Source organism: Metopolophium dirhodum, chromosome 1, assembly GCF_019925205.1.
Source record: "Metopolophium dirhodum isolate CAU chromosome 1, ASM1992520v1, whole genome shotgun sequence".
Taxonomy (NCBI): Eukaryota; Metazoa; Arthropoda; class Insecta; order Hemiptera; family Aphididae; genus Metopolophium; species Metopolophium dirhodum.
The window spans coordinates 64,066,874-64,194,135 of NC_083560.1; the positions used below are offsets into that span (position 1 = coordinate 64,066,874).

Below are 127,262 nucleotides of genomic sequence, written 5' to 3' on the forward strand. Positions count from 1 at the left end.
ACATAAATTGTTGTATTTCAACTGTATGGTTCACGAAACGAATTTGTATCGAATCAGATTTGAAATATGCAGCTTCCCGAGAAAGATGCAAATGCATAAAGTTCCGAGCCCTGGTGATGACATACAAAAATAAAAAAAACACACATATTTGCAAAAATATTGCTCCGCTCAAAATTTAAAATTTGTGAATTTTCAACTCAAAGTACTTTTTAAATTTTCATGACTGGTTACCAGTACACATAAAGACGTACCTTGTAATGCAGTGGCGTGGCAAAGTGAAATATTTTATCGGGCAATTCATTTTTTGAATGACCTACTACCCCTTGATTACTTATTATACCTAATACTTATTACTGAAGTTATTATTATTATTATCATATTCAGTTGAAGTTAATCTTGTACTTTAATTTCACACTAAATCCAGTACTCACCCACCCACCTACCTAACACTTTAAAATGATCGGGCAACTGCTCTTTAAAATCACGGTCAACACGTCACTGTTGTAATGTTACGGTTACAATATAATATTACTCGTATAGTAAATAATGTGTATTGAGTATTGTAATTTGTAATATTGAATGCTCAGTGCGGGCAATCAAGTGTTATCTGTAACACTGTAAGACTACAGCAAAAAGTAACCATTATGAATTATTTATTGAGTTTACCGTCTTAATAATATTGGCTTTACGTGTTTCCGTTAGACCTAACTACCTAAGGGCGTAGGTAATACGAAAAACAAAAGGATCTTCGATTCTTCGCAGACACCCCGCCTGGACCATGTGCAGGCGCCTCTGCGCCGCGGGAGTTAAGACGAATAAGTACTTAAAGCGGCTCGTATATAAAGTGCATTCTAAGATAATTTACCAATTTAAGGAGGTGGAGTTTATAAATAATGACATTTATAAATTATCCCACCATTTTAAATTGGTAAATCTTGAAGGGACACTGCGTGAACACACCTATTTGCTCACATTTATAGCTATACACTACACATATATACAGAATCGTAAATTTTATATAAATTGCTTTTCCCGACACTGACGCTGATAGATATTGTGATAACGGAATGTTTATTATTATTGTATGTGGGTACAATATTGTGGGTATACATCAGATACTGTTTTACTGTTCGTATTTTTACTTCTCGACGATCATAATATTATATAAGTTTGATATCATATACAATATTAGGGCCCAGATATCGGTGCCTTAATAAACCAGCAAAAATTCCCTAAAAAATGCATTTACGACATAAAAAAACGCAAAAAATTACCTAAAACAGAGAAAAATGTGAAAATGCAAAATAAAAATGATTTGTATAGATTTGAAACACATTTCAAGCTAGAAAAGCATCATGTATCATATTTCAAAAAATATGCAAAATTCATCAACATCCGGGCCCTAGCAATAATTAATTATGCATATTACCTTTGTAGTTTATCAGTATACCGTATTAGGTACAACTCTATACACTATACAGCTATGATGGTGTAAAGTAGGTATGTCATAAATGTACAGTTGTATTGCTATTCATTTTTCGATTAATTTCGATTGCATTTTAATTACAGCACGAATTTTTATGCACTAAAAAGTGTCAAAATATGCCATATAATATGCAGTTAAAATAGTGAAAAAATGCAACAAATATACAAGAAAAAAAAATTTAAATTGTGTAATATGGTAAAAATTCACAATTTTATAGTTTATAAATGTACGACTCAAAAATAATTTAAAACAAATTAAATAACTTAAACCTAATTATAGTTATTGACATCCACTTATTAAAGAAAATATTTTGTAATTTGTAATTTAATATTATTAAAATGAATAATCACTTAGTGCCTACGAAATGTATTATTAAATATTTGTATGCTTGACAAAATATTATTTCACACGTTGTTTTTAAATTTTAGCTTCAATGTGCAATACATTTTGAATTTTGTCAAAAATATGCAGAAACATGCAATAACCATTAAGTGTGCAGCTGTACGCAAAATGAAAAATCGCTGTTAGTTTCGAACTATTAGAATTCGTAAACATCACTGACAAAAATCCCAAAAATGTTAAAAGGAAAAAAATATTAAGCAATCGCATAAAAATCGTCGATCTAATTAATATAATATATTATGACGTGGGGTTGTTCCTGCACTCTGGCAGTGATCATTAGTTAAGCTTTCGTGAGAAAAAACAAGTTAGTATAAGTAATACGGTATACACGAGTGCTCTATATTTTTTTTTACCAAATTTGAAGCGTCTGACAATCGAATGCAATACAGACAATATTATTATGTCAACGTGAGCTGAGATATACGAACGGTATTTATAATATAGTAACCAGAAACGATTAATCACACGTTGTTTGAATGTGTTTCTCGTCATGTCAGCTTAATATATTATTCATAGGTAGGTATATTGAATTTGATTATAGGCATTATAATAGGTATAATATCCCATATTTTAGTATACATTATAATATTATTGTTATGAGAATAGTAGAAAACAAAAGACATTTTATGATGTTTAGTGGCGTGTAGAATTATAAGCAGAACCAACAACAAGGTATAACCTATACCGCACTCAATCGCACTGTTACAACACTAAACGTCATTGCACTTACTAGTTAATACTATAGTAGGACAGTATAGGTACTACATATACAGCCGTACAGGTTCCGGTATTATTAAGATATCGTATTGTCGTAGAATTTAATCACAAAAAGCAGCACAGAAAATTAAGTGCGAATAGGAGCGAAAATATTTTTCTCATGAGGTACCCATTGAAAACTAATTATATTTTTCATGTTTGCAGAGTTAAAAATGTGTTTAACAGTTAATCATCCAAGACTAAAATTATTTCTTCCTGAGTAGAGATATTATCATTCATGTAAATAAATACTAAATATAAACAAAAATTTTATTAAATATATTATATAACGATGATTTGATTGGAAATAGTTTTATATCAGAATCAGTCTTTCTTTTTTCCATTCGTCCAAATTCGTTGACAATTTCATCAACGAATCTAACAATACTTTTATGCATAGGCAACAACGAACCTGTCAATTTATTTTGTCCCATTCATGGCCTCAACCTGTTTTCAATCAATAAAAAAAGGATAACAGTATTGCTACATTTTAAATTGCATATATAGAGTTTGTGAAAAAAATAATTATACCTTTATTCACCATCACCATGCACAATACTTATATTTAATAATTATAATTTCACAAGCCAATAATATTAGAAAGTAATAAAACATCTTATGGATAACAATTTAGTAAATAATGCGTATTTTATATCAATTACTCTACAGCTGCATTATTGATTAATTATTTAAATTGATTTCAATATTACGATAATCAGTATCATAATCGTAACGACTATTATATATTTCATAAATAAATATAAATGCATTGAAAAATGGATATTAGAAAAATCATTCAAGCTAAGCATAAAAGCATTACGGAAAGTGGAATGCGATTGTTTAGCTGAATCGACCATTATTAAATGCAAGAAAAATTTGTGTAAATATTGATACACAAAAATAGATAATAATATAATATTTACACCCATTCCGCCACCATTGTATGCTACAACCGAGTAGATAGCTAAATTAAATAATTACAATGGGTACAAACTACAAACCACGGTCTAGAAAACTAATAAGTACAAACTGCTTAGCAAGTTACATACAAATTAAAACAATAAGTTAATCTTATCTTCAGTAAGTAACTATTATGTAGCTATAGTGATAACTGAAAATACTATGTTTAGTATTACATTATCATTCGAAACGTTCTTTAAAATCGTGGAACTAACTAAAAATAAAATATACGAACGAATTTTTTTATTAAACGAACCTATAACCCGGTTGCGCCCTTAAAATACGTCGTTATCATCGCTTTACTGGAATAAATAATATTTTATATCGATAAAAAACTGTCGGCGACTGTCACTCACACTAACGTCCCCCCCCACCCCTCGCTAAGACCCACGAAGAAGGCACACCGTAAAAAATAACAAATCCCGTCATCGCGGATCCAGAAGTCAACGCGCTATCCGCATCAGCTTATGATTTATATTTTAATCTACACGCCTCGACCTACGTTTCGTTAACAATTAAAAAAAGCGAGGGATTTTTTTTTCCCCAGTCTCGTATCATTGTGTTTTTCCGCTAGACCGAAACGCGGTGGTCGTGGCGGGTAAAAGGCACGCCCGCGTATATAATATTATATTACGCGTTGCAGGACAAGATTATTATATTGTATTATTATATTGTTCGCCGTATATTTGAGGCCAATTTTCGGGGGTAGTGTGTTTAGGGGTTGGGTTGTACCGACCTCGTGCGAGTGCACGTAGTCATATATATATACGTACTGTAAATTAAAAGCGATATCGAAAGAAAATGGAAGAAAAAACTCACTTTCGTGTATTATTTCGACCTCTCGAAGTACGTCGCGTTTAATAAAATATTATATTACGCGTTTCGCGCAAGAGAAGATAATTATAATATTATATTGTTCGGATATCGGGGCCATTTTTCGGAAGTATATGGTAGCTCGGTTAGGGGTTAGATTATATAGGTAGGTCTTTTACGAGTGCATAACAACAATAATGTACACCTACACTGCGAATTAATAAAAGAGTTATTCCCTGCAAAAGAAAATGTAAAAACAAAAACACACTTTCGAGTATTATTTCGAACTCTCAAAGTACGTTATGGGTGAAGGTTCCACGTACCACGCGAACCGTATTGCAGGATTTGCGATATTTAAGGCACACAAAACGCACATTACCTAATACGATTCGACTTCGTATCATAATATAATAATAAACCGGCCACCGCGTGTGTGCCTATATTATTATAATATTATATTATAATATTATTATTATGTATATTAAACTTGCGTCACTATATAGCGTGGCGTTGTCGGCATTTCTCGTTCGCGTTCATATCACAAATTTTCTTTTGTCACACGCTCGTGCGAGCGTGCATTCGTTTCGGGAGGTTTATTTCGTCGTTCTGTTTTGTTTTGATATATATTTTTTTTTTCGCTTGTCGTAACTAACAATAAACGAACATATACGACGCATTACAATAACAATAACGTATTAAAAACATTATACATATACATACCTATTTATATTGTATAGGTACGTTTTCTCGGAATGCAAAACTATATATATATATGTGTAATATATACCTATATAATATGATACGAGCGAGCGCACAGTGGGTTAAAAAACGCAATTAAAAACGCTGCTAATATTACCGAGGTACATTACCACGTATTATATACCTGTATGTATGTAATTCCCGTGTGTGAAATATACCTGCCGAACACGACGGCGGCGGCGCATAACCCGGGGGCGACCCGCTGGTTTTCGGGCCGGCGGCCCATTACGACCGATATATATTATATATCTATACAAAAATAAATATATATATAGGTAGGTATACAATATAATGCCTAAATATAATATATATAATATAATATACCTATATATAGTGGAGTATAATATAATATAAAAGACACATTCCGCCGACACGTTAAATTAGCTTTTGGATCGGACGGGCCTATATATATATATATATATATGTGTGTAGTACCTACAGTGCAGTACAGCTGCTGCCGGTGTGCCTATTTCATTTCTGTTTGACAGTTAATGAAGAACGAAAAAAAACTTATATATATATAAACATCAAGAAAAACGTATAGGCCGATTGACGCAGCCGCGTGACCGATAATATTGTACGCCATGTAACCGTATATGGGTAATAACAAGTACCTACCTAAACGTATAATATCACTTATTATATTATATTATCATGTAAATATATAATTTACAATAAAAGAACAATATAAACAATATGGAGATCGGAATGATCGGATTTTAGTCATTTTGGGTGATGTATGCAATATGCAAATCTTGCTCACTATAAAGTAATCGTTCCATAAAGAATGAACTGATTTTGAATATGTATACATTTTTATTGGTAGATAAGAGTATGTATAAAAACATATACAGGACACTCTCACAAAAGTTCTACGTGCTTTTAATTGAAGATTAGGTTGAATTTTGATTTTGCTAAAATCTTCATCCATAAAATGAACCAAGTAATGACAAAAAAAAACTATGATTTTAATTTGGGGGCGGGGGTAAGCTCCCACCGAGCTTCAACTGGGACCCCCGCCGGGAATCATCACATGAACGATATCAAGAGGCTATTCGATTTTGGTAATTCCTGCCATAGAATATCAGGTGTGACAGAAGCTACTGCAGCTGTTTTGGATGGTGGAATAATGGAATGAAAACAAAGTTGTATAACTGATTAAATCCATCTGAACTTATATCATTCACATCTATGCTCTATAGAGCCATATATTGGCATTTGTATGAACGTCTGAGACAAGAATAACAGGAGAAATACTCCTCAGTTTTTTTGATTTTAAAATGTAAATGACCAAAATCGTTTTATTTTATGTGGAACGCCCTGCACTATTATTATAAAGTATAATTATTGCAGGACAAGCGAGATTTGCACACGCACCACCCAAAAATATTAAATTATTGGGAGGAACCTACATGTTATTATTATTATATTATATTATATTTGGATGACAATAATGTTGTATAATTACTTAGCCAAATACCTGAAAACGTCCCTCGAACTAATACTCGCGTGTGTCAAAAACGTTCTTTGCACCTACTTATCGTCAAAATTATAGTATATTCGCTTTGATCAGCAGAATGTTAATCTCAGGTAACTCAATAAACAAATTTTGTTTTTTCCATGATAACTTAACCGGACTAAAATCACTCATTTAATTGTAACAGTAGGTAAAACCTACCTTATTAAATGTATTAAATGTTTAAGATCTAGATAAGCATATTATGTTGTTACGTATAATTTTATTTATGTTTGTACAATTTATAAAAATAACTGTTCTGGGCCCAAATAATTGGGCAAATACTTATTAATATATAAATAAATAAAATATAAATTATGTCGTAAGTGATATTATATAAGACATACTTATTTAAGCATATAGCCACACATATTATATTGTATAGGTATACATTAACCGCCCTTTATGTGCCACCCTTTAATTGCAGCACGCTATACCATATAAAATCGAAATTATAATATGACATGATATAAATTATAATAAATTAATATGATGTGAACCGTTATTATACTGTTGTTATTTGAACTTATTTCGATGGTATTATTACAGGGCTTACATTTAAAAAGAACTTCCGTTTTATGTTATTTACAATTTAAACATTATCCAAGTTTTGCGTTTATTGATATTTAGAATTAAAACGTTATACAAGCTCTACGTTTATCGTTATTTAGAATAGTGTTAATAACCTATTAGATTTATTAATAATAACTAGGGCTCGGAAGTTGATGACCTTAAAAACAATAAAAAATGACCATAAAAATGACCATAAAAATAGCAAAAAATGTCCTAAAAAAATGACCTAAAAAAATTACATATATCAGTTTTATATTAATAAAAATACATTTTTTTAAATATTTTACTCTATTTTACTATAAAATTCAAAATATGACATAAAAATGACAAAAATGTCCTTAAAATAGGAAAATTAAAAAATTAAAAATATTTGTTTTATAAATTTATCAATGCTTACAAATTATTTAAAAATCAAAATCATTGCATTGTACAATTAGAGAGTATTTTATATTATCGAAAGTAAATGAACGACGATTATCTGTTAATAAATTCACTTTTACACGACAACGACGCGACGACTGTAATCGGCGAGATAAAATCGGATACTAATCGAATATTAGGAAAAAATAATAAAATGTAGGTATAATATTATTCACTACAATACAACGACAAAATGTAATCGGCGAGATAAAATCGAACAGGTACTAATCTTAGTCCGTGGTAATTCCAAGTTTTAAGTTATCGGCATAGACAAGAAACGATAAGAAGTGAATACTAGTGTGAAATCAGTAAAAATGACTAAAAATGTCGAAAAATGAGCTAAAATTGTCGAAAAATGACCTAAAAATGTCAAAAAATGACTTAAAAGTAAAGAAAGCCAAAAAATGCATAAAAATGCAAAATAAAATTTAGTTTTTCAGTTTCACATGCTAATAAAACACATTTGTAGCCAGGAGAGCATCGTCTAAAGAGTTCCAAAAAAAAATGCAAAATGCCTCAACTTCAGAGCCCTATAATAATAACTAATGCGGGCAGGTAATAATGGCCCAGATACGGAATATAATATAATCAATTGAAATGTCCGTATGCATGAAATAAATATTTCTACGAAACCTATATAACTTTTAAATAAATGGATTTTAAAATATTTCGTTTTGCGTTATTTTTCGTTCAACGAAATTCTATAAATTACGTTTTGCGTTATGTTTTGTTTAATGATATAAAATATATTTTGTTAATCGTTTTGCAGTATTTAATTATTTTTGATTATCGCTATCTGTTATTTACAAATTTCAATCGTTTTTTTTGCTAAATATAACGTTTTAATCATCAATGTATTATAACGTTTGCAAGCACTGTAATAGTGTAATATTATATTACCATATACGGCATTCGACATTTATCTCATGTTTATTGTATACGGGGACGACTCTAATTGGCTTTAGGTACAATCTTGCAATTAAAATTAGTACCTATGTATGAACTTATATAATAAATGTCTATACGATATAATATATATCCGTTAGAGCCTGCAAACTATTCGATTGAAACGCCACGTACACCAATTTAAGAGAGCAGTGCCACCATTTAGGTCTTTTTTTAAGAAGGGTGCCACATTTAAGCAGACCAATTTTTTTCATCGTCTTTCTAATTTTTCTTCATTAAAATTAATTGTGTGCATTTTATGTATAATTGGTATGGAAGGGTAAAATATTTAATATTTGAATGAATTAAAAAAATTGGGCAGTTGGGAGATAGAAATAGCTGTTGTTTTTTATACTATAATCTAATTTTTCATGATACCAATAAATAATAATGTACATCTGTTATAAAGGATAAAATATATATTATATACATTAGGCTATTCATATTATATTTTATACACAGACATCATGATTTTCATGGTGTATATGAACTTCAATGCACGGCCGTGATTGTACATTTTATGATGAGACAATAAGACGCAGGAGAAAATAGTGGTGCCGAAATACAGCGATCACCCCCAAATAGCGCCACCGTATAAAAGGGCAAACAATTTAAATCTTTAGTCGTCTTTTTAGCGCTCTCGGCCATATTTCTAATATGCACCATGGCGACTAAACATCACGTTTCGTAATACACTAACGACAAACTCCGATATATTTATTAGCCATGGCTATAATAAGGGTGGTATCGGACGTGTGTGACCAGCTACTATATGGTATACTCGACTCTTGCAATATATTGTAATAGAAAACAGCAGTTTTCTATATTAGCGCCATTTATGAGCCTCTGGCAGACGCCTGTTATTGTTATTGGTGGTATGCATTCGTATAATAATATTATAATTGTCCAATGGTTTGGGTGGTAATTCGTGATAAACACAAAAACGAAAATTAATTGTAGACACATTTTAGATTAACTAAAGACAACAGTGTTTTCCAAGACCGATAATTTGTCTGCTATAGCATTCACGAAATTCGTCTGCATTTATTATTTACCAAAATGTATATTACCTAAAGGCATTTCGTGCACCGGTTGTGCAATTATATAAATTGATCAGAAAGAGAGGGTCTGGATAGGAGTGCGTGTGACAGAAAGTCATGGTCCATGGTAGTCATTGGCGTATCTGAGGAGAGCGATGGGCGGTCCCATAGGGAATGGACCTTGGTATTTTTTTTCATGTATTTATAATTGTATCTGTAATGATACAATTGTCAAGTTAGCATTAAGTAAAAATAAGAAATAAATTAATATTACTAGGTGTACTGTTAAAAAAAGATAAATATTACTGTAAAAAAAAAAACTCACAATTATTAGTTTATTACTTATGTGGGGCACTGTGGCGCGGAGGGGAAACCCTCCTAATCATGAGTTGTATTAAAATAATTGAATCGCCATACCCCCCCCCCCCCTCATCGTTGGACAGGCTTACAATACGCCACCGGTATGAGTTTGTAAATGAGCATGAAAAATCGTATAGGCATCATACCTGTAGACCTCGTACGAATTGTTTCGCGCAAGTCACTATATATTATAATAATATTTATATTAATATTATATATATATATATTATAGGTAGGTATGTGTGTATAATACATAATAATATAGAAGCTGTGAGCAGCTGATGCTACTGTCGCAACAACCGTATATGTTGTTGGAAAAAAATAAATATTAGAATATATTTGCGATTCGAAACTGCGGGAAACCGAAACAATATATTATCATTATTAAGATATCCAATGCAGTACAATAATAATAATATTATTATTATTGTTGTCGACTGTCGTCGTCGTTTACTCTTCCTTTGACAGTTCTATACGCGTTCTATACGCGTTATAACGGCGTATAATACACGCGGTATATTGGTATATACGTAATACCTATACCACATACCGCGGGTGCATAATATTATTATTGTATTCCCCGACACCTCTCGTTTTTATTTCTTTTCGACCGTTGTCGTTATTCTGCAGGTGGGCAGTGGAGTCGTACTAGTCTCGCCTTTAACGCTACACAAAGTCAAACCTCTACGGCAGACGATAATAAATGATTCTCATTAGATCGAAAAACCGCGGTATGTATATGCCTAGTACCTACATGGGTTAATACCGCTCATATTGTTATACTGACTTAGCAGACCGAATTATTCGAGATTAGCTGAACAAGTGTCGATATCATTTCCGAGCTGCAGTGCATCGCGTGGTTTGTGTGGGAATATAATTTTAGGCACATATTATATTATTATCATATATGTGCTTACATAATATATGGTATAATATGGCTAAAGTGAAACGTCGAATGGTAAAGTGTTCACATAAATTATAATTAATATTATACTCAGCTGCAGGTGTAGTACATAATATAGGTACATAATATATATATAGTGTCATAGTGTACAAGTGTGCGCACTTTTATTTTTATTTACCTTTTGTTTTAGAACAATGTATTTCGGATGCCGCCCTAAAATAATACGTTTTAACAAATACAAATACTTGTAAAGAATGTAAATGTATATATAAAAAAAGCACAATCCTATTGTACTCGTCTTATACATTTTATTGGTATGATAATATAGCCATATAGCCATATTGGTACACACTACACAATAAATAAATAATGCCAAATCATAATATACATTTATAAGCTTTGATATTGTGTTATGTAATTAAAATAACTCGAGTAAGCGCAGAAATCAATAACAATTTCTAACTCATTTCCCTCTAGTAATATGTACCTATACATTTTAAAAAGTACTCACATAAAATAATGTCAGAGCTACAACGATAATTAATAGCTTAGCTAATTTTTACTAGATACACTTATTATTTACTCATAGACTGAGCCACGGTAGTTGCGAGGTATGCATCTATAAATGTCCTAATCGCCTCAAAGAGCCGCTTTAGTTAAGATTGAGCAAAAACTTAGAGGCCTATGATGTATTGATGTGAGAATAAATTCTGAGTATAGAATAATTAAAATCTTTTAGTGTAACTTTACATAACACTGTTTGTTGATAAGGACGTTATTGATAACATGTGTGGTGGTGTCAGTATATGACTGACCACCTGGTTATTGCTTGATGTGTATCACGATATACTTATTTATGTTTATATATTTTAAATTAGAAATTATGCAGCCAGTCTTACGATTGATAAACTAAGTTAATATTTACTGAACTTTACATGAACTGAACTTATAGTGTACCAATTTTGATACATTTTCTTATACAAATCTGCTTTAATTATGATAGATAAAAATAACTATTTGATAACTTCTGTGAACCATAATTATAATAATACATGTCTATAAGTCTAATATACAAACATTACATAAATATTTTAGTGGATTTTCAGACCAATTTTGAATTACAATGTTCAACTATTGTAAGAGCTCTATTTTAAAACGCATAATAATGGTTCTAAATTATTTGTTTACAAATAAGATTTTGATAAATATTTTTTATAATCCTAATATAATTATTTTGACTATTTTTTAACATAAATATGTTTTTGTGCTGAACGGCTGAATACATGTTTTTTTGTTTCTGACAGATTTTTCATAAGACTTTCATTACCGTGGTTATATTTTTAACAAAATTTAACAAAAATTATAGATTTTCCTTATAGAAAAAAAATATTGAGTAGCGTGCTATAGTTTAAGAAAATTGAAAGCTTATTTTATTTATTTTTAAAGTGTAATCATTATATTATTATTTATATTACAATATAAATAGTTTACCTAAATTGCATGATTTAAATATAATTAATCAAAATTTTGTTTAGAATCTCTAAAAATCGCACAACGCAACTTCTAATTCACTAAATAAGGTAAAATAAAAATGATGCGAGTTAAATATGAACCAACATGATTTTTGTCAACAACTATTATCTATATCTAATTGAGCAGCAAATTCGAGTAGGTATACAATGTACCTATATAACGTAATAAAAATTTAATTGATTTGTTCACAGTGTGCACAAATGTCAAATAAAATAGCCGTAAAATATTTAAATTATGTAATATAACAAACACAAACGTTTTATAATGTATAATGTATATGTTTCAAAATATTCACAAATATTTTAACGTTTAAGGCTATATAATATATAGTGACAGTAACGAGTAATAGTAGGTACCTATAGTAGAAAGTCTTGTAAAAAAAAACTCGATACATTTATTTTGTAATAGTTTGAAGGAGTGTAATGTATTATGGATTCTCATCATTCTTACGAATAAGAAGGGGAGTAAGTATATTATTTACATCTATATCAATATCTATATGTAGAGCCTTTCAAATTTCGTGTGGACAAAACTGTAATAAAATTGCATAATGATCTAATATAATAATCCTCCCCCCCCCCCCTGAACACCTTGTGTGTAGTATATGAAATTTAGAATACCTGCGCGTGATTTTTTATGTTACACAAAGTTTTATAACTTATGATATGATATTATATAGAGACATAACTAGGTTCTAATTTGATGCGAGACGAACACAAAAATAATGTTGACTTGAACTTAATAATTTATTTGTTCATCATTTCATTGTTTTTATATTTCAAATCTTAATAGGCAATGCTTCGTTGAAATTCTACCACTACATCTAAGTAATTACCGAAAAGTATCAAAAATATAGTAAAAAAATCATTACAATTTATTAATAAAATCATACTCCAAATTTGGAGTACTTATAAAAAATTCTGCAATTTCTTTTAAACTTAACATAAATATTTTAGAATAAAACTCACACCGTTCTAAATCCAATATATAGACTAGCTCTGCTCATGTGACAAAAAAAAAAAATAATAATAATAATAATACATTTAAATTTTTTATAATAGTAAACAAAAAATAGGAGAAAAGATTTATTACCCAGTAATTACCTCTCATTCTGGTTCTCTGGTTTTTTCTCTCTATCTTTTTTCTCCCTCCGTGTGTTTATGTACAGGGGATTTTAGGGCCCCACACGAACATATTCATTGAGTGGGGCTTATTATATCTTCATAAAAAATAAATAGATTTAAAATGTATACACACGTCATACTATATTTTATGTAAATACATTTTTAATCCGCGAATTTAAATATATTTTTTAATTTCCTCCTCAGAATACTAAAGTACCTATACCATTTCAATTAATAACTGTTAATATTACAGGCATTCACTAAAAAATTTAAAATTAGCTCTGGGTATCAATATTAAATTAGGTACCTATGTATCCTAAAAGAAGTTTTAAAAATTAGCTTAGTAAATATATATTTGAGAAAACTATTAACCAATATAGATAATTTATAACTCTTATGACTAGTCATAATAATATGTTTATTGATGTTCTATACTAAGAATTCTTTGAATAGTTAGAAATGTATTTGAAATTTTCAAAAATTTTATTTTATTTTAAAACCATATAACATTGTTAGATTCAGATGTCAAAAAGATTTTAGTGCAAATTCTTAAGTTTATTTTGGTACCAAAATCATGTTTATATTACCAACAATAGTATCACAAACACCATGGCGGTAATGTGTGTGATCCTTCATGGCTTTATTATTATTATTTATTATTGATATAAAGAAAATTCTGAAATTAGTTGTTAGTTTTAAATGTTTGATTTTTTAAATATAAAACTGACAATTGAATGTGCATAATAGTTTTTGGGTAAATCTATCTCATAAATCATAATAAGATACTAATTTTCTGATAGACTGTTTATAAATATTGGTTTAGAAAATCGATTTTTAAAATTATTTTTGTATTTAGGTATTTTAAAGTACTTTTAGAGAATTTAGTTTGAGTAACCAACAATAATATTTTTAAATACCAGAATGTAATCTTAATTCTTATTTTTTGTAATAATCAATGTATAATTTTGAATTTTGATTAATAAATAATATGCATAAGCAAATGATTAAAAACTCAAATAGGTACACCAATAAAATCAATACACTTCGGTGATGAATTGGACCAAACTATTTTGTATTTCATTAATATGTATTTCTTTAGAAACATTGTAAAATATGTAATGTAATTAAATGTATTTTTTATTTCTGTCTCGATTTTGGCTAGTAAATTATTGTATTGTTATATTGTTTTATCGAAGTAATCTTAAAATTCAATTTTTTGAAACTAGATTTCAAACTATTTTCAAGTGCTGATTTTATTATGAGTGGTTGAAGTGGAGGGACGGAAAATGTAAATCATAAAAAGTGGAAGAATGCTATACCTCCTCATATCCCATCACCACAATTTCGACCACTGCTTATTACCTATATAATATTTAAGTTGTCATATTTCATTAAAAGTTTCGGACTTTGTATACGCCTATACCTAATATAAAGTGTGTACAAAACGGGTCAATTTCACCGTTTCAATGTCAGTACTGATATCAAACATCCAAAATGTTTAAAACACTTAAATTTATATACTACCTACTTAATAATAACACGCAATAAAGTGTTTAAGACATGCATATCTTTATAATCTTGTAACAATTTTTGAATGGAGTTCCTTTGAAGTCGTTTATAAATGTTATCTAAACACTAAATAATATAGAAATTGATAGAAATTCAACTGGTATTTGAACATAAACAGATTATACACCAATCTAACAATAGATAATAAAGAATTATTTATTAGCTGTATGGAACTAACCATGAATTACTATAAACAAAGAGAAAAATATGTTTTTCCCATACCCATGCTATAAGTGATTTATTTTTAATAAAACGTTGACGCAATAAATAAATTTAGTTTTGTTTTCAACCAACCAACCAACCACCTGTTTGTACACACATTTCAGTAAGCAACAATCGTTACAGAATAAATCGGTTATCGTTTACCTGTCAAGTGCCAACAATAAATATAATAATATGTAGGTAACAATTTTTTCTTCATATTTTGAGCTTTAAACCTTAAAGTGAAGACAATCTAACTTATTTAGCTTATAATATTTGTGTATACTTCTATATTGAACACATAGTCGCATATATACGTCATAATCACGGCATATTAGTATATTACACTGCTGTATTACTATCATAGCCGATGGGCATTTATAGTATATACCTACCTAAGATCGTAAGAAAATATTTCATTCTACAAATGAACTTCACATTTTAATATTCAATTGTAGCTAGCATACGTTTAGGTGCTTAGGTACTCGTGGGTTTTTTTTATACTAGATATAATAGTTGTGTTATAAATGTATAATATAAAAAGAGGAGAAATGGAAGTCACTAATCAGTGTATGCGCCATTATAACATTGATAGTGACGTATTGATCATATGTCATAACTCACTCATAACCAGGGCTGTGATTTAATATATTAAAAAACCAGTAAGGCAGTAAATATCCATGGACTTATACTCCTAAAAATACGGAAATATGCTAAATAAACTTAATGACATGGTAGGTACCAACCAATAAATAATATGCGTACAATACCCACTTAAAAATATTTAATAAATTCATAAATTAAATTAAAAATAAAATAAATATTATGCTTCACGAAAACAATTTAATTTTTTAAAAGAACTAATGAAAAATATTTATAATATTAAAAATATCTCAATCTTTAATATTCAAATATTATACCTATATTTACGTAAAACGCCATGTTGCCATATCCATTATTACCTCCAAAATATGCAATAAAAACCAGTTTTTGCGCTCATGTATGCTTACGCTTGTGTTTAGAATGGTATTGAATTGCATCAAATATGTATATCTCACTTATTTTGTATTCAGAATTAAATTCATCGATATCCCGTCATAGCCTTGCAGTTTGCACATGGGTAGGTCATATTATTAGGGCGCGCGATCAAATTTTTTACTGGTAGGTAGGTCTAAAAGAATCAAGCACGAAATTCGTTTCATAAAGGTACATCGTAGAATTAAAAGATTGTATTTTTATTTTGTATTTTTTAGCATTTTTAGTGCGTTTTATATTTCGAGGGCATTTTTTGTTTATTTTTATCTACAAATAAGTAAAATTAGACAAATTGTACCTCACTCCTCCAATAAAAAAAGCTTTAAATATTGTTGGCTTATTTATTATTAAATTCCGTCTATAATGAACTTTATGTAAATAAACCTCAAAAAAACTTTAAAATCGATAGGTATTTAGTAAGAATACCTATTAAACTATTAAAGTAAAAGTAAAAATTATTTTTCGTTATCTGAAAATAACTTTTTTATTTAATAAAGTCATTTTTTATCAATTTAAGTGCATCATGTCCATTTTTTCTTGTTTTTTTAGCGTTAAAATCCATGGTCCTATACTCAGTTCAGTGTTTATGAGTTACGAAATGTAGTCGGCGGCCGACTTGTGCGCAGGGGTGTGACAATATTACACATTTACACGGCAGGTATACAGATAATTGACTGGATGGTACGAGTGTTGCCTGACTGAGGCCCAACTACGACTCTTAACTTGAACAGAGTATAGTTATAACTAAATTCGTTTACGCAGACCGAAATTGATGCGAAATATACATAACATTTTGGTACATCATCAATGTTCCGAAACTCGTAGCAATATACAATTAGTTTTCAGGACCATCTCTTGTACAGTTGTAGTCGTGGATACCTTTAAGGTTTATATTGCATATATATAACACGTAACTAATAACTTAACTCTGTGTCACCCACGCGCTTGAATAATGAGTTTTTATATTTTTGTCACACGGGAAAATACCAACAGGATATTTTCTCGTTGGGTTCTATAAAAATTCCATTGAAAACACTTTTTGAATAACAACAAATATTCACTATATATACGGTTAACTTGAAACACCACCGGTACAGTCCGACAACAATATAATAATAATAATAATACAATAGACGCGTATCACGATAATATAAAGGCGCATAAAAAAACACGAAGGGATGATAAACAACAATCGGTGGTCGTGGAGAAGAGACGTTTGCGTCGGAACGCTTCGCCGTCAGCGGTACCTATATACATCGGCGATATAGAGATACTTAACCAGTATGGCAGTAACCAATAACCATTAACCATGTATACCTATACTTTATTTAATTTTTCACAGTGTTTCGACTCTGGTCCCGGATCATCCGCAGGTCACCACCGACAGCGCCCGAACGTAAGTTTGTTTAGTATTAAACAGGGACTGGAACAGAACCTAAAAGAACCGGTTCTGTAACCGGAACCTTTAAAATATTAAGAACCGGAACCTGAACTGAAACTTTTAATTTAATAAATAAAGTACCAGAACGGAATCAGAATTTTTAAATGAAAAAGGTTCTTTTAGGTTCAAAAATAAAATAATTGTATTTATCATAATTTAATGGTATGTTGTTTCGTGTATAAGCTATGTATGATCATATGAGTTTTCTAATATTTCTCATACTGTTAATTAAACCCGTATTCCGGATAAGTATTTAAAATTATTACACTTTTCGGTACCTAAATTATTTGGAACCGATACCCTTATTTTTTTTATCGAAAAAACCGGAACAGTTATTTTTTTTTTGGAGAACCAGTACCGGAACCGATATCGATAAATTCAAAAGGTTCCAGTTTCTGGTATTAATTTATCATTAATACTATTTACCACGGATTAATATTCTGCTTAAATAATAATAGATATGCATTCTGCGTGTAGTGCTTATATACTGCAATATTGATCAATAAGACCATTACCCCTCCGTCCATCCCTATGTGATTTGCATTACCTACCACCGGTGATGGGGCCCCTTCGAAATTTTAAAAGAGAAATTGTGTACCTAGTGTCCTAGTATCAATATTTTGCGTGGTAAAAATTGGTAACCGGTGAAGAATAAATATTTCTATATACATTTTAGTAGCTACACGTTGAGTACTACCTACCTATATAAAGACACCAGCTATAGCAATTTGGAATCCTGAGCACAAGTCTGTTTCGGCATTGTGATGGACTTCTTCCCAATGAGTTCTGGTTATAAGTATGGCCTTATCGTCTGCATAAGAAAAAAGTTTGCCATATAGATATAAATTAGCTAAACTAGTTATGTATATTAGATATAGAATGGGTGATAAGACTGTTCCTTGGGGAACTCCAGTGGTAACGATAATTTTCTTACTTAGTGAGTTTGATATTCTCACTTGTTGTTTCCTATTGGTTAAGTATGATACTAGTAGAAGTAGTGGGTTATTGTCTTATTGACTATCCTGATAGATTTTAAAATATCTATTAACGTTTGATACTGTCGAAAACTTTGCTAAGAGCTAAGAAGATTCCTATAGTGTTTTATTTTTTTTTTTTTTAGATTTTGAATAGATATCCATTGATAGTTGTGTGGGGGCATCTTTGGTTCCAATTCTTTCTCTAAATCCAAACTATGGTTTTGGTAGTATTGCATTTTCTTCTAAATAAGATAATAGTCTAGTTTTGAAGGTTCTTTCAAGATAAGTAGCTATTATATGTCCTAAGCATTTTGGCGGCAATGATAATATGTATTTTTATATCTTTGGCGCTTATATCATCATAATAATATATAATATACAGACCACGTCTCCGTTCTTCGAGTACAGTTAAATCTCATTGGAATCGTTTGAATTTTAATTCATTGAATTGACCTTTACTCAATGACGACGTAGGTACACTGACGTAGGTACCTGGCACACTCTACACGGCTACACCTATACTGTATAGCAGAGCGGCAACCTATACTTGCCCGCTACTTAGTTTCGGCACATTTTCACAATATTTTTAACCAACTTGTTATGACACTAGTGATTAAAATCTCACTACGCCTTTTAAAAAACTTTAAATACTCCTTCGGTTCGTTTTTTTTAAACGCGACGAGATAAGTTTTTCTTTTTTGGCGTTGTATGGCTCTCTAATAATACAGTCGTGTCTCGATAACTCTTTTTCTTGCCCATTGAAGTTTTGGCGAATGACTAGAAAAATACACAAGTTGATTTGTTTTTTTATTCCTGTTGCGATTTGGTTTATCTAGACTCGACTGTATTGATATCACACGCTCAACCGTGGTTATTAAACACTCGATCCCGTCGGAAAATCCATATAGAACGGAAGAATTTTACCGATACGAAGGGTTTATATAGGTATAAAGATTACCTTATGCATCTAGGTAGGAATACCTATGAATAACAAACAACACACTTTCATTTCAGTAAATCTTTTTTTCTTTATTGATATTATAGTATAATATTGACCTTACAATAAAACGAATAAGTACAAAAATATCAATATAATGTGTAAATAATAATATATATTGTTACATGTTAAAAGTTCGTAAATGTATAACCACTGCCTAACGACATGATGCGGTGGTTATCTACTTATAAATTATTATAAATGTTCAGATGAGTAAAATTTTATTTTTTTTATAATAAAATGCTGCGCAAATACTTTTTGCGTCGCCGCAAACTCGCAAAGTACGACTAACAACAGACATTGAAAAACGAAAAAAAAATGTATAATTTACTTTTATATAATATTATATGTGTATAAAATAAAAATGGTGTATTAATGATGGCAATATTATACCATATTAATGGGAATTTTGTTTAGGTACTATTATATTATGGCACAGTAAAAAAAAAAGAAAAACATAGCAAACATGACCAGATTGACTCAACTTATACATCTAATATGAAAAGTCTATGCGTTTATTGTATATGACCGACATAGATTTAAAAGAAAAGAAAAACGTAAGCGTATTTTCAAACGAAATTTCAAGCGTTTGAGTCTTATCTAAGTCCTATTGTTTTCTTTACGGGAACACATAAAACTTGGCATTCGATGTACGAATTCGTTAGTCTATAAATATTTGTACTAATTATTACCATTAAAAAAAAAAAATGTAAAAAGTTAAATAATCATAGCTTGATTTTTACGGCTTGTATTAAAGAAAGCACATGACAACATAGTGAATATAATAATAATAATAATATAATAATAATAATATATCATATACATATACATAAAAACTGTAATATAACATTGGAAAAAAAAAAAACAGTGTCCTAAATTTTTGCTTTAAATTTTCTTTTATATGCTTATCAACTATATCATATATATGTAGGCATATGTAAGTATGCGTGTAATATATATCTGTGGACATAAACCTAATATAGAAACAGATGTTGTGTGTTCTCTACAAGACCAAAAATATTAATATTTACGATTACGATATACTTTTAAAAAAAAAAAAAAATTATAAATATATAATAAATGAATAAAATGAAAACATGGTATTATAATCTATGTTATATTCCAAATATTTATTTGACTATTTCGGTTGGTAACAATTCTAAAAAGTATTTCCACTTCCTTGCAGACACTCAACAGTCGTAAAGGCTGTAGAAATAAATCGGGAGAAAATAAAAGTTGAAATAGCCTGAGAGAAAAAAAAAATATATTTTAATATATATATATATAAATGTAATAATAATAATAATAAAAATAAAAACAACTGCGTTGATAACAGTGCAAAACTATAGAGATTAGTAAAATCTTTTTTTTTTTATGTTTTATTATTTATATTTATATAGAATTCAACTTGGGTAGTTATATATGTATATATATATAAATATATAATATAAATATGTATGTATTAAATAATATTATATAAATTTTTCCCTAAACAACTAAAATTCACCAAATGGCATATATTTTATTATATGTAATATACATGTAACATCATTATAATATTACATAAAAAAATGTGTGTGTATGTGTTTGTGGTGCGAGTTACATTCTAAAATAATTATAACGAGGCCGAAACGTTACGTTCCCCCCCTTCTCCCCGATTAACTATATCGGATTTTAGCCGTCGGGACGGAGTTATATTATATATTTTTACACGCGGTTCGGGACACATCCAGGACTTACATATTATAATATACGTTACTATTACTATTTATTATTATTAAGTATTCTACGACTACTACTACTACTATAGAAATAAAAAAAAATAAATCAACTTGGAACTGAGGTATGTGTGTGGTGTGCGTGTATAAAAAACACGTTTTTAAAAAATTTTTTTTCGTGTTTTCTTCTTATTTCGTCCCTCCTTGTCCGAGCCGTTAACCCACGTCCCGTCGGTATGTATCTATATTATAATCCACACAACGAAGCTAATTTGGGGGGAGTGGGGGAGAGACAAATCTCGGGAAGCCAATGGCTTCGCGCGGATTTGAGGCCTGTGGAAGACGTGATTTCTATCGTTTTTCTTCGTAGATTTCTCTACGAATTTTTAAATAATGGATAATGGAGAGGGGCAATGTGAATAATAGAACAACGGTGTATGCTACATACTTAAAAATACATGTTATAAAACTCTTACCGTTAACAAAAAAAAAAAATATATATAATAATAATAAAAATAATAAATTAATTAAATTATATCGGTATTCCCAGTGGAGCATTTAAATCTTAAATTACGTTAATTAACCTTTTTAACCATATGTTTGTGTTGTTATTTTTTGTACTTTTGAAACACAGTGAATATAAAAATAAAATTATAATGTGTAGAATGTGCTTGAAAACTTAATAACACGTTCTCCGTGTTGGAATCGGAATCAATATAAAATGTATAAGATATGTGATCGTCTTTTAAAACTAATATTAATTATTGTAAAAAAATATTATGTAAAACTGAATAAATGATAAATGTTTGGGAATACAAAGAAAGCTACAATCGTGAAAGATATTTTATTTATCAATGGAAACTTGAGCTTTTTATTTAAATATATATATATGTAAAAAAAAAGACTGCCGACACAAGAGATCTTTAAAAAAAATGTCGCACCAACCATGTGCTAAACTCTGGGTCGGCGAGTCTACCTTAAACGCTAAAAAAAAAAAGTTAATAATATATATATATTATGATAAAATAATATGTAATAAAATAACTATCTATTTTGATATAACTTAAAGGTTAATAAAATTTTAGGAATCTGTTTGTTGTATAGGTAGCCATACCGGCACTTTGCTGTACATTTAAATCGAATCTCGGTGACGTACACAAAAACTAATAAAATATAAAACACAATTTTGTACGATATACGTTATAAGAATTGCGTATACGTCCGCCGTGATCGGTTGTGTTTCACAGAATCTATTTAGGATGTGTTTCTATGAAAGTTTAATTTTTCGTTTTTGGATTAAGTTGAGCTTTTTAATGAACGTTGGTTTTTAAGATATTATATGGTATATAAACAATCACCATTATATTGTTTAATATACCGGAGCTGCTGTGGATAATAATAATAATAATAATCTTATTATAATAACATTATATGTACGGAAACATGAAGCGTATTTTATTGCCTTCCCCATTAAAAAATAATAATAATAAAGTCAAAATAATCATAAAACCTAATCTTAAGACTACTAATAATCTTATTACAGTGTTTCTGAAAGTCAAAAATCTTACCATATGCGAGTACCTTAAACAGTATTTTATAGCGTTTTATAATAATAATTGTTGTTGTGTGTAAAATGTGTAATATAAATGTACCGATGATTTATCACCGATTGGTTTTGGAATGAGTGAAATTTTCTGCAGTGGATTACATAAAAATAATAATAAAATAAAATCGGAATAAAAATTGTTTTGTTTTTTTTTTTTTCAGTGTAGTTTTTCCCTTGCAAATAAATTGTTTTGTAAGTCTGACGACGATCTTAAATCCAACAGTTTGTGTTGTCGTCCGACTCGGCAGTCTTGTCGTACGGCTTTTCGTACATTTGGAAATCTATTTCTTTGCGCTGTCTCTTGTGGCTCTCGACCATGGCTTCGATTTGCTCTTGGCATGTCTTCAAGACCTCCTGGGGAAAAAAAACGATCACCGCGCGATTAATGAAAAGCTCTAAAAACGCATGTCACTTGGGGGGGGGGGGGGGTGGTGATCTTTTAATCGTCGACCAATGTGGCGACGGCGGTGGGCGCGGAACAAAATATGAAACGGATCGATAATTAATATCGCCCTAGAATAATATATTTCGGCGGTTTGGGGCGTGTTGAACGCGAAGATTTAATAAATTCATATCGTCATCGGTGGCACGGACGACTTACCAGTAAACACCATTAGCGCGAAACACGAGGTCTGCACGGAGCAGGAAGAGTTATTATTATTCAGTGTATAAGTTTAATTACATATCATTATATATGTCCGTATTTCTATATTATAATCGAGTGTGTGTGGCGACGATTGGTGGGAGGGGAGAGCTCGAAATTTAAATATACGTGTAATGGCGACGAATTGCGACGGCGGCGGAGCAAAAGCAGGATTGTGCTGTTAATTAACATCCGATTGAAGTCGAATGAAAACATCACACGCGGGCGGCGATAATGGTAATAACAATAATAATAATTATTATTTATTACTATTATAATTATACCGTCGTCGTATTGTAAATTATAATATACATAAGGCAGTAGGTAGGCAGTTGTTGATGATGTATATTATGATGATATTATAATTTTTTCGTTTGTGTGCGCTAAAGCGAATGTTTAGTACGCGTCAAACGACCATCGGACATTTAATATAATACATTACGCGTAATAGTTTAGTACCTTACGCGCGCGCGATTATCATTATTTTTTATAAATCGTAGGGGGGGGGGATCTCGCATAATGTCAAACAGACACAAGAAGTAAACATGATGTTATGTTAAATCCAGAGGAAGAGATGAATTTTGGGGCGTACCCGTCTTATAAACTTGTGCAGTTGTGCAAACTCTATTTGTGTCAATAGGCTGATTAAGGCGGTATCCGTGGATTACGGCAGCGTTATTGGTTATTATAAAGCATTACGATTTGTATAGGTGCCATAACTATCGCGGTTGTATAAAAGTTATACACCGGCTGAAACTGAAGTTCAAGTCGTTCAACTAAATCTATATGAAGTTGACGATTTATTTAAAACATTATAATTGAACATAATTTTAAAATTTCATAATATTATTTATTTCTTTCTTGAAGAGACAATGCATACTCGTAATTTGGCTAATTTATTTGGGAGGTCAGTCGAGTCCCTACATTTTATAGTATCAGGTCTAAGATATTGTTTTGCCCCCCGGCCCAGTTACAATCTCTAATTTATTGAATGTTACAAAACTTCTTTTTTTTTAAAAAAAAACATGAGATTGAATATTATTTTTCTGTGTGCATTTTAATTGCTAATTATATTCTATAGTTTTAAAGTTCTCTGCGTTATAATATTGATAGTATATACAACTAATTTGATACTATATTCTCACTATATTTATAATCAAACTAAACTTCAAGGACATATGTATTATGGACCGATTTATTTTCGGCAATAATTTATTTCCTCGATAGAAGGATAGGCGTCATTTTCCTCTCCCACTATATTTTTAGAAACAATAGGTAAAAAATATATACATAATATATCTTGCCACACAAAAAAAAATTACTTTAAGTTACACACTAGACAAAATCGTCATGATATTATTATTGAATGTTTCGTGTTTTATTAAATATGTTACTTAAATTTATTTCACCTATATTATAGTAGGTTCGTGTTATATCGCGCCGTGAACACACGATATTATAATATTATTGTTAAAAAACGCTTACCTTTTTAGAACCAGTGATGGCGTGCAGCTTAGTGAACAAGTCGTACTTGTAAATGGCCGCGTATTCCAGTCCATTGAGAGCAGCCGCGATGCTGGCCCCGGCGATCACGCTGGGCTTGTACGAGCAAAATTTATAGTCTGAAACAAATACCGCAAACGACATACGTTAATATCATGATATATTAAAACCAACAATATAATAATATTATTATAATATACTGCAAGACCTATAGACTATATTATAGTAATGAAACACAAACACAATATTATTTTATAACGTCAGAATACCGACACACTATGGAACTATATACATTATTATTCTATATAATATATCGTGCAAATGCGCAGTGAGTACCCATAAATGACACAAAGCATAATAATAATATTATTATACTATGATAATATTATTATGGTGTTTTGTAGACGTAAGAGGAAAAATAACGGAAAAGACTATTTAGACATTTCGCGGGCGCCCTTACCGCGGAGAGGGACTCATCGTCGAGGAATACATTATGACAAACAATAAAATATAATATAATATTATGTTTTGCTCTCACGTCACCCTTCGGCCGAAAACCTCTTATTAAAAAATACGACGGCGACCTATACGAGACGAGCGTGTACACGATAATATATTTTCAACGTTTTCGTATAATATACTTTATACTATCATAACGTTATTATTATTTATTATTATTACGTTATTATTATTGTTATTATTATTATTATTATAATACACTCGGCTATACCGAGACGCGGCGATGGTCGCGCGGCGCCCGGAGACATGATCGGCCGTCCTCCCATCCGCAGCAGACCGCAAGAACAGACCCCCTCGCGCCCGTTTATTAACGGCGCTACTCCGGGGGGCACTCGGTAACGAGACGAGATGTTTAGATGTATAATAATATTGTTATTACGACGCGTATACATTATTATTGTTATTAATATTATTATTATATATTGTGTGAGCGCGTGTGAGTGGACGCGATGTGGAAACCGACCGGTGCCGTGTACAATACATAAATATATTACATATCATATTTATTATAATACACTCGCGCCGTCGTCGTTGTTGTGCGCGCGATGTAATACACGTGTTGTTTTTTCGGGGACTCGGACACAATCCGTCAGCGGCCGGTATACCTATTATGCTCTTACATCATGTACAATAAATGCACGCCGTCGGAGAGCTGCGCCGCTACAATAATAATAATAATAATAATGACGATGATGATACGATAATAGACGCGTGTTAGTATAACTATACGTAAAATAATATATTACACGGAGCGGCGTCGAGTTTGTCGATGACAATAATAAAAAAAAAAAGAACTTGTCAGTGAAAAAAACGTGTACAGCTGTGCATATGGTGTTGTGTGCACTGATACAGCTACTACCAGTCATAGGCGCATCTAGCGGATGGCTTGAGGGGCTGAGCCCCAAAATGTGTTCAGATGAGAACATAATCAGATTGCTACTAGGGCACGGATGATTTGCTTAAAAAAAAATACGAGAGTGTGTGAGCCCACCATTGCACTCTGGGGAAGTAAAACTTCTTTCATAAGTATTGGGGCCCGTGAAATTATAAGTGAATTAGGGAGACAGTGAGAAAAATCAATACAATAAAAATAAACGAGCACGCTCACGACGCCGTGAATGACTTGCAAAATAAATAAATAAACAAACGTGTCGATTCATTTTTTTTTCCACCCTCACCTCAAGAAAGAGGTTTTACTTCAAAAAGCTTATTTTATCATATCGGATTATTCCCTAACCTTTTTAAAATGGTTCGTGGGTTATAACGTTGCCCGTTTGTTCAGTGACATGTGACAGCGGTCGTTTTCGGCTATGCGAAGAATCAGAAATTATCCAATTATCAAATTATACTCTATGTTTTAAGACGGGTTTTTGTACTTGGCAATTTACTTGGCTGGATATTATGAATTTTTGAAAAAGATATTGATTTAAACAAAAAGATTAGCCTTGTAAGCATTGTAGCTGGTAGGCCGAATAGAGCTTTTTATAGTCGTTTACGGGAAATTTGCGAATTGCACGCACACAGAATTTCGTCCGAATTTGACAGACTGATGGTTGCGGGATCGGGGGCAGTGTAGTTTTTAGACTGTTGTTTTCACATTTCACTCCAATTCTCGTCAGAAAACGCACGCTCTTCGGGTCTAGTCGGGATACACACACACGCGCACACATATACACAAACATAGTCTAGACGCCCGGGGCCAAAGTGGTTCGGTCTCTCTCTCCTACACCGCGTCATCACTCACTCAAAGTAGCTCTCACACACACACACACACACACACACTCTCACTCCATATCCCTGTCCCTCTCTTTTACACTCTCTCTCTATTTCTCTCCGTCGTATACGTGTATAATATATGATGCCGGTGGTCTAAATCATATGTTGCGCACCGCATTCTTCTCAACGATCGCTGCTGCCGCCGCCACCACCACCACCACCGTCCTTTGTTTCGCCAACTCGATTTTTCTCCATGCTCGCGCGAGCAAGAGAGATCGCACACACACATACACGCACGCTCTCGGTAGGTCGCTCACTTGGGGATGTCGGGTACGTGACTGAATTTTTTGTATCAACGAAATATAAATAATTATATGAAATATGCGTCACGCCATAGGAGGGAGAAAAATATGTGCCTGTGATTACTTAATAAATCTCGACGATATGGGACCGCCGCCATCGCCGAGTTAGTGTATATATATATATATATATAAGTGTATATGTGTGTGTGTGTGTGTATATATAATATAAAACAATGCAATGCAGCGCCATAAATTTCCACGCAGACGCGAGAGCGTGCACCGGTACTGGTTAGTGGCAGAGTCGTAGTCGGTGGCGGTGGCGGTGGTCGTCGGTAACGGTGCAGTGGCGGTGCGACGGTGTTATGGTAGCGCATAGCGTTGGGAGCCGCCGCCGGACGAGAGATAAACGATCGAGAGAACGTCGTGTGACAACTGACAACCCCCGGACAAGAGGGGAGGTGGTGACGTACCGCCGCGCCGTTCTCCTCCTCCAGCGCGACGAAGACATCATAATCGGCAGCGGCGGCGACGGAATACCGCTGATGAATCTCCGCCCTTATACCACTACTACTCCTCCTACCCACCACCCACCACCACCGATGGTATAGTGCTCGCGGGAAACGATACATAATAATAATAATAATAATAATAATATATAGAGGTCGTCTTCTTCTCGTCGGTGGCGCAAAACAAATTAAAACCATCGCCACCACCACAGCCACTCTCTCATGATCGGGAGAAAAAAACGAGCTTAGCAATAACAACTCGCTGTCCGTGTGTATAATATCGTCTACGGGAAAGAGAGAGTGAGATGAAGAGAGAGAGAGAGAGCCAAAAACGGATTCGAATGTGTGTGTGCTGTAGTGTTTGTTTTCTTATCGAGAGATCCAAGTGAAACCGCAATTCCGGACACTATACATATTATAATATTAGGTTAGGTACCTACGCGTCGTTTTGCTGTTGTTTTGTATATTATAATATATTGTATGGGTCGACGGGCAACGGTCAACCGGGCCTGGGGTACAAGTTTTTTCAGCCGCAATAGTCCGTCGGCCGGGTATATATTATCATTATATTATATATACTTTTTAGGTATTTATTTTTTTTACTCGAATATTGCGCCGTACGTATATTGTATGGCCATGGGATGATCAAACGATAGACGACGGTGCACACCGCCGCCTCTCTCGTCGGAGCGGTGTATAGGATAACCTACCTACCACTTTCCTATACCTAACCTAACTGTTGCGCGTATCATATAGGCGCAGGCAGGGGTCGTCTCGTTTACACGCGTCGTTTGGGCTAAAATATCGTCTCCCGGTTTCATCCAAAAAACGACCGTACCGCATACCGCGTCGCCACACCAGCACCTCCGCCGCCGTCTATTATAATATAATATATATATATGCATAGAAATTATACTTATATATATTTATATTACCATATTATATCATGTATATCAACCACGCCACCGCCGCCGCAGCCGTCTCGGATAGCCCGCGTATAGAGGCCAGCCACATAATTTCGTCGACTTTCGAAATATCGTTTCGCCGCAGTTCTCTTTGTACTTGTCCCGCGCGCGTAAACCGATTTCGTGAATGAAACGTTTGCATAATAATAATAATAATAATATCGTAAGCCCTAAACCGTATACCTGTATACGTATATATAAACAGTATACGGCGCACGGAGCACCGACAGCGTTATATTGAATATCCCGATATATTGTATTTCACAAACGATTTGACCAGAATATTCCGGTCGGCGATTAATATCTAACTCTAGTCTCGGACGAGAACAGGTGGGAGGGCAAATGATATTGTCTAATAACGTCGCGTTCGATTGTATTCCGATAGTTTCCCGTCGCAGTGTATACACTCGTCGACCGCATATATAATAATAATATAATATATAGATATAATTAAATTCCTCGGGAACACCGCCGAATGATGTTTTTGTACGCATGCCACGGCACTGGTTCAGTTACCATTTGTGTGCGTTGCTGATGTGACGATCGTACATTATGCAAAGAGGCGGTGGAATTGCAGTAAGACACGAGCTCGAAAAATTAAATTTACTCTTTGAATTCGACGCAGGGTTTACGATGTGAAACGACGACTAGTCTTCGTGTTTTCGTATTTATCATCTTTCGAATCATTTTTTTTAGTCTCGACGCAAAATAGTTTATGGCCTATAGGGTTTTAGCTTTTTCGGGGATGTAATTGCATGATTATCTAAGCCACTGTTACCCACGAATGCACAGGGTTTGGTTACAGCAAAAAACCTATCGTCTTGTGGTGGCAGGGTACGCCATTAGAGGGTGGTTGGGTGGGAACGGTTGGGCGCGGAATGTTGAAGGACGATGGGGTCGACGGCGACGTAGTGGAGGAGGCTGAGAACGACCTAGGGGAAAAGCGATCATGCGCACATTCGTATAATAATAATAATTATAAAACATAATAAATCCCATGCGTGGCCCCCGCCGCTGCTGTAGACCATGCGCAAACATCACGGACGGTTGTCGCGTCAACCGGTGGGGAAACAACGAGTGGAGGACGGTGGCACTACTGCATGTACGTAAAACGCACGTACACGGTAGATGAAAAAAAACGGTCGTTAGACAGGAAAAACAGAAAAAAGCACATCGAAAAACACTTAAAATCGTACTGTCGTCGGTATAATATATTATACAATGACAAGCCCCTCCCATATACAGCAATTAGCCCAATCCCGTGTACATATTACGATGGACTATTATAATATAATATTATAACTGTGAGAGCGAAAATAATGAACTCACTCGTTCTCCCCAAAGGCCCCCCGAGGACGACGTCTGTCGGGCACGCCAAAATGTAAGCCCTTGCGCAAGCACGTCTCGTGTGTCTGTGTGTGGTTGAAAGTCGCCCTTGGACCCGTTGCCGCCACCGCATCGAATATAATATAACACAATGTAATACACAGACACAACACCGAGCCGCCAATCAAAATCGAGAGAAAACAACGAGCGACTCACGGTGGAGCTGTCAAGTCAGAGGACAACACACGCACGCACACGCAGTATTTTCATCGTGTTGTTATTATTTTATGTATGTCAAAAGCGTATATTATTGGAGGCGCCAACTAGATCGTATTATCATTATTATTATTTTTATGATTATTACGTGGTGCTATTGTGTTGTGTTGTTGTGTGTTGTCCACGTCACACGCATTGTATATAGGACAGTTAGTTCAGCTGGTTAGGCCGACCAACCGATGAAACATTTTTTGGTACGTTTTACCTTTTCAGAGAGCACTGCACAGACATGGGGTGAGTTGACTAACGCAAACCTCGCAACAAAAAAAAATCTTCAAACTCGACTTAATAGTTCAATACATTGTATTATCGAGAAGGAGGAAGGGGGGATTGTGGAGTAATATAAACCTATATAAAAGTATAGTTTTTTCTGAGGTTCTGTCACTGGACAGTCTCCTCTTCATGTGTTTCATGTCTTCTTTAATCACTATCATCATTGTTACTTATTGTTTTATGTGTAAACAGATTGTAATATATTTTTAATAAAAAAAAAAAAAAAAAAGTATAGTATTTATTGTAACTATATAATATAGATGTAATATTATATAAATAACAACCTATTTAACTTTTGCAAAACTCAAAAATACGATACCTATACCCAAGCGAGTGCTTGATATATCACACGACATTCTCAACATAATATTTATATCATACACACGGGTTTTGGTAGATATACCTACATCTATAAAGATAATGTAAACCATAATATGTACAAACAAATCTGAATTCACTACATTGTAATGAACATGTGATGTGTTCGTGTTTTTCATATTTAATGTTGTTTTATAATGTCCAAAATAATGTAATATATTAGTGAATAGTGATCATTAAATGTTTACGTGTAAGGAATTTATTAAGATATATACACTGTTTTATTATGTAGTTGGTTCTAAAATATTTGATTATACTTTCTAGAATTTCATTATTTGATGTTTGAATATATTAATTTTGGTCGGAAAACCTTGAAGTTCGTCCAAACAACTTTTAGTTAATAGACATTACCGAAAACAGGAATGTTTTTATAGTTGCCCAGAAATACGATTCACTGATAACTGACCTGTGACATCGTAGGGTAGTGAGACGTAGCCTTCCAAAATGTGTACTTCCGTTTTAAATGTAACGTCTGATAAACTAAAACGCTTATCGCAATTAGTCACGATAAAAAATAAGAAAAAATAACTAATAAAGTATGTCAACTGGAGATTTTAAGGATAATAATCAGAGTCGAATGATAACAGTATTTACGACAAATGTCGACAGTAAGCCCATTATATCTTTCTAGTGTATATTATATTTTAAATTCTCTCCCAACGGCCCCCACACATAAAAATGTATACACATTTTATTATGATAATATACTCTTGTAATAAAATACACATGTAAGCGGCTCGCTTGAATGTTATTAGTATTTTATTGGTCACATTTTTGTGATATTACCTTGTAACCAGCACCGTCTTTGATATACAATTATACGCTTTATTTAAATTCGACACGAAATTTTTTTTTTTTATAAATTGTTAATAATAATAAAACCAAAAAAAAAACCAAGAGAATGCTTTCCGAGATATTTCTAAACGATTAAATGTGAACGGCAATATATATTTATCCAGGTTGTCCCTGATAATTTGGCGTTTCGGGTCTGGGTCATGTTACCTGCAATTCAACCCAGATAATAATTGGGTTAAGAGTATATTTGCAGTCATCACGGACGGGAAAAGTATTGGCGATAAAAAAAAAAAATCTATAAAACAACAATTACGTTGTTTCGTTGGACTAGTATGTTTTTTTTTTTAAATTATTGACGTTTAGAGACATACCTATTATGTACAAAAATGTTTTCAAACATTATGATTACCAAAGAACATTATAAACCATGGAATGTATTCTGTCGATCAGAATTCAATATCAATATAATATAATGCTGGGTAAATAACTGAAACAACCAAAAACGTGTTCACTAAAAAATATACCTCAGAATTATGATATTTTAAGTCGATAATCAAAAAGCTAATCTCGGCATGTGTTTGGTTAAAAATTCATACATTCCTGTAATTTTTTTTTATACGCACATAACATTCAATATGTAAACAATGACTACCGTTTTTTTTTTTTGTCACTTTTGCCCACACAGACGAATGGAATTAAATCAATGTGCTGATATTGGATTTGGAAAAAAGGGCCATACGAGTTTTATTTAGCAAACTATACAGAACTGATTGTGTGGTACAGATATGATAAAAAACGATTGTCAAACGATCGTTATGCCATTGATTATAAATTCTAGTATTTATAATCAATGGTTATGCACTGGACTTAATATTGCGCAGTTCATATAGAACCTAATAAGTATATCATACAAACCGCATTTGCCTTATTTCTCGCCATGCGAATAAATAAACAAATGAGCGCATAATTTATAGTAAGTAGGTATAATGTAGTATTAGATTATTGTCGAAAAAAAAAAAATTACAGACGATATTTTGTATACGACTTGAAAAATATTGTCTGATGAAATTTCTTCGGGCCGTGTTTCTGTACAAACGCACAACACATTTTAAACATAAATATGTGGTGAGAATGTCAGTAGGTTTTCAACAAGCTATCATTACGTGACCGCCATTTTGTTTTTGGGAGACATCCAAAGGGGGTTGTAACGCGGTGGCAATGTGAAACCGTTGCACCGAGTGCAATAGTAATAGTAACATATAGATAGGTAGTACAATGCAACGCTAACAAGTTATTATTATGCAACGCACAAATCCTGTAAAAACAAGCGAATGTTTACGTTGAGCGTGCGTGTAAGAAGAAAAAAAGTGATATCACGACTTTTTTTTTCGAAAGAGACCTTGAAGGGACCATATAATATATTATATTATGGTACTTTAGGTAAAGGTATCCACCAACTCCCGGACGTCTGGAATGTCAACAAAACCTGAACCCCGTTCAAGGACTATAGGTTTCCGAACAATGCCACCACACTGTCTCGACTATTTTCAGAAGTCCACCGTCGGCTGGCTATATTAGATCGCATTCCAATTTATCGGTAATTGTACGTGTGGCTTTTTTTTCATCTTCTTTTTCATTATATAATGCATGCGTATATACTAGATATTATTATTATATATATACGTACAATGTATTTATTAAAACCGAAAAGGAGAAACTAGTTGCCCGGGCATCGCTACTGCACCAGTGTCAACGTACTTTGCTTTATTATACGTAATTGACCCTCTTTAGATGTATAATAATAATATTATAGTATAATACTTAGGTAGGTATATATAAATTTAATATATTAATCACTAAACGAATGATGTCGATCATAAATTATTTTGAATATATAATAATATATATCATATACGCGTGTATACGAATGTAGAGGTCCAACATTTGATAATAATTCAGCAGGTATAATAAAGTTGTCATGTGTGCAGCAATGAATTAATATGTTTATAATCAAAACTAACTATTATATTATTATCTCATCGGGAAATAACTTGAAAAATGTTTAGTATTTTTTAAATACAGTTATACCCCATTTGCACCACATGTGAAGATAGTAAAAAAAAATTTCTGACATCAAATATTCAATTCTAGGTCTGAAAAGTTTGATAGGTTGAAAATGTCTATGTGTAATAATGAAACGTTGTATATTTTTTACAGGACCGTTTTGTCAAACATATAATATATATATATATATATATTATATAAACACGACTAAAACGTATCAACAACTCAATTGATGCAAGAAGGACCTCGGATGTTCGACGCGTACATAGGTTTTATACTATCCCTAAACTCGTATTGTCATATTGTTATAAAATATAAACTCAATGACAATAAGACGAAACAAGTTATTAAATTAAAACATAATATAATAATATTACTTATGCAGTTTAAAATAATAAATTGTACGCGCGCGTGTGTGCATTTAGTGTTATATGTACACCATATATTATATAGGTATTATACCGGGCACGGGCGTCATCCGAGCACAAACACCTTTGGCCGGCCAGATAATAATCCTGGGAAATAAAAACGGATAATAATTAACAGGAATAAAATTAATATTCATATAGTAATAATGCCGGAGAGACCACCGCGGTCGCGGCTCTATATACGCGTAGTATACGTAATATTTCTGTACCCCGTACGGGCGGCCGCGTTTGATGCCATCAGCATGTGTTGTGTGTGCCGCCGGGGTAAGACGACACACACACACACACACACACACACACACACACACACACACACACACACACACACACACATACGAGATAACGACAACGTGTGACAAAATAAAACGCGTCTACCGCCGACGATAACCCGAGAGTAGTGAATTTTGTGGTCGGCGGCTCTCTCTGGGTACATATTATTATTATTATAATATTGTGATAGCAGGAATCACACGCACGCACGACTACCGAAATACCGCGTGGTAAGCGACAAAAACGGATCGCCGGAGTCTATATTATTATTATTATGTCGTGGTGACATTCGAAAATCTAAATCGTCAATGGACGGACGTGCCGGTCGAGCGATCGGAGTCAATAGTGTAAAATAAACAAACGTTGTCGTCAAAGTGAAAAAGCGGCGCGCGAAGGTTTTATTATAATATATTATAATCGTTATTATTGCTGCGCAGCAATGCAGGTATACAACTGCGGCCGGTTAGTGATTGACAAACATAGGTGTATAATATTTATACGAGTGTTATGTTATTCAAAACCCTTATGGGGAAAAAATATAAAACGCAGATTGTGTGAAAATTATAACCGTTTTGAATAAGAAATATTATAATATGGATTATCCGAGTATTAAATAATATTATTATTTTTATTGACCAGACAGGAACCGGAGACGACAACCATTATTTAATTTACGCCGGTGCTAGTGCACGGCCCGATTACGTATTGCAGTCGGATCGAAATTTATTTTTTAAATGGCTATAACGTTAAATAGTGATGCGTTATATTTTTATATTTATTGAGCGGTTTTTTTTATCCACGTGATGCGATATAAGCCAAAAACTGGTATGAAAACATGTGACTGATAATAGATCGGAAACGGTAACATTAAAACGAAACTGCATTATGATCTATATTATGTATTTCGTAAAATGGGACCTCCTCAACAAACCGGTTGGCGTCGAAAAACCGACGAAATGTCATTATTTTTTTTTACCGTGACGAACAGAAGAAAAAAAATCGACGGGCCACGAGCGACGGCGTCGACGAGCATTCAGCTCGATTTTACGGTTTTTCACTAGGCCCCACACGGACGTGCGCGTTGCTGCTGCCGCTGATACGACATACGACGACACAACATCACATAAAAACCGTGCAACGAGCACATATGTTGGCCGGGCAAAGATATTCCCAAGATGACACGTTGTATGCATATAATGCGCACACACAACCGTTGTATGCACGGTGCAGCAACACATGTACGAGTGGAGAAAGACATCGGAGACCGTATTTTAAGTTATTATATATGATAATATATTATGAAGAAAAAATTGAAACAAAAAATATTAAAAAAAAAAAAAAAAACAGAAAAAAAGTTGAATGTTATAGCGCAGTAGTTACTCGGGTTTATTATTATTTTTTTTCACCCTCCCGCTAATCGAAAGCGCCTGTTCAACATAAGAAACGTATATAAGAATCGCTGCTGCATTTATCTGTGTCTCACTATTTCTCTCACTCTCTCTCTCTCTTTCGACGAATCCAATACTGTTTTTAAAAGCCATAAAAAAAAATTCAAGGCATTCTCATTGAAATGTCGGGGCTTATACACATCCTCCATTCATTATTGTAAGCATTAACGATGAACGGCAGCAACAGCGAGGGATGAATATTTTTTTGTATATGTTACGACATTTAAACACTCACACAGACACGCACGCACGTCGGATGACCCTGCATCATTGAACCAGTCATCGTCGTCGTCGTCGTCGTCGTTGTCGCCGCATGCATCCTATATGTGCGACGCGTCTCCTAGCTATTACTAGTTCCCAACGGAGAAGAAAAAACTAATAACATAATGAGGCCTCCACAACCCTTATTTTTGTTTATATCCAATAGTTGTTTGACCTTGCGGACAGATAATGAAGAACAAACCACCCGAAGGATTGCCGGTCGCACAAGTAGTTTCCGGTTAAATAACGTAAACACAAACCACAATATATTATTCCACCGCCGCCGTGTATCTATAGTCTATGTATTAACGCGCCATATTATATACACGGTTTTATGGGAGGCCTGAATAATATTATATTTTCGAAATTAACATTTTTCACGTGTTATACACATTTCCTAGGGATATGATTGTATATTACAATAATATACGCAGTACACATAGCAAGGACGCGGGACGAGCACGACGGCCGTTGAAATTATAGTTTACGGGGCGACGGGCGCGGGGTGTGGGGCATATAAAATCAAAACCAAGACATTAAAACACAACTTACATAACCATCGCCGATACAATTATTTTAAGTACGCTTAAAGTGTTCATAAACGTTCAGAACGAATATTAAGTGCGTTGTATCAACGATGGTGTTTTGTGCGTGCGTGCTAGCGTATGCGCCACATATAATATACGCCCGTCGCATCGCCGCCTAGTTTGTCTCGAAAATGTTTTATTGACACTTTTCGACGTTACGTAAATTAATTTTTTTACGTTTAGTGTTATAACGACGACAGAGCAGTCCAATATATAAATAAATAATACATACACACACACACACACACACACTGCAGGTATATATCGTGGGGCACTGCTGCAGTGGCAGCAAGAAGCACATCAAAACGTTCGCAAAATGTGTAACGAATTGCAATCGGCAGCGGCCGCGTCGGCGACTTAATCGGTGGGAATAAGTATATAATATTTTGTAGATAGTGCGAATATGATACATACGCATGGTGGGGGGGAGGAAATAATAGTAATAATAACAATCATAATAATGTCGTCGTTATTATTATTACTATTTTTATTAAAAATGATTATCGTAAAAAAGAAAACCATATTTCATTCGGCACATTTCCTTTGAGATTGTTCCGTGGCGTTTTCCACGAAGTGCTCGCATATACACGTGCGAGACAATGAGACGCGTTTCGGACGATGCGAACGGCAGCGGCGGTTATAGTACCTACATAATATAATAATATATCAGCTATATAATATAATGTGTACGATGGGACCACCTCTATACACGGATAAATGTCGTCGTGCAGCAAGAATCAGCCGCCTGCGATTTTTTTTTTTTTTTATCATCATTATGTATCGTTTTTATTACGACGTGCGCTATCGACCGTGCGAATCCGGCTGAGGATTAATATTGAAAACACGGTCCACCGACGACGACGACGCGGACACCGTCTGACAATATATAATAATATCACCGATCGCGTCTTTCTGTACATGGAAATATAATATAATAAAATACACGAAAAAGACGGACACTTCGTTCGCACGCCGAAATCGTATGATATAATAATATCGGCTGTGAATAGATAATATTGTAATCATCGCGGCACCGAAAAAAATGAAAAAAAAAGTCTATAGTGTTTACCTATGTTCTGATACCCTATCATAATATCGTCGGCTATGTTATTATGCGGTTGGAGCAGCGTTTACAATTATTATTAAGCACATAAATAATTAATAATAGAACGAAATGCCGCTGCTATAGCCGACTCGCTTACGGCGGGGGATGGATCTCGAACGCGACGAAACCACTCGACACGTTCACACGCCGTCCCACGATTCCCTTTGTACGACCACCGACTCTATCGACTTTATGATAATATATAGGCATCATCGTAATTATTATTCTTTGTTAAATTTTGGTACATATATAATTATATGCAACGGCGATGTATAATTTTGTAGTTTTATTTATTAATTACTATGTTACCACCATTGTGGCGTGGAGGGACAGTCGTCACACGCTTACAATATTTGAATTTTCATTAATTGTTCAGCGTCAAGCGAATCCTCGAGTACAAATCCGAAGCCCTTTTTGCAGAGTTTTTATTCAACTCACATTATACACACACTCGAGATTTGTCCGAGATAAGATTGCAAGCATGGTTTGAACTACCACCGCACCATCGTAAACCGGTCCCTCCACATCATACTACCGCATTGCGAGAAACCAAATAAGGTCGAGATAATCGAGTAAACGTATATACATATGCATAATACTCGTGCGTGCCTTTATATAAATAAATATAATATAATTATTATTTCCTTCGAAATATTTATAATTCACTTGAAACGATAGTCTCGTTTAAGGTTTAAAAAAAAAAACTAAAAAAATCGCAATCCCACAATATATATTTTGGAAAGCTCAGGAAGAACCGAAGTCGAACAAATACAGTATGTACAGTGTACACCCACGAACTTAGTACACTCGTGGTGCTCGGATTATAGGTAAGTTCTGGATTATAGGTAAGTTCTCATACAAAACAAATGGTCGGGATATAATATGAAAGTCCTTACACAAGTTAATTAAAAAGCACCTACAGTGCATAGGCTTCTGCATAGAAATAATATCTGATACAAAAATTACTACAAAAGACAGAAACGTAAATTCTCACACACAAAATGAAATGCATTACTTTATGTACCGTCGTATTACCTACGTGATTAAGCCAGAACCATCTTAATTCAGACGTCTTTAATACCTGTATAAGTAATGAATATTTTCTAAAATATTTCAAATAAATACGCATATTAAAATAATAACCAGCGAATTCTACAGTATGATTAAACAAAATAATTAAAAGATAAGAATAAAAGAAAAAATAGGTAATAACCAATTATTATAGGCTACAATTAAATTTTTAAAACTAATACATTTATAACACAGTATGACCATGTTAGGTGTTAAGTGTTTGAGCTTTCGCAATAATTTATATAATATCGTATTGTTAATTATTATCTATAGATATCTATTATTATGTATAACTAAATTCATTAACTAAATGATTTTTGAACCTACAAATTACAAAAATTACTGGATTGAATGTATTTAGAATCAAGATGATAAACAAATTTAAACACATCAACCACATCATAATACAAGTCCCCACTTCTAAGTCTGATTTAAAGTGGTATGTAGAAATTAGTTTTAATTTAAATGTCATGAATTAAATTACGATATAAATAAATAATAATGCATATAATGATAATGTGTTTTTGTTAGATTTTCTTATACTCCCACCCCATTTTAGTAATCCTGGGTACGCTAATGAGCATAGCATATCAATTACGATACAATATCGTGGGGCACCTACATTACGCATACAATATGTAGCAAAATTAATTAAATATGTGTATTATTGATAAGACTTACCTCTGGAGCACATGCCGATGAACGTGCCGCAGTGTTTGATAACAACGTCAACGAACGGCTTGGCGGTGTCCATGTGCAGTCTTTTAAGTATATACCATAGGAAGTCGTGAGCCGTGATCGCGGACACGTCCCATTTCAAGATGCTCAACAGGAGTAGCTCCCACATCTGTAAGCCAAACGAAGGTCTTATAGCTCATACAATGTTTATACACACATATTAATAGTAATAATAATAGTAATAATAATAATAATAATAATAATAATGGTAGTAATAATAATCAATTAACAAGACATTTGACGACTACAACGAATTACGGCCAACAGAGTTCCCATCACGCGGTCGTCGTTACCGCTGCAGCAACAGGCGGTTGCCGACCAGCGGAGTCGGTGGTATGCAGGGAAACGTTTATAATAATATATACGTTCGTTCGACTACACTGTACTACAACAGCACACCCCGCCGGGTGCACACATAAATCACATACCGTTTAATAACATTTTTTTCTATAAGCCCAATTATTAATGTAGGTACATTATACTCATTACCGTCCTGTAAGAGAGAAAATCGTTGTTGCATATAACATAATAAAACAACACGTGATACACACAGGCGTGTAACAGTGTGTATGATGGTGGTGGGGAGGAGGAATGGTATATTGACGTTTCAAAAGTCAAATTCGTTTCAAACCGAACACTTGTAACATTAAATATAATAATGTTATATAATTCTCTCACATTTTTTACTTCGATTCTATTCAACCGTATACCGAGAATTCGAAAATAGCTGCGACCCCTAACACCGGTCGGCGTGCTGTGTGTGAAATGATGTACAATAAAATATACGCGAGAAGAGACCCTCTCGAGACCTACCCGACATCACTTACAAACGGATGCTGTCCGTGTGTGTATTTATGTTCTTCTCGAGAGTCGGGACTCGGGACAACGAATTCGATTCAAGACCAAACCAGGAAATAATAAATAAAATTACATTATGAAATACAATGTTACGACGACCGTCGCGGAGGAGGTTTCGTTATGTGGTTCTTTTGTGTTACACGTTTCCCGCGAAGATAATATAATATGATATGATATACAGACGCAGTGCGCCGGCTGTACTATGCTTGCACGGCGTTCCGTATAGACAATTTAAGTGCTTTCAAGAGCCTGCATTTTTGACGGGTTCTTTTTCCACCGGCTACAATAATGATTATTATTATCAAAGTGTGACGTGATGATATTACTATATTTTTATTTTTGTTCTTGCGCGGACAATGCACACCACTACGGTGAAAACAATAATTTCATTCATATAAGAAAACGATTGTAATAATACATTACATACAAAAAAAAAAAAATATATAATTAATAAATGTTATTTAGTTTGATGTTTTTCAACGTTGAACTACACATTGTTGATCTAAAAAAATATCGTGGGCTTTGTGTTCATTATTATAATATAATTTAATTTATGCCGTTCCGAAGAAAACTGAGTGTAGAGGAAAACATATATTTGGTCACATAAATTACTAAATCAGTAGACGGCCAAGACGATCACTAAATAAATTAGGGTCATTAAAAATAAAAGGTTCGTTAAATCACTTTTGTATTTATATTATGCGAGGGGTAACAACTTATTTTACGGTTTAGAAAAAAAATGTATATAATATATAGATGAGAGTTTCAATTTTTATTGGTTTGTAAACAAAATCCTAGCGTTTATATATTATTATATGCAGGTAGGTATATAGGTGCTGTGTAGGAAACGAACCGTGTACACAAAAGATAAACACAATTGATTTCGAAAATCGTTTCCAAAAACTCCGGTGATTTTTTGGCATTCCTCGCTAATGAACTCGATGGAAGTAGCGAAGAGTCTGTGGTGGCGGACGAAGGGGAGGAGGAGGAGTCGACTATTATTATTGGAACCCATCGACGATTGATCACAAACCGCGTAATGTTCTAACGAAAGATCTATAAGTGATAGATCGAAATTGTAGTAAAAAAAAAAAAGGAGGAGAAGAAGAAACCTGGCCCCCGAGCCAAACGTAAAGATGAATATTTTAGATAACATTGTCCGACGCCTATAAGATTTTTTTCCCTTTAATAGCTCGTCGCCGCCGCCGCCGCCGTGTAAACACCACGGGGCCGTTCGATTTTGTATACAGACGTATTATATATAATAATATTATGTATATGATATATATCTACAACCGGCGGCCGACCGACCTTCTCTACATATACCTATTCTATTACTTACTACTATTATAATATCTTGTATAAAATATGATGTAGGTATATACCTACAATAATAATATTATATCGCGTGTGTGTGTGTGTATGTGTGTACCTACACCGTTTCCGTCGTCCCGCATATTATATACAACGATCGACGGAGAAATGAAAAAACAACGTGCATATTAAATTATATTATTATTATTCGGCGCGCGCACATATTATTATTATATAGTATTCTCGTTTCTTCTGCCGCCCGCCACAGCCGTATTATGGAACAACCAACGGGGGGAGAGAAAAATAATAGCGTATAATATGTAGGTATATAATGTGTATGGGCACACTGATTATAATAAAAAACAATAAAAAGAATCCAAGTTGCACGTTCGGGTCCGTCGTCCGTCCGTCGCTCGTTAACGTGGCTGTGCGCACACTTCTAGCGCAACACAATCTGTACATACCGCTGCGGCTATTATAATAATATTATGTACCCATATACATAAACATATTATTATTATTATACGCGATACATTATAATTCACGCGTCGGACACGCCGTGCAGGACTTCAGAAGCCGATTATATAGTATGCGCGGCGCGTACAACGCACACTGCATGCGGCGTCATTCGGTGATCGACAGGCTACGCCTCCGCACACATAATGGGTAGGTACCTACGTTCGGAATATAATGGGACGAGACGGAGACAGAGCCTCACGCTGATTGTGATATTATAACAGCGGTTTTCACGACAGTATAACATTAGTACAGTATTACATGCGCGCATATTTACTATAACGCGAATACGATTCACCCCGACGCGCCCCGTACACTGCAGGGGCAGATGACGACTTTTGTGTGACGGAATCGACGCGGACACACTGAAGCTATTACATATTATACTATGTTGTTGCAAGACCTTCGCTTTTTGTCCTCGGTAACCACATAATATCATTATATTATAATATATACCGAGACCTCTGTAGCCGGCGCCCGTGGGTTTTCGTCGAGTGTCGCGCGGCGGCGTTTGCACGTGGGGCTCTCCTTGTAACAAGCTCGAGACCCGCGGCAGAGTACCTTTATTATAGGTATGCGTTTAATAACGAGCAACTCGACTGGCGCATGCGCACTGACCCACCCGTTCCATTCATCACGAACCCGAGCCGTTTTCGATTGACGACTAAAGACACCCATTCAAGGTCGTCTTCTCTTCACAGTATATACACAATATGTATAATACAACCCTTTTTTTAATAGTGTTGTCAGTCAGGCCGGCGGCGGTCGTCTTATCCCGCAGCATTAGTTCTAGGGAATATATATATATATAATACGATATACCGTCCGACCGATGGTAATCGATTGAACATGGTTCAGCCTATCAGCTCTTTCTTTCTTTATTTCTGTATCTGTCTCTCTTTCTCTCTCCCTCTCTGTATCTCTATGTTTCTCTCTCAAACGCTATGCAGGGATCTCGAGAAAGATACGACATTTTAAGGAGCGATTTTGACAAAAAAAACGACGGATTCGTATATTATGTGTGCGTATAAATAGGTATAGGCGGACACAGCGTTCATAAGTACATTATTTCCTCACTAAATCCCAGAAAATACGGTGTTATCGCGATTGAAAATGTCTTGTAGATTTTATTTCTCGATACATTTGCCAAATATTTATATGTAACCCGATTTCCCTTTACTTTCGTGACCACTCTGCTTGATATATTATATACGCACGGTCGGTATATTATTATGTTTGATGTCGCACAAACAACCAACAATAACTGCTGAGGTATGCCACCGCGATAGTGCTGAAAACGATGTTAAACAGGTAGGTAGGTTAGGTTATATATATATAGCTATACAAATACAGCGGCGGAGGATGAAGAGAGAAGGAGCGATGGGAAGATGGAGGAAGTGGACGAGGAGTAGGACTTTTTGGAATGTGCTCGGTCATATTAATGTACATATTGTGAGATTTTTGTGGAAAACGACGATGACGACGGAGGCGGCGATATTTGAACGAAGTAATAATAGGGGGTTTTATTGAAGAAGGGAGAAAATATGTTTACCGAGAACGACTCGGCGGCGGCGGCGTACAATCATCATGGGTGTGGTGGTTGCACACTTGCACCACTATAATACGAGTATAATGTATATATACATATGCACAGAGGTATATACGTATGTGTCTACCTGTCGTCTTGTTATTGTTATTATTATCCCGTGGACCAGCCACGCCGGTGGTGAAGAATATATGTAGAAAGCGTCGTCATATACGACCGTAAGCTATAAGGGGAGTCGTCGAGGTCCCCGCGCGCCCGGCCGCCGTCTTTCCGAGGACAGAGAAAAATAATAACGCCGCCGCTGCCGTCACATGGTCGAGTCGTGTCTCTGGGTGTATAAATATTATAATAAGCATTATTGGGGCCGGGCTATACACGGGAAAATATTATATGCATCACCCACAGAGGTATTATATATAATATATAATATAATGTCCCAAGTCCGTATATAATAAGTAGTACATAATATATTTTATATAAGGTCGATTCGTACGCTTAAGAAATCTAACAACGAGCGTTTTGTTCGACAAATAGTCGCCAGTGCATTGATACACTGCTGTTGTTGTATATAAACGCGTATAATACCGATCCATTCTACTATAGATTTTTTTCCTATCTCCGTACATTCACATCCTTTTTTCTCTCTTTTTTTCCTCGTTTCAGTACTTCACGCTGGGGGGACTTTAAAAACCAAAACACAATGACGAAAACTAAACGACCGAATACACAATAATATACATAATGTATACTATCGCAACACGTACCTACATATTAAGTCCTCGGCGAGGCGCAGGGGACGGAAACGAACGAGAGGAAGACGATTTCCGAGTACTGAGAGAAATATTATGTTTGTTCACGAAAACGTGTATTAGATATACATATACAAAATATATATGCATAGGTACTACACACAGCAAGCGTTGTATAGATGTGATGTGATTATTTTCAATTTATTTCTAATGGGAAAAACTCTTTAGGTGTACCTTTTGTAAATACATTACGAACGCGTTATATGTATATGGTGTGCGTGCGTGTAAAGCATATTATATATTATTATGCAATATTTATATAGATTACACCCTATACGGCCGAGTAAATTCAAATAAAGAAACGAAAGCGAGTTCAAAAAATTCATCGATACATTTATATCAGTACCTAACTATTCTAAAACAAAATAAATACATTCCTACAGTCACTTATATAGGTATATAAGTAAAACAATTAATTATATCAAGAAAAATAAATTAATAATTATCTATTGTTTATTTTAACAATTTTTTTAACACTTTTAAATGCAATAGTTGCATGTTTCATAATATGGAAAAAGTGATTAGGTATTAACAATGTAGGTACGATCGATATTATTATTAATTTGGCGTTCGACTACGACAATATAGCAATAAGAAAATCGATTTCAACGCACCATAACATTTTTTTTTAGAATGTATGTACCCACGGTGCTTAACCTCCCCACATAGGTACGCCGGATGATAAAATAGATCAACATAAAATTCCACGAGCGTTGTTGTTGTATAAAATGTAATAATAATGATTATTGTTCGATACAGGAAATAGAGACGATGGCGGTATAGATACATATTATTATTATTCGATTAATGTTTTTTTTTTTATTATTATTATCATCATATAACCACAAACCACCGAAATTAAAGAAATAAAACCAAAGATCATTTATAATGGAATACACAATAATATTATGGTTTTTTTTTAATTTGGTTTCTAAAGCGGATGTAACATCTATCATTGTACTGCCATTGGCCGATAACGCAGTGTGATGTTTCGACATCCGCGACGATTGACAAATTAGAAGGCTAAATAATAATAATAATAATATAGAATATCATATATGCCGCCAACACATTGCATATAATAATGTTCATTTTTTTTTTGTGTGAAGAACGACTATAATATAAACTTCCTCGTCATAATGTTATAGGGTTTAGTATGTGTTGTCAGTTTTTTTTTATGGATAATATTTTCGGTTTTTATTTGCGCACAAAGCACACGTTTCATGTGTATGATCATCACACTGAAGAAAATTATGCCTATTCGTCGTCGTCGTCGTCGTCTGGTCGTTTCGCAAGAGAAATTAGCAAAGTTATAATATTGACAAAAGCCTTTGATATTATAATAATTGATATAATAATATCGCTGTGAATGTAGGTACGATATTTAAATTTTCTACCAGGGCGACGCACAATAGTTTCGGCTTACCTTACGGTCGCCTCGTTACGATTGAATTACGCACCGGAATATATAGTTTCTATCCCCTTGAAATATCGTCATTGGCAATAAAAAAACTAACAAGCCTCGTCGTTACGATCTCGACGAAACGTAATAATTGTATAAGACATGCATTCATCGTTATTAAATACACTGCGGACGGTAGAAGTCGTACGCAATGAAAAGCTTGGCTCGGCGACAATCTGAACCCACAAAAACTATCAGATACGATTTGACTATTTGACTAGTTTTTCTCAAATTTCCTGAAACAGCGAACGTCTAAGACATTGTTCAATAAAATAATATTTCAGTTATTATACACCACACGCGAGCCGAAAATTGTCGAAATATTGAATGTAAGAAAACCATTAACAAAACTTCGGCGGCGGACTGGGGAGACAATGACGGCGACAACCGATGTGAAAACCGCTAAATTCGATCGGGTCCCTTTGAATGCGCTACATTATAAACAGTGTTATAGGCGTGCACTGGAGGTACATGCCCTATGAAAGTAATTCTTTCTAAAAGGACCCGATATTTATAAATTTGAAATTTCGTTTATAAGATAACCTCGGAGATAGACGCTAAAGAAATTATAGACGAGTCAGAAATGTTGTAAATAGTTTTACTAATTTCATCAATTCGTAACCAATTTTATATTTTTATTACTGCGCTACATTATATAATTTTGAGAGGAAAGCCCCAATTTTTTTTTTCATATTATAGGTCTGCAATATAGGTTTGTATAACTGCGCGGTGCAGCTATATAACTTTCGACAAGCGTGAAGAAGAACACGAAAAATTGAACACCCGATCGAAATAATAATATATTATATAATAATCGTTTCGATGGTCCGACCGACGACGTCCGCGATGGTTCGCACATGACGCGCCGAGAGAATGCTAATGAGAACACGTTGCGCGCACGGTGTATACAATATTATAATAATAATAATAATAATAATTTATAATGGTGAACGCCGCGCGCAGACTTGTATCGTATTATATATATTTTTATTATTATTATTATACATGTGCGTACGACGACGGGGTCCCAGTCATATGGTTAGTACTACATAATATTATATATATATAAAATATGTATGTTTAATATATATATATATACAAATTATATACAAACACACATATATATATATATATATAAATAATTCATGTATAAAATATATACACATTTATATATACTATATGGCCGCTGCACCGTGTGTGTGTACTTGGAATGCGTTTCATTCATAAAATTTATCTGACAGCCGCACCGCACCGCGCCGCACACGATCATCGTATCACCCCGCTCTCACCCCCCCCCCCCCCCCCCCCGCTGACTCCCCTCCCACCGACAAAGACGCACGGCGCGCGAGCCATGAGAGTCGGTGGCGGTGAGACGACGAGTGTATAATTATTATTATTATTATTATTATTACTATTATTATTATTATTATTGAACGGACCGTGCATTTGACGCGCCGCCTCCTCGACCTCCCACCACCACCTAATCCTCCGCCGCCGAGCACTACCGCGGACGGTTTTGACGAAATCTCGACGAGACGATCGCCCGATCGGACCGCACACTGTGGCGAGATATTATTTGTGTTATCGCAATATTTATAGTATAATAATATTATAGGATGATAATGTGTAACGCGATACCTACGATCGCGCGACCGAGTTTCAGCAATAAAAATATGTCGGAGAGGACGTCGTCGTACACCCGCACGTGGTGTTGTCCCCGTTCAACTAACACGCAACGCATACCAAAATCAGTCGTTCACATTTCGTGTTCGTTGCTTAAAATATCAGAGTGAATTGCTCTTTTATCAAACAAAATGTTCTAGCTTTATCTGCTAGTCCACGTGTTGGTTTTTACAATAATTTAATTTTTAAACGAGTTATTATAAGAGTATGTAAAATATTATTGTTTAAAAATGATCATAACTAGCTTGAAAATTTAAATATTGTTAACACACACACAGCGTTTTCCGATGAATGAAGCCGCCGTCTACCGTGCGCGTCTCAAGTATTGTATTTTTGTATATTATTATGATTATTATCATACCTAGTTATTGTTATTGTAATTCGCGTAATCTAGTGTACATCGACGACGTTAATACGACGTTAAAATGACACTCGTCAGAGACAGCCAGAAAAAAAACAAAATATACACTGAGGCCAATTCGCAATGATATATATTATAATAATTACTCGCCGGAAGTGTCTCATCAGACGACGATCGCGCAAGCATTCAACCGACTGCACAGCGCAGTGAGAAGCCAGAACCGTAAATAATAATACAAAAAATGATTATGTGGCAGACGAACATCACAATCGCGGTACATTATTCTGATGGATATTATTATTTTTTGATTGTTGAGGTCACTGGTATTTTGAGAACGGTATTGACTGAGAAAATAATAACTCGTCTGTTTCCGTGAAGAATTATTAAACATTTCGGATTTCGAAAACAGCGCAGAAAAGTACAAATTGTTTAAAAAAAACCGTGCAACGCCGAATAATGCGATTATTGCAGCTCCGTCCGACCTGCGGGAGACGAATTATAAATCCTCTTGTTCATTTCACGAAAATGATGTAACCCAAGAAGACTTATTTTGTTTGAGTGTGTGTATAATATTTTGAAGTCTCGATATAGTTTCAAAACAGCGCGGCACAACATGAAAAACAAAACGGACCTATTTTTAATGTGGTTTCATTTACGAAGTGCACAATTAGGCTGACTTCCTGTTGGCAAAAAATTATAATTTATGCACAAAAAACAATCTTCTATGTTGCGGGAAGCCTCGAGGCAAAATTCTAAAGGAACAAATTTTTGAAGCACTATATTTGCATTTCAGCTTAAACCAGGGCTTGTATTTGAAAAAAAATTCCATTTTATGTTATTTATGATTAAAACGTTACACAATTTTTGCGTTTATTGTTATTCAGAAATAAAACGTTATACAAGTTTTACATTTATCGTTATTTAGAATTGTGTTAATACCTATTCAATTTATTAATATTAACTAATGCGAGCAGGTAATGGCCCGGATACGGAATATAATATAATCAATTTTAATGTCCGTATGGATGAAATAAATATTTCTACGAAACCAATATAACTTTTAAATAAATGGATTTTAAAATATTTCGTTTTGCGTTATTTTTCGTTCAACGTTAATTCTATTAATTACGTTTTGCGTTATGTTTTGTTTAATGATATAATATAATATATTTTGTTAATCGTTATGTTTTGTTTTGCGGTATTTAATTATTTTTGATTATCGCTTTCCATAATAATTACGTTTACAAATGTCGATCGTTTTTTTGTCAAATATAACGTTATAATCATAATGTTATTATGACGTGTCCAAGCCCTGGACTTTAAACGCAACGCATTATAATTTAAAATGGTTCGGTATTTATTTACCTTAAACTAATAAGTTTTAATTTAATTTAATAAAACAAAATATTTGTTACTTATAGACCACAACAAAACGATTTAATGTATTACGATATTCGGAATATTCATCATTAAGTTATGTTGGTGACAATTCATGCCTGCCATTTTGTACCAGTGCAATTAATATCGATTGACATTTTTCATAAGGTTGTTGTTGTTGTTGTTGTTTTCACGAATGTTTGACGAAGAAAAATTACATTTCAACTTAGTTATGGGAAAACCGTTTCCCATTATGTAGAGTGAGGATAAAAATACTTCGGAAATACTTATATTATGTTATAATATATTTTAGGACAGGGAATCAACTACAATAATATTGCAACAATAAGCACACTTTCATGTCATCAATTTTTACGTCAACGATAAAACCAGTCCGAAGATACACCATCACAACTGAATTGGATACAATACAATACGTGAACATATGGAAAATATTATCTCGCAGCAATTTCATTACTACTATAACTCTCAATATTAACCGGCATTGTTTATTTCTTTATTTGTTATCAATGTTTCACACGGTATAATAATAATACATAATATATGTGTACGCATTGTCCATTGACACTGTTCAACAGAGTTTTGAAAAACGATTCTATACAGTTATATACTCATATACAATTTATTATATTGTAAGTGTATATCCACCGAGGGCCGAGGATACACAATATAATAACAAATGTGCATTAATGGAATTTCGAGAATAACAAGCAATCATAAATCAACGTTTCGTCCATTTGGGTTGTAGGCTTCAGAGTAGTTACAAGAAAACGACAGAGAGAAAAAATAAATAAGTAGGAACATTGTATAAGTTACCCCAGGGTCAGGTCGAGAGTAGAGTTGCACCCTTAGGCTAGCAACAACGCCCTTAAACATAATACACAAACACACCCAAGGGCCTTGTACAACAACAAAAGCCATATATTATTTAAAATTGTCGGCATTCTTTCAAAAACATTTTTCACCGGACCTTAATAATAATAATTAATAGATTCGGGGAAAAGCAAAACGACACGACGGATGCGAAAAAAATTACATCTGTTGCGTATTATTATACTACTACTACTACTTCTACCTACTAACCTAACCTAACCTAATTGTGACACGACTATTACTACATAGATTATAATATAGATATGGGCCATTCCTATTTCCTATACTAAACACCCATGGGGCGGCTCGGCGTTCCGGAAGTTTCAGTATATGCCCCAGCAACACCATTGTTACCAGTAGCAACCAATAGCCAATAGGTAACCATTCTGACTTATCACTATGTAGTATGTACTAATAGTTGTTATCAAATAAATATTATTTGCTGTTTAAATTTTGAATCATTCGATTATTTGAAATTTTAAAATTGTATGTTGACATATTGTTTCCAATTATAAAAGTACAATAATTATTAATTTCAAATAATTTATAATTTTTTTTAAATAAAAAAAAGAAAAGAAAAAATGACTCGTTCATGGTATAAAAAATATATTACTCCATAACTTATAATTCAAGAACGCTTCCAGCTGATGGCCTATCCATTATGTATTATCTATGTATTACTTTAATACTACTTTTACTACTACGACTACCTGCGTACACAACACACAACGCGCTGTTGTCCATTCAAATTTCAAATGCATCACTCCGGGGAGGGGGAAGGGGTTGATTGAGTCCATTACCACAATAATAAGGTGTACTATTGCGTTGAAGTTATACTTTCAAAAATCACTTACTCCACTCGAGGTTTGCGCTCTCTCCCCCTCTGTTACATATCTCTATCACTATTGATTTTGTGTTATTAACGAGATGGCGAATGACGTGAGTATGAAATAGATAATAATTAAATTAATTAGCAATGTTACTCTGCAACCGTCGAAGGTCATCGCCGTTAAATGTTTGTACCAGAATAGTATTGTTTTTATATGCATACATATTATATATAATACATTAAACATAGGTACTTGAGCAACGCTGCACATTGGAAGGTACGCGTATCGTATAACCCGCAGCCAACAGAACTGGTCTTCGAACGAATAATAAAACATAAACAAAAAAAAATGTACTAACAGATTTAATCCCATAAATAAAAAAATAAAACCAAATTTTATATCTAAAACTGGTCACGTGCTTTTTTAGCACAACATTCCTTTGGAGTCTGTACATGTATATATTGATCTCGAGGAGTGAATTCTACGTAAACTGTTAACATGTAATATTATTATGTGCCCGTAATAAAATCGGATTTCAAATAATTTTAAAGTGTTTCCCGACACAAACAGTGATCTTAAATTACATTTTCAAAAGCGGCACAACGCTATACTGCGATATAGGTATAAAATTATATAGTTTGTTGTGCATATATATATTATATTATATTATATTGATGTGTACACGTACACGAGGAGACGACGGAGGAGGAGGTTTTAGAGTAGGCAACAGTAAAGAGTGGTATACTGCAATATAGCTGTTGTATACTATTACGATTATTATTTTATATTCGTCAGTTTTGTGGACAAAGGAAAAATAATAACGTTTTTAAGTGTGTGCGTCCCGACGGGAATGCCGTAACTATCAGCAGCGGTTGCCGTATAATATGAATGAAAGCCGAAAAACGATAAATACACTAGTTTTATGTGACACGTTTTTTTTTCGCCCTTCTTTGACCGTTCACACACACACACGCACATACAGACACGGGACCCCGACCGGCCGACAGTATTTGTTTTTACAGACGAACAGACATCGTCCGGAAACATGAATGGACCTAAACGGGAAACATTTACGCAAAATCGTTACACACACCATTCATTAAACATTACAACACACTACACACACGTCATAACCAATGAATAACACACACATGCGCCCCAGCAGCACCACACACGCATCCGCATACGAGACGCACACATTGTATAAGAACGTCGCATTTCGTATTCAACACGTAACGTCGATGCGTGCGGTGTATCCACACATGTTATCGAATAATATACCAATTTTTTTTTTTTTTTTAGACTGCGGTGCGTGGCGTGAAACTCCAAAATGTGTACGCGTACCGTGGTGGCGGCGGCCGTCGATCACGTGGCGGAGACTTTTCGACCGTACGAAATACGTAACAACGACGTTTGTATGCACACGTATTCTATTATATTATTATGTCCTACAAATACCGTCGGTAGGTGAGATGGAACGGTTTACAAGAAGAGAGAGAATAAGAGATAGAGAGAAAATATTACAATTCCTTCGAAGACGTTTCCCAATATTTCTGGTAGATCCGTTCGGATAAAATATGTTTTCGGGACAGTGTCGGGTACGAGAGGAAGGACGACGCGCTAACCAGAGGCGGCTGTGCTAACGAGATCTGCGTAGTCGTGAGACACGTTTACCGTCAATTAGAGGGAGACACGACTCGCGCGTACCAAATACACACACACACACACACACAAATATTCATCATTAAGCACGGCTCTTAAGTTACGTATCAATTTGACGAACGGCGGCGGATATTAATGCGATTTAAAGTGCGCGCGCGTATACGTACTATAATATACGGTGCAGCCCGTAACGCCCACCGAAAACGAGTCATCGCGAGGATAAAAAAACCGAACAAACAACCAAGCGCCTGCTTAAGGACCACGCGTGAGACGAGAGATACGTATTATAGTATAGGTATTATAATATATTGTGCGTATACGATATTATTACGGCGGCGGCGGCAGTGGCGGTAATAATAACCTGCGAGGCTGCTGCTCTTGGTGCGTCCGAATCGATAAACATTGTACTCGCTCGCGACCCGACTCGGAGGAAGGATTTTATTGAAAGGAGAGAATAAAAAAAACAAAGTGGCGCGAACGCATTATCACGATTTCCTTATACGTGGCGGCGGCGTCGGCGGCGGCATCTAAGCACAATAATAATAATAATAATAATAAAAACAACAATACACATCGGCTAGCGTGTATTACACACAATACGCGCGCACTATATACAACGACGGACCTGGCCGAGAAATAATAATTTCAATAACAAACGACTAGTGGCGTCGGCGACAGTGTGAACTATATACGTGTATATGTGTATAATAATCATTTCTTGTGTAGACGGTATTTTTTTTCGGGATGTGGGCGCGAAGGGGTAAACACGTATTCTTTTTTTTTTTCTAGACGCCGAGCGCTAAGTCTGCTCTCTGGCTCCGACTATATGCGACCAGCGATACGTAGTAATAATCGTGGTAATAATAGTGTCGTCAATACACCCACCCGCAGGGCACAAAGCTACAACAGGACAACAACAACAATAATAATAATAATAATAATAATAAAAAAATAAAATATTCTGAAGACGCCCGACAGACACCACCAACACATACGCGTGTACGCACGCGACCCGACCCGGTCCTTTCTCTGCACGTATACTAGACTCCGGTCGGGTCGAATTATAATATTCGACTTATAGTCGTCGGCCCGAATGAAAAAAAGAAACAAAGTAAAAATTCCAACCCGAACATTTCGGCGGCCAGGAAAACACGACTACGGACGGCATCCGGTCGACGTCGCGCGCTTAAACAACAAAAACAACTTCGTCTGCGGGCACATATAAAAGGTAAACAATTTATAATACGACGTACGTCTGCGTGTTTGTTGTTTTACGACGACAATAATAATAATAATAATAATATAGAACCGATCGAGGAGATAAAAAGATTTCGTTTTTAACGGTACCGTATAGTAAGTATAAAATATAATAATGTATTCCTATCGATGTTATTATTGTAATACCATTCTTACCATCGTCCGACGCATACCCATTACCCACCGATACTTGATCTGATCGAGCGGGTTAATCGATATTCGATAAGTCTGGTCCCTATAACCCCACACACGGCGCGTATTATAAAACTGTCGACCTTTAAGAGGAAACGTATTTTTCCTACAATGACTTTGACAGATTGATTATGCTAAAACCTTACTCGACAAAGACGACGACGGAGAGTTTCAATGGGGACATTTTTTTTTTTTTTATCAAATCTTAACGAATAATCCACAATTGTGTACGTCACGGTCGCGGTGTCCAACAGCGGCGGCGGCGCTTCGTTCTTGAAACGATTCGTTTCATCATACGTACTACGCGTTATTTTCATTTCTATTACGCCCTCCCGAATCCCGTCCCCAACCCGTCTCCTTTACAATAATAATAATTATTATTACCGTCGCCTTTTGTTCGACAAAATCCTCCCACGACGACACGCGGTAATAATATTTCGGTTTTTCGACCATTCTCGTTTCGGTTGTTATACATAATATACAATATACATATAATATACGATATAGTATAAGCGGTGGTAGTAGTGTGAACGCGCGAGCCAGCGATAGTTTCTTCTCCTTCATAAACACTCTCTCGCTCTGTCTAGCACACTTTACACCCATTGTGGTGGTCTTCTGCGCGCGCCCAAATCACGAAGGACACACATAATATACACACACTCGCACGCGCGCGGGAGATAGAAGGAATTTAAAAAAAACTGGCTAACGTTTCCTGCGCCGCCGTGGCGTGTACCACACGCCGCCACCGCCCTTTATTAGCATAACTCCTATATAAAAAAAAAAGTAGGTACACTCTCTCACGGCGACGATAATCGATGACGGCGGCTACGCGGTGGTAACACCACTCTTGGTCGATGATAATTTATTCAGATATTTTTTTTTTGTCGCCCAATTTTGTGTTCGTCTGCGGTGGCGGAGTCTAATATCGCGCGCGGGTACACACAAACTCCGGAAATTTACCCGTCTCCGCCTCACCTTTGCGCCACACCCGCCGTTAATTACATCCAAAACACACCGACCATAGAGAGGGAGGATTCGGTCGTGGCTTCTTTGGTATTTATTTTTCAATCGATACACATTATTTTGTTCTCCCCGAATATATCGCGCCGACTGTTGTTGCACGGAGATCGCACACGCAACTGCGACACAAAAATAATACGATACGCGCGAAAAAAAAAATTATAATAGCTGAGCGTATAGTACAAACTACCAAGTCGGCCGGTCACACCACACACATGATTCGCGCGCGTCGGAGTAGCCCGCACAACAATATTAATTCCCAACGACGGCGGAGAGATCTTATTTCGTCGCTAGACATTCACGTGAAAGGGTATACCCCGAAATTACGCTATCCCCTTTGACCTCCCCCACCCACCTTCGTGACGCAAGACTTACGAGTTTTTTCGTATTTCTACGCGGTATATGACTATTATTATTTCTGCAAACCCCAACCGGCCACCACGCTGGATATTTATTCCGAATCTATCACAATATTATGGACAATCGATTAAACGCCGTATTAAAATATGTAAACATTCTAAAATGGGTATATAGATGGTAAATGGAAATGGAATTACAAAGTAATCGCCGTCCGACTGGTTTTTTACGTTTTTAAGGCACGAAATCACATACCTACACATACCACCACGGTACCACCAAACGGACAGCGTTCGTGACGTAGTTTTTAAATTTTATGTTTTCTAACCGATTGAATCGAATACATACCAAGCAAAATACGCGACGATATGAATTCGATGAAACATATTATTTTTTATCATTTCCACACACACGAACATAAATAAAATGTTTCTTTTATCCGAGCCAAATCGACCAAACGAATTTCAGTTTATTTGTATTTGTGTAATTCATCGTTAAAATACGTTGGCGGTCTGTGTGCAACACCGAATACTAAACACTACGCCGATTTACGTAAAAAAAAAACAGAAAACAAATTCAACAAAGCGTGTATTTCATAATTCATTATGTCTATTATGTTGTATACCAAAATGAATGAATCCACTGTGCATAATTGACAGTTTTTTTTTTTGCGAAAATAACATCGAGATTATAATAATGCGTTTGAAATAATATCTGACGAAAAAAAACCTAATAATAAAACCCGATTTCAAGTTCATTCCTGATACTAAGATATTTATAGTTGAAAAATAACTACAAAATATGTTTGAACTATCGGATGCATAAAAAAATACACGTCATTATTATTAGAACAAATTTAACAGAAAAATACCCCAAAATAATATCCATTACTCAAGAAAACATAAAAAAATAAATAGTTTCGAGTCGTCGAACACAAACAAACGATTGTAAGCGGAGACAACACCAAAACAATGGGTTTGCAATGACAATTGACAATGAACTGGCGAGGGAGACAAGAAAACACCGACCATCGGGTTCAATATTATAATGATAACTTGAACGTGAAAATATAACGAGCAGACGACTTACCAACAATTCTTCAGAAGTAATGGTATTGTCCGTGTACAGAACCAAAAGGTCGACGGTAAGGCAGTCGGACTCTCGAAGTTTAGAACTGACCAACAGGCAAGTGGTGCCCAGCAGCTGTAGGTGATTTTTATTGATCGGATTTACCGACAGGAACCTGTCCATATAGTTGACGGCCAATGGAAAAATGTCTTCTTGGCACTTTTGCTCTTCGCAGACCTGCGCAACAAAAATAACACACAACGTTTACAACACCAAGTAAAATAGAATATACCTATACTAATTATGAATATAAAATATAAAATGTATTTAATATATAATACTAAGTCGTGTGGGATAATCAATTTAATAATATATTTAATAACACAACGTAGTTTTTATAATTAGTACCTAACTAATAACGTTTTCGATTTGAACGCTCGAGTACCAGACACATAATTATAATATTATACTCATATTATTAAGCGTATGAATTATACGCATAAGTTGGTAGGTTTTCGGAGAACGAGAACGCAACCGTTCAATTATAATAATAAAAAATAATTGCAACAAACTGTACTCGTGTACTCAGAGTTCCAAATAAACCAACACCTATTATTTTTATTACCATTTTTATCGTCATATTATTTTCGACTAATTCGTGAACGCTGTTTATTTACACGAGTTATTCTTCACTCGTAATCACCGTTTATCATCTGTGAACCGGAAAAGAATATTGATAAATATAAAATGTTTGATATAATGCGTATTACATGTTTTTTCCACAGTACAAGCAACCTTTGAAGTTTGAATACTATACATAATAAATCATAATATACGTATTCATTATACGGATGTTTTCTTACTAAATTTAGCTAACTCACTAAATATCGAAATATCGTTCTTACGCGCAGTCGATTGGAATAATTATTAGAAGAAGCGAAGACTTTTGTGTCGTAAAGCAAACACATCACACAACAGTCAACGGAACAATAAAGATCGATTATAGAGATGATAAGTAACATAAATCCATAAGAACATTTATAAAAATTATAATACGGCACCACGTTGCTCAGTTGTTTTTGATATTACATAATTTACATCAGTTGTAAAACAATATAATTATGAAATTATCCGTTTTTTGTCGAAAAAAACCGGTGTCGTGTCGCCTCAAGTCAAATCGTCGTTGACGTTGACGAGTAATTACAGGGTGCCAAAGTCGAGACACGATTACACACGAAACACGTCGCTCCCACCCGACATAATAAAATTCAACACGTTTTTGAAGAAGAAAAAAAATTCAGGAAGAGGACCATCCTCCCTTGTTTTGATGTGTGATGGTTTTATTGTCTCGGACAATACCGGTGGAGGCGGTCGCGGCATTCACACACGCCGCAAACACTGTGCATAAACAATGCGCCTTCATGTACCATTATAATAATAATGTGTAGGCACTATTGCGTTGCATGGAGGTAGGTATATTATGTATTATAGGTGAGGTACTCAACTACAACACAAGACGCGAAGTGGCTGCGAGCTGCAGTGTTCTCGTTCGTCGAGTGAAATCATTAATGGGGTAGATAAAATATAAATAATTTTTACGACAACCATGGGAAGAAACCGACGGCGGCGGCGGCGGGTTTTTGTATATACAATACACAGTTTCCGGGGGACCACCGTTTTGTTATTTGGGACTATGTGTTCTCGGTATACGTATAGGACCTGTAACATGCACAGACCGCGTAACGACGACAAGTGGCGGCGTTTTCGGACATTTCCTTTGGACCGCGCGTGATATATGCGTCCGGTCGACCCGTTCGCAGGACACGAAAAACGACTATACGAGGCACTAAATTAAACAGAGCGCCGCCGCACACGTGTGTCACGGGGTGCTGGCGGCGGCGTCTAAGACGCGCGATCGAACAAGGCGAGAAATTAATTTATAAATTAGGTAGAGAGACCTGGACTAAGACTTCGACGACGATAATAATAATAATAATACGTGGGAATGCTATGCTATGTATATATATATATACATTATGTGTGCGTGCAGCAATCATAAAGACTATAGTATACATATATATATTATATACTACCACCGATGGAATGTGCCTCCAGGTGGCTGGCTGACTGGTCGAGAGTATTTATCCGAGTCCCAATCGCGAGGGATGATATATACATAATAGCGTTTCCTCGCGCCGCCGTGGCGCGGCAGCAGTCAATTACCCAAGGGATAACGACGACGACCATTGGCTTAGGCTTGGAGGTGGCTCGGAGGTGAGAGATTTTATTGCGAGATTGATGAGCATCTCAGGCTGTACATTATAATGTATAATGCGTTCGGAGAAGATTGTGGGTGGAGCCAGGTCGTAGTCTTCGGCAGCGGCGGTGGTACCACTAACCGGGTTGTTGTCAGAGAGACGAGGGGCCCGGATGCCGACAATGGACGTTGGAATGTTGTTAAACCCGAAACGCATGTACACGTAATTGAAGGATAGGGTTTTCGGGTTGTTTCTTTTCGGTTTTTTTTAGTGCGTGTGTCCGTTCCGTTTTACGGCGCCCGTGGTGGGGAATAATAAATTAGAAAATTAAAAACCGACGACTTTTATATAAGAAATAGAATTTTAATCACCGACGCCGACGGTCGGTCGGTGTATGCATCAGACGAGTAACCGGAGAGGGGAGACTCGTTTGAACCGTGTGCAATGTACTTACCAGCGCGATGATCAAAATCAATCTGTGCTGGCGGTGGCCAGAACAGAGAAAAAAATCACACACTCATTTACGTGAAAATTAATCGTCGTCGTTGTCGTCGTGACTGTGGCGATTTCGAAAATAGACAGAATTTCTCGTAGCGCGTCATTGATCTATCAATCGCGGGTGTCCGAATTTTGAATACCATAGAATTACGTTTTAATTAAGTTTTAATACGTGACGACGACAGGTAATTTACGAATAATTTGTACTGGCTTGCTCGCGACTCTGACGTCGACGACGTCATATTATTATAATATTACTCGAAACTTAACATCAAACGGCTTATAGAACAACATTCTGTGTAGATTACCGCAGGTTCTAGGATCCCGGGTAATTGGCACGTTGCCACCGGGCTATGGGAAATAAAAAACGCTTAATCAAAATTTATCACTCCCGTGCAATTGATACCTATATCGTAATATATATGTATATATATGCATAAGAATATCGTCCGGGAAATATACACACGTGTAAAGCATAAATGAAAAAAATTGGAAAATATAGCAAAACATCATAACGCGTTAATGTATTATTATTACCTATATTATTAGGATTTTATTATAATATATACCTGATAGGACTTATTAGGTAATGAACTCGCGTCGACTGGTTGTATATATAATATTAAAAGAGAACAGGAAAGTAAAATAATAAAAAAAAAAAATAACATTAAATTGCGCTTGCGTACGACGATACGACATTGTCTTTGTGCCGAAAATTGTGTGTGTGTGGCAAAAAAATTTCGTTGTTTCGACCTTGTCTATTCGCGTGTAGATTTTTTGCGCGTCTACCCAAGGTCCGTACGTGCCAATTGAGATATGTATCCCACGTGGGAAGGGATAGTACGTACTTCCGCAGATGGAGGGGAGGTATATAAAGCCTGTCAACGAATTAAAACGTTGCACGACATAATAATGTTTTGCGCAATTATTTCGTGTTTACATTATTTACCAAGCTCGATTTTGCGCGCTTGTCTTTGAGAGATGCGAATTTTTATAGAAGTGTCCACATATGTTTACTGTTTTTTTCATTTGTTTTTCAACTTGAACGTCCCCGCGGGTTAGTTGATCTTTGGTTGGTTAACCTTACTAATCGACGACATTTTTGAGATTTCAAAAACGCACGGAAAACTTATTATTGTAATACTGTTACGATAATAATAAAATATGAATTATTGTTCTTGAATCGATTCGCGCCAAACGCGCCGCGCTTATCAATATCAACGGTCGACGCGAAAAAAAAAACGCATTCTCAATAATAAAAAATAAAGCCCGCCGCCGTCTCGACCCGAGTAGAAAATCGTCGCCGTCGGTGTACGAACACGCGCGTAACGTATACCACCATATACGCATAAACGGTCGTTAATAATAAATAATAATAAAACATATCGAGTGACCGTATCCCCCCGCCCCGTTCCACACACCACTCATCCTGTCCACTGATCGTTGGCCGTTCAACGACGATGACGACGAAATAAATTATATTAATATTATATTATACAAAAATATTACCCATGTATAGTCCACACACACACACACACATCGACGAATACCGATTTCACCCAAGGATAATATTATATGGCATATATAATATTATCATCGTAACTCCCCAACTGCATTGCGACGGCGGCGGTTAATGCACGCGTGTCTCTAGAGGCGTTCCGAATAAAAAGAAGGAAAAAAATAAAAATTTTAAATGGTTAAAAACAATAAGCAAACGCGTTCGGTCATAACTCGAGCAGTCCCACCGTCGGATCCAAAATTTAAATAATATGCGTCGTTCAATACGTTTATATAATAATATTACGTTCAGAAGATTCGGAAAGAGCTATTAATTTTGTTTTCGTATCGTTTTTTTTCTGATAATACGTAACCTCGAGCCCCGAGTCCGTTATTAGCCGTGTGTTGCGTGCAAATAATAACAGGTGTCAATAACTCGTTGCCCGTCGGTCTAATCGTCGATCGTCGGCGGCGTGGCGACGATGACGACGACGACGACTAAATTTTTCGCGATTCGCAGCCGACACGTCCTTATAATAATAATATATGACATTAGCAGTATTTTCGGCACACGGAACACTGTCTGTGAAAATCCCAACAGTATAATCAAATGGTGATCTCGTCCGCGGTGGGTGTGCGCGGTGGGTGCGCGCGTCATCGTCAACAGCCAAAAATAAAAATAATATGACACGATTTCCGAACAATATAAACGCGTGGCCTGCCGTAAACATGTCAAGCGAGAAGCGATAACGATAAGACAGTCTCAGTGGCGCTGTTTCTCTCGTCGTCGCACACCGAAAACCCATTGACGAAAAGAACACAAACCGTCGCGTTTTAAAGCCGTGCCGCGTGGACTAAAAATATATTATTTATATTATTAATATTATAAATCGTTATCTATACGGCAGTCGCGACAATAGCAACGAAAATGTTTAAATTGTGACAAAAACGTAGTATATTATATTATAACGATAATGGTAATCATCTACGTACGTCATACCCGCGAGTCCAACCCACATTATATGATACTATTGTAATATCATGTACCCATAGTTTTACCAGTCTTGGCGGCACACGGCAATAAAATTGTTGTAATTTTTTTATCAATATTAAATACCGAAGAACGTCCAAACTCCAAACACTAACTATATGGGCATTTTAATGACTAAACTTAAGTTGCAGCCATATTTGAGACTAAATCATTAAAGTATATTACAAGCATGTATCCTAAATCTGTTAAATATTGTAAAATCAACAGTTGGCGAAAATGTCACGACCGTAGATTGAAATGAATCATTTTTTCTTGGTATCTGAACGATAATTAAAAACGATTTTGTCGAAAATGAACGTCATAAGACATAACTCTGCAGAAAAAAGGCTCCGGGGGGATTTACACCCACAAACGCTTGTGATGCAGTTATCGTTCGATTGTAATAATATACAATGGGCGAATAATGTAGGATTAGCGGCTGTATAGGTAAGCACGCCCAGATCATTCTCGATTGTTATTTACGTTCCGGCGCACATAAAAACGAACAGATCGACATTTTCCGTGAGCGCGAAACAATAAAATGCATTTTCCAACGTACACGTCGCGTCAGCGCGATTATAGTCGGAACAGTAGACCACCATTTTCGTATAATAAGCGCGAACGGTTTTTTAATTTCTTTAATGCACGTCGATTATTATATATCTAGCGCAATTTTCATAACTGCATATTTGTGACGTATACTACACTATATTATAATTATCGACGTCTGTGATTAATAATAATTGTCCGTACACACCACCACCTCTTCCGCAGCGTAAAAGCCCCCTTCCCCGGCCTACACCGACATCACACCAACTACCAACAACACTCGTATTGACGTTAATAACGTAGGGTTACACGATGTTTAACAAAAAAAAAAAAAACCAAGTAATTAAGAACAAGGACGGTGAACGAAGGACCACTATTGAAATGATTGCGTTGTTGTCGACGATAAAAGCAGGAAAAAGATTCGTCGCACTTGGGAGGATATCCGAAACGGAAAACGCAAGCGATAACAGCAAGGACCGCCGCGTCACCCAGTCATTTCAGTTCCGTTTAAATTTTTTGAATGTACGAATGTTTATTAACATTTCAAATAAATACACACTTTGTCCATCACGGCGGCGGCGGTTAGTGATCGACGTAGCGGTCGACCGGAAATAAATTGTTCGTCTAGGAAAGCGCAACATTGATTACGAGTCAGTGTACAAACAGCTTTGGTAAAACGGCGACGAACCATAACGTTAATATTATTATTGTACTCGCTATTCGGTGCCAAAAAGAAACATTTTTAAAAATAATTGTACCAAACAGCTGAAGCCAACCATCAGTGTATGTACATATTTTTTAACGTAAGCAGCAATCAATTGCCTACTCCACGTCGTAATAACATCAATTATACCAAAGTTGCCAACGTGTTAAAAACAGAACAGTTAACTAGAAATAAATTAAAACGCTAAGTCATCATACAAAAAGATTCTTTTTAATTTTGTTTTCAGTGTTTATGTCATGTTTACATTAAAATACGTAAATATTAGGACGGTCAGTATGGCGGCGACAATTAATGAAAAATGCGCCGCTTAGCTAACAAAAATTAAGCTTTTCTCAGATGCACGTCGAATCGTGAGTAATAAATAAACGCGGGGAAAACCATTATTGATATCGAAACACCGGAGAGTGCGTGTAAGAAAATCACACGCGTTAAACACCGCTGCCAACCGCGACCACCACAAAAACCATTAACCAACACTAACCACTGTACATGACCACATCGCTTACATTATGTATTATAATTTATAATTTATATTAAACCCGCAACGACCGTACAACAAAAATAATAATAATATACCTACGCCGTTAACAAAAAAATTGTGTCTTAAACGAATATTAATAATATGGTAACACTCTTCGGGTGTGTTGCACATATCGTGTGTCGTCCCTCGCAGACATATCACATATTATTATATAAGACTGACAAATGTCCCACACATAAAAATAGGGCGGGAGATAAAACAGATATCATGATATTCAAGATAATAAAGATTAAAGAGATGGATACTGGATAGGCTATTGGAGCGATAATTCATTCCTATCAATTTTGACGTTACATTATAGTGTAAATATGTTTCATTATCATTTTAAAACATATCGACGATGGTTATTATGATTATATCGGTGATTTTATTTGAACATAACCTTAAATAGTAGCTTATGCAACATAGAAAACAGTATAATATATTTTCTCTCTTCCACAAAAAAGACCGCGACCCCACACAGTGTTAATGGCATACCCAATACCCATGTATCTATTATCTATGATTATATTATGGAAGTCATCGAAAGACGATTTTTGTTATTTACAAATTCAAAAACATTAATCAATAAATTATTTCATCGATGTGAAAACATTACGTTTACGATCAAATATATTATATTTTATCCGATCACGTGGACTAACCAGATAACGATTGAGTGGCGTGTATTATGATTTCGCGTTGGTCGGGTGCGCACCGCGCGAGTAGCTTTATTTTTGGAAACCCATATTATATTTTAAAACGTAAAAAACTATCAAACGCATCGTATAATACTATTATTATTATTATTCTAGAAACAATATAGGTGTATAATACTTGCGTGTGAGAAAATTAAGAATATTAGCATGATAGGACTCTGGTGGGTGACGACGTTTCCGATCATCGACGGGATACGGAGTGAGTGTATCGTAGAATAGTTAATATCGCTTTCGAAGTGTACGACGAGTTCCGACGAGGATGCACAACGGGCGAAGAGGAAAAGATGCGTGGAGGTGATCGGAATCTGTACTCAGCTCGGCTGAGAGAAAAATATAAAATAATAATAACAACAACAACATTATCTCGTCTATATCCGACGAAGCCGCCAGAACACGGCCGTGCGCATCCTTGTAATTAAAACGCGTCGCCGCGACGTAATTATTTATCAAAAAATCCGTCCTGTCTTCCCGTTTACACATTATAATATACGTTGCGCATACGACCGAGATCGGGTTACCCGAGGCAAAAACGTCGTTTTTTTTTACACGCGTCGGCGACCACGACTTTGTCTTGAAAGAAAATTGTTTTTCGGCCGACAATCGCTGGAAATTCGAATTTCGGACAATTAGCAGGCCGTGAGCGGTACACTGCAGGATCATGATAACCGCGGCGTAAAAGTTTTTTTCAGTCACAGACGTCGTCGAATCGTCCCGCAGGACTGACGACCGTTTTGTCAACACCTTTTTACAAGCGTGTGACCACATTTCCGTGGAGGAAAAAATTTTTAACGCAAACACCACCTTTTCGGACGGCTCGCCGAGATCTCCAAGCTACATTACATTTATTAATGACGCGTGCCGGACAGTCATCATTAGTTAGACGACAAAATCAAACGGAAATTCAAACCGAAAAATGATCACGGTTTTTTTATGTCAAACGACAACACTTATCACACACACTGACTGCAGTTACAAAGGGAAGATCGAAAATGTTGATAACAAAGGGCGGTGGCCGGGTAAAACGCGACGACCAGTTTGGTCGGCACTCGGCGACGACGGCGGCGGACCGAATCGTTTTTACGTCAGTTTATAGTCGTTTGATGGATCCATTCGTTTATGGTTATTTATTTCTATTTCTTATAGCATTATCGACGGGGGCGGCGGTCTGTTCACGCCGCCACCGCCGTCGTTATGTATATTTGTTTTACTCCTCGAAAAATGAATGTGAAGTAATCCAATGGTCAATGAGAAGGACAACAGGAACTGGGATTTGTCACATTTTTAAAGCGACATTTGAAATCTAAGAATAAACGTTAATACAAACAAACTCAAACAAATGAACTATTTTATATTTATAGCATGATATTTATATGAATATTATTGGGATCTATTTTATTCGATCGTTGCCGTCCTTCGGTTTTACGCGATCTCACTAGAGTTTAAAATAAGCCCGACGGATGTGCGGGATTCGAATATTGTATGTACAGGAAATCCCATTCGGCCGATTTTCGTTTTTATAAATAACGACACGAGTTGGCTTACGTGCTTCGAGCTGTTACAACAACAAAAACCACGCGACGAGAAAACCGAAATAACAATTATTATTATAATATAACAGTGGTGTTCAGTGGGAGGGATGTGTGCATTAATGGACTGGGTCGTATTTTGTTTCTTTTGCTTTATCATGTTGCGCGGCCGCCACATACGTCCCAATAATAAAAAATAAAACCCGCTCTGCTGGATAAGATATAATAACGAGATGGCGTTTAAACGGATTTCAACGGAATGTAAAATAAACTTACAGGGGTACACACGCACGCACACACACTCGCACACACGATTTATTGGATTTGATAAAATACAACTCGGCGACGACCTACAAGTACACGCCACCACGGCCAACCACCGCTGGTCTCAACACTGAATGAAACCCAAGCGACTCTTTTTATAATACCTATATATACAACACCACATTCTCTTTCATACCCGAGTCTCAAACAGACTTCGATGTTTTAAATTTTTATTTTATTTTTCTGTTTGACGTCATTTCAAACACAACCGCTGCACGTGTTTAATATAGTATATGCAGATTATTTTATTATATAGATCCATGAAGATTTTCTTTTTCAAACATCATGACTATCAAGTATCAACAGCGTAAACATTTTTATTTTTTTTCACCGTTCAGTTTTTATTGCAAAGCAGCATATTATAACGGAGAGACCTACACCAATTTCATAAAATATTGTATTCTGGTGGATTATTATTGATGAAAAAATGAATAAAAAAATCCCCGTTAAAAACGAATTATTCAAGTGCGTCAGAAAACTAGCAAGTCCCATAAATATGGTACGACGATTATTATTTTAGTACCACAAATCAATCAGTCTGTTTAATTAACGATCCGTTGGCAATTTTAATTTTGAACCAGTCTAATAATTCGTTGGACAATTGATTCATAATTGTTATTAGACGCACACGACGAATGCCCAAATTGCGTGTAACAGTTGTAACACACAACTATTATATAGAACGAAATTAATACTTGATACTTTTGCGAAAACAGCGGTCTTATTTTAGGCGGTTTTATTTTAATTCTCCAAGCATACAACCCGACATAATAATTATGTTCATTTTGAGTTCTTTAATCAACATCCATATCTAACTGACGAACTATCAGTAAAAGCAACTATAATATATTATAGATAGCAAATATTGTCCTATATAGAATGACAATATTTGCTATTTATAGATCTATAGCGTCATAATAATATAAGTTTTAAGTACAAAAAACTATAGTGATAATGTTAAAAAAATCTTAGTAACGCACAAGGCGATAGTTATGTAGATAAAATACAATTATTATGTAATGTAAGCTGCTGCTGCTGCTGCCGGTAAGGTATCGCGGGCGCGCGCGCGCACACACCAACACACTCGGAAACACGTTTCAGCCACACGACGACTTTGACGACAAAGTACACAGTACTACACACACACACCACGTAGAAAAAAACTTCAAATTTGTCTTTTTATTTGTTATGTTTTTTCGCGATAACTGGTTTCGGGAATGTTTTCGTATACCTACTATTGGTTATGGCAAACACTATATTATACGCTATACCAGTGACCACTAACCAGCTACTCCACTCGCACAGTGTGACAACGTCGCGCGTGCATTCGGAGAGCCTGGTTCCCTCCCCCACCCATAGAAACCGAAAAACCTCTATAATATTCGCTTCTCCGCCTCATTAGCGCGACCATCCCGGAAGGCCTCGGGCTGTAATCCCCGGGTACACAATGGGTATCCACAACCGATACACCAGTTTTGTATAGGTACCCGCGGACCGGACAAGCGTGAATATTATATTTTGTCGACGAGTCGATCTTAATATTATTATTACTATTTATTATTATTATATACGACGCGCGTACTCGGTGGTCCGGTTGGTCGGAATGAGTGGGAGTGAGTAGGAAGGATGATCTCCGATCGACGAAGAACAACTCAAGAACCACCGTCGTCGACTTGTTTTAATTAATTCATTAATTCGTATCGTCATTCATTACACGCAAGTTATAATCTATGCGACGCTGGTAAAGTATATTGTATGGATTGAATAAAAATCATTAATAACGTGTTTATATAGCTGATGAATTTATATTTTCATTGATAAATTTGGGTAAAAAAAAAAAACACTGGTTTACGGTAAAAATTATTATTTAATTCGTGATATAAAATGTACTGGGATACAGTTACAACATGTTACGAAATTGATCGGTTGCTATTTATAAGCCAACAATATTTAGAAAAGAATTATTTCGGTCGTCGTTCGATATGTTATTAATTATTAATCATGATATATATTAAATCTAAAATACGGTCTTTTAAAATAATATTGTAATGGCTTATGACTGTTACTACAAACTTAATATGAACGATTATATTTTGAAGAGATATTTTTTGCCGTCAAGAATTTTATCATTGTTTAAAATAAGTAAATAGCTAGTGTGCAGTATTACAGCCGATAACTTACAAACTATTTAAAAGAAGTGAAGTCACTGTTCGCCATTATGAACGCAACGTAAAACGGGCCATGAATCATGATAATAACGAAAAAATGAAACTATTATTGAAATTTGAAACATATACAAATTTATTGTAATCGCTCACGATCAGGTTACAACGCAAAACGCATACACGAATTTTAGGATAGTTCAAAAACTGGCAAAAATGACTGTTTTGAAAGTCTAAGCTGACCAGGGGAAACTATATGTACATTTTTCTAGTTTCTTATCTCGTCCGTCGTAAAATATAGGTATCATAATAAGATATTAGTCATATTACTAATGTACTGTGTATGAGTGTTACACAATTAATACATTCGGTTAAACATCAAAGTAAATTATTTATTGCTATAATTTATTATTTATTACCGCACAGTTCGATATTTTCAGGTGTAAGGATTATGAATAGCTTATTTTTTTTTACTAGTAAAATATATTAAAACGAGAGAAATAAAATACAATTTTATCGCACCAGACAAATTAAAAATTACACACATACACGATCGGTAAGGCCACAAAATTGGCCGAGAATAACTAAATATCATTATTTTTCGAAACAATTTCAGGAAAAAACAGTATCCGGCAATAATCAACAAAATAATTATCTCAATTCGAGTGTTCGATATAGAAAATGACTAATTTTTCTTATCGCATTCACCAAACGAAACACCCGCACTGGCCAGTAAAAATGTAATGCATAGAAACAACGTACGTAGCAAATGTGAAATGACGATAACATTTCCATAAACTATTCATTAAAAAATATTAATAAGAAAATAACACGAATTCAGGAAAATAACACCATTATTATAATAATGTTATTACTTATCAACCATCATGAAACACATAAACCATAACTACCAACTACTAGAATCAACATTATCGTTTCGACGGGGTCGCCCTTACATTGCAATACTTTTTCGAAAATATACATGACCTCCTATTTATTGAACACTGCGCTGCTGTCATTATTAATTGTTTACGTATAATTTGTACAATCAAGTGTTATAACTGTTTAACTAGAACACAAAATAATAACGATAATTGGGTATAATAATATGTACAACACGCATTTGAATACTCCTCGAATTTACAAAACATAATCGTGTCATTAAAACCTAAAGAACGCGCGCTCATTTGTACATGATGTTTATTTATGTATAATATTATTATACTATGTGCAGCACCTACGTGTTCGAAAATTTTGTTTTCATTGCCTTGGGACGCTCGAATTTTCGTGTTTAATATAATATTACGTTCGCGATAATTAGGGTGGCGGGAACGATTATTGTAAATTGAATAAGTAAATGGTGTAAATCAACACACTTAAGTCAAAAAAATATACATGTTACTTTTTTACAACTAATTTGCGAGATTGTACAGATTTTTAAAATTTTGCCATACATTAAAAACACCAAGTAACAGTTATAATGACTATGCAAATTCATGCCTGCGACGACAAATACACAATTGTGAGTTTCCAGAAAAACGTAACAATTTAAGATAATATAATTTGTGTACATCAAACGATTTGCCATCCGTCTATAGAACTCTTAAAATAACGTAAACGATACTCCGACAAACAAATTCGATAAATATTATCCTATCAGGACTCTGGGACTCTAGGGGTCATGCGATGTGGCGTCGCCCGCACGCGGCGACATAAATGGCGTTGCGACCGATAAGAATATAATATTTCTATACCAAAAAAAAAAAAAAAAAAACAGAACATTTTTAGAAGTTTTTAGACTGGTATTGCATTTCGTTTTAAACAAATATCATTGTCTCGAGCATAATAACTCGCAGCCAAACCTACCCGTTGTTGGAAATTCTTACACGTGGTCCAACAATATTTCTCACGTCACGCTAAAGCCGGTCAAACGAATAACAACGAATTCGAAGAAAACAATGTACTCACGCGTGCGAGGGGACGCCGACCGAGTAGCGAAATTTTGTACATTTTTTTTTTGCCATTTCAAAGAAAATAAAAAGCAAAACACCGATCATCGTGTTTATTTTACGTCACACGTGTAACACACGATGTTGAAAAAAGAAAACCCAAAAAACGACATTGTGACGTCTCTCGTAGGTCGCAGAGCTTAGCTCTAGACACAAGACCGACATCGATTTTCTGTCGTTGTAGCGAACATATTATTATTATTATTAGTATTACGGTATTTCATTGAATTGTTTAGAAGGTTTTTTTTTCTAAATCACGATTTATGTTCAAAAAGTCTTTTAAATTATTCGACACCGGATACACCACAACAGTCAGGTCCCGGGGTTGCATTGTCACGGATAATATTATCCACTTCGATTCTGATTTCGAGCCCTTGCAGAGTATACCCCGCTGGGCGCTGCTGAACAGTTATATTATATTTTTTTTTAAATCGACAAAAACGTGGTTTCGATTATATTCGTCGCCGCCGAGGAAAAAAACCCTCGGATAAGACATTACTTTACTCTATATTTGCCAGAGCACGATAATATTATAATATTACTACGCAGACAACTGTAACAATAATATTATACACGTGTGCGATGAATGATGGATGCCACGATAATATTATTTAATATTATTATTAGGACACAAGTTGGCGAACCACACACGCCGTCGTCGTTTCACGTACAGTCGAAACTATCTTACAAGGACGATAAGGTCCCTGACGGAATACGTTCACGGCGGATTACTAAATCATTAAACGTCGATACATTTCAAGGTGGCGTAATGTGCGTGTATAAACAATTGTTTATCGTTTTAAATGCTTTGACGATCGCAATATTACCATACACTACTTCACAAACGTCGATAAATTAAACGAGCAAGGATTCTCGAAACGAGAACGCATATTATTATTATAATATTATACACCGGTATACAAGCAGCTGATATTATGCACGTATCGTAACATACACTTTAGACTTTAGAGTGACGAATATTAACGATAACACAACACGCGAGTGTTGTTGAATAGCGTTGAATTCAATTTTACACAGAACCTAATTTCAAAAAATATTGCCAAATAACATTATCAGCAACGTACGCGCACGCAATGTTATCGCTTTTGAACAACCAATGATGGGTCACTTAAAAAAAAAAAATTTATAATTAATAATTTTATGTAACTCTTGATTACCGTTAGTACCGGTTGATTATAGTAGACGGTTATAGTTGCGCTTGGTATTAAAGATTTGCTACGATTGTAAAACAGTGTTTTTATTAATGGACAAAATGTTTCTACAAAGAATCAATGGGCATCTTCCACCAATGCGACGTACGTTTTTCGGGTGGTCTGTTCTCACTTACGCGTGTGCGCGTATTATATTACATAGTAAATAAATAATGATAGTCTACAGGACCACTTTCGAAACCTCCAATGAACGACGACGACCTTGTGCAATTTACAGCTTAATTATGTATTATGTAAAGAATAATTATACTAATGGTATGATTACACGTTTGTGTGAAAATATTTATTGGTTTCAAATATTTAACACCAGGAAGACTCTTTTATTTAGTAACGACGAAATCACGACAAAAAAAAAACAGTCACAATAAATGCTATAGAGTTTAATCCTACACACATTTTCGTCAACAAATTGAACTCAATAAAAACGTAAAGCTAAAGATCATCTTTGCAACGAGTAAAACCGTTTTATATTTGAATATATTATATAATATTATAATATACCCGTAGTTGTACAGCTGACTAGAGTTTGTCACTTTGACCACCGGTAGGTTTAGTGACATACCTATATATACGCTCTTTTTAAATTTTAATAACTTCATCGAAATGCCGACGAGACCTTCGGGGGACTCGACACATTCATAAAAATGAGCACCGCAGCCGAAAGGAAGTGACGAAGGCCACTGAAAGCATACGATGGCTGCGGCAAACTACTTGTATATTATATTATTATGGTTTTATATGGGGACAAATAACCGAAAACAAATAAAACTTCGTACTTTGCAATCTTTCCCGGTCAGTTGCCATTTTTAAAGTGTCACCCGACGATGACGGTCACGGCTCGACCGAAATATAATATTTTTTATACACCGATAAATAAAAAACAATGCGTCCCGCCCCGAATTCGAATCGTTCTAGTCGCGTTAACACTCTCAACGAAAATCAACTAACGACATACGACGCACTCTATTATTCGACCTCCGAGGAAAGTTCAACAACCATCGTCGAGCCTTCAACGTGTCCAAGCACGAAGCGATTTGGACGATTTTCGACTGGAAACGCAGATGTTTCGAATAGTTCCCCTTCCTCTGTCCCACCACAGGAACTACGCGTCCTCATCGTCCATAAAACAGACTAAAACGCAATAAGGTGTATAATATATTTTTTTTCGAAATGCACACACGCACACGCGGTATGTAGAAATATTCAAATGGAAAAATTAAAATTATTTCACTACGAGTCGGGTGTGTGTGTGTGTGTGTACTGTATATGTGCGTGTGACACATGCGTAACGACGGCGAAGGCGACATGAATACCATTATTGATATTATTATTTGTGATCGTAGTCGACACACACGACACGACGGCTGTATAGGACAAAAATTCCTAGGCGTGTGTTCCGCGCGTAGTACACATTTTACGCGTGTGCCTATATCCGGTAGTAATAATGGTGTTGGATTTCGTACGTATCGCGGATTTCGAGGAAGAATATTATAATAATAGCATATCGATTCGACGAAGAGCATAATAACAATATCGTATTATAATATGCACACGGTGGGAAAGCAAAAGAAACAAAAAAAAAAAAAAACGAACATTGTTGTTTTTTCACTATCGCCCGAAGAGTTCGTTGCCGTTGCCGCCGACGCCAATGATGACTTTTACGAAACCACTCGATAATAATAATAATAATTATTATTATTATTATTGTTCGTATGTACGATTGTTACCGCCGCCGCGATATGATAATCAGCTGTTTTGCGTCAGAGGAACCCGCGCACGTGTATATGTGTGTGTCATGCACACTCCGTCCGATAACCCGAGAACCGCAAGAATTTGATAGCGCGCGGTCTCCTCTTCGCCACGCCACTTTGCTGTTCACCTGTCGTCCGCCACCGACGACCGGGTTTCCCCCCACCCCCCACCCTGAGCTAAACCACGAGCCCGCGAGATTGGAACACGACATACCGTATAATTTGCGAACAATATAATATGAATATTTAGAGACGAGCCGATTCGCACTCGTACCTGCACACCCGGTGTACAATATTACCTATTACTTATTATTATGGATGTGTCGTGACGTGCGCGCGCATACGGAATCGAACGCGGTCGTGGCACGGGTGCATGGACCCGTATTGATGATGATGATAATAATAATAGTCTAATAAGACATCGAGTCTGCCTACCTATGTTTTCGAAATCAGCACGAGACGTATGCAAATCGACGTTGCGGCGCGGAGATAATAATTCTTGGAATCTCGCGCGCGTCTCGTATGTTTTACAATATAATTATTACCGTCGTAATTAATTCCTATGACATTTAAGCGCTGTAGCCGATGCCTACCACGGCCACAACACTACAGACCACACTGCGGGCCAAACGCAACTATGTAATCAAGCGCTGCAGATAACTATCTCTGCGAAAGTAAAATTTAAAATGAAAAAAACCAAGAGTGCGTCCGTCCGTAGGGTACATAATATCATCACACCACGACGAGCACGGCCATAAAATTATACGCTCGATTATTAACGCGACGATCGATATTATTAATATTATGATAATGAGCACACACAGGTTCGCGCGATTACGCGATAACGATTTCGGATACGAACCCACGAGTACGCCCATTATCCGTGCCGGGGTATAGGTACGAATGTTAACGCTGAATATTCTTCTCGTCCGCGCTAAACACATAAAATAATAATAATATTATCATGCCTGTTATGTTTACTAATATATTCCCGCACGAGTGATCAAGGTGTCGGGTGGTGATGCACGTTTATGAAACATAATATCTATTAGCTGTAAGGATATTATTCAATGTTAACCGGCGAGTGGGAGGTGATCATTTTCCAATATACCTTTTGTACCATTATAAAACAAAATATACACTACCAAACTAAAAATCACCGAAATAGGTATAACATTAGATTCAATTAAATATCCAAATAAAATGGCGTACATTGTATAATCAACATTCAATTTTCAAAAAATATTCCATACCTACATTTTTTTATGTATTGTTTAAGATAATTTAATGTTTGAAGGGAGAATTATACAATCTACAAGGATGGTAAACCTATTTTCGAGGTCTTTAAAACTGTTTATATGGTTGTACGCAAAAGTCATGAACTAGGTGCCATAGTTTTATAGTGTAACCGACTAACCGAGTATCCGAACTACAATAATATGTCAATATTATAATAGGTAATAACAAACATTGTATACACGTATTTTACGTTTGTGAAAACGAGCGAGCGGCTTCATTGAACTGTTTTTGACCCCAAAACTCGAAAATTCCTTAAATAACACTATACAAATTAACCTATTCGTCGTTAATATATTCGTTCCCGAAGCCCGGGATTTTTTTTCGTGAGGGGGGGAGTGGAGTTTAGTAAAATTTGTACGCATCAGTGGTTAAATTAAGCACAAACGGCGACATGATACCTTTTTTGTCGACACGTGTTCACCGTCGAACATTGGCCGGAGGGGAACACGGCGAGGGTCCCCCCACCCCGAAATGACCTCGTAACAACGCGACACCGCATACCAAATGAGTGTGTGCGAGCGAGCGAAAACAGCTGAACAAATTATACTCTTTTTTTTTTTTACTCTTTTAATTAGACGGATTCGTCCGATAAAAAAGAATAATATAAGAATATCGCATTGTGACGACTACATTGTGTGTGTGTGTGTCCTCTTCACTCCTATCACCGCGACTATAGCCTTCCCGACCACCGCGCGCCGAACGTCACGCAGTGCAGTTTTTTCGGGCGGTTTGACTTTGGCTTCACCGGCGCCCGATTAGTGTATATAATTATTCCGTCAACACTGCACCAAACGGTGCCGCCACGAAAGTTTCGTCGAATACACGTCCCGACAACGCATCGATGGTGATCTATACACTACCAATATATTATACTATACAGATACCATCCGGGAGAAAAAAAAACACCTCATTACATGTTTCGTGATCACACACATATTAAACATAAAATTATTTTACAAAGAATAATATCGGAGTGTACGAAAAAATACCGAATTATATTATTAATATCGTAGTTAGGACGGTTTTTAAGAATTCAAATGCGATAATGATATAGTGCACCAAACCAAAATGTATAGGTATATATTATCAGTTTCATGAGCCCGGCTCATTATTTTAAACGATGGTCATTAAGTAGGTACTACTCTAATTGCAATACGTACATACGTTTGTCAGTGAGAAAAAAAAAACTTTTACGATAGATTTCTTGTTTGCCTTTTAACAAACCAATTAGTAATAACATTTATTATTATTGTGATTATTATTTTTACGAAGTAAAGTAGTTAATGTATTCCAATGAATATTAAAAAAAAACCTGTTTACATTTAGTTGACAATTTAATATTGTAATAAAGTATTACATATTTTTAATAAGGCTTTTTTATAATTTAATTATAAATGTTTGAAAACGTGACCATCAAACAACATAATTACGGGTGACCAAACGGATTTCTGAATATGGAAATGTTTTTGGGAAACTGATCATACGTTTTTAAATTCAAATCAGAAAGTAAATAAGAGTTTTTTTTTTAATATATATAAAAACAAAATGGAGCGTATTGTGGTATCTAACGCTTAACAATACCCAAACTTGTAAAACTATTACACAGGGAATTGACCTAACTCGTTTCCCGAGTCATAAACTCTTCTTTTCAGATAGATATTTTTAAATTACCAACTGGTTCATCAAAAAAAAAGCCATATTTAGTTCCACTCCTACAACACACTACCTTCAATTTACAGAACGTCATAAAATTAATAGGACACTATAATAAAATTATTACTCGAGAACATTACGTGTACACACACACACACACACACACACACACACACACACACATACATACATCACACAAACGCAGTCACTAGCATTTAATGAATACGTGAAAGGTATTTATATACATAATATATTATATTACAATTATTAATAAAATCTTATTAGTTATTACATACATATTTTTGGCAATAAGCGGAGGGGAGAGGTACAATTTAATTCACCGCCTCTAGTGTGTAACCTAACCAGCAGTTTACCCAGGACCGGCCTCTTTGGGCGTTATATATGACGATTGCGTATATTTTAGACGGGATTTACCTACCATCGTCGTCGTTATTGACAAACACCACTTTTGTTTTTACATTTACGATACCCGTCGAAACTGGAAATTAGATAAATAACACAAAGCAAAAGGAAATGTTACACGGATTGGTATCGCACAATAATTAATTGGAAACATTTCAATTCGTATGTAATATTTTTAATTTAGGGTTCAATTTCTCATATTTGGAAAGTTAAAGCATAGGGATATGGTCCAAATTCTAGTAAGATTTTTATTTGTTTCCCGCGGTCATTAGAATTTAACGAAGCTTTTTGTTGATGTAGATAGGCTTTCTTTAGAATTTTTACCGTTATTTTTACCCCAGAGACCCCTCAATTAAACCGTCAACGTGATTTACAATCGAAAATAACCTGCGTGTGTTCTTTTTTTCACAAATGCATAGTTTTAACGTAGACTCCCAAAAACATACTCCGAAAAATCACGTCCTATAAAAACAATTTGGACCTTTTGGAGAGTATACACGCCCCATCACCGATTCCTGGCGATTCCTGTTCGATTGAGTGGCTGCTACAATGAAGTCTGGAAATCATCTGGAAATCGTATTTTTATCGAATTCACCGAAGTACTAAAACGTGTTCGACATATAATATATAATATGTGTAATATTATAAACATTACAATGTTACAGTGTAGCCGGCGATTAAAAAGTTGTCCTTTGTATTATACAAAGAGTAAAACACACATAAGCTAATCATGTTGCATTTTTTTTTGGATTTTAGCCAAAAACAAAGCGTGGGGCGATTATTTTCGAATTCGCAACTGGTGAAAAATATAACGACCAAACGTTCATAATGGTAAATACATACGGTTGGTCGGACATGAAAAGCTAGTGTTTAATTAATAATATTATTAGGTGGGTTATCTTTATTTAACTTAACGTGAGTAAAATACCAAAATATATTTACCGAAACATACCTAATATCATATCAAAAACATTTAAAAAACGTGGATAAGATACTTACACTCCTGCAGTCAATGGCATTTATAAAAAGTTCATTTTTTATGAGATTATAGGTACTAATAATTCATACGTTATAAATTGCAATCGTTTAAAATATTATATCTCATAAAAGTTTAAAAAAATTATTTTCTTCTAAAATGTATACTCGAATTTATAATATTAATGATTAAGATCGATGATGCGTTTCAAGACAACCGCTCTATATTTGACTACATTTAAAAAGTCTTACAATATTTCGGAATAGAAATCAGTTTTTAATTTGGTAAGATATAGTATATTTAAACGTCAAATAAATATATACTATAAGTAAATAAATTATGAACTACCTATATGTATTGTATTAGTTTATTAAATATTTGTGTATATTTAATATATAATATTTTTTAGCTTTTATTGATAATTATTTTGTTTGGAAATTATCTTAATATTAGGAATTATGACATAAAAGTGATAGAAGAAAAAAATAATAAAACAAATCTTAACGAATTAACTAAAACCTAAATAAAATGATAACTACGTATACGAATAGGTATAACTAACGGTAACGAAGTTTGGAGACCTGATGTAAAATTAGTAGTGATAATATGATAAAAACATGACAGAACGGAATGAAAATGAACTTAAGTTGGGTGTGAAAAATGGTATTGAGTAATAAACATGTTTTAGATAAAACATATCCAGTTTATGAAACAATATGAAATTATAAATCATAATTAATTGCCTACTACTAATATAATATTATGTTATGCACGGGATTTTATTGTATTAGTTTATTGCACTTAATATTAATTTAGTTTTAGTTAGGTTTAATATTATGTACCTATATCGAGCTACCTATATAAAATATAAATATATAATAAAATAATAATTAAAAATAACCAATCAGAATAATCAGATCAATATTATAATCTAGTAGGAAAACAGTTTTAAATACAGACACCTATATTATATAATTTTCGTGTCGATAACCGGTATAATTGTCGGATTGTCACCAGTTGCCTTTTTCAAAGCACGATTGGGAATAGTGCGGGACCACCCGACCACTTGTTGCGTGTAAAAAACAGCTGGCACAATGCCTCGAAAGCATTATATAGCAATATATGCCTTCCCCATTCAAACGATTCATGATATAACCCTACAGGTCGGAGTTAAAATAATAAAAAACGCTCTTGCACATTAAAACTAATTAGCTAAAAATATCATAAGTATTGTGATGTATACCAAATTAGTAAAAAATGAAAAATATCTAAAAATAATTTTTTTTTTTTTTAATTATTGTCTAAAAACTTAAATAAGACACCGGATCCGATAAATTTTTAATACTTTGTCAGAATTGTATTCTCCACACAGGGTAGGAAAATCGAAACGGGGGCGCACTTCGTACGCTATACATAAGTACAATATTTACAGCTAATATATTTGGCTATTACTAAAAGTACAACTTATAGTCTACTTATAATAATATAGTCGAGTACTAAAACTACTTATTACTAAATACTGACCTCCCACATCCAATCAACCACGATCTTCCTGAGGTTGGCCGTGAGGTCCGTCTGGACGGTCGTCAAATAGTCGGGAACCGGCAAGCACCTGCTCTCAGAATTGAGCATGGTCTCGAACACGCGGTCGTCCAGCAGCAGTGTCGGGTCCTTTTGAGCGACGCTCTTCGAAGTCGATTCGCAACACAACAGATCCATGATTGATACGATTTTGCAGTGGATATAATATCTGAATCGATGAAAATATTATGGTGTAGGTATTAGGGTACCGATGTGTGCGTGTGGTTATGCGCGAGCGAGGTGGTCACCGTACGGCGAGAAGGAACAGAAAACCACGAGATTATTATTATAAATTTAGAGTACTGTTATTTTTTTTCTATTGTATCTCGAAAAAAAAATGATCGACTTGCGATAGAAGATCGACGACGACTGAGACGTGGTAATACGCGCGGGTACGGTATACGACAACGGCGTGTGTGTGTGTGTGTGTGCGAGTGGAGGAGCGTATGCGTAATGAAAGCGCGTTGAAACGTCCGAACCCGGCAACGGACCAGGTCAGAATGCGTGTGTGCTGCGCTCGTCGTCAGTATCGAATCAGTATCAGTGGGACAGTGTTGTGTGCGTGCGTGTGTGTGTGCGTGTACGCGCGTGTGTGCGTGTTTGCGTTCATGTGTGTGCGCGTACGTACGTACGTGTGTATGTGTGTGTGTGTCTGTACGTGTACGAGTGTGTGTGAGTGTGTGTGCGAGTTGCTGCGTATAGCGCCGGCGAACCGTACACAGTCAAAGGAGAGGCGCAACGCACACACGCGCACATGTGGGTACACTTGCCCACGATCGCGTTTACACACACTCGAACACGGACGCGCGCGCGCAGGCAGACCCTCGACCGTATGCGGTGGTAGGTCCCACCAGCGATATATAAAAATTCTTTCACATGCCGAAAAAAAATAATAATAATAATAATAATAATAAGAATAAATAAAATACGAACGAAAAAACCCAGGACAGCCGCGCCGCTGAAGCACCGGTTTCGTGTCGTCGTGTGAGCGAGTGCGGGAGAGAGAAGGAGCGAGAGCACGTGAGAATGAAAACGAGAGTGTGGGGGGGCACCGTATACGCATTACAAAAATTATTATTATACAATTACCGCCGCCGTGTATATTGTATATTATACATATTACATAGCCACATCTATAGGTAGGTTATATACAGCGTACCTATACACCGTGCACCAAAGCACATCAAACTATATACCGTAACCGCTGTATACCACGTCACTACGTCTACAACTACAGTCAACGCATATATTATTATAATATTATGCACACGTCATTCGATTTTTCCATACAGCTCGGAAACATTCGTCGACTCTAATCGAAGAATCGTAGGAGCCCCGAGAACTGAAAACGTTATCTCCTTTTAAAACGTCGCATGTAAACGACGTAAGTATATTTATTTTTTTTACCAAAAACCAAAACTATGGTCGGTGTCTTGAAAATCCTTTTTGTACCATTGGTACGTGAAAATTGGGTTTATGAGACTCCCTAGTATCCGTATAGTATCCGTATAGTATCAACAGTCCTATTCATTATAAAAGGTAACAAGCTAGTTTATACCTTAACATTTAGATTTTATAATATAAGTTCGGCAAATATATTATGCAAGTTGAGAGAGATTAATCACATTTTTTTTCCAAAATATTTTTGTTGACGACGATAATCAAGTTTTGATGCATTTTTCGAGTTTCGAACATCGGATTAGTTTATTCAACACCTTTTTTTACAATTTTAATCTTTGATTATTGTAAAATGTGAAACTTCCCGAATTTTATATTTTTTTCAAGTCTTTAAATGTAACAAAACGTCCTCGTGTTAAACAAACACGACCGCCGAACAATTTGTTTTTCAAGGCTTTTATTCAAATACATCTGTTTACAATAATAACGCAACGAAAAAAAACCCATTGAATAACAGAAAACGTCGTAGTTGTCGTCCGTCGATAACAGGACCGGTCAAGGTTAAGACTGTATAATCCCTGTACTAAATAGTAAAATATATTAAAAGCCTATCAAGTCATTTTTATCTATACTTCAAAAATCACTTTTCTCCTTAGTCGCCTAGTCATTAAAGACACTTATCGGTTCGTACCAAATGTACAATATAATATTTTAATTCATGTTTTTTACATATTATCTCCCGCAACTGCATTGACAAAAACGTGTTGAGTCATACAACTAAAGTACAAACACAATGGCTTTGAGATAATTATAACTAAGTATAATATGATAAACAACTGTGGTTATCATATTATTATATTTTATTATATAGGAGATTAAATATTATAGTATTTTTATTTTAGACATTTTATTGGTAGAGTGTAATTGACAACCATTTGAGTTTTGACCACATGTATGACAACCTCATGTCGACAAAGTCAAATAGTATTGAGGAACATGGTACATTGAAACGATTACCACAGCGTTCCGCCGATTAAAACACCGAGATTTTAATGTAAGGCGTGTTAAAGAAAGGCGCAGTTTAAAGGCACCTTTATTCACTTTTCGTGTTCAGACACTATTTTCAGCCGACAACGGAGATAAACGCTTTGATATTTTCGAAGAAATGATAATGATGTGCAAGAAAAGTGACCTCCTCCCCCAGTTCAAATCGATGGGTCAATAATGTGTTCCGGGAGTCTTTAGGTAGTCATATAATATTAATAATTTCAGTATTTTTCACACGGCACAATAATAATAATAATAATGAGCGTATCGTGGGCGTCTTCGGTACAATATTCATACTGGATTTTTCCGAGAAAAATAGACAATGGAATGTGAATTAGATTAACGTCGTTGTCGCACATATTATTATTATTATTATTGTGATTGGGTCAGGTATTGTAACATAGGTCGTATTATAGGTGGTGAGTATAGTGTAGTGGTGCCCGAAAGTAATTGTTGGCGACGCAACGTTTGTGTATTATATATTATACAGGACGTCGCGGTTAAAATATATATCGAGTCGACCGATGGCAATAAAACGCATGGCCATACACATCGTCGATTTTCTTTTGTAGTGTAATTTTATGGGAAATACTTTTACGGTGTGAATAATAATACAAACGCGCCCGTAATAAATTACACTATGCGTCGTGGTTTCGATTTTCAAAGGGAATCGTATAACTGCATAATAATAATATCGTCGTTGTACAGTAATAAGCCGTAAACGGACGAACGAATCCGAATGGCCCCGAGCCCCCCGAATGTACTTACCCACCTAACCTATATTAGTGATATTATTGTATTAAAATTAAGGCTCGGAAGTTGTAATAGTTCGCATGTTTTTCTATATTACCCGCAGGTCGAGCTAGAAATTCTACATACAATATAAGGAATAGGTGCACAATAAAAGTTTAATAACGTAAAATATATAAAAATGCACGTTAAGTCAATTTTAGAGAAAAAGTTCGTTTTGTTTATTTCTATGCAACTTTAATATTTTTTTAAAAAAATTATGTTTTTCCTTTATTTACGCAAGTGCCAGCTATATCCGTATATGTGTTTTTTACTCATTTGTCAAAACGTGAATGTTTTGTTTTCCTAGAGATTTGTTGTGCGAAGTAGAAAGAGCCAATTTTTTCAATGCCTAGTACAGTAATACCAATAGGCAATAGTACAACTTTTTTATATGGCCTGACTACGGTATACCTATGCCACAACCACATATTATTATTTGTATCCAACAAGTTTTCTCACCAAATGCCATTAGTATTTTTAATACAAAAGTGATTTTGTAATCTACTAATATACCATTAGGTATAAGTATGTAACTAATAATTAATAATTTTTTTTCATATTTTTTTTTTATGTGCATTTTCATCGGTTTTAACTTCCAGAGTATTTCTGAACCCTAACAAATTATGATTAGGGCCCGGATATTGATCCACAAAAACCTATACAAATTCCCTAAAAAATTGTAGACTATGATAATGACTTAAATATTTATAAAAAGTAAGCAAATAAAACAATTTACGTTACTAAAATTATTTATTGATTTTAAAATTACAATTACAATTTATTGACACACATGATTTTGATTTAACATAATAATAACTGGTTCCAATCATGAAAGCAATTAAAAATGTTGTTTTGAAGTATTTTTTAAAATTAAATTATTCAATTGGTGGACAATACAAAATATAATAATGACAAATAATTAACTCGCAATTTATCAATTATCGTTACAGAAAAGTTAAAATAAAAATTCCTAAAACTAAAAAAATTACCTTAAAAGTCTCTTAAACTGCCTAAGATGCTAAAAACGACAAAAAAATACACAATAAAATGCGGGTAAGTGGATGCCGCTCTGCTGTACAGTAGGGTACACGACAAGTGGGTCGATGTATAGTGGATTGTATTAAACTTGAATTCAATGATATAATATCATTGTATAAGAAAAACGATTCTGAGCGGGGACGGTTTGTCAGTCTGGAATTTGTCAGTCACATTTTAAGTTATGAAAGCATCGTCTATGATTTTCAAAAAAAGTTGCAAAAGTCATCAACATAATATATTATAGAAAATATATAGAGCGGAAGTACTCAGTACAGACGGTACGAGTACGGTAAGTAAATAGGCAAATATAGTACGCATACAATAATTATTGTCTATTGACAACAAAGAAAAATTGTATCGGTTCGTTTGGTTAGTGTAGACTGTAGGTAATAATATATTGTACATATTTTGTACAATATAGGTAGCAGATACACGCGATTGCGTCGCCATTACAGAATTACTTTTAAATAATAAACTATTATACAATCAAATAATTAATATTATGTGTGTGTGCAAGATGTTGAAGACTGTGTGTATAATATTATTAGGTATAGCCGTACTACTACATAGGTTGCAGGTACCTACACCGGTGGAAATAAAATTAACGACGTGCAGTCAGCAATGCAAAACTAACGTTAGCACTCATTAAACACAATAATATTATAATTTATAACATAGGTAGGTACCGAAACCAATGTCCAAAACTACTGAATATTATTATGCAATACACTTTATATATTATACAAAAGCACATATCATTATAAACAGTCGATTATAATATGAAGCGCGTCTTTGTACGTGATAACTGGCTGGCTGGCTAATAAACACAATTCTATTCTCATAGTAATATTATGCTATACGCCTATACATGATAACACGTATTCCGGTATTGTATACATATATAGGTTTTCCAACTGTTGATTATTTTAATGAACGGTTCGCTGTGGCGCGGTGACACTGGATGTGACATCAAATTCGATAATTTACGACGAAAACTATTTAATGGGCGCACAACATTCGTCGTTGTTATAGGACTTTCTACACGCATCTATCGTGGTTGCAGTCTTACGTATTTTACGTAATATATATTTGATATTATATTATTCTCATCGCGCGCATTATTTTAAATTACAATATATCAGGCACGTTAAAACAATGTTTTTTTTATTTTTATATGCACATACACACAATAATAATATAATGTTATGTAAACTGAATCGAAAATATATTTCACCAAACTGTTTAAGGCTATATTCGCCACACTAGCTATATAGCAAGCACGTATTTTGTTTAAAATAATAATATAATAAATATAATTAGAATGATGAAACGCTTCTTTCTATTAAACGTAGGTACTTACCCACTTCGTTAAATGGTTTCTGATACAAAAAACGTCGTAAAAACGTATTATTAGTTTACATTATTATGGTAATAGTTAACCATTAAGTTAGGTTCACATTCTCCATTCTCGCTCAATTAGATCCGATTTTTTTTTCTATAATGCATATTATAACGAACGTTCTTTATAGTTTATACTAACCTCCGAGATATTTTCACGTCAATGTGAATTCAGTGTTAGATTATAGAAAATAATAAATTCAATTGTTCGACTGCATGTAGGGCTCGGGCAAAGCACACGATATTATAATAAATAGGTTACCTTAATGTATTTAAATATTATGTTACTTAAAGGTATGCGTTTGATGTATTTCAAGGTGACGAAACGAAAAACTGAGATATTTCACAAAATAGTATTGATTGCTTACTGCGTGTATTGTGTATCTATGTCGTGTGTGTATATATAAAAAAGAAAATACAATTCGTGCAACCGTGAAAATAATTTCATGATAATATTATGATTTACCAAACTATAATATTATGACAAAAATAGTACGGTACAACATTGTATTAATTGTATCGTGCTAGAAATAGGTTCTATATGACGTGATGAAAACGCATTATTTGATATTATATCACAAATTACAAATACATCACACCCGATAGTTAGTAGGTGCGGTAGATAGGCACACACACGTGTTTAATATTTACGTCGTAATGTCGTCTGATAATACACAATACATTTGAAAATATCATGAATATAACTTAGAATAATAATAATAATATAAGTAAAGACGGTAAAGTTTTTGACTTGTATGGTTATGACTTATGAATAAGTCTAATTTGTTACCGTTTCAATGTAACAGCTGTATACACGGCCACAGTTGTACATGAAATAAACTCGGTAAAAGATTATACAACTAATGTGAATTATATTTGACAAAATAATATAGTGACTATATATTATCATTCAATGAAACTGTACACGAATCTTTTGGACAAAACCTGTTTTCACGTAAAAAAGGGTCTACAGCGTATATATTGTTATTTATGTTTGAAGAATTCAAGCCACAAGGGACTTAACAGAAACTTGTTTTCGTTCTCAAGACGCCTAGCGATTTCCATTATTATCAACCAAACACCGCCACCAGAATTAGTGATGCTAATTGAGTTACAGAGAACGGAATTAAGAGGCGGGGGTACTCAGAGGAGTATAGTATATTGTTAAAGTTGCTATTTGGGTAGCTATAATAGAAACCTAACCTTTCACAGCGGTCAACAATATGCACGACGCACTTAAAAACAATGAGATTAAAATTCTACATTTTAAATTGATAATTGATTATTATTAACAATTGACCTTTCTAATGGTTATGATGTATTATTAGTTGAGCAACATAAAAAAATATTTATTTTTAGACTGGTGGACTGCTGCAAACTATAATATTACTCGTACGAGGGTACCTATTTGAGTGATTTAATTTTATGACTTATGGAAATGGTTGAAATGTAATAGTATTAAGTAGGTACAGTATACAATATTCATATTAGGTACGTATAATACCTCGGTATCGTAATTATTTTGAATATTATTATTATTTTTGTTCCTTTTTGTAAACTTGCCATAAAAATAATTGACTTTGTTTTATTTTTGTGATTTGTAAACAGTATACATAAATGTAAATTAGTAAATTACAAAGAAGTATGTATCTATCGGCTACCTTAATTCCATGTGTACCTAATGCATATTGTTTGATTTAAATATTTTATGTTTTGGAGAAGTTACTATGGTTCTTTGTAGCCCTTACGATAGTCGACAGGGATAAACATTAATTTCTCATTTACGAGAAAATATTAATACTTCAAAATAATAATATTCCCTATAAATACAATTTGGTTAAAATAATATGGTAAATATTAATATATTATAGGTAATTATAATTATTAATACAGCGGTAAAAATTAAAATAAATAATTTACAATGTTATGTACTTTGACGAAGTTACTATTTTTGGTATAATATATCGGCATAAGTAATTTTATTATAAAATATATTAATAAATAAATAGTACTACATAATTATATATAATTTACTAGGTTATAGTAGGTTTTAGTAGGCATGTTATTTTAAGTTATACGAGTTTCAGTGTCGAAGAGCAATTATTCCAAGGTTCAAGTAAATTTGACCATAAAAGTATTATTTTCCATACAAATTTTGCCACCCCCTTAGGGATCGAATTTCTAAAAAACACTTCTTCAGCTATGCCTACGACATACAATCAACACCCTCTCCAAATATCAAATGTCTATCCACACAATCGACTTTCGATCATAAAAATATGTGACTTATGTCGTTTCTAATGGCACTTTGAAGTACCTAGCTCCTTGCCTCCTTACCAAATTTTTATCAAAATCAGTGAACCTAACCTAACCGTGAAAACGTACCTTACAGACAGAGTTACTCTCGCATTTATATATAGTATTATTATATTATTATTTTATATAGTATGAATTTATTATTTTATTATAATTTTTTTTTAAAAGTTTTAACTGGTAAGCTTAGTGTAGGGCCATTAATTAGTTTAAAATAGTTTCTGTAGAAACATTAATAAGTAGCTCTTCTAAAAATGATACAATTATTAAGATCTGGATTGATGTCTTAAATCGGATAGAGAAGTTTGTGTTTATGGATAGGTTTTTCTCTTGATATTGAATTTATGTATGTTATTGTTTCTACTTGCATCTTCATTAATCGTAGTATTACCTGAAACATAATTGATAATATCGGTGTGTGAAAACTATGAAATTGACTATTGTACATTTTATAAAAGCTTTTTGGACCGTTTATTATTCTATAAATTAATTTGTACAGTTCGACATTTGGCAACATTGTACAAAAATTAAATTAATTTAACGTACGGAATAGTGTTATGAAAAAGGTACCGCCGATAAGCACGAAATACGCAACATTATTATACCATCTATGTCGTGTCGAATTATGTAATTATTTTTGATACATCAATTTTAATTAATTCGTATTGCATTTCAAAAATATATCTATAATCCATTAATCGTCAAGTGTGGAAATTAATATATAATCTTTCTTTCATAATACAATCTATTGTAAATTGTAATAATTTATAAATTCAAATTCTAGTCATCAAATATATGAAATGTATTTGTATTTTGTATCCACATTGTATAAGCTTTTAACTACATTAATTATTATTTATGATTTATTCGGTGAAAAATAAGACTGTACAATTTTATATCATATCATAATAGTTACTATTATATTACACCTAGTAATCGTATTCGTATGGGAAATCCAATTAAAAATAAATTATGACTCCCAGAATTCAAGTTTATTAAATCACAATGTTAACCTATATATTACCTATAGCAATAACAATAACACATTGTCTTCATCAAGTAAATAAAATAAAGCGTAATTAAAAATCATAACGTTCAATATTTTACGATAAATCATTTTTTTTAACTATTTAAATCTACCGAGGGCGTAATGTATTTTAATACATTTCATTTAAAAATGCGAGATTATGATTCTGATATTGGGCTTTCGTTTAATTGTATATTTGTATATTTGTATATTCTACTTCTACTTTTACTTCATTACTACTGATTAGGTTTCGTGGGAATGGCAAAATGATTGTATGGATATAGATCATTTTTTGGGCGTAGCCTTTTGAAGTGTTAGAAATAGAAATTTAGTACTATTCATCATCACAGTATAAGACTAAATAATATAAATAAATCTTCACGATGAACTCGTAAATTTTGTTCTTGTATAGTGTGAACAAGTCCAAAATCTAATCATCGAGTAATTTATGACGTTGTTAGTTAATTCAACTACTTTTGACATCATAATATTAGATTATGAGGGGAGCGAATAATGAATTGATTTAATAACGATGTGTGTTTTGTTATTTTTATTTTACATTGCTTTTAGTTTTGTGTTTGACGTTTGTCACACCATTAAGATAAGTAAAAATGCTCCAATTTTCAACTTTGAGAGTGGTTTTTGATAGCAAATGGGATCTACAGTCGGTACTTTGGAGAGGCTCAATAGAAAAAAAATTCTATACAAAATTACCGTGAAAAAAAAAATAAAAAGGTGAATAAGTGGGTCTTTGTTTATATATATATATTTTTAGATTTTTTGTTTACACTATGAACTATTTATGAGAATCTTTGTTTAAAATTTTATAAAAATTGAATATTTTATAATTTTTTAATCACAATAATTGATAATTTTAGAGATTTTGATAAATGTTGTCAAAATTCGAAATTTAAATGCTTATAAATAAAAATTGTGTTATGTATTTTTAATATTTTTCAATTGCTATTGTAACAGTATATCTGGAATCTTGTATTACCTTATCAAGCTTTTTGATCTAACGAATAATATTTTATTGACATTCACAGAAAAAAAACTAAAACAATTAAAATTTGAAAATGTCTGTTAACAGCACAAAACAAGTTAAAATATTTTGAAAATATTATCAATTATAAGAATAACTAAGAAACCTAAGTGGGTGTTGCTCTGCTGTACAGTAGTACCTAAGCTTAAAAGTGGGTAACTGTAATGGATAGTGTTAAATTTAAACTCAATGATATAATATCTTTATATACGAAAAAACGATTCTGAGCGAAGACGGTCAGTTAGCCTATAAAGAAAATTTAAGTATTTTTACTGTCCTAAAAGGTGATGACTGACAAAAAAAAATAAATAAAGGATACTATATTATGTCGAAATCGAAGCACTCCTTCTGGTAGAAATTTTGTAGATATCATTTTGGATATCGTGGACAAGGAAAAGTACTAAAATCAAAGGTCCTATCCAAAAACCTAAAAATAAAGATGTATATGATTACATATGACACTACTAAGACCGATTGTTCTATATACGGCTCGGAAACGTGGGCACTGTGAAAAACAAAAGAATTAAGATTAATGAGATTCGTAAGAAAAGTTCTACGAACAAATTTACGGCCCTGCAGTCTTCAATAAACAAACCAAAGAATGGAGAAAATTATATTATTATGAACTCCAAAGACTTTTTCAGAAGTCGAATATAGTTAGAGATTACCCAACGAAGACAGGTCGTGCTTGGCGGAAACAGGGAACGTTAGTTAAGCGGGTGATTGAAGAAGGCCCTATGGTAAAAAGACCTTTAGGTAGACCTAAACTAAGATGGGAAGATTGTGCGAAGAAAGAAATCAAAAATATAGAACCCGATACCAGATGGAGAGAAGCAGTAGAAGACAGGAATAGATGGCAGAGCATTGTTTCGCCTCCTTATCGTGTACACAGTACATAGTCACAAATAATCATTTAAAAAAACACACACACACATCATTGTAAAATCAATACATTCATCGCTTCACTCAGAATCTAAAATTAAGTGCTAAATGGGACAATTTAAGGAAAACCAGTTTTGGTCCTTTTGGACAAAATTGATTATGTTTTTTTGGTGTACCTAACCTAAAAACAAATAATCGTAGACACCTGACATCTTTACCAAATGTTTATATTATAATTTTCTATAATAACATTTTGTTTGGTATAATTTTAAAAATTTTTTGATTCTGTTTGCGTTATTTGTAGATAATTGCTATTTTTGATTTAATTTTGTTTTTTTTCTTTAAATATCGATTAAAATATTTTCATTCGATCACAACATTTTTGTAATACAAGGTTCCTCATTATAATAAGTTCATACTAAAACCAACATTTCAAAATATATATCATTTTTGAATGTTATGCTATTTCCTAGATATTTGTATACCACAGACCCATTCACACCGTTCTACTGTAAGTCAACAGCTGACTTAAAACTTAATAACAATAATAATTGATACAAATATTTTTAAATTTATTTTTTAAGATGAAAATAATGAGTATTGGACATACAATTTAAATGTATTTATTTTTATAACTAATGAGATAACCACGTTACTACCGAGTGGTTACCATTCAGCATCTAATTAAGCCGTTGGTTATTTTGTGTTATGTATATTGTATATAATTGACTTCTTAATATGTATAATAGTTGCAAAAACTGATAAGGTTCAAACTAAGGAGAAAAAATAAAAGTATAAACATCACCTTAGGTATACGAATACGTTTTAGGTCAACTATTAAAAAAAATCGGTATTTTAAAATGAATGGTCAACTTATAAAAATAATAAATATACAGAGTGATTCACCAAGCATGCTAACCCCCATTCTATTATCTCATAATACATATTATAGTAAAATTTTGATTTTTACATTTTTAACTGGGTATATATTTTAAGGACCATATTTTCAAATACTTAAATTTGTTGTACCATTTAGTACCATTTATTATTTTCTGTTAATATGCCCACTTCTTTTTTTAAATGAGAAACATACTTTTTTCTTGCTAGTTTTTAAGCAGATGAAGTTTTTGAAAATGTTTTTGTATCTTAATGGAAATTTGAACGACCGTGTTTTGAGTTTTTAATTTTGCGTAGTAAGGATAATATGTTTGAATTTGGAAGGTAATATCAGCTATTTTGATTTGAAAATTATAGTAATTAATATTAATCTATCAACATTTTTTTATTTGTAAAAACCGTCGTTTTTAGAAGTTGGGCAGTACAAGTTTCAGAGAGTGCAAGAGTTAAAATATCTGGGATCGATATTGACACAAAAAAACGATAAACTTACTGAAATAAAAGCAACACTCCAATCCGGTAATAATAGTGTTACTACGGACTAAGTAATTTGTTAAAGGCGAGAATGATATCGAAGAACCTCAAGATACAACTGTATCGCGCCCTCATCCGTCCAGTAGTAATGTATGGTTGTGAAGTATGGACATTACGGAAATCAGACCAAAACAGACTACTAATATTTGAAAGAAAAATATTAAGACGAATCTTCGGACCGTGTATAAGTGAGACCACGGGGAATGGAGAATTCGAAAAAACGAAGAGCTTAAACAGTTGTACTAAATGCCTGATATAATAAGAGAAATTAAAAAAAGGAGACTCCAATGGGCAGGACATGCATGGAGAAAGGAAGGAACTTTAATTCGAATGGTTCAATGTGGGACTCCCCAAGGAAAGAGATCCTTGGGGCGTCCCCGACTAAGATGGGAAGACCAAGTCAGGAGGGACGTACAAAATATGATGGACCCAAATGCCGAATGGAATGTCTTATCGATGGATAGAGGGAAATGGTAAGATCTGTGTTTGAATGTATGATCTTAATGGTCGACTACAAAGAAGAAGATGAAGAAGAAAAACCGTCAGAGACTAGAGTATAATACATATTAAATACTAAATCCAATATTATATCTATTTTATATTTTTGTAAAACTACTTTTAAGAAATATAAAACCTATATATATATTGAAATATTTATCTAAATAATTGGAAAAGTGGATCTTAAGTATACTTATCAAATCTAATAATCAGAGTTTATTTTCTTATTAGTTGTAAATGGTATGTTAAGCTCAATTTTACATAAAACATAGTATTTTTTATATTATTAATTATTAGCTAGGATTAATATGGATTGGAATATTTGTTTGCAGTGTTTTTTTTTTACTAATGTGGTTAGTTATGTCCACGAATTGGTTCATAGTCAACACATTACACGTCATGATCTATTTTTATTTTGTATATTTTAAGTATAGTGGATATCATTGCATATTGCAAGTAGTTACCTATAGAAATTAGAATAACGCATGTTGTTTGGAATATTTAAATGAAAGTAGTGTAAAAAGCTAGATGCCACACCATATTATGCTACTAATTTAAATTTCATAAAATCAGTGATTTTGTCTTAGACAAAAAAAAAATGTAAAAATGATATGAATTTATTTAAAAGTAAGACTAACAAATATTATATTTTAAGTAACTTAATTATATTTTTTTTAATTATAAGAAGCTTCTTTTTTACTCAATGATATTTCGGAAAATATTGTTAAATTTATTCAATATTTTACTATTTTATAATGCATAATATAATGAATCCTAGCTCTATAAATTATTATTAAATTATATATTTATATATCATATATGATTGTTAATAACTTGTAAGTCAATAGTACCGTAGAACGGAGTGAATATGTATGTGGTTTAAATGGCTTTGAATTACCTAGTCTGTTTTAATTAAAAATATATTTATTTTGGGCACCTGGAACTATCGTTATTAATCATCTCATTATTTATTGCGTACATTATTATTTACTTTACGCAATGCCGTTTAAGTTAATGACAGCTAGTGATATTATATAAAAAATATTATAACGATTATTATAGTACATGTGGTTTGTTTTTGCCAAATACTAGTTCAACCTACCCCACGACTAAATACCACGTGTGGATAGTATAGGAAAATAAATGTCCATTATCAATATAAATAAGTATATAATAAAATATCCTTGAATATAATATATAGGCTGGTAGACCGCCTATGCTTAGTATCGTTTTTCATCGTATACAATGATTTATCATTGAATTCAAATTGAACACAGTGACCTACTCAATTACGTGGTATACGCTTGACATTTTTCCTGATGACTGGTTAGTATAAATTATGGGCTGTAAGCTAATATTCAAATGTTGAAACAATCTATACAGATTACGTCGTATTATGTCTAGTGTCTAAAAAAAAATTAAATATTTAGTGGTGGAGAAACTCGACAAATAAAGCATATTATACAATGTCTGCACTCGCCGCGTGGGCCAAGACTCAAGACCCAAGTCGTTATGGATAACGAACCCTGTCGACATTTCAACTTAAATTGATTTTATAATATTGTGTACAAGGGATACATTTTAATCATATCATTATAATATAGATAACCAGAGGCAGTTTTAAAAGAAAAAAATGGAACAAAGAGATCATGAGGAGCAAAGAGGAACTTTGTATAGTGACCGGAAACTCGCAGGGCGTGGCACCGTTTAACAATTATTATTATTATTTACCTACTAATGTAGAGAATATGTATAGGTACACTATAGTTTTAGTACTTCAGTATAAACTATAATATGCATATTGAACATTCAACTAAATAATAAATTCTTAAAAATATTAAGATGTCATTACCATAATATACTTATACAATCGGTATATGTAAAATGTGACCATATAGAAATAACCATACTTAACAATCAACCTTTAACAATAATGGTAATGTGAAAAAACAAAATTCGTTTATTTAAAAAAAAAAAATCAAAACTGCTTACGATTGAAAACCACAAAACAAAACAAACAGATGAAAATCGAATCTATAAAGAAATAATAATATGTAAAGTTTATATTGTATCAGTAATGATTAAGAATATAATACTTATATTAAAGAATTTTAGTGACCATCACATCAGTAATAAAGCAGCAGCATGGGAAAATTTTGTTAAACAGTTATTTTTTAACAACTAATGTAAACGTTTTACTTGAGAAAAAATATTCTATATAGTATGAAATCATTTATTACAATTAACAAAGATTTGTTAATGTGTTTAAGTATACTAATACCAGTAAACTTAATTGGTACTTAATGGAGTTTTATGGTACTTAATTAAAGCAACATAAAAAGTATTAAAAATTAAAAAACCATTTACCAAATCACTTGTACGAAGGCCTCGTACCTATACCAACTACCTACCAGTGTACCAGTGAGTAAACGAGTAGTAAAACAGAGTTACTCACTCGAATCACCCAAACACACGCCGCACACTGTATAACAACTATTTTTTCTGATATTTATTTTGGTACACGCTTCTTGCGTCTGAAGTTATATAATCAGTATAGGTAATTGCGCCTGAATAAAAAAAGGTTGTATATGTAATTAGTGTTCTAGCTTGCCTTTTTTTAAAAACTAGTTGCGTCCCTATAAACTACCTATATCGATACAATAATTTGACAAACGGAGCGATATTAATAATAATTTGTGCTTCCTATTAGTATATAATTTCACAATAAGCACATAAAAATAATAATAATAACTATAATCAAATAAAAATTGCCGGAAAAAATATGTTTCATGTGAGACGTTATCTTAACACATATTATACGTACATATATAGTTACAGAATAGGTACATATTACTACATTCGACATATGTATGTATAGGTAAGTTATATATATGACTGAGTGCAAGTCAGCCGGTACCTATCGAATACACGACGTCAAGTTTATAATTTACCTTTTGGGGAGACGCAAGTACTTAGCACGTAGCCGTTTATTAATTTATTAATATTTACAATCAATATTAAATATTTTAGCATTTATAAATTTAATTTTTTTTCAAAGTTTACCGTGGCACACGGTTACACGGACGTGAGCTGGAACCCGCAGAGTATACCTATATGCAGTTCATATTATGATTTATTATACACTCTTGTTCTTGTATAATAATTGTGCAGTTGCAGTACAATATTAAAATCCAGCGTATTCGAAGCGATCGTTAAATTTAGTAATTTCTTTCCTTGTTATAGAATCTCACGAACGAGACACCTCCACGTGTTTTGTGTTAATTATTAGGTCAATTATCAGCCTAACGTGTGTAGTTAATAGTTATATATATTATATATTATAACCCATAAAGTAATATTAGTATTGTTCGTACAAAATAGTAATTAGCTATTCGGTACACCGACATACACACGTTATTATTTTAAACTAATGACTACCTACCTACCTTTCTACGTACATAATATTATAATAATAATAAAAGCTACACGATATAGTCGTTGGGCGATGGCACAACGTTTTACGTTATCGTAAATGTTAACAGTGGCAATTAAACTTACTTCCTACTGTTGTTCAACTGTATCCACAATATTCCATTCACAATAATAAAGTGCATTAAATTATTACAAAATAATATTATATAGAATGGTCCCGATGAGTGTATTGTACATATTTTATTATTTTTTTATCAATTTATCGATAATAGGTTTCTTGCGTCTTAAATGTTCTTTAATGTGGGTTAAAAAGAAATACACGTTATTGAATGATAAGACTATAATATACTAATATAGGAATAGTAATATAATGTTTAAAGAACTTATGTTATACAGCATAAAGACATCATCAGCAATGCAATTTAAATAGTTTTTTCTTTAATTGACTATACTCCACGTCTCACGTTTGTACGAATCATTTTGGTTAATTAAAAGCTGCCAATAGCCGAGTAAAAATATCTGTTTCCATTAGATCAAGGCGAACCATAAAATATATTAAAAACATCCATGTAATGTAGTATATACGTATAAACTATAAAGCAATTAATTTCTGTGGGTCAAAAACATAATATTATATTATACAATAAAATACTTATTTTAATCGCTCAACAATGTATGTGATATTATATGTAGGTATATGAATTAATTTTTACATCATTTATTTTAGGAGATAATAGCAAGATTTGTTTGTCAGCAACAAAACTGGTGTTGATAAGTGAATTACATAAGTACCCAAGTCACATCATCATGTCATATTTATTATTACTACAGCATGTTACAGTTACATTAAAAAAAAATTTTATCACAAATTCACAACAATTAGGTACCCACGAAACAGAGTATGAATACCTACGCACGGTTATAGAAGAGCAGAATTTTTTTTATTTCAGTTGCATTGAATGATAATAATATGTTAAAAATATTTCCAATTTTCATGGTTTTAATAATTATAGGTAGTTAGGTATTGATAGTTTTATTTTTCACAATAATATTCCCAAAAATTACAAAATTATACATTGTTTAATAAATCCTATAATATTTGTTTTTAGTTAGTACAAATGAATAAAAGAATATCAATAAAACTTTTATATTTTGGCTATATGAAAGGTATACACATTTTGGATAGGTTATATAAACGCCATGGCTGTTGACCGTTTGATCACAAATTTTTATAAAGGTCATGGCACGTTAACGTTAGCGTACATTAAATAAGCAGGCAAAGCGCTAAAAAAATACAACCCGTTTGGACCAAATTTGGATACATGACATTTATCGTTTTTATAAAATAGTTAATTTATTATATTTTTTACTCACTTATTCGTTATAATTTTTTTTTCTTGATGGGTACCTACTTCTTGATTCAAGTAGATTTGTTACGGATTACAATTAATAAAAAAAATTGGCTATGCTTATATATCGTCAGGTGCAACTCAATAAAAGTCTATAACTCCACATACTTACGCACTATACAGTAGTGGTTCCCAAACGTTTTTACCTAAATAATTTATAGCCTATATTATTATAAAATACCTTCTAAAAGTTGCAGCACACTTTCTATGTATATTTTATGCTTCTGAATATAACAAGGAATTTTAACCGAATGGTTCCAATAGGTCTCTAGGCCCCCGAACGAACATCAAACGATTCTCACTAAAATACTAACTTGTATTTAAACTCTAACACACAATTTAGACAACGAATCTCAAGAAATTTTTAAAAATTAATTAAATTCATTGATTTTGTAATGATATATCTTCATAATAAAAAATAATGTAGGTAAGTACTAGGAATTTAGTATATCCTAACTCCTTAATAGAAAATTTTAATTTTTACATGAACTCAAAGGAGAAAATCATATAGATTCTATTAGAAGCTTATGTTTAAACTTTTAAGTCTCTATCTCTATTGTAGAAAAAAAAATATTATCTAATTAACAATTTGCATTATTGAAGTCTCTTATAGTTTTAAATTTATATAAATAAATGAAAAAGACTGCCTATGTTAATTAAAAATAATGATTGTTTTCTAAATACATAGACTTAAACAAAACAAAAAAGGATGATCATTTAAGAAAATTTAAAAACTTTCACATACATTTTGTAAAAAATCGAAATTATGTTAGTTGTTTAATATTCGTATAGTAAAAACTCATAAGTATTATAACACATAAGAAATAACTATTTTATTTCTGTGTTATTTAGTTGTAAAATATTAAGTAAAATAAATTATATTTGAAATGATAAAATATAACAATTAATTACCAAGTCAGGTAACAGTGGTTTATGATAACCTACATATAACACTATCAATAAGTAATGTACCTAATTAATAATATTTTGAAACATACTTATCTTGCTAGTTTTTGTATAACAATAATTGTTAAACTTATGTCGAAATTCCTCCAGTTGGAGAATTCTCCATTCTAGGAATCATATCTTTTTTTTACTTCATTAATCATAATATATATCACATATTGTATATACAGTACGACCAGTACGTCAGTAAGTACATACATTGTATGTGTAACAAATTGTGCGATAAAAAAAAAACTTTAATTTAAAAAAAGTAATACAAATAATAGGTATAATTATGTTCATAATATAGTATTATGTCAATTATATGATGTATAAGTTAGTTCTAGGTAAGTACACTACCTGTAATCTTTAAGATGTATATTATAGCCTACACTATACATTTATATAACATGAAGAGAAGACAACTAAAATTTAAAAAGTATAATTAGTAATTATATATACATAGGGTGTTTCGTGAACATGGATGGATATTATTTAGAAATTACTTTATTAAAGAAGTTTTTACTTACAAAAATACATAATTATTAAATTAATGTCTCGTATATTATATACCTACTCCGATTTAAATGTGAAACACAATATCCGTCTTATGCGCCCCTTGGCTGCGATGACCAACTTAAACGGCACTTTCCCGTGTTTATAAAGGGTTTTCAGTAATAAAATTCGTAGCTCGACATTAAGAAGCACCACGAGCCATGATTAACATAAATACACAATACACCAAATCTCGTAAACCATTACAAATCTCAAATCGAAAAGATTTAACAAATTACAACAAAAATAAAAACAGAGCTGCTAAGAAACGGAAAAAAATACCACTCATTTATATTCCATCCATGTTTATTAAACCCCTAAATTAAATATATTTAAATATTTTTTGGATTCTGAGCGGAGCGTTGAATGTTTACTTAGTCTTAAATGCCAAGTTTGTATATAATGAAGTTTCCATAGCTTCTGTGAACAAATAAAATGTGTGTGGCCTTTCCTTGTGTTGGGCCTGTGAACAGGTTTCACTAAATTTTAATACTGATATAATAAATGTATATATTTATAATGTGATAAATACGAATTCAAGGATTAGTATAATTAATATACATATTATTATATTATATATATATCACTACGGTCTACGAATAAACAAAGTATATAAAGGTATTGTTTGTTATGCGTTTGACATATTATTTTGAAACTTTCGTAAATTGCATTAATCGATTGAATTTTTTTCTGGAATTTCATTTTTTGGTGTCGCCGTGGTGTCTTATTACTTATTTTCAAAGTACAAGAAACCATCTTGTGTTGTGAGCTGCAAAATATAAAAGAGGAATTGGAGGTAAACAAAATAGATTACATATTGTATATTATAATGCAATAGTTTGACGTATCTTACCTAAACTTAGCTGATCCCGTGCACTTCATTGCCCATTAAAAATGTCAACTCAATATGAATAATAAACATGTTTTAGCAACCATTTTCAACCAATATGGCAACCAATAATTATTATTAAAATAGCTTTAAAACCCATAGTAACCATTTATAAACAAAAATTTACATTGGAAATCTCAAAATCCCTGTTTGGGCACCTCTCGGGGTTGGTCTTTTCCCTTTTTAAATTCTATCTTCTGCCCAGAGATCTAATCTATCTCTATAACAAATTGCATCAACATCGGTCAAGCTGTTTAGGAATGCATAAAGGACACACACACAGACAGGCAAACAAGCATTCATTTTTATATAATATATAGATAATGTGATAGATACCAATTCAAGAACGCATAATTGAACATAATATGTTATAACTTATAACATTATATTATAAGAGTGGGGAAACATAAATATAATAAATATAAGTAGGGAATAAACTAAAAAAAAGTTGTCGGAATTCAATAATTATTGAACCTGCAGCATCATTGTCCATAAGGGAGCAAGTGTCACCTATTATTTTCTCCTCCTCGTCACCCAAATAACAAGTCATCTTTTTGTTCACAAATAATTACTTTAAATCCACTCATGATTTAAAAAGAAAAGCATAAAAGACTTAACTCTTAAAAAAAATATCACAATAAAATGAATTACAATATTTACGTGCCTATTTCAGGAATTTAAATGGGTATATTTAATTATATTCTAATATATTATTATTATCATATCAAAATATTTTCATATGTTTTACTCTTCTATAGATGAATGAGTAATAGCTAATAATAAGTAAAAATATATTTATATTATATGTAAGTTATATATCTATGGTATAAGGATATTTAGGGCGTATGCTCATTAAAAAAATATTTTACAAATTACATTTTTATCACATCAATTAAATATATAAAATATGTTTGTGTTGAATGTACTTATTTTAATTAACTATTCTTTGTAAGTGTACATTACTGATAATTATACTGACGAATTCACAATTATGTTTTTTTTTTTATCTCTGTAGTTATTGTTTGTGGTTCGGGAAGTGTTTTGAAAATGAAAGTCATCCAAACCCGTGAATATTTTTTAATAGACATTAGTGCACAGTTATTTCTGAATACATTTTTAAGTGATGCTTTATAATATCTATCTATTATCTATATTAATCTGTTACTTAAACAGTATGTATACACGCACTGTATTCCCTAGTCAATATTTCGAAGATACTGATTCGCAACTTAAACAATTTGTAGTTTTTTTTTTAGATTAGATAAACTTAAAATAAAATAATAATTTATTTTTGTGATTCTTAAATGTATAAAAAAAATAATTTTAGAAAGAATTGGTTTAAATATTTTAAAAGTGAAGTGTTTTTCAATGAAATATTGAATATTAAAGTTAAAACAAAATAGAAGAGTCTAATACGTAGAAAAGTTATGAGTTATTATGAAGATATCCTATAATATAATATAGCTGTGAATTTATTGTGTGTATATGGCACGACGATACGCATAACACACTGTATAAACAGTGAGTTTTTGTGTGCTTGAATTGGAAAAGAAATGGTAGAAGTACAGGTATACTTACTCTGATGACACAAAAAAAAAATTGAATTCCTAGCTGATTAATATGGCCATATATGCAAGGAGCTGAAGGAACCTTGTATAATCGTGGAGATAATATTGTGTGGAAAATGTGCCCTCCAAACTCTTACACTCTCAAACATATAGGTATTACCGCAAACCGACGAACATTTCATAACTTAAAAATAATTCAACTATACAGTTTTGACATTGTTATGTCATTAACTTTTAAAGTATAGGTAAATATATCTAATAAGCTTTTATAATAAATCATAATTATAATAAGAAACATATAAAGACCAAGCTGACACTAAATGAGATGCATAATTTTTTTTAAATTAACAAAATGCAATTAACATTCAATCAACAGACTTTTTTTTTCAAATTTTAATTTGATGAGTTTTAAAAATGAGAATATTTTTATTAATAACACTATCTTTTTGTCTTTTTGTACAAATATTCTTCTCATCACTAGGTTGTAGATCTACATTTACAACCTTTGAATCAGTTTATAAGCAAATATTAAAGGTAATTATTACATACATAAAATATAAATACTAATTTCGTAAACATTTTTTTTTCAAAATAAAAATAATTATTAATTTTGGAATTTTTTAAAAAATCCTAAATAAAGTATCATGCCCCCCTATGCGTACTTATTTAAAAAAAAAAATAGGGATACGATAAAATATCTAAAAAATTAGTTGAGGTAGGTATTCAGTTTCATTGCGAACCCCCCCTCAAGTCAAGCACGTGTATAAACGCAACTCCTCGTATATTTAGATTAAAACATTTAAAGTTCGAATTTTGACAAAATACGTAAATATCAAAAAAATTAGCAAATTATTTTGAGTTAGAAATTTATAAAAATGTTTATTTTAAATCTAAGATTTGAAAATGTAATACAAGATTCCTCATAAGTTTTTCTACTTTTATCTAAAATAAATGTTTATTGGAAAGTCAATTTAAATTTTTATGAGCGTTTGAAGTATGTTCGTGAAGTTGGCCCACCTAAGTACTTCAATTTTTTTTAAAGCTATGCCATTATTTTGCAAATTATTTGCAAGTATTTGCAAGTCTATTTTTAGAATTCGCAAGTCCAAACTTTCACCGTGAATCCAAAAACTGAAAAGGTGGGCCAACTTCACGTAGCCCACCCATTTTGACCGAGAACTTCAAAATCGGTATCAAACGAAAGCTAATGATTAGCAAGTATCTGAAAGCCCCTTTTTGAAATTTGCAAGTCCATCAGGCGGCCGCTATAAACTTTTGAACTTGTGAAGTTGGCCCACCTACTTTGACCTAGAACTTTGAAATCAGCATCAAATGAAAGCTTATGATTAGCAAGAATTTGCAAGTCTGGTTTTAGAATTTGCAAGTTCCCCGTACGACCGCTATGAGCTTTGAAGTTTGGAAGTTGGCCCACCCAAGTTGTCTCAGAACTTCCAAATAGGTATCAAATGAAAGCTTATGACTAGCAAGTATTTGCAAGTCCAGTTTTAGAACTTGCAAGTCACCCGGGCGGCCAGTAAGAGCTTTCAAAGTTTAGAAGTTGGCCCACCCAAGTTGTCCCAGAACTTCAAAATAGGTATCAAACGAAAGCTAATGATTAGCAAGTATTTGCAAGTCTACTTTTAGAATTTGCAAGTAACTCGGGCGGCCAGTAAGAGCTGTCAAAGTTACGAAGTTAGCCCACCCAAATCGACCTAAAACTTTGAAAATGGTACCGAACAATAGCTTTTCATTTGCAAGTATTTGCAAGTCCAGTTTTAGAATTTGGAAGTCATTAAGGTGGTCGCTAGAAGTGGTTTCTTACTTTTGAAGTTTTACTGTTGCCATTTTTTATTCAAATTAGTTTTTTATTTTTATCGGTATCAATAACACATATTTTATTCGTTTTTTAATGTATGATTGATTATATGTTGATGTGTTGAAAAAAATGAAAGCACTGTCGAAGTGTTATAGCAGTATGGCACTATTATTATTTGATCATAAATTTAAGGCTGTGTACGCCTACGGTATAAAGTACTCCTTATAAGTAGTCTCGCTGTTTCTCAAAGACCTGAAACTTCAAAGTGGGTAGGTATCAAACGAAAGGTAATTATTATAACAAACATTTGCAACTTTGCAAGTCACTATGGCGGCCGCCATTAGCTTTTGAAGCTGGGAATTTTGGGCCAACTGTTTCGATCGAGAATTTTATAATTGGTTATCAAATAAAGCTAATAATTTTAAAATATGCTTGTGGCTCGCTTTTACAATTTAGAAGTTACTCAGGGATTCATATCTTATCAAAGTAATTTATTAAGCAGTTTTCTAAATTTCCAAATAATAATGTTATAGTGTTGAATATAAACAATAATTTATATATTATAGAACTTAGGCCTAGAAAAAACATCTTTCTTTTAATAATGCTAGTTTATATTATTAACTTACTTATAATAATTGTGATAAATTTTACATCAATCAAGTAGTCACCTACATACATACTTATTTAAAACTAAATATAATTACAAATTTTTTATGAAATATACCTAACAAACGTGGTACATGAATCCCTGAGTAACTTCTAAATTGTAAAAGCGAGCCACGAGCATATTTTAAAATTATTAGCTTTATTTGATAACCAATTATAAGATTCTCGATCGAAACAGTTGGCCCAAAATTCCCAGCTTCAAAAGCTAATGGCGGCCGCCATAGTGACTTGCAAAGTTGCAAATGTTTGTTATAATAATTACCTTTCGTTTGATACCTACCCACTTTGAAGTTTCAGGTCTTTGAGAAACAGCGAGACTACTTATAAGGAGTACTTTATACCGTAGGCGTACACAGCCTTAAATTTATGATCAAATAATAATAGTGCCATACTGCTATAACACTTCGACAGTGCTTTCATTTTTTTCAACACATCAACATATAATCAATCATACATTAAAAAACGAATAAAATATGTGTTATTGATACCGATAAAAATAAAAAACTAATTTGAATAAAAAATGGCAACAGTAAAACTTCAAAAGTAAGAAACCACTTCTAGCGACCACCTTAATGACTTCCAAATTCTAAAACTGGACTTGCAAATACTTGCAAATGAAAAGCTATTGTTCGGTACCATTTTCAAAGTTTTAGGTCGATTTGGGTGGGCTAACTTCGTAACTTTGACAGCTCTTACTGGCCGCCCGAGTTACTTGCAAATTCTAAAAGTAGACTTGCAAATACTTGCTAATCATTAGCTTTCGTTTGATACCTATTTTGAAGTTCTGGGACAACTTGGGTGGGCCAACTTCTAAACTTTGAAAGCTCTTACTGGCCGCCCGGGTGACTTGCAAGTTCTAAAACTGGACTTGCAAATACTTGCTAGTCATAAGCTTTCATTTGATACCTATTTGGAAGTTCTGAGACAACTTGGGTGGGCCAACTTCCAAACTTCAAAGCTCATAGCGGTCGTACGGGGAACTTGCAAATTCTAAAACCAGACTTGCAAATTCTTGCTAATCATAAGCTTTCATTTGATGCTGATTTCAAAGTTCTAGGTCAAAGTAGGTGGGCCAACTTCACAAGTTCAAAAGTTTATAGCGGCCGCCTGATGGACTTGCAAATTTCAAAAAGGGGCTTTCAGATACTTGCTAATCATTAGCTTTCGTTTGATACCGATTTTGAAGTTCTCGGTCAAAATGGGTGGGCTACGTGAAGTTGGCCCACCTTTTCAGTTTTTGGATTCACGGTGAAAGTTTGGACTTGCAAATTCTAAAAATAGACTTGCAAATACTTGCAAATAACTTGCAAAATAATGGCATAGCTTTAAAAAAAATTGAAGTACTTAGGTGGGCCAACTTCACGAACGTGTTTGAAGTATCTCATGTAGCAATTTTCTTATTTTATTGTAATTCAAAAACTAACAACTGTAGATACTTAAAACGTACACCATAATATGTTTATTTTATCAATTCCTATAATTGATCAAATTTTCAATTTTTTTTAGATTGTTTTGAGCTGTTAACAGACATTTTCAATTTTAAATTGTTTTAGTTTTTTTTCTATAAATATCAATAAAATTTTATTTGTTGCAAATTTCATACAAAGCCCCTGATATATTGTAACAACAGCAGTTGAAAAATATTAAAAATACATAGGCTCGTTTTTTTTATAAGCATTAATTTAGTTCAAATGTTGACAAAATTAATCAAATTGGAAATTTATAAATTATTTAGTAGTTAAATATTTATAAAATGTTCAAATTTTACAGCTAAGGATTAAAAATTTAATACATGATTCCACGTAAGTTTTCAACTCTATAACCAAAAAATCTAAAAATATATAAACACAGTTTTTTTATAGTTATTTTAAGTTTTAACTTGTACACAATTACGTATTAAATAACCAAGAGTAACGATTTTAGTTATTTTGTTGTAATTGTATAATATTATTCGTGGGTACATGAAACTTCTTATATATTATATTATTATACACAAATATGATAATAAACAAATAATAATAATTTAACTTAATCGGCTACAGTATTAATTATATTATAAATATAATATAAAATATCCTAGGCTGACAAACCGCACAGAATCGTTTTTCGTAAACAATATAATTTTATTCAAATTCAACACAATGCATTACAGTCATTAACTCATGAATCACCAACTTGTAACCTACTGTACAGCAGAGCGACTTCCACTTGCCCGCTTTTTATGTTTAAGTGTAACGATCAAATACGATTTTATATAATTGAGCATTGCTTATATATGTAGATAATATTATGTCCAATTAAATTTTATTAGTTTTTAATGTCATATCTTACAATGTAATCACGTCTCACACGTACTATCGATCATTGTTTATCTATGGTTATCGACGATACGACGGTTAAAATATAATCGACGGTCATTAGTCGACCATCTGCCAACACGCTACTTAAAATAATTAACCGTCTTTCATCGGGAGGTTATAGCCAATTTTTATGTGGAAACGTTTCCGGCTTAGTGACGTTTCCGTCTTGGCGAGATGAATATTTATTGTGTAAATGAAACGGAACCAAAGACATTTTCCGTGTTACCGGGGTTTCCGTTTTACGGAGGTACCGTCTCGGCTTGGTTTTACTGTATTAATTTATACAAATAATATTTGTTTAATAACAAATGTACTACTGAGTTGTCCAACAACAATCTGCCCGATAATCTGTCAGATGTAATTTTGCCCCACAGTTGGAAGGGGAGGCAACTTCACACGTTTTCCCTAGTTGCGATCGAGGTTTTACACCCCAAAACGGCCCCTTACTGAAATTGTGCTTTAGAAAATAATTTGTCCATGTGTTTGTGAGGCTGTACAAAATTGTACACAATTAAGTACATAGATACCTAGCTAACTACTAGGTAGTACTGAATAATATACTCTTATTACTTATTAATATTACTATTCGCTTGAAATATTGACCGTCCCGAGTTTCTTAAGTAATTTTTGCTTCCATACTCCACTCGTAATATTAGGTCTAAAACTAAACTTTATCTTAATACAGAAGTGACTAATTGTGCAAGCAATACTTCCCACAATAGAATAATTTATGAAAACAATAAATGAATTAAAAATCAATTTGTTCATATCACCAGACTTTGACTCATTTAAAATACATATATTATATATTGGAATTCGATACTTGTTCATTCATAGCTGTATGCATTTTATATTATTTGTGTATCGTATTTCACTATTTTTCATTTTAGTTATTATAATTTATTGATAACATTATAAAATAAGTTATCAAATTAACCTTTGACTAAATCTAGTCACTGCTTTAATCACAGTGGACATTAATGGATTTTCATATCACTTTTCGAGGAAATAAAAAACTATATTTACTGCGATAAATGCGTTAGTCACCTTCGATAAATTAGTAACATTTTCATGAATCGCCCCCCTGGTCCATTTAGAACTTAAATATGTAGCGTTATATGTAATGAAATATTAAGAAATTATTTTTATTTTTATACCCTGCGTGGTTGCACGTCTGACACATAAAAACTTTCATTCAAAATATTAGATTAATTCTATAATTATTAATTTTTTGCCAATATACCGTCAACAAGTGTCAGTATAATTATCAATTGTCTTAAAAGGACGTCAGTACACTATTTGTTTTCTCTCTCAGCAGGCCCACGCGCAAAATAGACACAACGCATTAACGCAGAATTGTTTTTTCTATGTTTTTAAGTAATCTTAGAATAAAATCATCCATTACAAAAAAAAAGAGAATAATATTTTTGAGGGCATGACATATTGATTTTATATTTTACTGTTATTTGACTTTCAAAATAAACAAAAAAATGTTGTAAGTTTAAATTATGTTTAAATTGTTCTGAGACAATATTTAGACGAATCGATATGTCATTTCTTCAAAAATATTATTCTTTATATTTTTGTAATGGGTGATTTTACTCTAAGATTACTTAAAAACATAGAAAAAAACGATTCTGCGTAAATTCCAGAGAGAGAAAACAAATAGTGTGCTGACATCCTCCTTAGTCCTTATACGTTATTGTTGGATTGACAACTACTAGGTAATCCATAAATATTTTTACTATATTTAGCTGTCATCCCATAAGAGATGCTATGGATTTGTGACAGAAGAATGAATAGGTACAAGTTAAATAAAATATTAAAATCTGATAATAAAAATATAAAGCGCCTACATACCTAAGTCCATAATATGTATATTGTATATTGTATATCTGTATCTATACGTCTGTAGAATGGCTTATGCATAAATACATTGTGTTCCAATTGGTTTTGTTTTAATATATTATAGCCACAAATTATAGCTATAATAATGATAACATAACGTTTTTATGAATATTTTATTACTCTACAATAAAATATAAAAACAATAATTATTTCTATTTAATGGTTTATAAAAAAATTGGCCTCAACCATATAATTGGGAATAAAAAACTTTGGGTCATTTGACCTCCCAAGTACAAGCAAGCATGCATTGTTTTAGATCAGCTTAAAATATGAATTATGATTATAACGAATTGTCTTTTAATAGTTACTAGTTTCAGTACGTACGTTTCTCCAGCCCCCCCCCCCCCCCCATACGAATTTCAAACTTTTTTTTGGTTAAATATTTAGCGTGCAATTAACATGAATTGGCGTGAGTGGTTTTGAAATTTGCGTGGCACTTGGTCAGGTTTAGAAAATGTAAACAAAGTGGGGAGGGGCTGTAGAAACGTTTCTACAGCCCCTCCTCATCCGAATTTTGAACTTGAGGACTTTTTTATGTCTCAATATTTATAGCGTGCAATTGACGTAAATTTGCGTGACCTATTTTGAAACCGTAAACCCAAAGCCCCAAGTACCGCGGGCTTTTCCCCTTTATTGCCATTTTCCCAGCCCCCCCCCCCCCCCCCCCAACGACAAAAACATTTTCAATAATATCCGATATGAAGGTTATGAGTTCCTTATTTCTAGCTGTACCTATTTAACAGTTTCCTGCATAATTTTTTTTTTAAATATTTTATAAATACGATTATGAAACTTAGGTATTATTCTGTTTCTGTAAAAGTGCTACAATTATTATAGCTATAAATACCAAATCTCCTGTTTATTTCAAATTAAATGTATGTTTTAATATTGCATGTACCTGCCAAGGTGTGACTTACAAAATAATACAATATTATGACTTATCTAAAACTAAATAATAGATTTTTTTTTATTTGGATCGAGATCATTTTTATTATATTCAAGAAAACACTTGGTGGGAGGGGGTGTTTCAAAGATTCCTTGATGTTCCAACGCACTCTCTATCGCCTTAAAAGTATAAAGTTATTAAGTATACAATTACCTATCTAATATAATTATTACACTTACACGTTAGTCCTGTTATAGTTTGTGTGAATACAATTAAATATGACTTGTATTAGTTATCTATTTAAAATGTCAATTGACTTTTAAATTTGTATTTTTTCATTTTTATGTAATTTATATATTTTAATACTTACTAGATAATTTAAATAAAAGTAAATACCCATTTGATATAGAATATAATATTACAATATTTACAAAAAACTTGTAAATATATTAAATTTGTATTATATTACAGTATTACAAATTATTTAATTAGAATATATCAACAAAAATGTACATTAAACAAAAACTAAACCTAACATATAGGTATTATAACTATTGGCTACACCTATAGGTAAGTACCAACTAACGACTAATATTATATTAAATTATGTACGAATTATTTTAAGTTGGATGTACTTTCGTATAAAACATAACGTCAGATCATAAATAATTGTTATACAAATATATAAATTGTATTAATAAAGCAGCCAAATTTACATACTTTTTAAATTTAAATTAAATTAAAAATTGTATGCCTATTATAGATACGTTCGACGTACTGTAATAATATATATAGTGTGCATGGAGTTACTATGCATTAATATATTATACATACAAAATTTAAATAATATATGTAATACAAACGAATCTGACTAAACAAAACTTTTATAAATGTTTACATATTATAAAGAACGATTTAGATGAAATTTCGTTTTTTTTTTTATCGCAAATGCATTATTCAAATATAATTAATATCAATAAAGATAAATCGTTGTATAATAAGTATTTTAGATATCGTATTATTCTATTGAACACAAGATATCAAGTTATTTTTTACTCGTGATAACATTATTGAAACTCCTTTCAAATGAAATAAATTGTATATTATTATGTATTTAAAATCCAAACAAATATTCGAAAAACATAATACTGTTGCATGAAATATTCAAATACCTAATATCTTACAGGTATTATTATTTTCCAACGAGATTGGGACTCCGTTTTTTTTTTTGGATTGTATTCTCGAAAACCGGTTTTATGAACAAGCTATTGTTTAGAAGAATGTCACAAGTAGATTAATTTCATATTAAAGTAATGTATGAAAGTATAATATATAAACAATTATTTTTACATTTCCTAGAGAAATATCTTCTTTATTCAACACATAAAACATGCAAATATAATGTATTGGAAATTATTCAAACGTGTATACTTTATTGTAGTAATTATAATTTTTCTGGGTCTATTATACAGAATAATATTGACAATATTGTTCTAAATGAATAAATAAACGATATTTTTTAAATTATATTCTATCAAAAGATTATTCCAAATTATTTATATTATGGTTATTTAAATGAAAAGTAAATTGTAAATGTTGTATAATGCATACAATATTGTCTTATTCAAGCTGAAATGTGCATTCCAATGATTAAATAAATTACTAGTGCATACGTGTTCTGCGGAACACTATAATATATAGTTTCACTATAGCTGTATTTATTCCGAAGTTCGAAAGCAGATGTGTTCCTAGAGGTGCTCGATACCAAAATGTTGATTTTGAAAATACTCATTATTGTATTTTTATATTGCCTAAATCGATACTCAATCAAACAGATAAAAAAAACAAATATGTAATAATATGTGAATTGATTTAAACTGAAAAAAAACTGAATTTCAAAAAAAGTTGGTGTAATGGTTTATCTTAATTATTTAATTTGAAGGTAAATCACTATTACTATGCATTATATTTCATATTAAAAAAAAAAAAACAGTGGAACTTATTCTGTTATAGCTGTTGATTGTACATCGTCATTGAGTAGGTCACTATAATAGAAGTGTTAAATTTGAATTGTCTGTTAGCCTCTATTTCTAAGGATATTTTGTATTATCTATATAATATTATGACTATAAGTAATTTATTTTTCCATTACTAATACGGTTAGCAGAACCAATTTTTGTCAAACTCAAATTGCTTGATAGGTATATGTGTACCTCTATTACCTATAATTTACCAATATTGTTATTATAAAATTAATTAATTTTTTACTAAATGGTTTTATTAAATATTTTACAAATTAAATTTTGATTTAAAATTGCCAAGTTATCTATAAATAAGATTTAAAAGAAAACAAATAAGTAGAAATATTAAACATGGTTATCGTTACTAATCAATAACAAAAGTAAATAGGTTCAAAATAAATATATATATTTATTATATTTGTAGATGCGCAATTACATTTACGTATTACCGGTGCTAAATGGATAATACCGAATTTGTAGCGTTTTTAAGCAAAGGAGTCTTGAAATGGAACTTTGTCGAGGATATCGCTGACATTGAAGAAGAACAAGACGTAAGATATGTTCATAATTCTTAAAGCCGGGTTCATACATTTGCAATTTTTAAAAGCAATTTTTGCTTCCACGAAGTAGAAAATATGTGTCCAACAATAATTTCTATCATACACCATACAATATATTAAAATACATTCGCAATAATTTGCATAACTACGTATAATTGTGATGGGTGAGATTTGTACAATTTTTTTCTTGAATACGTAAAATACGCATACGAGAAATAGCAAACAAAATATTGTAAACCTGTGAACTCAGCTTTACTTATAGAAAATTAAACAAATCATGCATTTTTCCACATGTTTTTTTTTTACTTCATGTATTAATAATTAATTAACGGTACCAGGAAACTAAGTGTATCTATTACAATATTATATAAACCTAAATTTACAATTTGTGGTTTAATATATTTTTAACGATTCGAAATATTTATAGAATAATGACACAGAAAAAGATGACTGTCAAAAATCTATAATAGAAGAAATATTTCCTCCCAGAGTATGGACTCGCATTGATAATAGTAATAATAATAAGGTGATAACTTTGAGACAGACAATTTCCAGAGAACCGTTAAATAGAGACCGTGTACGCAAAATGATTGTCATGTTAAACCATTTAGAACATTTTTTTAAATTCAAGAAAACAGGGATATGCGAGATAAGAAACTCTGTTCACAACTTATTTTTCGGTAGTATAAAGCTTATACCTATATATTATTACAAATATAATATATAGGTAATAACCAATATTATGTATATTTTGTGGTTTTACAAACTCCATAACGTTATTATATATATTACGAAAAAGATGAAGTTTTGAGACAAGTCATAATTATGGATGAAGATCTTGGAGCAATTTTATACAGGATTCACAACGAGTTTAAGAATATGATTTTTATCTTAAAATGTATGTACGATAAGGCGTTGGTGACTAATAATTTGAACCGGGATTCATCGGTAATCGGTTTATAATAACATATGGTATCTATAGTTATCAGATTTTATCTACATAATAATTAATAATTTAATTACTTAATACTGTACCGTGATTAGATATAGACGAATTAGAGACGGTATAGTTATTATATACTTATCGGCGTTATTACCCTAATCGGCCTAACCATCTGACAGTAATTTTGACTTAAGAGAAGGTTTTTCAAATTTTCCGCAATTCTATTAAATTTGAAAATTAATTTTTATATTTTAGTTGCTACCTTATTTATAATACTTGTCCACTAATTTACTGCCCCATACCTATTTGAGGGGGGGGGGGTTGATACGGTGTATTTATATCAATACAATTTACTTTATGGGAAAAATTATCACGCATTGTGGTATGTCGGATTTTGATCATTTTTCTTTTATCTGAAAGATGAGAACTTTTTACAGGTCGGATCAAAGCCTGAATTTTTATTTCACTTTAAATAGTGCTTGAAAAATACGTTTGAAAAATAACAAATATTGTGTATTATTCAAATACATATTTTTGCTTCTATAACTATACTTTTGAAAATCTGGCTTTTTCCTACTTGCGAAATGTTTTCTTCTTTACAATAAAAAAAAACCTATGATATCTGACTATTCTACAGGGCGTGAGTGTTTTTCCTGTATGACATGTTTTTGTACTAATAACGCCGACACCCTTAAGTAGGTTCGAATATTTTTGGTTTTTACAATACATCGTTGTTTTAATATTTTACAATCAATATTTAACAAACTGAGTTTTTTAACAGTGGATTTTTATTCACGTTTGTTTTTGTTCAACAAATAAGCTGTAAATAATTCATTTACAAACATAATAATTTGTACTAAACAATATAAATATGTGTGCTGAATCGAATACATGAGAATCAAATGTTAAAAAGTTTACATCCAGCAATACGGTCCCGAAATAATTAACTACAACAATAGTTAATGTTAACCGGGACATTGTGATACTGAAATATATTAATTTTCATTTATTGAGTCTATGGTATAAAGGTAGTGGACAATGAATAAAAATTCAACGATTCTAATCATAATGACCCTTAATCTTTGTGTATTAGTAATAGTACCATTTACACTCGTTATTGAGTTTTTAATTTTTATTCATGAATAAACATTTAAAAATACAATAGGTAGTAGGTACCGATAACTGCCAATAGCCCCATTAACTGGAAATTCCAAAATATATATTAAGTTACAATAGGATATATAGAGCAAGACAGCAAGTATTATAATTAGTTGAACAGTCAGTAGGTAGCTACACTTTATTTAGTAGTGTATAAGTATAGGCACTGCACAACTGCAGAATTATAATAGTCAATATAAGTATAAATCATATTCCAAATGGCCATTCATATAGGCACTCATTTACAGAAACGTTTAAATTATGTATTATAAAATAGTCGGTTTGGAAACATGTCTCCAAAATTATATTATCATAATATGGGGTGAATTCATTATAAGCCCCAAACGAAATATTATTATGTTGAACGATAATATAGTTAGTATAATCGATAGTTTCGGCCACCTGCAGGTTGCGATTATTTTTTTTAAACCAAATTAACAACAAACTTATTTTTGAAAAACATTGAGAAAGTCTACTTCTATTTACCATGGGTTAAAATAAAACATGTATACGACATAATAAGTCAATAATAATTAAATAGTATATATTATAATATACATATACATAGGTTCTTTATGACTATCTTTAGGCCTGTCTTAGTGTCTTATAGTTATAGTTATAAATTTAAATGAAAACAAAATAAAAGTACCTACTTACTTATTTTAATATTTTTTATAAATTTAAACTATAATTATTATAATTAGTCCTAAACTGATGATAATGTTTAGAAAATATTTTTTTTTAAATACTAATGAAATAGTTGATAACAATTTCAAGTAGGTAGCTAACAACATGACAAAACATTTTTTTTATAGGCGTTCTTCTCATGGTACAGCTTGTTTTATCGATTTTCTCGTTATGAATAAAAATATCTTTATTAAGTATAGTATGATCTGTGTTCGAATTCCTATCTATAGATTAGGTTAAGTATATGATATTATTAAAATAATTGCAATTCAACTAAGAAATATGTCCTCCTTTCAATAATACTTACGAAACTATACATGTTATAAGGGTATAACGTATATATTAACCCACTGTATTTTCAACCCAATTACAGTTAAAGAATAAAAACTATATATTTAATATATCTATTGAAATATTTAGCTTTTAATATTATGTTAATAATTATATTAAAATATATATTCATTTTTCAATTCAATGCTGGTTTGTATTTAAAAATAATAAATATAAGAATATTTTAAACATATTATATTTCATTCTTGGAATTTACGATATTTATTAAATATATTATATAATATTATTTATCTAGATAAATATTGGTTTTGTCTATATTCCTACTATATTTTTGTATTTTTGGGCCTCAGCCTTTTTTCGTTACGAACCTGCTAATATGGAGGGACACTGCGTTAGCAATATACTTCCAGACTTGTATAGATATTAAAATAAAATAAAATAATTTAACCCAATATCATTAAATTTTAGAACATCAACCCTGACTTGTTCACGGAAGTTGAAGACTTGACGAGAATCAATAATGAATTAAAAATAAAATGTAGACATTCAAAACAGAGACATATAGAGAGGTTGAAGAAAAAAGAGTCCGGTGAGGATTATAAATTCCTAGTTTCATTGAAAATGAAATATAAAATGCTGAATAACTACATAAAAAGATCAACCGAACAACTCAAAGTGAGATAATTTAGTGAATTCTTTGGCTATAATGAGAGTGGCACGCCATTCTAAATGTTTACTTTTAGGAACAATTTTTTCTTAAATTGGTCTTATACGCTTCAACGGCTTGGTCATTTGTTACATTGATTTTCATCATTATATAATTCATATTTATTAATATATTTTATGTAACGACTAAAAATACAAAAACCTTAATATTAAAATTACATTAATTAAATTGATTAGGTATAATGTATTTATGACAAATAATATGAAAATCAATGACGTAGCAATAATTATAATATCTTATAATACCTAATTATAATTTATAATATAAAAATAATAATAAACGTGTATAAGTACTATAAGTAGTATCAAATTTAAAATATAGTTACATGAATACTGACTGAATAGTGAGTATACAAATTAAACGTTGGAAAAAATTAAAACAAACAGATATTTTAGCCAACAAAAGTTTACTTTTGTATAATTGTTTAAAATAGTAGAAATACAGTTTTTATTGTATAATATGTCTTATGTATACATTATAATATAGCCTTATTTTATGTTCAGTATATAACTTATGTATTATAATTATAAGTTGTCATGTTACTTGGTACAACTGGGTTGGCGTTATTCAGCGATTGTATAGGTTTTATAATTTTAAGTGACGATAATAATTGTAAATAAATAACAATGGTGTTGTAAATAATAATAATTGTAAATTACATTAATCACGGAGAATCACTGGTTTTCCATACTCACTTCTTCGCTGTTGTGCCAAGTTTGGTCTAACAACAACTGTATGAACACTGTGAACACTACCTACCAATATCATATAATATTATTGATAAGTATTTTTTCGTTACAGGAACAGATGAATATGATGACGCCGTCGACAAAGACTTCCTACCTGATCCAAAGTAAAGTCAACACTAAGTTGTAATGGCTAATAATTAGGTTTATATTGTTTAACCTTTTATTGCCGCATTCATTCAATTACACCGATGTCAATTCGAACTGTGTCGATCACTGTTGAATATTCAAAACGAAACATTTTGTTTCTCCAAAAGTGTATTTTTCTTTATATTCATAACAGTTAAACTATGTTTTGAACATATTAAATTCAATTTATATAATATACTCGTCGTACAGACGCCACATATAATACCTAATATATTATTTAATTAATAACAACTAACAAGTACCTATATGCATATGGGAATATTGGGTTTAAGGTTTGCACGTTGTTATGACGCTCTTGCAAATGTTTTCAAAGGTAATCACAAAAAAATGGAGTTTCAGAGTTACTTTGGTAATTTCTGGTTCACCGCTAAACTCTGTATAGCGTGGTAGAAAGAGTATTATCGGTATATTAGTATAATGGACGTGTACAACAAATTTACAATCACTTGTGGTATTTATTTTTTTTTGTGTTTGTCTTTTCTGTAATTTCCAAATTCTAAACCATTTTCTCTTAAAAGAAAGACTGCAGACGCGCGTATATAAAAACGCAAGACATGTCCTGTTCTATTTTTTTTTCAACAAGTGAAATCGACGTGAATGAATAGTTTGGTGTATGAGGACCGCGTTTCCCAATACAAATAATAAATCATTTTCGACGTATATAATATTAGATATTATTACGTATGGCATGGGTGTCCATACTCGACATGATTATTAAATATGAAACTACATAATATTATTATGTTAACAGCGCTATTTTAAAATAACAACAATCGTATAATATTCTGTACAGCATAAAATAGCTCGCGCAAAAATATTAAAAAGGTAAATACCACCAACCAGACACTATGTACCGATGGACTAATAATGGGTTGCTGAGTTGTTAAATAGTACGGCGCGGCGTTTTATCAACAATAAACATACACCGCGCTTGTTTATAATATTTTCAAAGCAGGCGGAATGAAATGGGTTATAAATATTATTATAATTAATTGTTGTAAATATTATATCCTCTTTAGTACCTACTATAAACGTTCTTCGGATTTTGTCTCGGTACATTTTAATAATAATATGTTAAAATGTATAAATATTAGGTAAATATAAAACCTGTATACGAGTATTATAGTATAATGTTGTGTGCATATAAAAGCAAACCCTAACAAAGACGTGTTCATAATACCCGGGTTTCAAATGATTTTCAGTTTATTCATTTTCATATTTTGTTCCTAAATAGTTACCTATATAATTATTATAAATTATATCTTCCAGTTACCCCTCCCTAGACCATACATAGTCGACAACCACCTCCTTCACTATGTATATTTACGTTTTATTGTTATAGTTATTTCATTATTTATAGTTCGGTTTTTGAATTCAAACTACTTACATTTTATTGCAGTTCTCAAGAGTTATAAAAACTGCGTGGAATTCAGACCGTCGTCTGTTCAGTTTTAGGGAATTCAATGAATGTAGTTATCAATGTTCATATCGCTTAATCCACTCCCAATAACTACACAGGTAGCATTTTATCTAAGTGTCTTTTAAAATACCCTAAAAGATAATAATACTCTACTAAATGATTTTTAATCCACTCCCAATAACTACACAGGTAACATTATATCTAAGTGTCTTTTTAAAATACACTAATAGATAATAATATACTCCACTAAGTGATTTTTAATGGTATATGTCTAATTATTTGGAAATTAGTAGTCGGGTATATTATGTATAGTAATTATGAGTTAATTACTTCATTAGGTACTTTAGTATAGGTATTTATATATTATATTATAGCTACTGAATTCCTATTGCTTATATTGTCTATAATTGCTCTTAATTTGAAATCGAATTATTTTATTGTAATGTTTCGAGTTTTTTGAAATTTGAGTACTTGGAAAATGTTTAATAAAATAGCATTTATTGAAATAACTTTTGTTAAAGTTCCAATTTATAACATGAACATTTGGTTTTTATATCTACCTAATGATATCCCTTCTTGCAGAAAACATATAAATATGCAAAATAACAAACATATGGTTCTAATAGTCACAAATATGTTATAAGTGTTCCAACGATTTCTAATATATGACATCCACTGACGTATGTGAATGTTCCATGTACAAACGGTACGTGTAAAACGGATTTATCCGATTACGGACGTCCACATATAGGTACGTCGGACGTGGACGAATGGACACCGTTACATTTTATATAAATTAATATATTATAAACGTTTAATATATCAAAACAAAATCCGTCGGCACAGTAACATAATAATAATATAATAAACAAGGTGTTCCAGGTGATCCATATTTAGTGTCAATGCAATCATTATTTAAAAAATATTTTTACATTATTTAAATGTTATCGGTCTCATAACAACATTTCAGAAATTGTTACAATTATTTAGAAAACATAGGTACTTATTACAATATTTTTATCGTTGTAATTTTTTAAGTTTTACTGCTTGGCTGGAAAAATACATATTTAATATCTTTATATTCCTAAATAGAGTTATTATCCATAGTATATTATATTATAGATTCTATACATAAAAATCGAATTTTAAACGATTACCTATAGGCTATATTACGATTTAATTATTAGTTATAACTTATAACATATAAGTATTTAAAGTTTAGCAGAGCAGATTGCAGTGGCACAGGAGGGTTGCCCCGCAAAATTCGTTTGAAATTCGAATTTATGTATCGATGTCTTCCGAAAATTATTGTGCTTCAGAATATGAAATGTTGTATGTATTTTATCATTTAAAAAAGAAAACACCTAAAAAAAATGATAACGAAAATATATAATATTTTTATCAAAATATTGCTGCTCTTTACCTTGTTTAGTAATAATAATATCGTATCTAGGTATATAAAATAATATAATATGAGGAGTACAGGTACATAATTATATATAGGTGCATAATATAGCCAATACGATATAGTTTTGATTGCTGCACTTGTGTAATTACAGCTTACTTTTTTCAGTACATCAACAGTAACCGAGGAAATCATTTCAATTGAACGTGCTCTCGAGTGTCGAATTATCGAAGTTTTTTTTAGTTTTTTTTTTTTTTTTTAGTATTCGTATAGCCTTCGGACGCGAACGCAATGACGGCTGAATAATAATTAAGTGGTTTACTGCATAGGAATGTCTCTCTCTTTTCTCTCTCTCTCTTTCTCCACCTATATATATACATATTATGTACCTGGTATATAATAACACGTCTATGTATGCCTATGTCCATGTTCTAGTATAAAATAGCATAATTTTACACTACCTATATATATATATTATGGTATATACTTGTTGTACATCCGTCACGTGGATACATGGGAATTGAAAGAATTGTCCACCGGCACGTTCAGTTGTACGTAGTATAGGTATACACTATACGCCGTATAATATACGAAAGTATGTACACGTAACGACCATACAAGTCCCCAGTATATGCAATGGCTGTAGTATGCCTGCAGTATAACACTGATCTGCAACAGAATTAATCAAATTTTCGCTGGCAATTAAAAAAAACGTCACCGCCCTTCTTCTGAAAAAAAAAATAAAAAAATATAGAATGACGCCCTTGGAGGCAAAAAAAATTCGAGATCCCTACGTCGGTGAGTCGAAAAGTTCTAACAATCTAATGTGCTAAATATAATATTATTATAACATAGTGAAATAATAAAGATAGCTGTCGACTCCTAAACCATAACAGTTTTTCAATTATTATACTATGTGTAGATATAATATTATGGGTTTGCGTCTTTTTCGCGTCCCGCGGTTGTTTTTACCACCGAACTCGCCAAACTAGCAACGGGCCTGTTTAAAACGTACAAAACGTACTATCCAATAATAAATAGCTTATTATATTTAGTATACCTGTAAATATAATTGATGCGTATAAGCCACAAACACACGCCCGTTTATGATGTTTATCATATTATTATCATTCATCATTTACACGGCGATTTGCAGATTATGGTCGCGCGCTATACATACTTATTATGGGGGAAGTGCGCTGTAAATTACTTTGCGGTTAGTATTTATTTATATTATATGTGGTTTTTTTGTTGTTGTTAACTGTTATCATTATCACTGGTGCGAGATTTTATACACGGAAATCTGACCGGGAGTCTCACAAATTACGGTATCCGGTCGTGACTAGGCGTTTTTGACATGCATTCACGATAATAGTTAGAATTATTCAATTTCAACTTTCTAACAACCTGTTACACGCATCATTACATTAAATACTCAATTATTATATTGTAATGAATGAACAAAGCCGAATTATTGAAGTAATGCAGTTTACGTATAACTAATGTTCTACAAAATATGTATAATATGCACAGCTTTACTGTAAAAACGAATATGTTTTTGTCACGTATAAATTATTAATTTAAAGCGTGGATTTATAAAATATACTCTAAACCAGCCCAAGACGTGCAATGTACCTACCAGGGACTGGAACCTTTTGAATTTATCGGTATCGGTCCCGGTACTGGTTCTCCAAAAATAAAATAACTGTTCTGGTTCAGTTCTTGTTTTTGATAAAAAAAAAAATAAGGGTATCGGTTCGAAATAATTTCGGTACCGGTTCCAGATAATTTAGGTACCGAAAAGTATAATAATTTTAAATACTTATCCGGAATACACGGGTTTAATTAATAGTATGAGAAATATTAGAAAACTCATATGATCATAGATAGTTTATACACAAAACAGTAATACCATTAAATTATGATAAATACAATAATTGTTTAGGTTCAAAAATAAAATTATTATTATTTTATTTTTGAACCTTAAAGAAAACTATTTCATTTGACAATTTCGGTTCGGTTCTGGTACTTTATTTATTAAAATAAAGGTTTTGGTTCCGGTTCCAGTTCTTAATATTTTAAAGGTTCCGGTACCAGAACTGGTTCTTTTAGGTTCGGTTCCAGTTCCTGGTACCTATATATATACCGTGCGTCCTCAAATGCAAGGTATACTCTCTATAACTCCGTTATTTATATTACTCATTAGTCGGTAGTCAGTACCCTATGCATATTTTTGAATTATGTTTGCGGAACACGATACTAATAACTATTGGATCATAAATTCCTATAACTTGCAAATGCTCTCGTATTTTGCACATGCGCAACAACTTAACTTATTCTGTGTATTTACCTTCCCTGTTTTCGCGAACACACGGTATATGTACACGAAACGTCTAAACAGTTCAAACACGGGCAAAAATTAAAATATGCACTCGAAAATTATCAACAAAAAAAACAGGTACATATTTTATTTCTTCATAAGTTATAAATTATAATCATATACAATTAATAAATAAATATAATACAATGGTCATTGGTCCGAGATCTAAATCGATATTTTCTTATCTTAGTACCTATGTACCGATACGTATCGTAACTGTTGGACATATCCGGGTAAATCCGTATTTACATTATTTATATATTGTATATTAATGAAAATTAAAATATAAAACCAAAATTCCAATAATGAATACCTAAATATGTAGTTAAAATCGTAAAATAAATACCTATAACATCGTAAAGTTGAATTATGCAAAAATATGCACCAAAAAAGTTTCATATTTTCAATCTCTATGACATGAAACAAATGTTGTTCTTACTTTGCGTATCAAACGATCAACCAGTAAAAATATGCGATTGTACACAAATCCGCGCTTTAATTATTATTGTAAAGAAACGCTAATACATACTTACCACATAACTACATATTTTGGTATTATTTAATATTTATAAATAATATCATAATATTATGTTTATAAGTAATTTCATACATTTTGGAAAAAACACACAACGTTTGGATTTTTGTGGAAGATAATAATTTATTTAACTTTTTCAATTCTTCGTATACCTATTACCTACGAGCAACATAATTTTGATTCTCGTCACATAATCATTGTAACGAAGGTTTGTGGCCTAAATATTACATTACACATTTTTTTAATAAATTCTATAGATCGCTCACTGCGGTACAAAATATGCTGTACTAAATTTACTAGCGATCCTGTAGCCTGTGGGTAGTAAATTTAGCGCAGCATATTTTGTACCGCAGTGAGCGATCTATAGTATTTATAATCAAAGGTTTTATGTAAACAATAAAATACCCTGCTGATAAAAATTGGTAGGTCGTACTGTCGTAGTTCATAGGTTATAATTTATAGGCACATAAATATTACATTTTGTTGTGGTTTCATTCTATAATTTCATTTGAATTTATTTAAGAATTATTATGTATACAAAACCATAAACCATTATGATTTGTACAAATAGAAAATCATTCGATTTTTTTTCAAAGTAAAATCTATTTTCTTTGTTTGTTTTAATTCAACCGTCAACTCAGTCAACAAGTTTCTCACAAAGGTTTACTAATTTGAAACGATTGTGTAGTAACTACGTAAGGCAAAGTATAGATTCCGTCACCATTTAAATTAGTAAATAATCGTGGGACACTCACAATCTGTATACTCACTACATTTGTATATGTATAGCAATACTAGGTACTTATAGTGTCTTAGTATACTCCGGTACCATGTTTTTCTTCGTGGTTACCACTTACCCGCCTTCCGCGGTGGTTCAGTCCAACATCAGTCATATATCAATATTTATTTATAATGCATGAGCAAATATTAATCTAACGGAGTTTCATAGAGAAGCCGAACCCAAATTTTAGACTTCTTCAATCTTCTTCTTGACCTTTTACATAATATAGTGCGGCGGGCGGCAAGTCGTTTGAGAGCTACCTAGTACCTACTAACTAAATAGAGACTTAAAATATATGTATACAAATAACTAGAAAGTATAACTATAACTGGGCCTTGGCTTTCTATGAATTTAGGAATTTTTAAAAATGGGTGATACTTTCATCCGATAACTCAATACCCACTCAAGACTGGTATTGAATATAGTTTTATAACTATCCATATGAGTATAATTTTCGATCAAAAATCGAAATCGGAGTTTTTTTTGTTATTGATTTTGATATTTTATAATGTTTTAATAATTTTGTTATTCGTATAATCTAAAATCATAAATCATAATAATACCTCAACTATATCTTGATAAATAATCAAAAATCATGTTTAATAACACCATATTACTAATTATTAATTGCGTATAATATGGTATATCTTACATGCTTACGTAGATAATACTCCGCATATATATATATCACGACTCATAAATATTGTGTTTATACTATTTTGGCAAACGCAGAATATTAAGTTCTACTTGTTTTAAACACGTGGCCTTAACGTTATATATATTACATTTTTTTTTATATTATTATTATAAATTATAGTTATTTATGGTTTTTAAAATTCTTAAAATATTTCTCTGTTTAATATTCTTCAACAATTAAAGTACAAACTTGCTAAATCAGATTTTCACTTTGCACGCACTTACAAGTCACTATAATGTCATCATGTTAAATTGCCTATATTAATATCCTTAAAACACGACCAACTGCAGCTCCCTTAATATAAAATCATTAAGAAAGAATACATATTTTATGACATTTCCTGACAAAAACTGCTGTGGACACATTCTTAAGAGCATAATGAACGCCATTAATAATATGTCGTATAGGAAATGATTTTTAAACTTTTAGCAATGCTAATTTTTTTAAATAATTTAGTTATTAGGTATCAGTTAAAATTGTAAATGTTACATTGTTTGCACATTTTAATTACAAATGTAGATAAAAATTATTGTCCTTTTCTACATGCTGAATTGTTGCAGTATGTTTACACTTTACCTTTTCTTATATTTTATTTGATATAAATCCATTCAGAAATATAAAAAAAAATAGAAATATTAAGGCGTGCTACTATATGCTTAGAAACTGACTGCGTGTTTTCAAAACACCATTTTGTATTTTTTCATATGAAATTTAAATGATATCGTTCTCTATTTGAATATTATAATAACTATTTTGATAGTCATCATATATTTACCATTTCTTTCTTACAAAAACAATAAATATTATGATTCTGACGACATACATTTCATTTAAATATATTTATACTCATTATTAAAACAAATACTACAAGAGACACGTTTTTTTGAATCTGTTAGAATGTTAGATAGTAGATAGATAGTAAAGTTATAAATTGGAAATTTATACACATAAGTATTGAAAATATTATTGATCCGTATAATTTATAAGTGACATATACAAAAATATAAAAAAAAAATAAAGGTTTCTAGCTTGTCGTAAAAGTTTGGAATTTTTAACAAACTGAATATTTTTATTTTAAATACCTATCTGCCTATAAAATTGAATATCCATAGAAAAAATTATTTATTCAAAAATGGATAGTGGCTGTCAGCAGTCCTTAAGCTGGTGTGACTGTTTTCTCAATTATGTAAGTATCAATAACCTATTATCATTTTAGTAGAAAAAATAGTTGGCATAATTTTATTACAGTTTATTACATAGGAACTAGGAATAAATTTACTTTACCATATATTATTGCCTTTTTAACATTTTTTTTTTTTTTAACAACTTCAAACCAATGGTTGAAAAATGATGTCAATTAAAACTTATAAATTTGTAGGTGTGGGTGGAGTGGGTGGACCTTAGATAAAATATCTCCAGTAAAAAAAATACCAAGAAAAACAATCCCTTTACTAGGGAAAGAATTCTTGTACTAAAAATATTATTCAATTTTTATACATTATGTCATTGTGAATGATAATTAACATAATAAAATAAAATATTAAGATAAAATATATTGGTATGAAGGTAAACTATTACTATATTATTATATGAGATAAATATTATTATTTTTATAAATTGTTTATATTTAACAAAATTCGTTGTATTGTAAAATATTATTAATTATTACCTACTGCACATCCAAAAAAGTATTGCTATTATTTTGACACTGCTACATGCTATTTAAAGTATAAACATGCTAATTAGTAATTTGTTTAATTTTGATACTGAAGATTGTTTTTCCGCAATTTTTTTATTCGTGTCTCGTGTGAACCAAAGTTTGGATTCCAAACAATTGTTCACCTGTATAGCTGTACCTGTTTTGATAGTTGATTTAACAGGACATCTGTAAATGCATTTTCAAAAATAATAATATTATTACTCATTGCTTACGCAATAGTATTAGAAAATATTATAATTTTATAAATTTTTAGTTATATCATCTTAAAACTATTAACTGAATATGTATTTAGCAAAAGGCACATAATATGTGATATCCAGATATCTATTGCATTTACCGCAACACAATTCATAGAATATAGGTAAGATATATATATTGTTGTGAACATAGGTAACAAAAAAAATAAAGTTTTATAAAAATACTTTTATAAAATTATCAAAACATACAAATTATTGTATCAAAACTTCGTTTCAAAAATAAAAATGTTAAAAAAGTACAATATAAAATTTGTTAAATTATTAATTATAGCCCTCCGGTCTAGTTTTATAAATTGTAATTTAGTACAGTACCTATCAAATATAGTCTATTTAGGTTAGGTTATTTAGGTATAGTTATTTAGTTGTTGTATCAATGTTGGGTACTTTAATTGGTACTAATTGTTAATAATATTATTAAATATTAATAAATTACTTATTTACATTTGTGAAACTTGAAAAGTTGAAATAACGTAAAAGTATGTTTTGGGATAACTTTTATTAAATATAAATAGTGCCCATGTACGGGTTTGATTATTATCATCATAATATTATGCTGCCTGAAACCAAAATCTTTGCACGTCTATCATATAATTCATAGCTGATATAATTATTACAGTCCAAAGACTAAAATTTAAGTGACTTATTGACTTATTTTATCAATTCATTAGCGTGGTAAATAGGTACAATTATTATTTTTTTTTTTCAAACTTAAAATATCTATACATTTGTTGTGAAATATGAAAAATGAGTCTCAGCGGTGTCTCTATGGAGTGCATTCTCACATCGTTGACCGCAACATTGTCAATCGGTAATTTTAGTAAAATATTTATATTACCTAATAAAACATTATTCGCAGGGGCGCAATTTCAATGAAAAAACAGGGGGGCCGAAGCCCCACTGTTTTTTTTCATATTATCTTATGGTTAATGGTTATGGATAACCACATAAAGACTATTAAAATATAAATTAACATGAACAAATTTAGGGGTTTTAATTTCAAAATTGGTGATGCTAAGCACACCCAAGCCCCCACTCCTCCCCCCAATTTCCCCAATTTTATTATAGTTACGTTAAATATTATATTATAAGTAGGATTTTGCTATGGGAGTTAAGCATGAATCATGAATGCATAATTGATGCGACGAATTTACAGTAAAAAAATCCACTTCAAATTAGAGTGCTCGGTAATTGAGCCACATTTTATCTAGGTAACATGTCTTGTACACAACATTTGTTTT

General features: G+C 32.6%; 2 protein-coding genes across 2 annotated transcripts; one reads left to right on the forward strand and one right to left on the reverse strand.

Annotated features, from left to right (window-relative positions):
• Positions 1-19,817: 19,817 nt before the first annotated feature.
• On the reverse strand, positions 19,818-80,763 carry LOC132934148 (G1/S-specific cyclin-D2-like). The gene is made up of 5 exons (XM_061000424.1): positions 80,190-80,763; positions 57,537-57,752; positions 40,253-40,418; positions 25,264-25,400; positions 19,818-23,489 (listed from the first exon to the last, which is right to left on the reverse strand). The coding sequence occupies exons 1-5, from the start codon at positions 80,382-80,384 to the stop codon at positions 23,346-23,348; spliced, it is 858 nt and encodes a 285-aa protein (XP_060856407.1). The 5' UTR covers positions 80,385-80,763; the 3' UTR covers positions 19,818-23,345.
• A 32,189-nt stretch (positions 80,764-112,952) lies between these two features.
• LOC132934171 (uncharacterized) lies at positions 112,953-116,888 on the forward strand. Its single transcript, XM_061000447.1, has 3 exons — positions 112,953-113,075; positions 115,675-115,881; positions 116,735-116,888. Exons 1-3 carry the CDS (start codon positions 112,953-112,955, stop codon positions 116,807-116,809), a joined length of 405 nt encoding a protein of 134 aa, XP_060856430.1. The 3' UTR covers positions 116,810-116,888.
• Positions 116,889-127,262: the final 10,374 nt, after the last annotated feature.

Excerpts from the sequence above, each read along its gene's own strand:
- LOC132934148 (XM_061000424.1), bottom strand. The coding sequence starts at position 80,384 with ATGGATCTGTTGTGTTGCGAATCGACTTCGAAGAGCGTCGCTCAAAAG. Across the intron at positions 57,753-80,189 it reads TGGTTGATTGGATGTGGGAG|GTCTGCGAAGAGCAAAAGTG; the intron begins GTCAGTATTTAG and ends TTTGTTGCGCAG. Across the intron at positions 40,419-57,536 it reads TTACTTCTGAAGAATTGTTG|ATGTGGGAGCTACTCCTGTT; the intron begins GTAAGTCGTCTG and ends TTTGGCTTACAG.
- LOC132934171 (XM_061000447.1), top strand. The coding sequence starts at position 112,953 with ATGGATGAAGATCTTGGAGCAATTTTATACAGGATTCACAACGAGTTT. Across the intron at positions 113,076-115,674 it reads ATTTGAACCGGGATTCATCG|AACATCAACCCTGACTTGTT; the intron begins GTAATCGGTTTA and ends ATTAAATTTTAG. Across the intron at positions 115,882-116,734 it reads GATCAACCGAACAACTCAAA|GAACAGATGAATATGATGAC; the intron begins GTGAGATAATTT and ends TTTTCGTTACAG.